Source organism: Epinephelus lanceolatus, chromosome 14, assembly GCF_041903045.1.
Source record: "Epinephelus lanceolatus isolate andai-2023 chromosome 14, ASM4190304v1, whole genome shotgun sequence".
NCBI lineage: Eukaryota > Metazoa > Chordata > Actinopteri > Perciformes > Serranidae > Epinephelus > Epinephelus lanceolatus.
In genome coordinates, this window is record NC_135747.1 from 36984168 (window position 1) to 37087050 (window position 102883).

A 102883-nucleotide genomic window follows, 5' to 3' on the forward strand; every position below is an offset into this window, starting at 1 on the left:
CGGACCACAGGTTGAGGGAAAAAAGTCCTTAAGCTTTGTTTCATAACCGTGTGTGTTTTTATGCCGATACAAATCTCCACAATACAATAAAGTACACACACTGTCGGTGGTATTTAGCAGGATCAGTTCAACCGTTATTACAACCACTTCTCTGTGCTTCTATTAAAGCCAGCAGACCAAAGAGATTTGTGTGTGATTGCAAAGAGCTGAGCTGTTTGGGGGTCTGAGCTCGTGTTGCCAGATGCTCAAACTGCCTCAGCAGCGGACGCAGATGAACCTGATGGTTGTTCCCATGGCTGTTTTTCTCTTGGTTAATGACCTCAAAGAGTTGCAGTAGGGCTGTGCTTTTGTTTGTATCTGATGAGTGACATTCTTAATGCTGCAGGTACAGGATAAATCCACAGCCTCTTTTGTGTTGGAGGATAGCAGGAGCAGAGATGATGCAAATATTCGGGGCTCAGCCCAAACTTAGGAAGAACCAGGGGCATGCTCTGCCATGGAGATTTGTTTCCCCATTTATGCCAGGAATATGCACTATTTGTCAAGCTATTTGTGATAATAGAATGCCTAAAAATCTGGTCATCATTTGGGAAACATGATAGTTGCTTCAGAAAAAAATCATCCAGTCGAGCAGACACCTATTTTGTATCTATTTGTTCTCTGTCAAAATAAGATCTCTTCTTTGTCCAGCCGAGACATAACTGAGCTCAATATAACATCAATATGAGATTTTGACCAGTGTCGTACTGTTTAAAGTCAGCTTCTGAGCTTGTCATGTCGCAGCTCAATCTTAATTTAAGATCTCAAAATGCTCTTGTTCCTCCTTCACTGCAGTAATTAGCTCTTGAGATAACAGTAAGGTATATTCTCACAGCTGAGAAACCTCAGAGAAGCCTAAGAGCGCAGCAAAAGAGCTTTCTTTTGCTCCTTATTTCTCCTGAGAGGGGTTTTAGGATCACATCAGAATTTAAAACAAGAAACAGCCCACATGCCAGACGAAAATATTAGCATAATACATTTCTGCAAACTGTGAATATGTGACATTTATTCATTCATACTTTTCATATCAATGTTTCTAATAAGCTGACTTTGTCATCAGGAGAAGAATGGGATGGTAGATAGCAGAGATGGGGGACTCGAGTCACATGACTTGACTCGAGTCAGACTCGAGTCACAAATATGATGACTTGAGACTTGCTTGAATAACGTTGATAAAAGACTCGACTTGACTTTGACTTTGTATTCATGACTTGAGACTTGACTTTGACTTGAGAAAGATGACTTGAAAGGACTTGGCTTTAATTCAATATGAAAGGCACGCTAAGCACCATTGGGCGTCACTTCTGTTTACATTCAACAATGTTATCAAACACAACGGAGCTAGCTGACTTGACTTGCTTGATTCTCACCACAACTAACTTGGGACTTGCTTGAGACTTGAAGGTAAAGACTTGAGACTTGCTTGTGACTTGCACATGTGTGGCTTTCCCCCATGTCTGGTAGGTAGTGTTTCACATAGGCAAGACATCTGCCAAGCTGCAGACCAAAGTTAAAGACCAACAAAGAACAAAACTGGTGGTGTTTAATTGAGACATCGCTCTGTTTCCTGTTGGTACAGTGCCAAGAAAAGCTGTTGTTTTTTCTTTTACCAAGTCTTTGCTGTGTTTCCTGTTGGGATTATGCCCCAGAAGCGGGTATTTCAAACCAAAGCATGATCTTTTCCTAACCATAACCAAGTGGGTTAACCGCAACACTGTTGAAATGTAAAGTTTTGATATACCCACTTCATAATGATGTGCAAATGTAGTGTATCTGTGGAAGACTAATTTTCACCCCTGCCACCTAAAAAGAGTTCAACTGTTTGATGTTCCTGCTTTTAAGTTACATATCATAGTTACATGACATATCAGCATAACTAATAGAGAAGTAATATAATTCTGCTCCACTGATTTACTGGTCCAGCCACAGAGAATGAGGGTAAATGACACAAAGTTGAAGGTATTTTAAAAACCTTAAAGATTCAGGATCAGAGGCCCAGTTCAGATTTAAAGCAGCTGAGACTGAAACCTGAAATGTAAAGCAAGCAGAAACTTATTTGTAATATTCCTGCTAACACATCATGGTGCTCCAATGGGCTGAGTTTAAGGTTAATTTTGTCCCCAGGGGCTTGCCATTAAAGGTCAGTACAAAGACTGTGTTTTGGACACAAATAGAGGAGCGACGCTGTTGACAGTCTACAAAAGTCTGCCTATAGAAAACTGAGCACATCTACATTGTTATTAATCGTCACTGTTATGTGGAGTCAACAGCGCACTAACAAAATAAAGTGATACCTGATGTAGTTTGAGGCACGTGTGTGGAGGAGATACTGCGTCACAAGAGGCCTGTTTATGATCAGCTCTGGCAGCAGATACAACACATCTCTAAGACCAGCGAGGCAGCCGTCCAACTTCACTGCATTTGTCAATCTGAATCCTTTTAGATGGAAATATTGGCCAAATGTTTCTGTTTTATTATCGTGTTTAAATGTTATTTATGACTGGAATAAATCCAAGGTGGACGGCTCGCATGCTTTCTACCACTGTAAACATTTATCGACAGTTATCTGACGGCATGACGTCCTCTGGCCTGATTCACTCGACCTTCTCTTCACTGGATGAACTGTAGGTCAGAGATACGTGCTAATCTCTACCTGACCTACTCTTCATTTTATCGCCATGCAATATATAGGCGGTCAGTTTGTCAATTTGTGGCTGTGTAAGTGCACAAACATTATAAGATGTGAGTTCACGGGACTACAGAGGTGTAAGTGTGAGCCAGTGTGTACAGTAGGAAGTCAGGTGGCATCATATGAGGTGGTCCACAGATGGGACAGAGGAATGCTGTTTTTGTGGGGAGTGAGACCGCCGGCTCTTTGTTCAGAGACCTGGCAGAGCGGCTGCTGCTGCTGTACAGAACGTCCCCCTGCAGCTGAACGCACTGATATCAGTAAACAGGTTGTACAAATATATAGGCTGGGTCTTACAAATGTAAAATGATGTAATTACTAACTCATTTTGCTGAATAACTGATACATAGGTGTGTACTACAGTGTATGACGAGATTAATTTTCACGAGGATGTATCCAGTAGATCGTCTTGTTTTTCTTTGTTCATTATTTTGAATCTACGCAATTTAATGTTCACATACTGTTAACATATTTTACTTTGCTCTTTACGTTAAATTTGGAACTATTTAATATTGCTCACATTATGTGCAGGTAATAAGAGTTATGATATTCGGACATTAAAGTGGATGAAGTTACACACAGAAGCTGCCCCTGTGCTATTACTTCACCCACAGCCCTTTGATAGTTCATTCAGTACCTCGTAAGTTTATAGGCAAGACAAAAAAAAAAATAAATAAATAAAAATAAAAATAAAAAATGAATTAATAAATAAAATTAAATTAAAATTAAAATTAAAATTAAGTAAAACAAAATAAAAATGAAATGAAATAAAATAAAAAATAAAATGAAGTGTATAGGTAAGACATGAGAGAGAAACCTGCCATATATTAATTTTAGGTGCAGCATTGCTTCACCTTCTACTCTGTGACACAAACGTCCCTTTGAAATGTAAAATATTTACTTTTTATTTCAGTGATGCAGTGTGTCCAAATGCATTATAAGTTAGTGTTATACATTTAAATCCAATGTTCTTGTCACCTTTACTTATTTATTAATTTTTTTTTTTTTAATATAGGATATGAATTCTGTCAAACGTGATTTTAGATTTTGGGGTAACCTATCATGAAACTCTCAGATCCACCATTGTCCTTATAGTGACAGCTCACCCCCAAATCAAATGTACATACTTTTTCTCTTACTTGTGTAAGATTTTGCTATTTATCAGTCTAGACTGTTTTGGTATGAGTTGCACAGTGTTGAAGATATCAGCGATGTCTGCGTTCTCCCCTTATTATAATGGAACTAGATGGCACTCTGCATGGTGCTCAAAGTGCTAAAAAATACTTACAATGTCTCTTTTCAGAAATCATGACCTGGTTACTCAAGATAATCCACAGATGTTGTTGTGAGCAGTTTCATGCAGGGACTATTTTCTTTCTGCTGAGCTACACCCACCAACCATATCACCGTGCAGAAGCAAGTGTGGATCTTCTACTACCTCACCTAGTGTTAAAGCTCAGCTGAGAAGGACGCCATTAATGGAGCGACGCCTGGGAGCTAGTTCAGGCAGTCAACTCGACCTGTAAACATGTGCTGCCTTGCTGCTGCTGCTTGCTCTTTCAGCCCCACCTCCACCCCAACATCCGCCTGCAGGCTCCAGCTAAAGGGGGGAATATTTAATCATCACTCCCCAATATCTCATGTAAACATATCTGCGGAGAACGATGAGGCCGGAGTCTAGACGCCAGACTCCAGACTGAAATGTGCTGTCACACGCACGAGCCTTTCGTCCATGAGTAGATGCACACTTCCTTCTGCACGGTGATATGGCTGTGTTAGGTAGAAAGAAAATAGTTCCCACATGAAACTGCTCACAACAAGGTCTGTGGACTATCTTGAGTAACTCATGATTTCTGGAAAGAGACACTGACCTGAATCGCAGCAGTGGCATTACTTAATAGGGTGAGTTTATTTTTAAAGTGCGATTCATTCCTTTCTAAAATTACTGGAAGTCCATATTGTAAACATCACACCTGACACAAAAACAGACCTGCAGCGGAGCAAAACAGTAACCTGATAGCAACAATTCACAGCCAGCCGTGGAGGTGGGCAAAATGTCATTGCACAATGTGGAAAAATAACAGTCGTCACTTATTGAGTGCATTATTGGAGTAAACTTCTTCCAAGTTGGTGCTCGCCAGTGATCAAATATAAGTAATATTTTGAGGGATTGTGGTCATTAAATGGAAACTTTGTGTTGGATTGGACTCTGGAATCAACACAGTGTTTAACTGCAGCAGGCGGGAGAGACTGAGCCTGTAACAGCTAATTCCATTAGTCTTATTAGGTATAAAAACAATGGTTCAGTGTATTAAGTAGAGTCTAAATAAGTCTGCTGATTGATTTAAACACTGCACAGAAATGACTCAATCAATTGGTTCATGATGTGTGTGTAACAGGCTGAAACACGTGGACTCCAACCTCCTTCAAAACATCAGCATATGAGAGGAGGTAGAGGATGAAAACCGTGAAGAAGAGTGTGTGACTCAGAGGTCAGGTTGTGTGTGTTTGTGTGTGTGTATGGGGGAGAATGACGGTCTGTTTGTGTTCAACACAGCCCAGTGATACTCTGAGCCTCATGTCTGATGCTACATTAGTAATACAGCCATCAACACACACACACACACACACACACACACACACACACACTGAGAGTTTGAAGTTCAGAAGCCATGAAGCTCAGCGTATCATTAAAGTTATCTCCTGACTGTTCCAGGTATATTATTACCGCCCTGAAGTCATAACAGATCAGGCCATACTGATGCACTGTATATGTATTTAGACATGTATGGTGCCTGTGTATATATTCAGCCCTGTGTGTGTGTGTGTGTGAGAGAGAGAGGGTTCAGGAGGTTAACGATCACGCTCTATGAAGGTATGCGATTGTTCTCACGTGACTGATTTATTGCATGTACAGTATCTGTGTGTGTGTGCGTGTGTGTGTGTGTGTGTGTGTGTGTGTGTGTGTGTGTGTGTGTGTGTGAAGGATTCCTCGGGGGATTTGGTACTTTATCTCCTCAGTGTGTCCCATCAAAGTCTTCCAGAGATCTAACAAATTGGAGAAACGAAAACATCAAATCACATCTATGAAAATGGAGACCTTCAGATCTTTCACAGCAACAGCTCGGAGCACTAATTGGGAATAGATGAAGGAGGGTGGGAATGTGTTTAATCCAGGGTCTTTGTGTTTTTTGCATCAACGCTGTAGTGAGAGTTGAACGTGTCAGGGTGGATGTGTGTTTATCAGAGCTGCAGACTTCAGATTTGAAACTCAAGTCACAAAAATGAGCATTTGAGACTTGACTTTAAGACCTGACTCCCTAAAGACCTGAAACTCGTGTTTGCATACCGTGTGTAATTATAGGTCTACACATCGAAGTTTAAATGCTGTGTCATTTTAATTCTAATAGCAGACAAAGACATGGAGACTTCAAGCTGACATAAAAACTTGAGACTTGATTTTCAAGACCTGACTCAGACTTCTCTCAACTTACTTCAGCCTCACTTTGGCAAGATGTAGGATTGTTGTTCATTTTATTTTTAGTTGTTCATGACTAGTTTTGACAAGTCGTTAAAATGAACTAGACTTTCCATTAAGGACTCGAGACTTGCTTTGATAAGATGAAGACTTGACTTAGACTCAAGGACTAGAGACTTCATTTTGACTTGAAGGCTTGACACTTAACTTGAGACTTGATTTGGACATTAAGAGCTTGAGACTTAATTTGAGACTTGAACTGAACTCAAGGGCATGGAACTTAATTTGGGTGTACGAGTTTAAGGGCTTGATTTGAGACTTTATTTGGACATTAAGGGCTTGAGACTTAATTTGAGACTTGAACTGAACTCAAGGGCATGGAACTTAATTTGGGTGTACGAGTTTAAGGGCTTGATTTGAGACTTTATTTGGACATAAGGAGTTGAGACTTTACTTGAGACGTGACTTGAAACTTTATTTGGATTGGAGGGCTTCAGACTTTTTTTGGAGACTTAACATGGACTTAAGGGCTTCACTCTTGATTTGTACTTAAGGGCTTGAGACTTAATTTGGGACTTTATTAGGACTTAAAGGCTTGACACTTAACTTGAGACTTAATTTGGACTTGAAGGCTTGACACTTGACTTGGACTTGAAGGCTTGACACTTTACTTGAGACTTAATTTGGACTGAAAGGCTTGAGACTTGACTTGGACTTGAAGGCTTGACACTTAACTTGAGACTTAATTTGGGACTTTATTAGGACTTAAGGGCTTCAGACTTTACTTGAGACTTAATTTGGACTGAAAGGCTTGAGACTTGACTCGGACTTGAAGGCTTGACACTTAACTTGAGACTTAATTTGGGACTTTATTAGGACCTAAGGGCTTTCGACTTTACTTGAGACTTAATTTGGACTTAAAAGCTTGAGACTTCACTTGGACTTGAAGGCTTGACACTTACCTTGAGACTTAATTTGGACTTAAAGGCTTGAGACTTCACTTGGACTTGAAGGCTTGACACTTAACTTGAGACTTAATTTGGGACTTTATTAGGACCTAAGGGCTTTTGACTTCACTTGAGACTTAATTTGGACTTAAAAGCTTGAGACTTCACTTGGACTTGAAGGCTTGACACTTAACTTAAGACTTAATTTGGACTTAAGGGCTTGACACTTTACCTGAGACTTAATTTGGACTTAAGGGCTTGTAACTTGACTTTGACTTGAAGGCTTGACACTTACATTGAGACTTGATTTGGACTTTCTGGCTGCTTGAGACTTTAATTGAGACTTGATTTGGACTTAAGGGCTTGAGTCTGGCTTTACTTGAGACTTTATTCAAGACTTGACTTGGACTTGCAGGCTTAAGACTCATCTTGACACTTTATTTCAGACTTGTTCTGGACTTTCTGGCTTAAAACTTTACTTGAGACTTTATTCAAGACTTGATTTGGACTTAAGGGCTTGGGACTGATTTGACAAGAGGTGAGACCTGAAAAACTCTGGTGTTAATTCTGCTGCTGGTGTGAATTCCCCCACTGTGATCAAAGAGGAACCCACTGGTTTAATACCACTGAGGATCCAGTTCAGATCCAGGACTCTGTTTCCTGATCAACTGGTATTTCTCACTGGAATTTCTCTTGGCTTTACCTCCTCATGGGTGGCCATTATGGCTCAGTGAGGCCTCCTCGCATGTCATCATCAGAGCTTTGCTTCTTCCAAAGACAGCAAGAGCGAGGGTTTCAGTGTCAGGCTGCATTATGTCTCCTCAGCTTCAGACGGCGGTCGTGACACGGAAGGTTGTGAAGTCTGAGACGTCAGGGTGGCGGCAGGAGGTATTAGGGCAGCTGTAAAAGGAGGGATTATGTCCCACTGACCCTGTGTTCCCAGGTTAGAGAGCAGCAGGGGGAGACAAGGTGAAGGGAAACAGGATCAGGTGGAGAGAAAGAGAGAAGAGGAGGAGAGAAGTGTTGGTAGTTAGGGAGGGAGGAAAGGATGAAAGGAAGGAAGGACAGGAAACAAGGAAAAAAGGGGATAAAGTCTTTGAAGAGATGGTTTCTGGCAGGCCTTGGCCGCCCCTCCAATAACTTTTACAATGAGAGAGGTAGCTCCCTCTGCTGTGCGTCTATGAAGAGACTGAGGACAGTCTGACCAAATCAGACGAACTGCACCTGTATTTACCAGATACTGACCTCTTACTACAAGGTCACATGTTCAGTGGCTGTCAGACAACAGTCGTGTCACATAACTATAATTTTACTCTATTAAATCTAAAGCACGTGTAGCAAATAAAAAAACTTTTCCTCAAACTACAGAAAATTTAAAAAGATGTAGGCAGACACCAATCAGTCATTAGTTCCATGGTTACTGAAAGGGCTGGGTGTCGGTACGCAATACCTTCAAGGTATTGACAGAAAAAATACTAAACTTCTTCAGTCAAATGATTCCTGCATTTGATCCTTTTTGTGACCACATCTAGAATGATGTAACTTGTGATTGGACTTGGCATTTTGGCATGTATAGTTTTGTACAGTTGAATAATTCAAACACTTTTAAAATATATTTCTGTAAAAGTCATTTGGAGGAGCGTCTGGAATACTTTGCTCAGCTTGCTGCCCCTCGGCTTCCGATAAGCGGTTAAAAAAGAATGGATGGATGGATGGATGGATGGATGGATCATTTGGATGGGGAGGACTGGTGGTGGCATTATTTTGGGGACTGCCCATTGTTCCTACAGTCCAAAATTCCAAAGCCCTGTTAGTCCGAAGAATGTCCCATTGGACCGAAAGCCCATTTCTCCAACAATCGTCATCCCAAAAACAAAAGTCCTATTTCTGCAAAAGTACGCACTTCCTGTGGCTCAAATGCTGCTGAGAAACTGAAACTTACTACAGGGAGTGTGTATTTTCAGGGAAATGGGACTTTGGACCAATGGGCATTTGTTTCTGGGATAATGGGCTGTTACAGAAATGGCTTTTCGGTCAAATTGGGACGTTTTTCATGGTAATGTTAGCATGTAATGAGCTTAATTACATAGTGATTGCATGGTTGGGTTTAGGCACCAAAGGCACTTGATGAGGTTTAGAAATATATGGTGGTTTCTGTTAAAAGAACTACATTTGTTATGGGTGGGTCGGCATGGTTTGGTTCAGCCACCAAAACTTTGTGATTAGGTTAAGAGAATATAACTACGTTTGTAATGTATGGGACGTAGCTATGTAAAAGACAGTACATAAGTACGTACATTTAAAAGGAGTTAAAGTTGACTTTTATTTTGGGACACAAACGGCAGTCTCCTGGGTGAAAGTCCTGTTAGTTTGACCCATCTACCACCCCAACCTGCCTCCTTACACTGACTTTCTCGCTCTTTATACTACCTATGGGCTCGTAGCATTAACCACCCCCCATTGTGACACATTGTTAAACCAGGGAATTCGTGTGTCCACAACGACAAAGGCTCCACTGGCACCGGTTACGTGGTGTCTGCATGTAATTTTAACACATTCTGTGGCACCACCACATAATGTTGTGTTAAGAGGTTGTGGTTGTTTGAAGAATTATTTGGGTTGGCTACTCTGCATCAGCCAAGTATTAGTTTAATACCTTAAAAATAACATTATTTATTTTAATGGGAAACAGAAGCTACCAGTTAAGACATTTTTGGTGACATTTATAACATGAATGCCTTAAATTCTCCTTGCTTAGAGTCTACGGTATGTCTCATGCCAGTGTCAGTGATGTTAAAGACAAGGTCGTGACTGATGAATGTGTACATGTGGCCAAACTACACTGCATCTCTACAGCAACACCACCAAACACAAGTGTTGTCTTATCAGCAGCAGAGAGAAAGAGATCCGTGGAGCTCTGCAGCGGATGAGCTCATTCAGATTGTTTCCAGAGCACTGGAGAAGATGGAAGACTAGATTGGGCTGTTGCTTTGTTGTTGTAGTGTGTGAGTAAATGTGTGTGTGTGAGTGAGTGTGTGTGTGTGTGTGTGTGTGTGTGTGTGGAATGGTTTGCACTAGTAAGCCATCCGTGAAGTAATTTGGTCATTAGGTTGGGTTATTATTTTGGGTTTCTGAGGGTTACCCAGTGTAAAAACACACGGGTCTATTTTCATCCGTGCTGTTTGAAGTCATATACAATATGAGCACAGTGCATGGAACCTGGGAGTTTCACTGGTTGAAGTGGAGATTAAAAAAATATACACTGAAAGAGTTTTGGTGAATTTTCTTCGGGTCCATGTCATTGGTCTGACAGCCCATTAGTCCGATGGTCCGCGGTGCTGAATGGCTCCCGGCGGGCATATTTCTACCTTGATTGTGCGCCGCGACCGGCTGACCCTAACCAAGTGGTTTTTGTGCCTAAACCTAACCAGACCTTAACCACAGGGCATCATGATGATTTCAGAACGGACAATGAGTTTAATATGGTCGGACCAATGGGCTGTCGGACCATTGGGCAGTTCCCATTTTCTTCATGCATGGGAAACAGGACAGAGTTCACTGAACACACAGGGATGGAGGTGACAACAGGAAGGAGGTATGGATCATGTGACAAATACGGACAGAAAAGGATCTCACACATTTGGAGAACATCCCAAGCGAATAACTGTTGACGTTGTATGACTCTGCAAACCACAGACATGTTAAACTGGTATGTTATTATGCAGCTGATATTTCGAAACTCAACATTTCTCTACATTTCAACAACACTGTGGTTCTTGTGTGGTTATGTTTAGACATAAAACCTACTTGGTATCAGTGAGAAAAATCATGATTTGGCTTGAAACACCCACTTTTTGTTGCCCAATCCTGGCTGGAAACACAGCAACACCTCTGTTAAAACTCCTGCATTTCATGACTATATATCCAGTGGAAACATAGCGATGGGTTGCCAAAAAATGAGGAATGCCCATTGTACAGACAAACCCACATTTTGAAGCTGTAATAGTCTAGAAAACTAGACCGAAAGTCCTTTTCTCCAACAGCATATTATCCCAGAAACAAACTCCCATTGCTCCAAAGTCCTGTTTCTCTGAGAATACACACTCCCTGCAGTTATACATTCGCCAGAATAAATGTTGGCATTGTACGTTTCTGTAAACTATGGATACTTTACATTTGTCGACAACACCATAGTGAATTGATGGTTAGGTTTAAGTTCAAAAACCACTTGGTTATGGTTAGGAAAAGATCATGATTTAGCTTAAAACACCCATGTTTGGTGCCACAAAAGTTGCTGGAAAAGCAGTAACAGGTTGATGAAAAACAACCATGTTTGGAGGCTCAAATGCAGCTGGGAAATGCTGAGGAGTGTCAGTAAAAACACTTGGCATTAGTGGCTCAAACGCTGCTGGGAAACTGAAACTGCAGGGAGTGTCATTTTGTGGAGAAACAGGACAATGGACGTTTGTTGTTTTGGATAACTGGCTATTGGAAAAATGGGTTGTTGGTTCAATGGGACATTTTTTTTTGACTAATGGGGCTTAGGAATGTTGAGCCATTGGACGAATGACATGGCTCCTAAAATAATAAAAAGTTTGTTGGCTAAAAACCTGCTGGAAAAGAAGCGATGACTTGCCAAATAACAACTGGTTTGGTTATGTGTCGGTCGGCTGCTGGTTGGCAGGTGTCTTGCCTTGGTGACATGCTATCGGTCATCCCCTCCACCTACCAGTGGCAAAGTCAGCCGATACACTATGTCACGTTAAGAACTTTGATATGATATATATCACCATCAAATGTGACATATCTGTGGTTTGCAGAAATGTACGATGCCAACATTTTCTTCTGTCAAATGGGCTGCGGAGAGAATGATTTACCCGTAAGTCTTTACGTGATCTGGCACAGGAAATCTCAGGGATGCATTACGACAGAGAAAACAGGGAGTGAGGGAAAAAGAGAGGGAACAGTGGATGGTAACATGTTTTATTGTGCGCAGGAAAATGTGGCGGGATGTAGCAGGAAAAATGTTTTTATAGCAGAGCAGGGTTTAGCTCAGACGCTCTCAGACAACACAGCAGTAAGGTTTTGGAAACTCCTAAACATTTCCCCGTTGCTACACGGTGCATGAAAGTGGGCACACTTTGATGTTTTCCTTGTAAACATGGCAAATTGGACAGAACTGCATGTTTACAAGACAATCAGCTGCAAAAACTGTGTCATAGTGGTGATGTGTGGAGGTAAAGCAGCTGCAGCTGATGTGTAACCTTCAGTATTGGTGAAATCTTGAGGAATCATTGTGTGAAGCTGTTCTGTTAAATCAATACTAGTTTGTAATGATTACCTGGCAAGTATGCTTAAAATCTCTGGCTTCAGATCTCACTTTCCAGCCCAGAGAGCAAATGATACGTGTATTACTGTTCCAGTATTTAGAGAGGTGATATATTACCGCTCTCACTACATGTTTGTGTTGGATTGCTGTTGCTAATTAGCTTTGCCTCCTCGTTTTGTTTGTGAAAATACTTTTCAAAGTCAAAGGGTTCACTACAGCACAAAACTCTACCAACACATGTCATCATGCGTGTACAATTGATCAAGAGCAGCACATTGGTACAGAGATGAACGCCGCATGCTTTCTGATAACACACACAGCTTCCTGTAACAAAGCAGTCTCATATTGGTTTGATGAAACCCAATGGCTACCACCAGACACACACTGTGTCTCGATCAGACAGATAGCTGCTCTATCTCCTCAGTCCTTTTTAAATGTCACCGCCTGACACAGAACAGTGGCAGCTGATATAAGTTGTGGCTGATGGTTAGAGCCTGTAGATAAATCTTGTGGTTAATTGTTCTGCTGACAGGAAGAGTTAAGATAACACTGATAGCTTTTTGCAAACAGATGCACTGCAAATGTTGCAAAAAGAAATAAATAAAGAAATGAATGTTTTGTTTGTTTGTTACAAGCTGTGTGGACCATGCCTCCTTCCACTCTGCCTCACAGCTTCCCTGGTCAGCCAGTGTCATGCGGGTGGCTGCAGGGTGTATCAGCTGTAGTCTTCGAGGACAATGTGACTCCTTTCCCGATTTTAAACCAGATTACAGACTGTATTAAAACCAATCAATCAAGTCTCCTCCAAGATAAGCTGTTCTGTTTCTCCACTGTACAACCACCCTTTAGCAAGAGTTTCATTCTTTCTCTTTCATTTCCTTCGAAGCTGCCCTCTCTGACAGGGTCGGGTCAAATTACTCTGATATGTAGTCAGGTACTAAATACAAACTAGATGGCAATAGTGACATAATCCATTGAATTACAAATATTTGTGTTACACAAATATTCTTTTTTCTCTTTAAACATATCCTCAAACAAGAGTCTGTATGATATCTTAAGAAAATGCACACACAACAATTTGTGTGATATCTAATGAATTAGCACCCCGTGGATGGCGTTGTCACGTTTCCTATTCAGCGTTAAGTCGTGTACTTAATGGTAAGTTAGTAAGTTAGGTTTAGGCATGTAAAGTTATGGGAGACTGCCCAAAATTCTGAAGCCTTGTTAGTCCCATTGCTTTAAAGTCCCGTTATTTGGAAAATACACACTCCTTTCTACAAAAAATGTTTGCATTGTACATTTCTGTAAACCACGGATACTTTACATTTGTTAACAACGCTGTGGTGGATGCTGTTAGGTTTAGGCACAAAAATCATATGGTTAAGAAAACATCATGTTTTGGCTTAATACCTCCACATTTGGTGGCATAAATGTCTCCAGAAATGCAGGGATGGGTCATTAAAGAGATTGCTGGCTAAAACACCACTGGGAAACTGAAACTTACTACAGGGAATGTGTATTTTTTGGGGTATTTATTTTTGGGGCAAAGGGCTGTAGCAGAAAGGGATTTTCAGTCCAATGTGACATTTTTCTGACTCATGGGGCTTTGGAAGTTTAAGTCAAGTTGGCACAAAGTTTCATAGGTTAGGTTTAAGAAAAGAAATATGGTTGGGTGTTGTCATGTTTCCTACTAAATGTAGAAGTACGTAGCTTAGGTTTAGGAAAAAAAAAAGGTTTGGCGTTGTCATGTGACATACTTAATGTATAGTTACATAGCTAAGGTTTTGGAAAAGAAATCAAGGTGATAACGAACCTGAAAATGACTTTAAGTTCATTTTGTTTTGCATGGGACACTGACACTGGTCTCCTGGGTTAAAGTCTTGTGTTTGTTTGACCCATATGCCCCCTTCAGCCTGACTCCTTACAGAGGCTTTCGCTCTTTTCACCACTTCCTTCATTACTCTCGTAAACACATTGTTCACATTGCTGGCTAATGATTACATGGTCCATTACTTTTCATAGGTTCATGTACGAACAGATGAGAACAGCCTGTCTCGTTAAACCTCTCAAAATACTTTCAATGCAGATAAAAAGCATTTTGCGTTTAAGTGGTATTTACAGTTGGTCAAATGAAATCAACTTTAAAAAAAACAGTCTGGCAGAAACTACAGGTGTACTGTATTCAACAACATGTGGGATGCTGTTTCTCTTGTGTATGTTTGTGGTTGTTGCTGCTGTTTTTTAATCAAATGACACATGGAGGACTTTGCTCTTTGAATGCAGAGGAGCACTGGTTATTATAAAAAAAGTTAGTTAAGATAATTCTAAAATTGCCATATTTTAAAGATGTAATCAAAAATTAATAAAGCAATGCTCGACAATGAAACTATGATCTAATTACACATTTTTACAAATGTAATCTGAGCTGATTACTGAATAGTGACTTTTATTTTGGTAATCCAACTCCGTAATCGCCTACTCTGCAAAAAGCGCTATTGCATTTGATTTATAAAAATGTCATTAAACATTTAAATAATAATTTAAAATGCATCCGTCAACTGTAATGAATGAAACATGTAAATGAGAAACATGTCTGTATGTTTTATTGCTGTTTATTTGACTGCTGTGTTTCCAGTATAGTTATCATAACTTCAATCTCCACACCAAAACCTGTTCTGCTCTTTCACTCGTGTTCTGTATATTACCCATGCTGCTTCCCTAGAAATGCAAATGTTGGTAAAATAGGACAACACTGAATAAATCACAGATGCATTACGTATCAGGAATCACATGTTGCTCCTTTTCTCCAATTTCAGAGGAATTTGACAGAAGTGAAGTTTATCTTGCAGAGCACTTCTCAGCAGATAAGCTTCTCAGATGTGAAGAGAAGATAGTGGCTTTCCACATGTTGAGTGTGAGAGATGAAGGGCTGTTTGGTGAGAAGGAGGAAGAGAGAGAGAGAGAGAGAGAGAGAGAGAAAGGGATGAAAACAGAGAAAAAAAACGACAAGTCGCTCAGTTCATCAGAGCTATTTATAGTCTGTGGGCTCATTAAACGATGCCACTACTTCTGCTCCACAGTAGCTGCAGCTCTGCTATGGCAACACGGGCTGTAATGACTTATGTGAAAGCTTACATTTGCCTCTGAGTGTGTGTGTGTGTGTGTGTGTGCGTGTACCTTTGCCCCTTCATGGCGCGCTGCCAAGAAATAAACAGAAGTGTCCATTAGTCTCCTCTGTATGACCGCCTTCAAAGAATCATAAGCAAACCATCGCTCTCACTGTCCTGCTTAAAGAAAGACACACAAACACACACACACACACACACACACACACACACACACACACACACAGAACTGTTGCATGTGACACTACTTTCGGTTACTATTTCCTGTTAAATTTGATTGTAAGAATGATCCCAAGTTTACTGTAAGAGGGAAAAGTTGCTGGGAATTTCCTGCAGCACAGACGGTCAGCTGTGTGGAAGCTCTATTTGGATTTGTGGACCCAAATCAGGTGCTCTGTTGCACACGTTACTATGGCTAAATACTGTCCATAGGAAAGGGAATGAATATGTTGTTTGCAATGACATGTCGTATGGCTCTGGATGGCTCTTGTGTCTTAGCATCCACCGTACTGCAAACTTTAATGGCCTTTTCCTCAGTGCTTTTGCTTAGTGACAGTCATCATGTTACATCATGTAGTCTGGCTAATATCTGTAGAACAAAAACAACACTGACATCATTAGAAAGTTAAGAATCTCAACTTTCTAACAGTGTCTGGGTCTGAACCTGGATGGCAGGTTAACAAGGGGGACACATTTGGGGGATGGCATTCCTCTTCGTGCCCCTTCAAATTGCCTACTGGCTGTCATTCGACAGTGAAAAGAGTCAAAGAAGCAGAGGGTGCGAACTGGAAACCAATCAAATCGCCTTGGCTATCTAACTCATATACAAGAGAAACACAAAGAGAGGTTGTCAGGACTCTGTTTCCATTGGGAAACATTTAATTGTTCTTTCACGTCAGCTGGTATCGTTCATGCTGTCTGGAGACAAAGACAAATTAATGCGATGAGTTTAATGCACAGATGGATACGCAGAAAGCAGAAGTAGCTGGTCAGTCATGTGAGTTAAACGGTCACTGCATCAGACTTATAAGGCAAAGTGTTTCTGTATCACATCTGGCTCATCAGCTGTTTTTCAAAAAAGGAAAAAAACACCTGAAGTGAACGTAACAAGTTTTATCAACAACTTTTCTAATTAGATTTTTCAAAATGTGCATAAAAAGTTTTTGGAAACATGGCTTGTGATGCATTTGTAATAAGCAGCAGAAAAGGTCAACACTGAGAGAAGACATGAGTCAGAGTGTTTTAAGGGAACTAAGAATCATTTCTCCACCCAGGCCACTAACATGGACATCATTCAAAACGCCTCCAGCCTGTTGTGCATAATGAAACTCTGGCCTGAGGAGAGCCCCGCATGTCTGTATTGTTTCAGTGACCAGTAACCTCAAACTGAAGGGCAGTACGGACCGTTTCATTGCTATTCTGTTGCTAGGGCAACAATTTTGGTCCCTGTTTACTTCCTGTCAGCTTCTGCATTAACATACATTCAAACGGGAAATACAAAGGGCCCCATTTAGAATGCTTATGTTGTCCAGTTTGAAACGGTCTATATACAGTACATATGTAGTGGCATCTATTCTGTGCTGAGTACAACACATTTTTTTTTTCTTGGGAAGAAATGCTGTGTTTGTCAGTGTCAGCTTTTACCCAGCTGTCCAATCACAGTGAAGGAGAGGCGGGAAATAGCAAACAAAGACAAAGGCCACCCTTTTTGCATGTAAATATGTTGACATGTAGGTTATATATTAATATGTTTCCTCACCCACAAAATCTAATGAACCCACACAAACTAATACTTTGCATTCAAGGCAGATCATCAGAGATTGATAATTAAATTGAAATTAAATTTGAATTAATTGTTTTAATAAAGGAGTGTATGTTTAAGTACATGGGATTTATTGTTCTTCTTTTGTCTGTTCTTTTCTGTGGTATTGAATTAGATATCAAGAATCTTAGAATTTCACTAGTATTTGTATGGACTACAAAATTTCTGGTATCATGCCTAATGATGAAGCCAGCAGCACATTTTGCACCCTGCTTCGCTGACCAGTCAAGCCCCTTTCCCGCTGCACTAAAAAAACCTGCTAACACCCGCTAACGTGTGGTTCAATGCAGTGGAAAAGGTTTTAACTGGCATTCACACCCAGGTCAAATGACTGCAGTAGTCATGGGTATTTATCAGCTCTGGCTCCGGCTCTGATCAGCATCGATGGGAAAACAACAGGCTCCTTTACAGGCGAGATGCAATGACGCACAGCCACAAAGTACTACGATTTGATCTGATCTGATCTGATCTGATCTGACTTGACTTGACTTGACTTGACTTGACTTGACTTGACTTGATTTGACTTGACTTGACTTGACTTGACTTGACTTGATTTGATTTCTTATAAGACACTTTATCCTAAAAACAGAAACAGTGATCAAACATACAAGTTGGAAACAACAAAGATACAAAACAAATGTACAGTAATACAGATGTACAATAGTAGAACGTAAACACAACAGTCCTCATGATTAGGACAGTGAACCCTAATCTAATCCACTGATATATCTCACTTAAAGAGCAAGGATTGCCTTATATTCCAGGCTTTGAAAATAAAATTAGCAGTCTTAAAAACCTCAGTCTTAAATAACATCTCCACACATGCAGCACTCAAACTGTTACAATCAACAAGTTGAGCCCAAACACAGAACACAGACTCAGGGAGAACGTGGTAAAAAAGAGGGGTTTTATTGCCAGGATAAAGAAGGTGGCAGGAGGGAAAAATCCAGAGGAGAGTGGGTTGATGGCAGGGAGGTTGCAGGGGTTTGGCTGGCTGATTACTGGATGGTTCTCAGGTGAGCAGCAGAGAGCAGGTGAGTTGAATGAATTTAATGAGGAACCAAGGAGAGTGAGGGAGTTGCCACGCCCACAGCACACACACATTGATCCAAATTAGAGGCTGTTTACACCTTGCCGACTATTTTCATAAACGGACATTTCACCGTCTCTGTTTTCAAAAAGATCTTCGTTCACACTTACCCGTGTATATATACACAAGAGCATGCCAAACCTGTAGGTGGCAGTGTAACGAGAAGCTCAAGCCTTCCATGTATCCACTGTCACCATAGCAACATAGGTCGCACTTTTTACACAGGTGCAAGTTCCGGTGCATACTGTGACGTCGGCTGCCTATAACTCCGTTTATCTCCGTTTATCTCAGTTTACATGCAAACGCGCAACTGGAGTTTTTCAAAATCTCCACTCTGGCCGGAGTTTTTAGAAAGACTCGTTTTCAGAGGAGAAATCTCCGTTTGCGTGTAAACAAAGGGCACAAACGAAGGAAGATGTCTCCGTTTATCAAAATCACTGTGTACGTGTAAATGGCCTCTTAGTTTGCACTGAGTTTAAAAGAGACACTGAGTAAGTGTGAAAAGAAGAAACCTCTATAAAGTTTTCACAGGCCTCTATGCTCCTCCAGTGTTTACCTGTTCTCCTGCCTGTCCATGACATCGAACGTGACACACCAAAAATAAAAAAAGCCACACAGAAAGGCATGCTTGTGTGCTGCAGAGGCGTGTGCAGCTCTGGTCTGCTGGTAATGTGAAGGGAGTCTACAGCCTATTTTTAGTGGGTTTGCCTGTGTTTAAAAAACCTGAGTATGCACACTGATTTTGATGGAAAAGCTGTATCAGACAGGCAAAGGATAAGTTTCCATCTGACTCTGAAAGGTGTCCAGAAGAACCAACTGCAGTTAATCTAGCTTTGAAACACTGATAGCTGTATTTCAGTGTCACACTTTGGCATTACTGACTGAAAATAACTGAGTACATGGTTTGGAGAATGTGGTTTTGAGTCCGTATATTCAGTCATCTTTGGCTCGTGAACACACAGATGCACCACAGCAATCATTCCTGGTAAGAAGAAGATTTTTGCCAAAAATATAAAAATACCAGGATCTCATTTCCTGCTCTTTAACCTCGCTCTATACACAAAAACCCCACAGCTAAATCTGTATTATCTGTAATTTACAGTAGCATGGTAACATTTCCTCAGAGTGGGATCAGTCTATCAGTGATGAGGAGGATGATGTATGATACAAAAACCCACCTCACATTTAAACATGCACACAGATGTTGACACAGCGGGACGGTTGTGCGTCAGGCCAGAAGTCCTGCTATCTACCATTGGCCCTCGGCCACTGCTGCACGTTTCTCTGCTGCTCTGTTTTGACAGGACACATGACTGAATGTGCAGAAGAAGAAAAAAAAGCGATTACACTAACTCATGGCTCCACAGCGGTCCTACAGTGAGTGTAAAAATAGCAACAGGCGTTCCCTGGCTGCAGAGAGGGAGAGAGCTGGGTGTGTGTTTCTAACACATTTTTGTGACTGCGAGTGTGTGTGTACGTACGCATGTGGGTTTGTGTCAGTGTGTGTTCACGGTTCGTGTGTGTGTGTTCTTAAATGAAGGCGGGTTAATTGTGGCTAGAAAGTGGAAAAAGTTCAGCATTGCAATTCTGGTCCAGATCCCGGTTTATTTTTGGCGCTGTATAGCCAAGACGTGCCATCTAGTCTCATTAAGACACACACACACACACACACGCACATATGCATCCTTGCCTTCTAATAAAATCCAGACCGTGCCTTCCCTGGTCTTGCAGAGTTAGTGAAGCCACAGTGGAACAGGATCCCGTCAAATTACAACTTTAGGGAGCCGCTCCCTCGACCTCAGATCAGCCTGTGTCTCCCTGTCCTGTGCAAGCTTCCATCTCCATCCAGTGTCAGTGGTAGGCTACAAACTGATTATTGATGGTATTCATATGTGTTATTTTAGAATGAAAAGAACCAAAATTTCCTGATAAAAAATGCTCTGTGAATATTTAACCTCCCACTGTGGTCTACCAGTGGTGGACACTAACTTAGGCCCTCTTTACACCTGGTATTCACATGCATCCGAGGTGACTGGACTTTAAATACAGGTGTGAATGCCCCAATTTCATCCTCAATGCGTCTGGAGATCTGATGCTCAGACCACATTTAGAGGTTTTCTGGGGTGCATATCGTCGCATTCTTTCAGCAGTGTGTCACTAATGATTCCTGGACCACATTAAAGGACCACCTACTCAGCTGACGTCCCTGCTTCTGACTCTCTCCTGAATAAGCAAACTTTCTGTTGCTGCCGTTACACACGTTAGAACGAGCTAACACAGCAGCAGCTTTAAAACAGCCCTAACAAACCTCCACTGACACTGGAACGACTAGACTGTGTTGTTAAACTTGTTAATAACCGTTAGGTATTGTTCTAATTGTCCTCTGATGTTCTTCTCCATCATGGCTGTTAGCTAAGTTCAGCATCCACTAATGATCCTGACCTCTGGTGGAATGCAGACTTTGACCTCTTGACCTTTAACCTCCACCGCTGCTGATAAGAGACGGCTGATAGTGATAGCAGCTCACACACAGCGCCCTGCCGACGCTGTGACTGTCTGCGCTGATTGACGTGCTCACACGACACACACAAACGCCAGTGCATCGACCTTACAATTAGACACACACTCTCCCTTGCACACTCACAGGAACACACACCTACGCGGTGAGTGATAAATGGTTGAAGCTGTTGACTGAAGTGTACATAAACACACTTATCCCCTCCTCTAAACGCTGCTGATTAGCTTTTCTTTCTCTGCTGACTGTCTGACTCTCTCTTCCTTTCTCCCTGCTGTGCTTTCAGACACATTATTTGACTCAGTATTGTTCTGGGGCCTTTGAATGGGATAATCAAAGAAAATATCCACTCTACAGCAAAATGTACTAGAAGTATTAAAGTACTTCTTGGGCAGACCAGTACCTCTTAGAGAGTTCTATCATGTACTGTTTATTATATCATCTTATAATACTATAACTGATGCTTTAAAGGCGACCTATTATGCTTCTCCAGTGTATTACAATATCAGATGTTCATATTAAACATGGCTTGAGTTTCAGGTGATGAGGTGAACGTATGAAGAAATAATCCCTGTGAGTAAAAACCTCAGGCTTCACACCCTTCTGAGTACTCTGAAGCGTTTACATTGACTTTGCCTACAAACTGATGGCGGCTCATGACGTATTTGTTTGTATGGTCATCTGCTCCAGACATGTTACTGTAAGTGTTTGCATTACGTAGCCTACACTGCTACAAGTAGCTACATGCTAATGTCAGGGAAGCATGTAATCTTGATTGTCAGTGTTATTAATTTCTCCCTTATCATGGATCATATTCCTCCTGGAACTTGTCGGGTTGTTTTTAAAAGCTTTAATTGTTGATTTTCAACAGGACAAAGTGTTGCGTTACACAGCCATTCCCCTGCTGCAAGTACACTGCTATATATAGCTACATGCTAACATCAAGGAAATGTGTACTCTTGATTGTCAGTGTTATTCATCTCTCCCTTATTGTGGATCATATTCCTGCTGGAACATGTCAGGTTGTGTTTGGAAGCTTTAATTGTTGATTTTTAACAGGACAAAGTGCTGCTTTACACCGTCATTCCCCGGCTGCAAGTACACTGCTACATATAGCTACATGCTAACGTCAAGGAAATGTGTACTCTTGATTGTCAGTGTTATTCATCTCTCCCTTATTGTGGATCATATTCCTGCTGGAACATGTCAGGTTGTGTTTGGAAGCTTTAATTGTTGATTTTTAACAGGACAAAGTGCCGCTTTACACCGTCATTCCCTGGCTGCAAGTACACTGCTACATATAGCTACATGCTAATTACAAGGAAATATGTAATCTTGGCTGCTGCTGTTGTTAATTTCGCATCATATTCCTTCTGGAACATGTCCGGTTCTGTTCAGAAACTGTGGCTAACTGACTGGAAGTGGTGTTTAGTACTAATTCTTTGCTCCACCTTGTCAGGCTGTCTGACCTGTTGCTGCCAGGTCTGATGAGGTCAGGGGTTTACAGCCCTCTGAGAAGGCTCCGCTGATGGAGCGGATATAAGCATATATCAAATAGCTTTGTCTGGTTGGTGACATTATTGCCTCAGCTGGCTGTGAGCAGGGGGGAGTTGGACTGACTGGATGAGTGTTGATGAATGACTGGGGTGTTACTAATATTTGTACAAACAGTAACTGTAGGCAGTGGTAATAATTGCTCAGATTTCCGTCAGTTTTAGCAACATTTACATAGTAATACACAAGCAGAATAATTATAGTAAGAGTGAAATAATAAGTACTATCATTATCACTTGACCAGAGCCCAAGTTAACATTGTCAAATGGCTGTTTGTTTGTTTGTTTGTTTGTTTGTTTGTTTGTTTGACAAATAGCATAGAATCTAAAGATATTCAATTTTCAGTGACATGAAACAGATAAAAAATCTTCACATTTCAGAGACTGGAACCAGCAAATGTTCGGCATTTTGATTGATTAATGCCAGTCTGATAAATCAGCTTGTAACAATTGAAATTGTGAAATGTACCTTTACAACATACCTGTGTTGCCTAGATACGAGAGACACGACATCATCAGACAGAGCCTCATGTTGTTGAGTTAAAGCCTTTGCACAGTGAGTCTGTTTTTTCGTCTGAAACTGTTGCATGTCTAAAAATAAATACAACCTCACGTTGTGTCAATTATGTTCATACACTGAGTCCTAACTTTTGTCATTAAAATTTTCAGAACAGGTTTGATCTTCTGCATTTGTTGCATCCGTCAGAGCCTTTAGAGACGTTTGACCAAGAATCAGTGAAGAAAATGTGGCGGCGGGACACATCCACGACAACACAGAGGAACAGGGTACACAGAATTATTTCATAACTCAGAAATGTTCAACAGGTCAGATAGTGATATTCAGGTGTGTATGATGATGAAGAGGAGGAGGATGTTGACTGCACACAGAATGTGGAGGACAGCTCCGCCCCTTCATGCAGCTGCGGTGCCAAATGAAAGACAGGGAGGGAGTGGTGACAGCCAGATAGGTAACTCCAGTGGAGAGAGGCAAAGGAGGAAATGTGTCTTTTCATTTTGTCACGTATTGCAAATTTTCACAACAACGCATCAGAATCAGTGTGCAAGGTTTTTGTGCGCAATGATTTTTTTTTGGATGACAGATTAAGAAAATACATCTAGTTGGGCCGTGCTCTTGCTACGAACAGATGCCTGTTGCTGAACTCTGTTTTCATTTTGTCTCTGAACTCAAGTGTGTTTTCTGGTTACATGTGACATTGTTCATGCATGATAAGATAGCAGCCGTACGGGCTTGGTAAGATAGATCTGTAGGTATGTAGTAATAAACAATGAGCCTTGTGAAAATTCCAGTGTGAGTGTCGCTGTGAGATTTTGTCTTCTTCCAGGATCTCCAAGCTGCCTCAACCAAGAAACACGGACCCAAACTGTTCATTTCAGTGTAAGATGTTTTTAGTTTAAGAAAAATGTAGGCAGCTGCATGCACACCGCATCATTCAAAGATTTTAGAGAAACATCAAGCAACCTACAAAAATGCACAAACAAGCTCCTGCACGTTGTCTCCAGCTCACCAGCTGATCCGCTGCACAAAGGTCAAACAGTTTGAGAGCAATCTTCACTTCAAGCTGTTCGTGACATTTCAGCGCTGTCAGGGCTTTTGTGGAAAACGTGACCGCTTTGAAATCGTTATTTAAATTCTCTGGCATCCTCTCGGCTCTTGTCAGTTGTAAATTGGGGTCATTTTCCATTCAGTAACTAATGTTGCTCAAATGAGTAAATGTGACCATGTGTACTTTGGCAAGGAATGTTGCTCAGATGATGTAAGGACCTTCATATGGACCCGTCATTGTCATCGCCCAGGGGGATTCTTCGCCTGAACATACGCACATAGAATAAGCTTTTGGATGGTGACTTGTCTTTGTCTGCTGTTTGGATAAACACATCCCAAAAACATCAGTCAATTAAGTTAAATAGCCAAAGATGTATGCAAACATTTGCTGGCAGCATGATGATGATACACTGTGATTACATCAACCATCCTGAGGCAGCTCCACACACACTATCAGTGGATGCAAACATTTTGTCAATCAAAGATCAAACATCTGTATGAACCAGCTCTTGAACTCTGTATCTCTACATGTGCAGACAACTGCTTATCAAAACCATTTTGCTTTCTGATGGTTAAAGAATCTGCAGCGATCTTCAAGGTCTTTGTTAAGTTTGGACAAACAGCCACATGTTGTTGTTTATGGAAGATTATAGCCGCACAGTGCTGTTGATGAGTTGTGCAAACATCTACGGAGGTCAAACGTGGCTGATTCAGCTCGGGAAAAGATAATTAGAAGGTGACCTCTGTCTGGAAATGTCATTGTTGAGCTGACAGGGTCGTGAGGGTCAGCCTGCAGGAGTGTACGCCTGTAGTTCCAGTGTGTGCTTCAGAAACAGGCGGCTGAGTCAGTGTCAGAAGGTTTAATTAAGTCTGGTGTTAGTCTCACTCTCAGAGAGAAAAACAATACCAAGCAAAGCCTCGGTGGACAAAGTTTTTGAATGCTTTTGAATATGTATCCCTACAGTACCCAGCAACTACAATCAGGTATAATTAATACCAGAGAAAGAGAGTGTGATTACGGTCATATTCACTAACAGCTGATGGCTGTACAGAGCATCAAACACCTCACTTTATAACGGAAACTGAGCTCTGCAGCAGCGTCTTGTGATTTGAACATATATTATCCCTGGGATACAGGGCCCGTTTGACAATTTTACATTAAGGAGCAATGTCTTTATATTACTTACCAGGCCCGGAAGTCTGTAATTTTAGGGCCACTTTGCCTGCAGTGGGGGAATTTTCTTGAGGGCACAAAGGCCAGAGCAACATCATCATAAATTCACTATTCAAAGAAAATGTTGGCATCCTACGTTTCTTTAAATCATGTATACATCACATTTGTACATTTCAAACACATGTAAAGGTTTATAAAGTGATGTACTATATAGTGGTGAATTGACTTCCTGTTAAATAAACTTAAACAATAGCCCCTTTTACACTGCCACATTTTCGGCAAATGTTGGGCCGCGTTGCCGGCAAGCTGCGAGCGTTTAGACACACAGAGCCGGATTGGCGAATTGATCCGGGTCCATGTCATTGGTCCGACAGCCCATTGGTCCGACGGTCCGCGGTGCTGAATGGCTCCCGGCAGGCGTATTTCTACCTTGATGGTGCACCGTGACCGGCTCTGGGTCAGCTGGGAAAAGTTTGAGGCGAAGCAGGCTCACAGCTTATGTGTTTGTTACTTTCTTTTTCATTTTAACCCACACCATGATCTTTTCCTGACCCTAACCAAGTGGTTTTTGTGCCTAAACCTAACCAGACCTTAACCACAGGGCATCATGATGATTTCAGAACAACGGGACTTCGGACCAATGGGTTTAATATGGTTGGAACAATGGGATGTTGGACCAATGGGCAGTTCCCGTTGATCGCGTCACGTCACTGTTTACGTCACATGCTGAGCTACACGTTTTGTTACTCGCTCACGCCCCCCATTGCCCCGAAAAAGGCGCATTCTGTATGAACAAAAGTAGGTAGGCGGCATTTTGCTGCACTCCCCGATTTTGTTTTTATACTGCCAATGCTGAGAAAAAGACTGATTGGGCTTTCCTGCAAATTTGCACAACTCCTGTTTAAAAAGGGCTAAAGTGAACATGTCCTTTTTCAGAGTGTGCTGGTGTTACAGGAAAATCAAAACCCTGCAGTAGCATTTGCATGTCAGCAGTGTTGGAGGAAGAATTCAGATCCCTTACTTAAGTAAAAGTACTAATACCACACTATGAGGAAATACTCTGTTACTGGTGAGAGTTCTGCAACCAAGGAATGAGTGAATGAATTGTTTATTTTCATGTGTGGCCGTTTGAACATGGCCGACCCCTTATGGGATTATTCAGACACATTTATAGAAAAACATTATTCTAGTGCCATCACGCTGACACAAAACAAAATGAATAACAGATAGAATGTTAACATTTCAACACCAAACCCTGGCATAACAAAATATACAAATAAGTGTTCAAAATAGAGAGTAAGAAAGAAAGAAAGAAAGAAAGAAAGAAAGAAAGCATTAAAAATGTTATTTGAGCAAAAACACGTAAGTACACTTATGGAAATGTATTTAAGTATTAAAAGTAAAATTCCTCACTGCAGAAAAGTTTTTTAGAAATTGATAAATAAAAATAATTAAACTAACTAAAAGAAAAAGCAGCACGTCCTCATAGAAGTAGAAAGTGGCATGAGATTAAAATACTCAAGTAAAGTAAAAGTGCCTCAAATTTGTACTTTAGCACAGAAGTTAAGTAAATGTACTTAGAGCCATAACTGAAATTATAGTAATTGGGATCAATGGACAAAGTACAGTCAGCAAGTATTTCTTTAGCCCTGAAATGTAATAATACAATCATTATAATCACTCTAAAACATCATCTAAATTTCATGCATTTTTTTTACTGTTCCTCAAATTCCACACGTATGTTTTCTTGCATTGGACAACAATCTGTGGAATGTAAGAGTCCCAGAAATCACTGGAGGCACCAGATAGGTGGGTTTACTGCGACATAACAGGCAATGCCAGGTAAGATGTAAGATGTCTGACTCATTTACATACCTTGAATAACTTGCTTTACTCACACTGTTGAGAAATCTAGAAGAGGACCAAATTAGCATAACATTAAACATTTTGGGAGATGTGGTGGGGCAAGGACACACACATTATTCCAACACTTTCTGTCTTATAAATAAGATGAATATCTGCTGTATTTTATGGAAATCTAATGATATTAAACGTTACCTCTAATGTCATCAGACCACTAATTTGTATGCCTACCTGTCCCCCCAAATATCCCAGGCTCATTCGCTGTTTGATTGGTTGATCTAATCTGCCATGCTCACACGGCACCCCTGCTGCTGTCACATGGAAACCCTGTTTGGTTGATCCTGCTGCTGACACCAGCGCAACCTCTACGGTGAAACCAAACAGTTCTGTGAGCCCTGAGGAAATCACTTAACCTGTCCCGCAGCATCCTCTGAATTACACACAAAATTACAGAAACTTACGTTCATTCATTTCCTCAGACTTACTCTAACCGTAATCATTACTTGTCTAACCCCTAACCCTACCCTGACCTAACCCCAGCCCTGACCACTGACCCAAAAATCTGCTTGTTCCGATTTGAGGACCCAGGTCTCTACATGTGCACATGCACTCACGTGGATGCACAGGAGCACACAAATGATTTGATTTATGGACCAAGATGAGTCAAAATAAGCAGGGGACAAAAATCAGAACAGAAACAGAATTATGGCTGCTGTTGTTGTTGTTGTTGTTGTTGTTGTTGTTATTATATGGCACAAAACTTTGGCACAAAATTGCAGCAAAGACGTAAAACAGTTAGACAGTGCTAGCTGTAGATAGAAATAAATAATATAATATAAGAAAATAAAACAAATAACATAAGACAGACTAAAAATGTATAAACATTCAGAATACAATTTAAATTTAAAAATACCATCTGTGTTCTTTGTTGTGGCTCTGTGTTTAGGTCTGTGTGTTGTGTATATTTGTGTAAGTATGTAATTTAATGTACACAATTAAACTAAACCATACAGCTGAGCCACACACTGTACGGTCAGTATGATACAGTCACAACAACAACAACAACAACAATGATGAAGCACAAACACGCACATTGCAGTGTGTCGGTAGCATCCTCACTCTGTAGGGAGACTGCTAATCAGATTAACAGGGTTAAAGGGTTTGGAAGGTGGAGGAGGGGTCTTTGTGTGTGTGTGTGTGTGTGTGTGTGTGTGTGCGTCATGCGTGTGTCCAACATGAGAGCAGATGTAACAGGCCAACAGCAAGGCTCAGACTGTCTGTTTCTATGATTTCTGTCTCTCTGTTGGACTGACTGACTGATCACCTGTCTGTCTGTCTGTCTGTCTGTCTGTCTGTTTGTTTGTCTCAGATGGGTGGGGTTTAGAACAGCACAGAGGTAATAGGAAATGTTGCTCCTTTTGTGTGTACCTCCTGTGATTGGCTGTCATGGACATAGTTTTGGTTTTATCTGTGAAGGATTTCAGCTGTCTGTCTCCACTCTAAAACAATGGAGGTGAAAAGAATTCCATTTGTTGTTCGTACAGCATTGAATGAATATTTTCCACTGAACAAATAGTCCCTTTGACAGTGAGGTTTGTCAACATGTCTAATCAAACAACAGTGACAAATCAGATCCCAAAAAAGGCAAGTAATATGTTTTTTTGTAACTGGTGTAACAGGCTCTTTAAAGTACATTAACACAAGTTGATTCAGTTTCACTTCAGGCAATATATTCATACTTTGCTGTTTTATCCTTTAGTTATTCTCATTTTCCCAGAACAATATTGTTTGAATACTAGAGGTAGTAAAGAGATGGTATGTATTGAGTTTGTCAGAACTTGATGAAAACCATAGTCTAGCTTTAACCTGTACCAGTTGTTTTAGTTGACTATTGCAGTTAACCTTATACTTGGACACATGACACAAACCCCTGACTCTGGTGTCAAAGTCCTGTACTTGCAACACATTCTCACTCCCAGCTCCTCCAGCATCAGTTTTGGATGCTCAGGGGCAGTGTGTCAATTTACGCTTGTTAGAAGCATTTTGTCTTTTCTAAATAAACTTTAGTTTTCAGAAGAAAACATGCAGTTTCTACTCATTGGATAAATACAGTCTAAATAAACTTTCAGCGTAGGTTTACTGCATTTTTAGGTTTGGTTTGTTAGTTTTATTAAAAAAACTTCATGTTTGGCTGAAAATAAGTACATTTGTTACTAACATGATGTAATGTCACGTGACATAGGTCAATAGTGTAGTATGCTAGACATATTAGCATACTGCACTATGTTGTTATTAAAGTAACTTGGTTGACTTTTGGTTCCACATGGGACACAAACAGCGGTCTCCTGGGTGAAAGTCCTAAGTTTGTAGGACACATTGTCCACCCATTGTCCAGTTGCTTGGAGCGTCAAAAAATGATGCCTGCCAGTGCATCTCATACTGAGGCCCCTCAATGCATTGTGTTAGCAGCTCACTCTCTTCCATTGACTTGTGAATGTGTAAAGTGTGCTTCGTTGTGTGTGGTGTGGATAGCAGCTCTCTCGGGTGTGTCATGGTGAAGACGGTATGTGGCAAAGAGCTATGATAGCCAAGAGAACGATAAGCTCAGGGCTAATGCTTTACCTCATGAGAAGGCCATGTTTATTGTTTTGTGGTGAAGACCGCAGTAAAGGCATTGTTGGTGAACGGCACCCAAATGCCTCACCATCCTTCCTTCAGCGGACGGGTCTGGACCGCTAGAAGCTAGTTACAGCTAATAACAAGCCAAGCTAAATTAATGCTAAAGAGCCGGTAAGCTGTCACTGAGAGTTAGCATTTGGTATCTGAGCTGACGGCCACTGACTGGGAGTGAGACTGGGTTGGTGCTTTGTAGTCCCTTACACCCATTCCCTTGATAATTCTCTATGGCATACAGGAAAATCATATCTCCTGGATGTTTTTAGACCCTCCGTAAAAACAATCCTGGCACCAGTTTTGCTTCCTCTAAAGTATATTTGCCAATGCAAAGTATTTTATAGGAAACACTGTTGTATGTTTAGCTCTATTTTTAAGAAACTCCTCTGAAGACAAATATGTCAGCTAATTACCGAAACCAGAAATAACCCTTGAGTAAACTTTCTAACCTGACAGGATGACAAACGGCTAAACTAGCTGCTTTTAAGTCACAAGGCAGTAATAAACATCCTGTGGTTGTAATTTAGTAGATATAACCAGAATCAGCAAAAAAGAAATTAAACTTTCACAATCTGGCTCAAAACAAATACAACAGAATTTTTGGTTGGCATGAAACAACTTTCAGGACTTTATCTTGTTTAAAGTGACCTTGACATGATGAAAGTGCGGCCGGTGGGTTCTTAAAACAAGCTCTGAAAACGTCATTCCACTTGAGCCAGATCTGGTGGAGGCAGTGCCCGTCTAACCCACAATTTCCATCTTCAGCACAGTGTTGTTTAGATGTCTTCCCTCGCTCTCCTCCACCTGAGTCACTCCCTCTCACCGCAGGCTTTTGTCTCAGTCTGGTTCACCCGGGCTGCCTCCTGTCTGTCCCCTCCACATGTCTCCACAGCTTGATCCGCCTCGGCCTTGTTGCGCCGCAATGTTTAGACAAACTGAAAGAGACAGAGACACACTGGCTGTGGAGGAGAGTGATGCCAACATTTCTGCCTCCTCTCTCTGTGTAACTGCCCCTGATGTTTGTCTCAGAGGGTTTAAAGGCCGGATCCGTAAATCCCTATAATAACAACAACAGATGACGGACTCAGCATGTAGAGACCAAAACAGTGGAAATGAGAGAAGTCTTTTAGAGGGCTCCACATTGATGCAACATAAAACTCTAAATGTTGTTGTCTTAGTGGCTTTGAGGGAAGTTTGATCAGTTAGTACCTGGGTAAACCAACATTCAACATTCAAAATCACCTTCTTTCGTTAATAGTTGGAGGATGGGCGAAGCCACCAGCGCTAAACAAGCTTCTGATCGTATGTAAATCTATTATAGACTGTATGAAATAATGGACGTAGCCACCATGACATCACCTATTGGTTTGTGGACTCCTGTTTAGACCAAGCCCCCAGGAACAGCACCGGGCCATGAAGCTGTAAGTCTCTAGTGTGCTTGCTTGACCGGCCATACAATGGGGAAGGCCTGGGTAATTTCATACCACAGAAATAGAGCTCTTTTGGCTTCATGCACCTCTGTACAACTTTCACATACATATGTCCAGTTCTCTTCTTACATCCATTTTGAAGCCTCCAGTTCAACATTTTGGCCGTCACCATCTTGGATTTTTGGAGCCAGGAGTGACCATATTTGAAAGTGAGGGTAGACATAACCCTGACACTAGAAGCTAGCTTGGTTAGTACGGTGTATTTACAGCTATGGTTAACTGTGATAATGCTAATTATTGCTAGAGGAAAACAGGCTTAAAACCATTAAAACAAAATGTACTTACCAGAAAAACTTAAGAATCCTTAGAAGGTCTTTTAGTACAAACACTTGATGTTATAAAATGTTACAAATAACTTTCATGAAATAGGAACAGCTACAGCTTTGCCTACACTCTGTGAATCTGGGGTTACGCCATGGTTACATAACCTAGCCAGCACTATAGCCTTGGTAGCAACTTGTCAGCGGACAGCACCCGCCTGTCACTCTGTAAGCTTCATAGAATTAAACACGTGACTTAGGGCCGTTTCACAGTTGACGCGAAGGCACGCAGATGCGAACGCACTGGGACACATCGAGACCACCATGATGCGTGCTTACGTCTCAAAATGTGTTGTCCATTTTTTTGATATGCAACGCAGCAACACGTGTAATACCATGTGTTGCCAGCGGGGGTGATAATGCAAGCGACGTTCTTGAGATTAACCACTTTTTGTTATTCACAGAAGAAGCAGGTATGAAATATGGCGGGCGAGGAGGAAAAACTTTGCGAACTCGTACGGGCACACCCCATTTATATGACAGTTCTAGTGCCCTGCATTCTAATAAAATAGCAGTACTAGCTAGCCGGAATGTACCGGTGACTCTGCTACCCCCTACTGCGCGAGAGATGTATTGCATTTCAAGTGTCACCTGCGTCGCTTGCGTTCAATGTGTTGACTATGAAAGGAAGTGCGTTATTCGTGTCGCTTGTGTCGCTTGCTCACATTGCGTGCGTTGACTATGAAACGGCCCTTTTATAAACATTCACTCCTTGTACAGCTGTCATGAATGGGGAAATCAGCTACAGAGACCAGAACTGTTTCATTGTACCAGGCTGTAAACATGTTTATTTCTGCTGTAAAGTTGGGCATTTTAACATAGTGGTCTCTGGGGACTGACACACTCTTGGAGCCAGCCTCAAGTGGCCATTAGAGGAGCTACAGTTTTTGGCACTTCATTTTTCAGCCCGAGAGTTACTGCTTGGTTGAACCACAATGTCTTATATTAACAACACATGCTTTTTTTTTCAATAGGTAGTATGCAACCAGTACTTAACTACATTTTTCAAGTATTTGTGCAACTCTGGCCCCAACAATAAGGGTCAGAGCAGAAAATCCTTAAATGCATTCATCTCTTACAACGTGGAGCCAATGCAGAAATGCCTTAAACCTGCATTCTTCCTAATGGCCAGCAGGGGCCGACTCCACTGGTTGCTAAAAGAAGTCAGATTGTACACAAGTCGATGAGAAAACGACACTACATCTCACCTGATTCATAATGGGCTCATGATCTTGATCAGTAGTTTCAAGTCTTCTTCAATACAGCATGGTCCCAGTAAAATAGACAATTAAAAGAAGGGTATGCTTTTCACCTTGTGAGTGATGTCCACAGCAGTGACATTAGGCTCTCAGTCAGACCCACCCCTCGTTCCTCCACAGTGCCACCCTCTTGTCCAAATATAGTCACTTCTGGCTCCAAAAAAGCACACTGGCGACAGCATAAATGCCAAACTCGAGGCTCCGAAACGGTAGTCCACAAACCAATGGGTGGCATCGGTCTGTGGTTTGTCTTTTAGGTTGGAGGACTTTTTTTGATTCATTGCTGCCTATCATTGGAATATCATTCACTTACAGTATAGGCATAATTTCAAGTGAGATATTCTTTTAAAGCTGAAAGAGATGTTTTTCAGGTATTTAAAATCTGTGTATTGCTTTCTAAAAACACTGAGAGTGACCAGAAACTACATGGTAAGAAAAATGCCAAAGGAAAAAAAAAAATTCCCACCTACATGTCATTTTTTCCAGAATTTGTAGAGCCATACCTCAAACATTTGTCGCCCAGAAACCTCTGGGTTATGCTGTTCAGGGAAAATAGGGAAACAGTGGGTCTTTATTTTTGGTAGGCTACGTGGAAGTCTGGATTCTTAAAGTCACAGCAGCAGCAGCAGGAGCAGCGTGGTGGCGGCAGCGGAGGTGGATGCTGTTTTGGGTCACGGCAACTCCCTGTGTGCCAGAAGTATCTCTGTCATCCATCAAACATCCGTCCATCCATCTGTCCACTAGACCTGCCCATCACGTCCTTGTGGCCTCCCCTCAAACTCCATGTACATGTTTGTTTTGAAAGGAGGGAGGAAGGGAAGGGTAGAGCGCTCTTTAAATAGATATTCAGCTATGTATAGTGTGTGTGTGTGTGTGTGTGTGTGTGTATGTGTGAAGGTGCATCTGTGCTTGTATTTACAGTGCAAAGTGCAACCCTAACACCCCAACCCTGTGCAGACAAGAGTGAAGCCTTCATGTGAGGCTCCTGTCAGAGCGCTGGACTCTCTCCAGCTCATTTTCTCTCTCTGGAATGGACTGTTTGCCGTCCAAGTCGATACTCGGCTTCGGCTTCAGGTTTTCAATAGCCTGACTCTCCAGGTGTGACAGACACATTCCCTTTCATACACACATATTGATTCTTCTTTTATATGAGAAGGAGAATCACTCAGGCTTCCCATTCCTCCCTGACCTGAAGTCACTCTGCCAACCTCGGTTCAGGCATGAGGAGAATCTCCGAGTGTTTGGCTGCCGCCTGACAGCGATGTGTGTGACCCACTTTGGGGTTTTCGGATTGAATAAAACGTGTGTTGCTCACTTATCACTGAGGGATCTGTTGCTTTTTTGCCATGGATACCGAACCACTCCATGACACTCTTTTTATTGTCATAACCCGGCGTCTCCCAGAGTGGAACAAAGAGGAGGTAGAAACAAAACAGTGCAGCGCAGTGGTAGTCGTGGTCAACCAGCGGCGTTTCCAACCACATTTTCTGACACACCCTCAATTTAGTCTCGCTTTTTGCTTTGGATCCCTCCACACGGGCTTCTCCAGGAAACAAAAGCAGTCATTTAACCCCTAAGATGAGGAAATATGAAATTCTAGAACAAATATGACTCAGCCACACTGGGCTCTTGGTGAAAGGATGATTCAGTCACAGACAGATAGCTGTCTGTGCATCAAGAGTTGAAGCCAGACAGAAGTCAAGTGGCCCCGGCTGCTTATTCACGCAGCTTGTGATGTGATCAAAGGGAGCCGAGCAGTATCAGTGTTCTTATCATCTTATGCATGCCACATTTTAGGGCACAGATAAGATGGAACAATTGTTGCATACCTTTGTGTTTGTGCAGAGGAGACAATGGCTAACAGTCATGGATAGATTACCAAAACGAGCCTACCGAGCACAGGCCCAGGGCTCCAAAGCGTCAGGGCCACCCCTGGCCTTCACCTGTGAGTCAAAGTAACATGTACCAACCAGGAAGAGACACAAAAAGACAATGAACAGATGCAAAGAAACTGCAAAGAGACACAAAATAACTACAACAGGGACAAAACAAACACAAACAGACAGAAAGGAACAAGAAAAGACTCAAAAGCACCTCAAAGAGACACAAAACAACTGCAATAAAGGGGCAAAGCAACCAAAAAAGAAACACAAAACGACTGGAAAGACACAGTATTACCTAAAAACCCACAACATATCCTTAAAAAAGCACAAAACGACTGCAAAGAAACACAGAACAACCACAAAGAGATACAAAGTGATTGCAACAAAAAAGATTCAAGAAGATTCCTTTTACATATCTGCGCCCAGGGGCCCTTTGTCTCATAATCCACCCATTCTTACATCAGGCTGCTGTGGGACATAAACCCATCAGATAGACGCATGCTAAGATTTGGGACACTTTTGCAGCTATAGACAAATAGCCACATAAATGTAGTCTTGTGTCTCTACAAACATGTTAAACTTTTAATTGTTATCCACTTGCAGGTAACTCACCGCAGTCCTTCCAGGATTCTGTGGGCTTTTTTTGGGGATTGTTGCGATTTGAAATGTCTGATTTTATGGTAGTTTTTCTACAGAAAAGAAGATCCCACGCAATGATCTTGCTCAGCATCAGAATTTATTGGTTGTACTAACATTTTAGAACCTCTGGACCTTTGACAGCAACATTTGGGAGAGTATAGTACTCTTGACGAAGGTCCAGAGGGACTGAAGCTTTAGTATAACCAATAAATGGTGATGCTGATCAAGAGCAGTGTGTGGGATCTTCTTTTCTCAAGACTCAAGTGATACTTTCTAAAGCACCTGCATCTGAGATAGTTGGATGTGCGAGTAACTCCTTTGTAAAAAATTGTAGTTTTTCAAAGAAATTGCAATGGACGTTGCAATGTTTCTGGGCACTTTTTCTTTCAAGCAAGTGAAAATTGCAAAAGTTGTTGCAATTGTTTTTTTGTATAATTAATTTAAAATCAAAGGCAACTTGTTCCAGTGAGAATGAAACCGCACTGTTCTGAGTTTGTGGTTCATAGACTAACGTTACCACTAATCATACAAGTGTAATCTAACTTACCTTAAACCATTCAACACATGCAATAGATCTGGATTCAACAGCTGCTGTCATGCTGATTCGTCTTGTCTGTCGTCCACACGTTGTAGTTATTCTCTGGGTGTGCTTTGTGCTACAAAATTTTACCCCCACTATTGTGTAGAACATCAGGGAATTTCTTTGCACAATCGTCAGCAGTCATTTTTTGGTAAATGTGCAACATACCCTCATACAACAGTCCATAAGATATCATATATATATATATGTATATATATATATATATAGTGCCTCATGACGTTACATTCTTAATGTAAAGTTACAGAGATTAGGTTTAGGCAAGTTCAGGAAATGAAACACGGTGACGACGTCCCTTAAAATGCCTTAAAGCTCATACAGCTGAAGAACGGTCTCCCGAGGAAAGTCCTGTGTTTTGTGACCCATCCACCACCCCTACCTGTGTCCTTTCATGACTGCTTTCTTCATTACTCCCATCAGCCCCTTGGTCACATGATCGCAGCCTTCCAAAACACATAGGTTAAACATGAATCACTGTCTCATGAAGTGTGATATATATGAATGTTGGTGCATTACTTTACGTGGTAGAACGTTCGAACAGTGCAGGAGAACAGCTTGAAATGTGAGTCGTTCGCGTTGCGCATATTTGCACCTTTACAACCAGAAATAAGGAAGTAAGTCTGATGATGTGATGCTACTTTGATTGATGAAACTAAATGATTACAATGATTGTTCAGATTTGCAGAAAAGTGACTGGACAAAATTAGAAGATGGCACAGGATTCAAAGGGATTGGTTGAATCAGCATTACTTATTGCCATCGCAATATCCTGGAGGGGCTGTCTGTAATATTTAAGTCCTAACTGTGAAACCAGTGGACACAGAGATTTAATCCCAAATGCTTAAACTCTGTTTGCATGGTCAACAAACCAGTTTAACTTCAGCTTTGATGGAGGTGTGTTCCCTTCTTGCCTCCAGCCTTTTAAAAGTCAACACTCCCACCTACTCTGAGAATTATCCTCTGGTCAGGTATACTGTAGCTGCAGCTATAAGCCAAAGGTGTCATGCGTCATGCTTGCATAGAGAAAAATACTCTGCACATTCCTCCTCATCAGTCATGTTATTCTTGGCCCTGGGAGCGCATTCTTACACCTGGTCTGGACTCTCTGCAAACTGCCATCCTGTCGTACAAGAACAGTCAGCTTCTATATGGCGCTGACTGCCAGGCAAGGAAAACACATGATGGGCTTTTCAAATAAAAACACACACAGACACTCAGGAGTGAAACTGAAGCATGCTTTCAGGTACAGTAGCTGTGTCAAGGCGTGTGGATCAGATCAGGAAATTAACAGAAGTTGGTTTGTTTTTCAAAATAAACAAAAAAAAAAAATCGAAGTGAACATCCAACATCTAATATTTAGTTTCATAAAACACAGTGACACTAAATGTGTTAAGTGGTGTAAAAACAACTTTGAAAATATTTAAAATGACAACTGTAGCCGAGATGAAGCGATTACAAGAATGTTGATAAGAATAGAGACTAAAGTAAAGCAACACACATATCAGATAAGATAATAAAAAATGATAATAAATAAATGACACACTCTGGATGTATTTGGAAAAGCAGAAAGGTGTTAAATCAAATCATCAAACATCAATTTGCACAAGTAACAAACAATTTAATGTTCATTACATTATTTTACATCATTTGTTTTGTTGTCATTTTTTTATTGATATGCATCTTTGAATTACAAATTTAAAGGAACAACAATAATAATACTGATAATAATTAACTGCTATTGTACCTACGACCAAGACCTCATTAAGTTTCCAGCGACCAACTCCTGCTGTGAAATAATACAGTTTTTTTCCCCCGTTAAAGGGTTTTTTGGGGAGTTTTTCCTTATCCGCTGTGAGGGTCCTAAGGACAGAGGGATGTCGCATGCTGTAAAGCCCTGTGAGGCAAATTGTGATTTGTGATATTGGGCTTTATAAATAAATTGATTGATTTTTGGTATTAAATTAAAGCTGCGGTTGGTCACTTTTGTAAATATAACTTTTTGTCATATTTACATCCATAATGAAGTACATGAGACAGATAATCTGTGAAAAAGTCATATTCTTCTGCCTCCTCGTAGTGTTTCTAATAGCCTTTGCCAGAATCTATTAGGAGGGAAAACAACCAATCAGAGCTTAGGAGTCTCTAATGCAGCTGTCAGTCATGTCAATCACTGCTCCTGAACTGTGGTCAAACTGTCAAACTGGGCAGCGCTGATCAAATAAGAATCAAGATTGTGTTACTGCGCTGCCTTTCTCTCACCTCAAATGTTTTCAGAAACATATTTTAGTGTACTGTTTAGCTGTAAAATGAGAACGTTTGTGACCTGGCTGCCATATTGAAGACAACTGAGTCAAGACAAAGCACAGCTGACTGGCTTGAGCAAACGTTCTCAATTTACAGCTAAACAGTACACTAAAATGTTTCTGAAGACATTTTATGTGAAAAATAGGCAGTGCAGTAACAAAATATTGATTTATATTTGATGTGTGCTGCTTAGTTTGACAGTTTGACCGCAGTTCATGATTCAGCCGCAGTAGATTCTTGCAAAATGCCATCAGAAGCACTGTGAGGAAGAGAAAGATACTTTTCCCTACAGATTATCTGTCTCATGTGCTGCTGTGTGGAAACAGTGACAGTTTTAGCAACAAACTACAGCTTCAAATCTAATTTTGAGTGTCACATGTGCACAACATAAACTAAACTATATTTTGAAATAGGATCCATCTACAAGACATGACAACAAAATGCACTATTCATGCAGGACTCCCACCTGTTCATATTACACTTTAGTGGGGCAGCTTTCCAAAACATGTTTTTTACAAGTCGCCAAATGAACCAAACCAGCTGACACCAGCATGATCTACTCTTTATGTCCCTGTATGGCATGCAGTGAACTTTGGACTTATGGGGACACTTGCAGTCTTGGGCTCCAGGAAGTTCCCTGCTTTGCTCAGGTCTCCATCCACCGTCAATTTTAGTGTAAATGTAACACTACAGGTTAACTCTACTTGTTTGTAATTTTAACATTTGTCAATAATGTTTCCCTTTATCTCGACTTGATGCTATATTTTAGCTCACATTTAAAAAAAAATCAATTTCCCGTTTCAAAAATACGATTTTACTTTGAAAAGTGCGAGCGGAAGTCGCGTGTTTCACCCCGTGTAACTTGCCAACAGCAGGGTGAGATGAGGCGGAGCGGCGTCTCAGCGCTCAGACAGAGACACACAGACACACAGAGAGGAGTACAGCGCACAGGTCTCACCTCCTCTTCTCCTCCTCCGGATCGACTCCTCTCCATCATGGATTCTCCTCGGGCTCCTGCTCTTTGCCGGATAAACTTTGGACTTACACTCGTATGATGGGAATATACTGTCTGCGCGCTCGGCCCCGTGGATCTATACAGTCTTGATGGAAACCATGTCACCGCAGCAGGGGACCATGGGACAGAACAGGTCCGACTCTCTGACGGGACAGAGCAAGGCGCTCCCCGACAATAAAAAGGTACAAGTGACGCTTCTGTGTGGGGCTGATGGAGAGATGACTGTGGGCACGGTTTGCGTTTTTACGCACGGAGTTGCCCGGTGCTCTCAAAGGAGATGTAAAGGAGATAATTATGGTATCAAAATCAGCAGTTCAGCTTGCCTCAAGTCAGGGTCAGCTTTGGACTGGATGATGTGATGGTGATGTGAGCTCTGGTGTCATTGTTGTATTTTGAATAAGCACGTTTTTAAACACTTCTCTGGGTTCATTTTATCCGACTTATAGTTTGCACAGTTCAGTGTGATTGATTTATCTGATAAATGTTGCTGTCTCCTTTGGATCAGTGGCGCACAGGCGTTGTGCAAGTGGAAGAGTTCAGTTTTTCAAGTGTTTCAAGGAAAAAAAGTCTCCATATTGTTGATATTCTGCAGTAAGATCACCAAATCCTGTCTTGGCTGAACAATTTTTACGTAAGAAAAAGTCCTAAATCCCCATTTTACCAACAGACTTTATGTCTTTGTGAATGAAACAGCATCTGGCTGAGCTGTGGTGCAGGATAGGAATCAAACAACACATCAGGATAATGTGCTGATGTTGATTATTTGTTCATCAGACAGGCAGGAGTCAGCATGCAAACACAGAGGAGTCATTCCTGCAGTGCGGACTTCTCAAAGTTACTCCTCATCACTCATCCTAAAGCAATAAAAAATAAAGAAAAGTAATCATTCTAAAATCGAGTCCTCATCTCTGACTTTGCTGTGAATGCAGTTTTGAACCCCAGTGTTGGCCCCTGACACTGAAAGGCACCTCAGTGATAAAGGAGATGATTCTGGTTCTCCAGCAGCTGGTCGATGAAATTGTAGTAAACAGCGCCCCCACCCAACGCGTGTTTAAAAAGGTGCAACTGCATCTGTCAGCAGGCAGGATGAATGTGAGTTTGAATCTGCCAAAATGGTGCAAAAAGCAGCGATTTGGTGGCAAAAGTTTGTGATGAAAGTGAAGTCAAGACCTCCAACAGAACCAGCAATCCTCAGATTAACCCTTTTATGATCATATCAAGGTCTGCTTTGTCCTCATAGCTGCAACAATTAGTCAATTAATCAATGAGTCAGACAGAGAATTAATTGGCATTTGCTGATTTCATGCTTCTTTTCATTGTCACATATAATAACAAACTGAATAGCTTTGGATTGTTGGACCACAGGTGCAGATTAGTGATACATTCTCCTCAATGATTAGAACACAAGCATTCCTCACCCCAACACGAACGTGAAAGTAGCAAAGGGTTTTCATTCCGACACACTGCTAGAATGTGACTCAGAGATGCAACAATTGCTCAGGTGACGTAGGTGGTTGAGGTATGCAACTTTAGAAGCAACAGTTGCAGAAAAGGTGAAGCAACTCTGCAAGCAGGAAGTACTGTGACATGTCCAGCATAAACTGATGCAGAGCAGGTGTAAATTGGTGCATAAAACTCACCAGAATGCAGGAAATGAAGTGTCTGATACTCACAATTTCTGAAGGGAGAATCCCCAGCCTCTCCCTCAGCTGGTCGGACAAAACATACCATTTGAAGACGTCACTATTTCCTGACATGTTATTGACAAAATCAAGAAAATAATGGGCTGAATAATCATTGATGAAACTAATCATGATCTGGAGCCCTACTTCTTTGTGCCTTGAAATATCTTTATGAGTCATCATCTGCTCAAAGAAAGATGAGCAGAGGAATGGAGTTGTCAAATCAAACCAGCACAGATCTGTTTGCTGTGTAAACTTGGCTACAGATAACATCCAAATCAATGCATGATGGTGAACAGTTACTGTACAACAGCAGCTCTGAGCGCTCTTATAGTGTTGAACACACAATTTCTTCAACCCAATACATCACATTTTGGCACCAGCACACAGTTACTCATGTTTTCTCAGAGTTGTTGTAAGTATTTCAGCGAGTGCCAGCTGTGGGCATGCTGTGAGTAAAATTCTGTCTCATGAGTCCAGAAATGTTGTAACTGCAGACTCTTTTTTTATGAGCAGTTGCTGCAGTTTGTCCTGGTTTGGAGAGTTGTGAGAAATGAGGTGTCAGGCAGAGCAGAGAAAGTGGAGTTTTGCTTCATCATCACTGACTGAGAGCGACTGCATGTATGTATAGAGTTTGCACACACCTCCCACTCCACACTCAGGATGTGTTGAGATGTTTGTGTCAACATGTTAAAAGTTCATCTTGTCCTGTACTTGACATGCATGACAGGAACATGCATAACACGTATGTATACTGTGTGTGATGTGTCAGTGTTTGTGCTGCAGATTTTATTGAGATTGTAACACCAGCGTTTGTTCCAAGTTAGTGCCAACAGTCGATGTTTCCTGTTTGGTTTCTGCAGACAGTCAGCATCATTTGAGACAACAGGGCAACAGGCCTCAATGTTGCTTCATCATGTAAAGTGAAGTGTTGTCATGTCAGTACTTCATGTGTCTGGTCGCACCTGCAGGGAAAGCAACCATGTCATGTCACCTCATGGCTGTTACTGTCGCAGTCAAGCCTGATTTCACAGAAAATGTGCTCAGATGTGTCTTTAAAGGAACACTTCACCTTAAGAGTGACCATTTTGATATCAATCAATCACCCCATGTTATGTTGAATTTTTGAGGAAAACCTTGCATGCCTACACGGTGAGCGAAGAATCCAAAAACGGCGAACATTCTACATGAATGGAAGTGAACAGGGTTCGCATTTCGTAACAACAAACTCTCACACCACTCGTGAAGTATGATCCAAGGCTCCTTTATCAAGTCATATACTCAGTACTTCCCAAGCACGTGCATTTTCGTTTGAACATTACCTGCAGGCAGAGTTCAAACACTCTGGCCCAGGTTTGCTACACTTCCATGCATGCGATTGTTTGTTTGCACTGAAGTTTAAGCAAAAATGCACGTGTTTGGGAAGTACTGAGCACACGACTGGATAAATGAGACTGGGATTATACTGCACAAGTTTTGTGGAGCTCGTAAACCGATGTTTTGATATAGTTTTGTAGCTGTTTAATGGGATCCTGTTTACTTTAAAGGGCTAGTGCACCCAAAAATGAAAATTCAGCCATTATCTACTCACCCATATGCCGATGGAGGCTCAGGTGAAGGTCAACACTTGCGGAGATCCAAGGGGAGAGGGAGTAGCAACACAACTCCACCTAATGGAGGCTGACGGTGCCCCAGATTCAAACGTCCAAAAACACATAATTGAAACCACAAAATATCTCCATACTGCTCGTCCGTAGTGATCCAAGTGTCCTGAAGCCCCGACATAAAAAGTTGTTTGGAAAAACGTCATTTGAACTCTGTTTTTAGCCTCACTGTAGCCTGTAGCTCTGACTGCCTCTTTGTACACTGCGCTCACGTGTGCGAGACCAGCGAAAGCATGTGAACACACATGAAGGTGGTGCCCATGTCTCACGGTCTCACGCAAGTGCACACACGTGAGCGCAGTGTATATTTTGTGGTTTCAATTATGTGTTTTTTGGACGTTTGAATCTGGGGCGCCGTCAGCCTCCATTAGGTGGAGTTGTGTTGCTACCCACTCTCCCCTTGGATCTCCACAAGTGATGTGAGGACTCTGAAACTTCACCTGAGCCTCCCTCGGCATATGGGTGAGTAGATAATGGCTGCATTTTCATTTTTGGGTGCACTATCCCTTTAATTCATGAAGGATGTTCACTTTTTTTGGATTCCTTGTTCACCGTGGAGGCATGCAAGAAAAACAATGTTTTCCTCATTAATTCAAGAGAGCACGCTGTGAATAATTCATGTACAAATGGTCATTTTGTGGGTGAAATATTCCTTTAAAACAGAAGTCTGTCTGGAAATTGTGTGGAAAACTGTTGGCACTGCAGACTGAACTGGGACAGTTTCAAACCTAAATCATAATCATAAAAATAAACTGTTCCCTAATCTCACCCATGATATTTTCCCCAATCCATAAACCCAATTAAACTCACTCTCTTACTCTTTGGGGCCTTTTTGTCTGCCTGGACCACTGTTCATCTCAGGCCAGGTTTGGAGAAATAAAAATCGAATTCATCGCTTCTAGAGGAGAGGAATTTTACCCATAAGTCACAGCAAAATGAGTCCAGGAAGCACAGTCTCATTTAATATCTCTCACGACCAGATTGAATGACTGCAGTGTGTGTTTAGGGCTCACATGCTTTTAGTATGTTGTAAATAAATTGAATTAAAATAGCTGCGGTGGCTGCTGCAGGGATGCCTGTCATACTTCTTTGAGTCAGCATACAGTTTATCATGTTACAGTGAGAATATATGAGGGATCATAAACAATTATGCAACTGCTGGACGACATATTTCTCTTTCTCCACCACTTAGCTCACTTCCTCCTTTCCTCCTTTCTTTCTTTATGGCTTTAACTTCTCCTTTTCTGTCAGTCAACATCCTCCTTTCTCTAAAATTCTCCCCCTCACACACACACACACACACACACACACACACACACACACACACACTGGATTTTTGTGTTTCTCTGTGTCTGTATTTCCTGCACTGACCACAGCCACAAACACTGCTGACTGTGTGCTTTGTAACCATTTTGCCCCCCCCCCCCCCCCCCCCTCCATAAACATGTTAATCATCTTGCGATGCAAACCATCACCTTTAGCCACCTCCTGCACTGACCCACCTCCTCTCTCTTTCTCTTTCTTCCTCTGGCTGTGTAGAAGATGAAGACCTTGGCCCAGAGACGACAGTCAGCTCCCTCACTGGTCATCAGCAAAGCACTTACCAGATCGAGAAGCACGTCCAGGTATGAGCACACACACACACACACACCTGTTTTTCTAACAAAGGGCTGCTGTGGCTGTGATGTCATTGTTGGCCTGTAGATCCTCAGTAGTTTCTCTCAGTAGATGGTGTTACAGATATAGCTGCTGCTGCAGAGAGTCAGCACTGTAGTTGTACCTCTAAGATTACTATTTCTTCCATTCTCCTTCAACCTCTGTGTAAACATGTGGCACCTCTCATTAATAAGGCTTTGTAAAGTAATGAGTGAAGTATTTCTTATTGTTTTATAGGTGTTTATCTTCCTCCAAAGTGACAGTGTGACCTTTGCTTGGTCTTTTTAGTAGCGCTTAACTTCTGGACAAATGTACATTTCCTCACAACCTATTCATTTCTACAAATACAGACTTTACTGGTTGTTTAAAGAGATCTTTATTAATGACTTTCAAACATTTGCAGTTGCAGATGAATCACAGCCCAGTTGCCAAATGAAAATGTTGCATTAAATTTTCCTGCAAACCAGGAATATGCTACATTTGTACATTTCATACACTTCATATCAGTGTTTCTAAAGTGACATAGTATATGAAATGACCTTGTCGTTGTAAGGTGAAGGGGGATGGCAGATGGTGGGTGGCATGACACCTAGGCGAGACGCCTGCCAAGCGACAGACCATTGTTTGAGTCCAACAAACAACAACAACATTTCACGATTTCAACTGAAAACGGTAAACTTCAGTTGCGTTTTGGCCGATCGTTTACACAACAGCGGCGTTTTGGGAACGGGTTCCAGAGTGCAAGTTTTTGGAAACGGCACCGTCTCCGTTGCATGTAAACTTGCAATATGCAGTTCCTCTAAAAACAGACTTTGTCGCACATGCGCATTACACTTCCAGTCACAAGGCATGTGCGAGAAAGTCGACCATCACAACAATGACTGACTCCCGAGCTCTGCTTGTGCTGCTCACCCTTTATCAACGCTTCCCCATCATAGTGTAGATTTACTATAGCAACTCCACCTTGTCGTCCATCCAAACAAACGTTCGTGCGGTTGCCATTTTGTTTATACAGCGCCGCTCTGTAGAAGGAAGCGTAAGCGTCACACCGCCAACTACTGGCCTGGCATGTATACTGCCATGTGTCTCTCTCTCTCTGTCTCATTGTGTCATGCGGATTACTGTTAATTTATTATGCTGATCTGTTCTGTACGACATCTATTGCACGTTTGTCTGTCCTGGAAGAGGGATCCCTCCTCAGTTGCTCTTCCTGAGGTTTCTACCGTTTTTTTTTCCCTGTTAAAGGGTTTTTTTGGGGAGTTTTTCCTTATCCGCTGCGAGGGTCCTAAGGACAGAGGGATGTTGTATGCTGTAAAGCCCTGTGAGGCAAATTGTGATTTGTGATATTGGGCTTTATAAATAAAATTGATTGATTGATTGATTGATGCGCACGGCGATTGTAATCAAAATGTTGTCGTCTAAACGCGAACTTTATTCAAAATGAAAATGAGAAACGATTCTGACTCATCACTTTGTTTCCAGCAGCTTTTCAGCCACCTAACGTGGGTATTTTTTGGCAACCTGTCACGTGTCACCTTCCACCGGTGATAGTGCCACTAAAAGCAGTCGTTTTTACCAAGACATTGCTGCGTCTCCTGCCGGGATGGCACCACAAAAAGGAATTGGTTCCTACCTTGACATTGCTGCATTTCCTGCTGGGATTGTGCCATCAAAATGGAGTTTTTTAAGCCAAAATATGATCTTTTCCGAACTATAACCAAGTGATTTTTGTGCTTAAATCTGACTGCACGTCAACCACAATGTTGCCAAAATGTAAAGAAACATAAAGTTTCAATTTATCCGCGACATAAAAACATAAAAATGTGAAGTATCTGTGGTTTGCAGTGGTTTACAAAGCCATTTTTTCTGGCATTATTTGCTCATTATTTATCGTAGCCTTAATCAACATTTGTCTCTGCAAACTTAATGCATTTTCATGAATATTTGATGCATGCATTGACTCACAAACTGCTCGTGTTTTTCACTGTGGTCCCTCAGCATTTCACCCTCAGAAACACTGACCCAGGGTTGTAAAGGGGCAACAGCAGAGATGAGTAAAAAGCGAAGCTGGCAGAATTCGTAAAGAAGTTTTAAACTGACTGAACTGATCAGATATTTTTGCAAGATTCAGCCACTTCTCCCACATGAACTTGAATGTGTCTCAGACATCAGAGCTAAGAGGCTGGCCTCCCTGACTCATTCATGTCTTAGAGGGGGCTTAAACACTTAGTTCTCCCAGAGCTATCAGGCTTTTCATCACCCTCGTATCACACAAATCCCTTCCTCTTCCTTTAACATGCTCGGAAATAAGCCATTACAAACCCCTTGGGGAGGGTCTTTATTTACCGGAATCTTTGTGTCATGTGTCTTTGCAGCGTTGGGGGGTATAGAGAAGGAAAACAACAGTTTAGGAAATTTGAGGACCTTTTTGTCTTTGATGAAAATCAATTTGTTACAGAGGACCAAACAGCTTGAAGTTAAATCAAGAATTGCCAAAAAGAAGTCCCTGTGGAGCGATGTTTCTTAAAGTACTTTTAGGTGTTAAAGTTTGGGTTTTGTGCCAAATGATTAAATGCCTGGTGATGGAGGTTATGGTGCGACTGTCCGACATGTCTATAACGTGAGTGTGAGCTGGTGGCAGTTTGTAGTGTTTGCAGAGGGAGTTCAGGCTCAACTGCAGCATACCGAACTGTGAAAATGGACCATTTAGAGCAGTGCTGAGGGAAACACTCTGCACTCTTATATGGGTCAGTACTCCTGGGGCAGTGTGTGTGTGTGTGTGTGTGTGCTAAAGTGCTAAAGTTTGTAGACACAGGGGAAGGGCGAGACAGGCAAACTATTGAGTGAAAGTCACTTAGTCTGACCAGTTTTTGTGTGTGTGAGTCTCAGGAGGTATGGAGCCAGGACGCTCAGCTGTCACCTCTAACCTCTGACCTCTCGTCAGGAGGTATAGGGGCCAGTAGAGGTCACCTGGGGTCAACACCTCTGCTGTCAGTGAGTGTGTGAGGTGTTCATTAATGTCCGGATGTGGTGATGTGTGTGTGTGCAGGGGGAGAGACATGAAATTACTGTGGTCAGGTGACTCACAGTAGGTAAAGGTGAAAGGTCATGAAGTGATTATTGCGAGTGTCAATCAACAGCATTACTTCCGTCGTCTTTAAAAAGATTATAATTGATTTTTGTTGTTGTTGTTATGAATTCATACTTGTTTGTTATCAGGTTGTCTTCATGCTTTGGTAACTGTTGTACAACAACTTTAAAACCCTGAAGTCCTGTTAATACTGTTTTAATGGATGCATCAGCTCTGCCAGCAGTACTTGGCAGTGGCTTAATCATTATTGCATTACCCCTGTGCTCTTTATCCAAGAGCAAGACTAAATATCAGGAAACATAAACAGAACTGATTTTTATTAAAATAAACTTTGACTGGTTTCCTTGTAAAAACAAACAACAGATAAAATGTGTTACAATCAGCTTTATGACACACAGTATTACTCTTATTATTGACAGCTGCTGTAAAAACAGGAACATATGGGGAAGTCAGTTTCGTTTAATTTTGTTTTCGATAGTCCGACGCCCATATATTGGGAACTAGCAGTTGATTAAGAAAGACAAAACAACAAAACAAACACTGTCCAGTCTGCGCACCACCTGGGACAGGTGACTGATCAGTTGCACGACAGATAAGAGAAAAATTGTGTTTTGGATTTTGGGATGAACTGTCTCTTTTAGCTAATATTTGATGACCTTCTTTATTATAATATTGGACTATTGTAGTTGGGAGCGTCAGCTGGATGCCTGGAAAAATGCATCTACACACACAGTAGCATAACAAGAGGGAGTTTCATATATTTCACAACTTATATTTCTTCCTCTCCTTGAGCTTTGAGATGACTCCTTCTTTTGCTCATTCTGTTCTGCCTTTCCCATCAGGCCAAGAGGCGCTGAAAGACTCCCTGGCCTCCAGCTCAGCCACTTACATCACTTCCACACGCACACATACACACACACACACACACACACGGACCTCATCCAGAAGTATAACCTCATCCCTCAGCCTCGAGGCGTACAGTACAGAGTATTACGGGTTCAAACTGCAGTAGATCCCCTCCTCTTCCTCTTCCTCCTCTGGCAATGAAATCTATACTGCAGGGAGGAAGGTGGCTGCACCTTAAAGCATAAAAACATGTGAATGGCTCCCAGCCCTGACCTCACACTCCCACTCGCTATCAGCCGCACAGTGTCACCACAAAGTGACACACACAACAGCCTCTCTGTCCTTTCCTCCTGCACAGACACGCACATTTTTATCATTATAGTTGTGAGGGTATTTACTGATTTTAATCTCAATCTGAAACCTAAATTCCAACCCACATTAAGCTTTGGATTCTAGTTGTTTGAGGTTATTTGGTCCTCAAAATGACACAGGAACACACGCTCACGCACACATCATGCAAAAGACATTTCCTGGTTTTAATAATGAGCTCTGTTAAGGACATCATGGCTGACAGCCCCTGCTCACTTGTGTTTTAATGGGTGAAAAAAAGGAAGAGTTTCACTATTCTGACCTCATCCTCTGTGTGTGTGTGTGTGTGTGTGTGTGTGTGTTCCCTCTGGCTGTATGGGGAGCATTGTGTGTCAGCCAGGGATGACATTATAGTTTGCCTATGGAAATGATCTGGCGCAGTCAGAGCCGCTCTGGGTGATGTGAATCAGGTGGAAAAAGGAAAGAGACAGAAAAAGATGTGAAGCAATCGGTTCAATTTTAAAAATCTAGAAGCCTGCTTTGATGTTTCTTGCTTCTGTGTTTCTTGCACTTATAGATCTCATGTCAGCCTCACGGTGTGGGCAGGACAGTGGTATCTTGGATTTACCAAGAAGAAGTTATGTGTGTAATTTGAAATGTATCGCTCGTGGTGATAAACTCATCGACAGTTACCACCTGACTCTGTTGCTCAGGTCTTTAGAAAATTTTAACCTTTTTCCAGCTTGTCGTTCCAGTTTTATGGCCCACAAACTCCACTCTTACAAATTAAATTTCCAGTAGCAGCATGACAAAATGATATTGATTTAGCCAAAAATTACCCGCATGATCGTGTAGGATTATCATTGGGCTCATAAAGCACTGCAGACTTTTGCCAGCCAAGCCCTATTATTCCAGTTTAGTGCTCTGATAACTTGAATGGAAATAAAATTATTTTTTCTTGCAGCTCTTCTAGACACTACAAAGTTTATTGAACCAAATGGATTAGATCTCAATAGTGAAATGATTCATTTTGTTGGGGCTGTGACGCTCAAAAAATGTATCCACTGATTTACAGACATCGCTCGTCTAGAGTAAGGCCCAATCCCCTAGCCATTGTCCACTACCCCTCGGCCCTCGAAATGAAGCAACGAGGGTTAGGGGTTGAAATCTTTCCCTAGGAATTGGGACACCACTCACTACGTCACCGCGTCGGTTATGTTCACGCATACGTAACTATTGTAAACAGGAAGCTGCGAGCCATCTACATTTCCAACCGGCATCTACAATGGAGTCTTCAGTTGAGTTCATCCTACCTATCGCATTTGCCGCATTCATCATGCTTCGTTTGATGAACGACAGACGACAGGGGACTTATGCTAGCTAGCTAACATTACAAGGCAGCATAGTTATACTAGCTGGTGTGTTATCATAATGTGAAATGTCCGACAATTTTGCAGAACAGAACAGATGACAGACGCCAGATAGTATGAGTTAGCTAGCTAGCTAACAAGCAACCTGACGACGGTAACATTAGCTATGTATGAACTTTTTTCCCCGTCTCTTGCTCGGTGGTAGCCATGGCGACGTCTACCCCTCGCTGGCAAGTCAGCATCTGAAATCCCTCGCTCCGAATGGCTAGTTTTATACCCACCACCCCTCGTTATGCCCCCTACCCCTACACAAAAAAGGAATTGAGACACCACTACCCCTCGCGGGAATGCGCAAATGTAGGGGCAGGGCCAAGAGGTAGGGCTAAGGGGGGGTATTGGGACAGGCCCTCAGTCTATGGGAAGAAATCTCATCTAATGGCATCATGTGACGCACTTGAGAGTTGTAGTTCCACTGTTTGGCCACTATGAAAATCGGCTTCAAAGCATGCCACACATCCTGGGGGCCTGTGGCCAGCAAGCTACCCATAACCTCAACAAAGATTAGCCAGCTAGCTGTAACTTAGCTACTCTACACAGAGCAGACAAATATAGCCTCATGTCAATTGAAGAATATACATATAACATATATAAATACAACAATATTTAGTTATAATTGGAGCATTCAGATATCCATTGTGTGCTGTCTCTGTTGTCATCTCTACTGCGGTTTCGTTCGAACAAAAGCTGCCACTGTGGATTTGGGAGATGGCACAGCCTGGTGTGTGTTTGTGGAAAATGACATCTTCTCTAATCCACATGTTAACAGACACCCAGTCTCTGTGACACACATACACTGAGCCGTCAATTGATGCTTGTCTGGACAGCTTTTATCTGAGAGAAAGAGGTCAGACTGCTGGTGATGCAATCCACCCGATGCAGAGACACACACGAACAAGTCCAATGGACGACTTGCAGTCAGACACACACCCTCTGACTTTCCATAAATTCTTCTGGACACACACACAGCATCAGTGAATCACTGTCACATCTCTGACTCACCTCTCTTACTGTGTGTTGTTGTCCCAGTCAGAGCTCACATGTTGAAACAAAAAGTGAGCTGAAGGTTTCTCCTCCAGCAGAATATTTGTGTTCATCCAGTTCCCTTTGGTTTGATGCCATAAAACTTGTGACTTGTGATGTGTTGGTGGCCTTGAGTCTGATTTGATACCAGAGGCAAATAACCTGCAGATACACTGATGACACAGATGCTATTAAAACACACATAAACACACACACACAGTCCTTTTCGGGGTTACTAATAAAGCTGAGCAGATGGACTCTTATATAAGTGTGTGTCAGTGCTGCCCTGAGGGACGCCGTCTGCTTGGTCATGGTGGACTATTTAACTGCTAAGCCACTGGTTGCATTAAGGTCACTGATATTTAAAAACAGATTAAACTGAATGAGTGAGACAGCAGAAGTAGGGAATGAGAAGCAAAAGTGGGCTGAAAGAGGAGAGTGGGATGATGGACGTGTCAGCAGAGCAAAGAAAAGTGAAGACGAAAGAAGAGCTGATCAGGGAGAGTCGGACGAGAGAAAGTTGCAGCTGTTTTTCCAGCTGTTGTCCTCAGGGTGTGTATTTACAGGTGTGTGTGTGCGTTGTGTCCTTGATTTCAGCTGTCTCTCCCGTCCCAGCCTCCGTGATTTAAGCACTCAGTGAAACAGATGTGTGTAAGTGTTCACTGCACCAACACAAGGAGTGATGCAACAGCAGCAGCAGACATGTCGGTCCACATGACCAATGCAGCTTCTGACAGTTTCAGGTAGTGATGAGAGGACATATTGGCCAAAATGTCTGAAACCAAACCTACGCTTTGAGTCTATGTGTCCTTGGTTGTATTTTATAGCTCTGTTAGTCTGTAGCTGTAACATCAGGGGTGGAATGTGCCTGTAATGTAAGTACATTTACTTGAGGTACAAATTTCGGTACTTGTACTTTACTTGAGTCTTTTCTTTTTGTGCTACATTGATCCGACAAATTTACTTACTTTACAAATTAAGATTTCTTCTTAAAACATATGAAGAGCTTATAAAATATGATGTTTTGTTATAAACTAAACTACCCAACAGTTTATACGAGGACTGAGTTTTGTCACTAACAGGCTCGGATTGTTATTTTAAGTGTCTGGAATGATTACGGAAAGGATCCCCACAGAGATAGACCTTTTTGTTGCACCAGAAACAGACCTGAAATCTCCCTCACCAAACACACCAGACTTTGTTTAATTAAACAGTAATTTTAGCATGTATAGGGTCAGCATCTAACTGGGTGACTTAAGGGTTTATCCCAACCAAACCAGAGTTGGTGATTGTTGGAACAGTGGAAAGGCGAAAAGTGCTTTTGCTGGCTTTTAATGAAGAGTTTTTATATGATAATAAAATTACAGTTTATTTAAATGGAATCTGGTTGGTTTGACGAAAGAGATTTCGAGGCTGTTTCTGGTTAAACAAAAAAGCTCTCACTCTTTCATGTCCCCCTTATAAAAAATCACACCTGTCCCCTTCAGGATGTTTTTCGTCATTGTTGAAAAACAACCATAAAAATATTAAATATTAATATTTTGTTCTACTTTTTTTTGCTTAAATCTTTTAACCAACTCCTACTCAGATTATACATATCAAATATTCATTCATTTTGAGGATTTTTAACCCTTTATATGCCATTTTCTTTACATGAAGTCACTGTTACTTTTATGAAAAAAAATTACTTTCTCTATAATAAATGTTGGATGGAATTTTTTTTCTAATTATCACAGTCTGGGATATGTGAATGATTAATAACAACACCAATTTTGATGTGTGTTTTTTTGTGCAGTTTCAGTTTTTCAATAAATACCAACACCTTTCCCCTTGAAAAACAACCATAAAAATATGAATATGTTTTTCTACTTTTTTTTGCTTAAATCTTTTAACCAACTCCTTTTTTTACTATTCTTGGGTCTCTCTAACCAACCTGACTGCCAGAGATAGAAAAAAATCATGTTTTTCTATGTAAATTGAAGGGGAATCAAAAAATGTCGTATTAATGGGTTTCAATGGGGACCTTTTTCATCCGAGAGGGCATGGTGTCATAAAAGGTTGCCATTTGTGTATTTTAGGCCTGATTTAGGAGCGGCTTTAAAATTTCAAAAGTATCACCAAAAATAAGGTTTCTGACCAAAAGTCATGCTATATGCATGAACACAGCCAAAGTTATCAAAAATAAAAACTGAAAAATGACTGAAAAATGACTGAAAAGGACGTTTTCCGTCCGAGGGGGACCAGGGGGTTAACAGAAAGGTCTGTCTCTGTAGGAATCCTCTCCATAATGTTATCAGACACCTATAATAACTTTGAGCCTGTCAGTGGCAAAAAGAAGCACTTTGAGTGGACATACAGTGATGATGCATAATTGCATGTAGGGATTACATTGCAGCCTATTCCCTGTTAGCTGTAGCAGTCTCACTCAATTCTGGACCAGTTTCAAAGAATGTCATCTCCATTAGTCATTTAGACACAAAAACATGACTCTAGGTTTAAAAATACCATAGTTACCCATAACTTCAAGTTGTTACAGAGTATTTTTCTCAGTGTGATATTTGTACTTTGACCTAAGTAAAGGATCTGAAAACTTTGTCCATCATTGTACAGCTCTGTGGTTCTTATATTCCTTTTGTCTACGTTGGGATTTTACCCCTAATTGAGTGTCGAAGGTTAGAGAGACAGTCTGTGATTGTGGGGCGTATATAAATCAAACACTCTTGTCAACTTGGCCCACTTTGTGATTTACGCTGATAAGATTAGTATCAACCTTTCATATACAAATCATGCTCGGTGCAGATTAATTATTCATGCTAGGACATTAGTATGCTGTGTTGTGTGGTTCATTGTACGCCGGCCCCTTATTGTGTTCCGGAAAGTCAACAGTTCTCCCCGTGGTGCCGTGCCTCGACAAAGGTGGCCATGTATGCGCAGGCAGGCCGAGCACTCAATTTATCAACATCACATGATGTACAATGGAGCCATTAGCTGCTCATCCGTCAGATCCAAAGGGCAGCCGGCTCAGCTGTCAATCTCACATTCAGGAGGGAGGCATGTGCGGTGAATACGGAAGATGTTGTCTTTTTTGGGGAGGGAGCGGGATGTGAAAGGGGCTTTACAGGAAGGTTTGTCCGTTTGTGTGTGTGTGTGTGTGTGTGTGTGTGTGTGTATGTGTGTGTGTGAGCTCTTCTGACAGGAGCGTTTCCCGGATCTGCACCGACAATAAGAACAGAGGAGAGTGTGTTGATGAACTCAATGGGAATTTTTGGCACTTTTGCTCCAAATTAATCCCAGTGCAACTTAATCAAGGACCCCGAAAATCCTCCCAACGTCCCTCTGGGGTGGTCTTTTACCCCATAAACGTATATTTTCAGGGGCAGGAGGGGGACACACAGGGGACCCCTTAATATTTAAAGCATCTGCAGTTGCCCTCCATCATAAATAAATGCATTGAATTAGCAGAAGAGTTTTATTTGAATGAAAATAAAGAAATTTCCACCACAAATTAGTTCAGAAAATTCACCAGAATGCAGGACATGTCATCTTTAATGCTCAAAATTTCCCCCAAACCCCACGGGTCCCCACCAATGCTGATTTGAAACCTACGCCCTTGTTTACCCCCGTGCTGTCCTCCTGCAGTGGCATGTGGCAAGACATTAGAAGAGCTGAATGTTTCGAGATCCAGTGAGCTTTGATGCTGTCTGAGTCACATGTCAAGGACAGGGATGACTCATTTTGAACTTTATGAACTTCTATGGAGAAATCTGGACTGAGGGAAGGGGAACAATATGGGGGCTTGTCCCAAAATGACGCTATGCTGAAGGAGATGACACAAAAAATGAAGATTTACATGTTGCTGCTGCTCCCTGACAAAGAAATAATAAAAGAAATGCTTAATTTGTTGCAGTTGAAGGGTGCATGAGTTATGTAAATGTTTTCAAATGTGTTTCATACCAAATGGAAAGTATTGTCTCTCTTCCAGCAACAATAACTGATTGTTTTGCAGCAGTTTATTCTGTATAGCAACATGGTGTCCTTTTATGCAGAAAGTATTGCTGACGAAAAAAGCGGGACTTATTCCACGACTCCTCACCCATTTTGTACCCTCGGCCGTGCAGGCGACCAGCGACGTGTCCCATTGAGCATCAGCACTTAATTGGCTACATTTGTCTCCTCTGATTGAACTCTCTCGGCCCCTTGAGGATTTATTTTTGGATGACACACAAAGACAGACAAAAAGGGAAGCGCTCCAGTGTCTGTTCTTCGTTAATTAATTACGTAACCAGTCACTTACGCAATGCAGTTTGAAGGACGGTGGTGTATGAGAGAAGCTTCTCTGTCCTTCCTGCAAGACTTCCACTGGGTGCTTTGTTGAAGTGCTTATCAGCAGCGTTGGGTGTTTTCTGTTTGTCCTCGTGGGTATGTGCATGTGGAGGAGGAGGCATGGATAGTAGAAACTTAGTGAGGAAGTGGGTGTGTACGTGCGTGACAGGGCAGACAGTGAGTGTGCATGTTTGTGTACATGAAAGAGACAGAAAAAGGTAGAGATAGAAAATGTAAGCCTTTTATCTGGTTAGCGAAGGGTAAACAGGAAAGGATGGAGCCCTCAAACGATTTCCTCTTCCTCTAAAAATTTCCCTTTGTTTACATCTGTCCATCAGTGGCACATATTGACAGCAGGGAGACAATTTTAATTAAAACTACATCAGTAGTGTATAAACAAGCGTTTTTATAAAAAGTGTATTCCTGAAAGGAGAAGAGAAACGAGGAAATGTAAGAGTAGTTCCGTAGTTCCATCTCAGCTTTCTGTGCCTGTTTAAGTTAACAGATCCATCTTTGTGCAGCTCTGAAACATGCAAATAATAATGTATTTGTACCCCAACGATTGCACTGCAGATCCAAAAGTCCAATCTTTATTTTTCTGATAGCGTTTGATTATGTAAGTGGTTGCATCTGTGAGGCATCAGTGCAGGAAGTGCAGGAAATGAAGAGGTAAATATTTCATTTTTGGACTTTAATTACGCTGCACAATCAGTTTACATGCCTGAGCTTTTTCACATCTTTTTCTAAGTTTGGTTCACCACTTGGGCGTCGTGTTTTTTTAGTTATGTGCTCGCTGTTTATCAGCACTCTGGATGAGTTTTATAAACTCGCCTAGTGCTAATACAGGACACTGAAGTGCATAAATGTAAATTCAAGACACTGACGGTTGTACACGTTAGACCTTGTACCTTATCTTGTTAGATTCAGCCTCTGAGTATTTGCCTGAAAACACTGAATAATTAAATTCTTCTACATCTATTGAGCATGTTTTAGTGGTCTTCACTAGCAGCACAGTTTTCTGCCATTTTGAACCTCTGAACAAGAGACCTTTGGAAACACCGCTGACCCCCTTTTAGTTTGAAAAACCCGGGGTTGCATTAGACACTCATGTTAGCTAGCTGATTCGGTCTTATCAGTCATGATGTGACTTAAAGGCATGTGTCTTTAAACATTTAAGCTAGGTCGACATAACCTTTGTGATTTCATCAGTACTCCTTTATCATTGCCATGTCCTCCACTGGCGATGGGTAACGCTCCTGATACCACTCTAATATGTCACTGTATTTGCTTTGAGATTGCTTTGGAGATTATTTCTGAAACACTGACGTTGTTTCAGTTTTAAAAGTGTTGGACTAAGAGTCTCATCCTACTCTCCAATGTGCTATGTGTGAGCTCAGTCCTGCGTGTTCTTTAATGAAGCAATAGGAGAAGATATTCGGTCTCAGTTAATGTAGTTTATTAAGCAGTAAAGGAATAAAATTACAGAGCTCTGGGTCTCAACTTCACGTCCCTGACGAACAACAAAGGTGTGTCAGTTCACGAAGTCTGACCTCCTGTCCTTCCCCTGACCCAGTATATTTGAGCGTAACAGAGTGTCATTGTGCACGCAAGGCGTTGTCCTCTTCTCATTGGCAGATCCACTTCCTCCTTCACCACACCACGCCCCTGCCTCCTGTTAATCTGACTCCTTCCCACTGGCGGTGGGGGCGTGGTTCCTGTTTTGAAAGACAAGAGAACAACACAACTCCCTACACGTGCTGTACCTTACTATCTGTACATCACTTTCTATTCTTTTTACTATATATGAAACTAATTATCTAAGCATTGCGGTATGTGCTCCTCAGACTTCATGTCTCTTCCTCTCCTGTACTTCTCCACTTCTGCAAAGCAAACACATTCAGATCAGCTGAAATCATCTCAGTATTCTCATTGTTCACACATCTAAAACTTATATAGTGAAACACAACTTATAGTAAAACACATAAAATCATTCTATTCCCAACAAAAGGCAGATATGTGGATGTGGATTCTGTGCCTCACTCATGGGTAATTTTACATTACTTGTTGACGGAGTAGTTGAACCATCATCTAACCCGGGACCTCTCTCTTTTTCTCTCTGCTGGCTGTCAGTGCCTCATTCCAGATGTTTTGGATTTTTTTTCTCCAGGAGATCGAGCCTCTCCACTCGTAGCTCTCTCTCTGTTGTGTGCATGGTGTCCTTGTCTCAGTGCAGATTGGAAAACCCCCTCAAGGCAAATTTGTGATACTGGAAAATCTAGATAAAATCGACCTGACTTGACTTCAGACCATGTCCTTCCAGTGCTGGGGTTCAAAACTTTATTTTTAGAGGGCTGCCTGCAAACCAGCTTAATTACCAAGATGAATTTTGACATAGTACATCTCTGTAAACCATGGATATGATACTATGGTTAATGTGTGGTTAGATTTAACCACAAAAACCACTTGATTGTGATTAGGAAAAGCACTGGTGGCACTATACCAGCAGGAAATTCAGCAATGGGTCACTAAGAAACAACCAGACATTGGGCTAAAAAGCGGCTGTTAGAACAGGTTGCTAAAAAACAGCCAGTTTTCTCTTGTCATTTGCAGTCGTCCAGTCGTCTTGCCTAGCTGTTACGTCATCCACAATCCCCTCCACCTCCCGATGAACACTGGTATCATACATATCAAACATACAAATATAATATATCCATGATTTGCAGAAACTTACAACGCCAACATTTTCCTCTGGTGACTGGGCTGCTCCAAACACATTCAGACAGCTTTCTCCTTTGTGTCTAATATTTCATTTTTGTCTCTCCCACAGGGAAAGCTGCATGACGCCAGTCAGTCCAGAGTCCTGTTCCCTGGTCCAGGCCTTCCTGGCTGAATGTCCACGCCGCCTATTCCTGGGTCATGCCCAAACGCAGCTAAAGACGGGCCTGCAGACCCAGGAGAGACACCTCTTCCTCTTCACCGACACACTGCTCGTCGCCAAGGCCAAGTAAGTTTCCTTCTGCGTGTCTTGTGAAATGACAGACTGAATGAAGGAGTGTGTGTTTATGTGGTTGTGTGAGTGAGACAGTGACGGAAAATGGAGACAGGAAGACATAAACAGGAAAAAAATACAGTGAAAAAAATTCCTGAGAAACAAAGAAGCAACATTTCATCTCGTTGTTTCTCCGACACTGATCACAAAAACAATTTGTAGAGGTTGGCGTTACATCCTGATGCTATCTTTCTCTAAATTCTTCTTCTCCTCTCTTCGCTGTTTTTTTTTTTTTTTTGCCTCTCCCGCCCTCATTTTCTCCCCACTATATAATTATTTCCAAGTCAATTAAATCCATATGAAGCCTGGCTCAGATCAAAGCCACACTGGCCTGCCTCTGGCCTACAGTATGGGGCTCCCCACCCACAAACTGCCACACACACATGTTCAAAAATAGAACCTTAAAGAGCACATTTATGTTTTTGAAGTCCACTAACACACACATACGTGCTCTTACACACACATAAACACATAGGCATGCAAAGACAGACACAGACTTCTACTCTGTGTACTTATACTTACTGTACACACACACACACACACACACACACACACGTCAATGCAGACACAGCGGGACCTCTGTGGTCTGTCCTGGGAGTCATGTGCCGGTGGGTGGAGCTGACCCTTCCAGCACAAAGAGTATACGCTATAATTGGCCATTACACTGTGGTTGAACACAGGGTGAGTTTGAGGAATGTGTTTTGGTATGTGTGTTTTTGAGAGAGGAGAGAAGGAGAAGAAGTTAATTTATGTGTATGTGTGTTTGTGTTCCTTTATGTCTGTATAATAGCAGGCAAAGTATGTGCCTTTGCCACATGTGTGCGTTTGGAGTTTTTCCCTGTAATCACAGACGCACACTTGTACTCAGCATGCCAACATGCTAAAAAAAGCTAGATTTTTTAATAATCTGAATCTATATAAAGCATTTTTGAAGGACATGTGTTGCATGTGTTATTGGTTTGTGGAAAAATGTTCTACAAAGAAAATTAAAAGTTAGATTAAAAAAGTAGGGGATCCCAATTGGCTCCTTGTGGAACCCCTTGATAAGAGACTTTCCTGTTTTATGCAGTCTTTTAGAAAGGAACCCTCTGGTGTTTCTTTTTTGCAAAATAAATCTCCTATAATTGACAAGCTGATCAATACATTTTTACATAATTAAACAAATTTTCTAATTGATTAATCATTTTTAGTAATTTATGAAGCACAAAGTCCAAATTTTTACCTGTTCATCTTGTCAAATGTGATGGTTTTCTGCCTTTTCTGTTTCATTGTATATTAAATATCGTCGAAACAAACTCTTTTGAGATTTCATGTTGGGCAATAGAAAATAGTGATGGGAACTTTATACTATTTTCCTAGATTTTGTAGACTAATTCAGATTAATTGGCAATGAAAATAGTTGTTAATGCTGCTTTGCATCATCCGGCTGATTTTTGCAGGCTCTTGAGCTCGAACTACAGATTTTACTTCATTATATTTGTGTGCCCACCGACACAATGGACACAAAAAATGTGGAGAGACAGCTGCCCCTTTCTCTCTTTTAAACTCAGACAAAACTCAGATTAAACGGTAAAACTAGGCTGCAGCTACTCAATTATAAACAGAGATTATGTAATTTTTTTTTTGCCAATTTCTCACCTCAGATGTTTTCTAAAACATATTATAGTGCACTTTTTAGCTGTAATATGGTTGTTTGTAAAGACACAGTGATGAAATAAGTAAGTAATAAATAAAAATGCCAAATGAGCATGAATCGGGAGTTGTCTTTTAATTTCACTTTTAATGGTGAGCACATTTACAAACAGTAGCTGACAGTCCTTTATAGTATACCTTTAATGTGGCACACTGTGTTTACTGCAGGTCTCCCACTCACTTCAAAGTGAAGGCCCAAGTCCGAGTGTGTGAGATGTGGACAGCCAACTGCATGGAGGAGGTGTGTGAGGGAAGCACCAACCCAGAGAAGAGCTTCGTCATGGGCTGGCCCACCTCCAACTGTGTGGCCACCTTCAGGTATACACATTCATACAACCACAAACAAACACACAGCACAACATAAGAAAGTTGTTGACACTCAAAATGAGGAACGCCTGAGTTTTATTTTTCAATATGACCTAAATTCAATCAAACAGGAACAATTCATTGTAATTTCCTCTTATATAACTTCATTCAGTACATCTGCTTGCATTGCATGACAGTTATTCATGCCACGCATACTAAACATATTTCCTAAAACGCCTCTCTGAGTCACTCCAGTATACTTCTGAAAGAGCACAGTGTTCTGAGGTGCAAATGCTCATTATAGAAGGGAACTAAAAACTGAGCACGCAACCACAAAGTCCTTAAAACCCTTAAGTGCGATGGCAGTTCCCAGACGTAAAGCCTCTCGATCCAACCACAGTGAGACCAGAGCAGATAACCACACACGCACAGCAGGCACGAACATGCAACACACATACAAGTTAATTCATATATTCCTGTGCTGTATATTCGCACCTTAGTCAATCATATAGGGGCCTTTGTACTCATTAGCAAACACTTATAACAGTTTCCATCAGCAGGAATCCAGTCATAGCTTCGGGTGAAGTCTGCGGTATAAGCCGGCGGGAGTTACATAACAGAGCAAGCAGACAGTTGCTTTTGACATGATTTCCTCTGATCATGTTTTATCACTCTCTTTACTCCTCTTCAGCTCCGAGGAGCACAAGAACAAGTGGCTGGCACTCATCAAAAGGTAAATGTTTGGTTTGTCCCTTGCTACTTGTCTGCAGTGGTTTGTTTTAGACGTGTTTTATAGCTCATCTTGTAAATCAAATTTCCCCCGCAGGGCGGGAAAGATTAGATCTGGGTGGTGCAGAAGGGATTAAATAGAAGCCAGCTGAACATGAATGAGAGTAATTACAGTGAATTGATATTTTACATGCTGGCATTAACTCTAATTAGTCTCCCATGTCACAGTGATGAACTGACCATATGAACTTACATTCAGATGCTGTTTTATTCCAACACTGACCTCTTCTCTTTGTGTTTTCCCTGGAAACAGTCGCATAACTGAGGGGAAAGAGAAGGACGACCCAAAGACCATCCCTCTGAAGATATTTGCAAAGGACATTGGAAACTGTGCATATGTAAGATTCTGTTCTTTCCTCTGTGATTTTTATTGCTTCTATCAGCACTAACATGTTGTTTGATTTGCTGAATCTGTCTTTTGGTGGGTAATTAATGACATCATTATGTAACACACAAACAGCTCGATATTTCCATAATGTTTCCGACATGTTTTCGCCAGGCCAAGACGCTTGCGGTCAGCAACACTGACAGCACCACTGATGTCATCCGCATGGCTCTGCTGCAGTTTGGGATATCGGTGAGTAACCAGAGACCACTGTTCATACTCAGCTCAATGTACAGTGACTGCACTTCAATGTGATGTGTCGAGTAGCTTCTACAATCCTGCCAAGTCTAGAAATAAGGTTTTTCAGCTGGACAGCGTCTATTATTTCATACCTTCATACATTCAGTGGGGTAACTTGTGTAAAAGTTGAGCTAGATTTTTTTTCTCTACACCATAGATGTGCATTTACGAAGGTGAAGACAGGCAAGACATGGAAAAGTATATCAGAAATGTTCATTTAAATGTATAAATGAATTTGTTTCAACCCAGTTTTCTTGTCCTCTGTCCAGGGTTGTGTCAAAGACCATCGCTTGTGGGTGAACTCCAGTAAGGACGACCCTCCGTACCCTCTCATCGGTGAGCCCAGCTGTCATACACATAATAATGTAAAACCTTCCTGCATCAGAAAAAAATGTGGCTATTTAAAAAGAAAGAAAAATATTATTTACATTTAGCTTTTACATTTTTTTTTTTTTACTTCTAAGAAGCTTTTAGGCAAGCTGCTTCACCTCCAGGACCTATTGTGCTCATTTTCAGACTTATATTTGTATTTAAGGTTTCTGCTAGAACATATGTACATGCTTTAATGTTCAAAAAACACATTTTCTTCATATTGTCTGTGCTGGAACACCTGTAATCACCCTGTGTCTGAAACGCTCCGTTTTAGCACCTGTCACTTTAAGCCCCCCTTCCTAAAAAAATGTCCAGTCTCCTCTGATTGGTCAGCATTTGCGGATCTTCTGCATCTCTGCACTTTATTGCAGCCGGGGAATGACTGCAACAGAGAATAGCGCCATGTTCTACAGTGAAAATTCACTATTAAAAGCCTCTAAACACAACAAGACTTGTTCCAACATTAGCTGATTTAGCATGTAGCTACATGTAGCAGTGTATGTAATGCATATACTTGCAGTAGCGTGCCTGGAGCAGATGACCATATAAAAGAAATCTTGCACAATTTGACGTCAGCTTGGAGCCAAACTAGGAAAAGACTGTTGGGAACAGAGAATTCAGAACAGTCTGAAGCCTGAGGTTTTTGCTCACATGAATCACTTTCACATATGTTTTACCTCATTATTTGAAACTTTGGTCACGTTTAATATGAACATCTAACAGTGTAACACTAAATATATGATAGAAAAAAAGAGAAGCTTAATATGTTCCCTTTGAAGTAAACAACATGATCTGGTTGATGTGAATGTATGCTCACAATTTTACGTCTTTCATGAATTAATTTAAGTTCAACACAAACCTCCTGTCTCGTGCAAATATTTTAGAAAAGCCAGGCAGCACTAATGCAGAGAATACCCAAGGCGGCGGTCACGACTGCATCAGCAGTACACCCAAAACTCAACATCTGGGAGCATTTCAGAGCGGCTAGTTTTCTGTCACACTGGTATTTCCGCGACATTCCGGATCTTTTGTTCTCTCACTGAATCCCCAACATCCCGACTCCAGATTCGTCTCTGCGTGGCACGAGTCCTGCCTTAATTTTTATCAGATTTCTTGCCTTAACTCCTCGCTCCATGCGCAGACTGCACATACCAGCCAAATGACCTCTAACCTCTGGACTCTGACCTCTCACTCAGGCCACGAGTTTCCCTTCAGCATCAAGATGAGCCACATTCGGGATAGTGGGAGCAGTGGTGGAGGCCTGGGAGGAGGCGGAGGAGCCGGGAGGGATCCAGCGAGCCCCACGGACTGCCCAGGGGTGCTGCTGCTTGACCAGTGTCTCCCTCCAGACACCCAGTGCCAGTTTATCCTCAAGCCCAACAAGGCGACTCTGGGACAGGCTCCACTTATAGGTAAGACAGTTAGTCAGGACTGTGGGGGGTTCAGATCCTTTCCATGAGGTCACATGGTGAGATTTAGGACATTTTTCTGGAGCATGCCAAGGGTACTATCAGTTGACCGTCTTTGATGCCACCAAAGGAATGAAGCTTACTACGGTGGCCGATGAGAAAACGTGAGTGGGCCTATCTAGAGCCAGTGTTTGGTTTGTCCATTCTAGCTACTGTAGAAACATGGTGGTGCAACTTGATCTCTGTCTATCCCTGTGTAGATATAAATGGCTCATTGTAAGATAATGATAACACAACGATCCTTATTTTCAGGCATTTATACGCTAAAGAAAACATGCTGATTATATTCCATTTCTGCCAATAGATGCCCTTAAATGCTCCGCACCGGACCTTTAAAAGTTAAACTTACAACGAGCCAACAGGCAACAACCACTGTCAACAATGAAAGTATGTGTTGTGCAAAAAGAGCTGTGAAAAATATTAGTTTTTTTCATCGACATGATAGTTGAGGTTTTCAAATCGATGGTTTGGTCGTGTCAAGAATTCGTCCATGAATCAAATTCTGAAACCACAGGAAGAAATATGAGGATACAGAAGGAATAATGCAGAACAGAAAGTACTTCCTCAGAATTTGTTTCACTTATATAACATCTCATCTCGCTTTGTTTGTGCTCGCGCTGGACGGTCCATCGTGTTGTTGGCGCTGAGGATGAAGCAGTCGGTGAGGAGGAAGAAGAAGAAAAGGAGTCAATGAGAACGGTGGGAATGAATATTGAGTGGACGAGGGGTTAGAGCGGGGGTCAGGAGAGACGGCGCGTCAGAATAAGAAAAACATCAGACGGACAAAGAGGAAGAAACCCCAGAAGGGATGGATGAGTGTGAGAATAGGAAGATGGAAAGTGAAAAGAGATGACACAGCTATTGAGTAAGTCTGAGGGCCAGCGGAGGTGAAGGAAAAACAAACAACAGACTGTAACAGATAGAGAGAGAAGAATTCACAGAGGGAAAGTGGACCTCAGAAGTGAGAGGGACAGAAAGATGAGGAGGAGGAGAAAGACAAACAAGAGGACAGGAACGAGGATGAGTAACGGGGGCTCGGGATGGAAAAAGGAGGGGATGAGGTTGAGAGGAAAACAAACTGAAGAGAAAACGTGTGTGTTTTCCAGTGAAGAAGGCCGCAGCTTGCACACCGCAAGATTTGCCTCAGATTCCTTTGCCTAAAGCATAACAGCGTCTTACATAATCCCTCCATACCAGCCCCGCCGCTATAGAGGCTTAAACGCTCACGCCCAGCCCGACAGCTAACGAACATGTGTTTAATGGCTACGGCAGAAGCCCCGTCGCAGGCATTTGTTCTCAAACAATCCTGCAGGCACTCATGTCTTGAGTGTTAGAAACTAACTGGAACATGGAAAATTAAACTTTGGTGATGCTTAGTTTTCGCCTGATACTTTCCACATTGCTCCAACATACTGTATTCAAACCCACCCAACATGATACCTGATGTCAGCAACACCGAAACACCACTTTTCAATACTGTCATATAGGACTGGGCAATATATCAATATTGACATGATGTGAGACAAGATATCGTCATCTGTCCTGGTTCTAAAGGCTGCATCACAGTAAAGTGACCCACATTTGAAAAGATAAACCGAGCAGCCACCCACAGAGATTGTGTGTAACTTAAGTACTGTAACTTTCCAAACGGACCACAAATCACAAAGCTGTGTACGCTTTGTTTGTCAAAACATAATGGGCCCTGGTGGGCGAGGGGGGGTTTCCTCTGTGGGCTCTCGCCGCAGCTGCAGGAATTAAGTCATTTCAGGTTAGCCTGGCTGGGCGAGATATAATGGAGAAGGAGTGAGCAATGCTGCTTCACCTTTAAGATACAGAAGTATTTAACTGCTGGAATGGAAGGTGGTCTTTTTATAAAACTGGGGTATCTATGCAGTAGGAATACTTTTGAAAACAGTGATAAAGGGCTGGGGCATTTTGATTTTGCTCAAGAGGTAGCAAACCTCCAACTACCAGAATGCACTATACTGCACCGGACCAATCAATAATGCTCACCTGGCTGTTTGTCAGCCTACTGTCATTGCCACTTGTTATGGTTCTGCACATTGATAGCTCTAGGTGACCATTTGTTTTTATTTCAAAGTGAAACAAGCATTGCTTTATTTTTTTTTTTTTTACATTCATTGGCATTTGTTTAAAATTTGCATCACCAAAACGCTACAAAATGGCTCATTGACCTTTCCTGTTTTTAAAATCCAGCCCAACTGAATTTGTAATTGGATAACCCTGGTATAGAAGCTCAATATACAAACCAACCCACAAACCATAATTATGCTGTAAATTCAAAGCAAAGATGGCGTCCACTCTAGAGTCACGTCAAGTTTATTCATAGAGCACTTTTGCCAGCAAACGTTCTCTAAAAGTGCTTTAAAAGAGATGGAATTCAACAGAGGAAGGAGCAAATGAAAACAGTCATACATTTCAGAATATAAGTAAATTAACAAAAGCATACATTATCTTAATAAAGTCAAGACACAAAAAAATAAAAATAAAATACAAGCAAGTAAAAACCAGCGTGTGGCCATGGTCAGGCACGTCATCATGATGATGATTATAACAGAGAGAGATGGGTCTTAAAGGTCCAGTATGAAGGATTAAGGGGCACCTGTGGGCAGGAGTTGAATATAACATTCGTGAATTTGTCGTCACTAGTTCATAATCACCTGGAAATAAGACTTGTTGCCGTTTATATCTACATACAGAGCAGGTCTTCTTCAACAAAGTGCACCATGTTGTTTCTACAGTTGCACAGACCGGACAGTGATGGACGAAGTACTCGGATATTTTACTTAAGTAAAAGTACTACAGTGTAGAAAAGGACATAAGTATTGGAAAAACATTATATACTTGAGTAACCAAAAGTAAAAGTACCTATGCAGACTGGCCCATTTTAGAATAATATACATCATATCATTGATGCATTAATGCATTCATTGCTGCAGCTGGTAAGAGTGGAGCTCATTTGAATGACCTTATATACTACTGGGCAGTTTAACCTGTAGTAAGACATCATAATTTATCATCTGATTTATATTTTGTTTTAATAATCTGACTTTGCAGTAACGTAACTAAGGTTTTGAAATAAATGGAGTGGGGTAAAAGTATAAAGTAGTAGAAGATTGAAATACTCAACTAAAGTACAAGCACCTTAAAATCGTAGTGCAGTACTTGAGTAAATGTACTTAGTTACATTCCACCTCTGAGAGCGTACAACCAAACACTGATAGATAGGGCTGTTTGTGTTTTAACGTCAGCCACTGAAGTTCTCACTCAGTTGGTTTCAATCTACATCTCAGAGATATTCGTGAGCACAGGTCAAACTTTCCCCCATTAAGTCTGTTTTTACAGATCACAACTTTTGCATGGGAAGTGGTGTACGCCTTTTTCAGGCCTCTATTACGTAATGTTTAGAAATGACACCCCAGATTTGAGGGGTCGAATAGGTGGTGGAATAGGAGAGTTTGTCAGTGGCCAAAATTCTGCCTGTCAAAGAGCTAGATCACTATTACAGCCCCATCAATCACAGAAATACAACCAAGCAGTCGGACTTTAGGGTGGTTCATCCTCTGGAGCTGCCTGTGCTGCATTGTTGATTTATTAAGGGAACTTAGTGTGGAACATCTCAGCATCTAACCCCATTTTTGTTTATTTATGGGAGGAGGTCTTCAGATTAAAACAAGTAGGGCACTTACTGCCCTTGCAAAACATCATTTTCTGATCTGGCATCTCCAGTATCAGGATATTGCCGATCATTTCCCTCTAAATCGCTCATGATCATTACAAATATGATAGTAGAAGATTATGGTGGGTTGACAGACGCTGCCCACCCAGTCGACAAGTAGTCTCTTTCCTCATTCTCCAACACCGCTCCCCGACTAATGATGTAACGCCTGATTTACAGCGAGGTCATGTTTGTTCGATGATGGCGAGGCTGCCTGAGAAGTGCCAGAGCAGCCCACTGATTCTGTTGCTGTTGAAGTGAAGTGTGTTTGGGCACGGCGCCACGGCAAATCATTAAATGCTACATATTTCGTGGGGCTGTTTGAGCTGGCGGGTCCTCCACCCTGTGAAAGAATCCTTGGTTTGTCAGGAGAGTCCCACCCTTGGATATAAATCACAATTATTTTATCATGTAAATGTTATGATTTCAAGACTTCTGGTGCTGAAGATGTTGTTACAGTTCAATTTTACTGCAGCGACCCTTTTAAAGATTTAGTGCAGATTTACAGATGTCACCAGCAGCTCTGAGAGGTATTTGAGAATAGCTGCAACCCAGAATAAAATCATCTATTACATATTTCTCATATATTAATCAAGCTTATTTTTTATTTGGTTAAACGTTCATATCTGTTACAAGATCCCAGAGCCCAAGGGGACGTTTTCACATTGTTGTTTTGTGCAGTCAGCAGGCAGAAACCCAAAGATATTTTCTTACAAATATGAAAAACATTGAAAAGCAGCAAGTCTTCACATTTCAGTCACTGAAAGAGATAAAATAAGATCGATCTTTTATAATCCCAAAGGACATTTTTGTGCCGGAGATTGCTCAAACATCAGAACAGAAATAGCAAAGTTTAGAAAAAAATGAAAGTATGGGGAGTAAAGGCAACACAAGTGCCTAAAAGAATTAAGATTTATTTTAAAAAGTAAACTAAAATAGAAAGGAAAGTTATATTAGCATGATATTGAAAATGATTTTACATAAGAACTGTTTTCAGCACCTCTCCATTACAGATATTCATACAGAAACACGACTGCAGGGTTTACCCTGCAGTCGTGTGTTTAAATTCAATAGTTTGTTTTCAAGTTGTTCAACAGACAGTAAATGTTTGATGTACATTCTTGTTACCATGCCCTTGAGTGAACGCACAGCGTGCAGTTTCATAACTGCAGGAACATACTGAGATGTTATGTCACAGAGAGCATGTCGTGAAGACACACCTGCGGACAGACACAGGTAAACATTGTGACTTGGCACCCCTGAGCAAATTCTAACAAGGAGCACTCAGTCACACAGAGCCTCGTACAGCGTGAAGACAAGTCTATGTGTATTTCACTCAAACACTCGCCTCACTAACTGGGTGTAGACTGTGGCTGTGAGCCTTCCATTCTTCTGCCATCTGCGTGTTAGCGCTTTCAAAATCCGCCTCGCTACAGGAAGCGACAGCCTCTGAGGTAACAACTTGACAAAGACTTGGATCATGCAAGAAGACGTGCCTAATTTCTTGTTTCGGTGAATCGTTGTAAAGATCTATAAAAAAAATAAAACAACTTGTGAACGCACCTCAGAGAAGCTCAGACTCCATCTCGCAGGACTTTCATGCCCGATGTTATTCCTGTTCTGACGCGGCCAGTCAGAGGTGATTCCACATCTTATTCCTGGCGGCGGCAAGCGACAGTGACACTGACCTCACCGATGTACCGATCCGTTCCTCTTCACACGAGCTTCTGTGATATCGTCGCGGTGACGTTCTGCAAGAGCCACATGCAGAAATCATCTGGGGTTTTAAGAGCTAAAGTATAGTCAGGTTTCACCTCTAGGGCACCAGTTATCAAATTACGTTTGTCTTTGGGCTATGACTAATAACGCAAAGTTGAGTCATGGCATTAATATATGTCTGTTACTGTGTGTGCCGTTTATTAGCCTTTATTAGCATGTGCAAATGTTCCACCAGAACAAGTTCACACTGTTTTGCGAGACACTGTCGCTGCATCCAGTTTCAGCATTTCTTTTGTAGCAGAAAGATAACGTGTGCTTCTGGAACTTTCTGTAGCGCTGACAGGAAGTAGGACTTAAAACACTGAATCGGTGGTTCTCTCTTCCTCAGTCTTTCTTTCAGTGTCTTTTTCTCAGTCTCACCCAAAAACATTTAAGGTCTGAATATTTGGACAGATGAAGCATTCATGTGCATGCTGAAAAAAATCACAACCTACCTTCTCTGACCCCGAGCTCTAAAACATAAACATTACAGAAGCATTACATGTGCTGCTGCAGGTTTGCAGTTCAGTGAATCATCTGGCTTTGCTGGACGTGCACTCCAGTGCCTTCGACACGCATTACTCAAGCAACAGCAGTTTGCTTCATGTCTGAAACCGCAGCTCACCTCTTCCTCTTCGTCTCCCCACAGAGCCTGGTCAGCAGAAGACTTTTAAGCGGAAGAGGTCTCTGATCAACTGGCCTTTCTGGAGAGGCTCCAACACACAGCTGGACGGCCTGCCCCTGTCCCCGACCTCGCTCTCCCCCACTCTGGGACGGCTGTTCGGGCGACCCCTGAGCTCCGTCTGCTCTGCGGACCACGGCCTGCCCAAGCCTGTCATGGTGAGCTGAGATGAGGTCACGTAGGACAGCAGGAGGGGTCAGGATGTCTGGAGGGTGGAGGGTCGGGTGTATTTGGGGAAAGGGAGTGTCGTGGTGTGAAAGAAGATCACTACTACTCAGAACAATACTTTGTCATTTAATGACGCTAACTGGAATTGTAAATTAAAGGAATGATGGACATTTCTAGAGAAGTGAAATCCCGATCTGTTGAATAAGCACAAGTGTTTCCTCTCTGATCATATGGCGCTCTAATGAACTCTTTCACAAAGGCCAAACTGGATCTACGTAACTATTTAAAGGGGTTGTTTGGATCTTTTGAAGTAGGGTTGTATGAGGTACTTATCTATAGTCAGTGTATTATCTGCAGTAGATGGTGGTCAACACTGCAAGGCGAAACGGTGAAAATACTCTCCATATAGCACACACTTAGACCGATATAGATTTTTTTCTGAACTATCTTTTTAATTTGCTAGTTTTGTTCTCCTGTCCACTGATGTCTTCTTCCCTTTGTAGATAATACAAACCCATTAGAGGCTGCAGGAAATGTTTCAGACAGTTTGATTCTATTTGTGCAAATGAAATTCTAAATCTAGGAAATGATGAATGAAAAACAAACAGCAGGAACAAGAAAGCTACATTCACATAATCCAGAAATCCCTTCATTTCATTTGGTTTAAAGCATTACTGGATTTATGAGCAACCAAGTGCTTTAAACATTAAATGCTTCCTGTTAGTACAGCTCTAGCTTTTAAATTCTTAATTCTGTCAGTGATTCAAAGCTGCTAATTTCTCCACGCTGTTAGAAAAGTTCCTCTGTTGCATTCAGAATATTGATAAAAACATTAATTTGCTCCCTGCAGGACATGCTGGTGTTCCTGTACCTGGAGGGGCCGTACACCCGGGGCGTCTTCAGGCGCTCAGCTGGGGCCAAAGCCTGCAGGGAGCTTCGAGACAGACTGGACAGTGGCAACGAGGACCCGGAGATCACACACCAGTCTGTGTTCGTCATCGCCGCCGTCCTGAAGGTAACACACAAACACACTCAACCACACACTGACCCGTCACACAGGTCTGAAACCAGACAACAGAAAGCAGAGCAACTGATGTGCGTCCAAAGTCACAGACGTCCAGACAGGATAATCTGTCTGTGCACAGCCAGGCAGGCTGCCAGTCACACACACACACAAGGTGCTGCATTGTTCAGCATCCAGGCCAAACAGCCGTGGCAGCGCAGGGCGTCCAGGGAGCAGCTGAGTTGGTCTGAAGTTTCACGCAGAGCTGATTCATCGCACTGCGTTATTGTGCTTTACCTGTTCTCTGCACAATGCACACAAATTGTTCCTCACAAGAAAAACACAATGCTGCGAATCAGTTAGTCCACTGACAGAGAAGTTCTTGATGCATTCATTAAATTATGAATATTGATCTTGATGTCGTCTTATAATTGTTTTTTTTAATGGATCTGTTTAGATATGAAACAACCCTACACAGGATGTTCTGTACTTTGGTGTCTTTGATCTTGTTTCCACTTTGTCTCTTTGACAGTGTAATATTTTACTTGTTGACCTTATTACCTTGACGGCTATTTCTGTTAATGCCTCAAGGTGTTTCATGCACCAGATGACCTCATTTCTGCAGCACTCTGAAAATGAGTTATTGAGGTCTTTGCAGATATTCTGGAACTAAAGCTTGTGTTCTCGGTAAAGGTTCTTTCAACTGAAATGACAAAAACCATAAACTTGCATTTATATCATTTAGCTGAAGCTCTTTTTATTTTTGCATCCAGGACTTCCTGAGAAATATCCCGGGCAGCCTGCTGTGTGTGGATCTGTATGAGCAGTGGATGGAGGTGATGGAGGGAGAAGGAGGGGAGGAGAGGATGCAAGCTGTCCAGAGGTAACAACTCTTTCTTTAAACTCTTAAATACAAAGGCTGCACATTTACTGCCATCAATAGCACACAACATGTTGCTGTCTCTTTCTAACAAGCACACACAGACACAACAAGTCACACAGACGGGTGACAAATTTAAGGAAAGACCTTCATAAATGAGAGTTCTGTGAGCTCACGGTGGCTCAACACCTCACTGTGACACTGTTAGTTTTTCCTGTAATTTTGCGCTGTTTATGTCTGGAGATGGACAGAAAGGCAGAGAAAGGGCGTCGCTTCAGCTCCAGAGGCAACAAACTGAATTCCTCTCGCTTAGGGAAATAAAAAAACATGAAAGCAACAATGAAAATGTTTGTGGAGAAATTCCTGCGGAGCCTGAGCTCAGCAAACAACACAACAGACAACACACACACACACACACACACACACTGTGAGAACACGAACCAAAGTGTTTCAGGATGTTTTAAGATTGCTGTAGTCCTTCAGTTCACACGATGTCCATCTCCTTCCTTCCTTCTCTATCTTTTTCCCTCTCAGGTTGCTCCACCTTCTGCCCACCGAGAACCTGCTTCTGCTACGACATGTGGTCGCCGTGCTGCACTGCATCCAAGGCAACGCCCACGACAACCAGATGAACGCCTTCAACTTGTCCGTCTGCATCGCTCCCAGCATGCTTTGGGCTCCGGTGCCAAGCACCCCTGAGATGGAGGGAGAGGGCACCAAAAAGGTGAGAGGGAACACACACACAGACGATATTGAATCCAGAAAACTGAAAATACCCAGTGCACGGCAAAAAAGACAGAGCTAGTACAGGTGTGTGTGTGTGTGTGTGTGTGTGTGTTTGTGTTAGAGAGGCCTGCTGAGACAGTGTGCAAACTCTGAGGAATTTAACATTTCAGTGGAATAACAGAAGCAAACTGCCTCAGCATGAGTGTGTGCGTGCTGCTGCGGTGTATGAAACACGTGTGAGCAGACAGACAGACACTCGAGAGTTTGACAGACAGGTAAGAAATTGAGAATTCACCGACACAAGTTAACCGTGTGTGTGTGTGCGCACATATGTGCTCGCATTCACCCACAACCTCTGTTAGCCTCAGAGCCGTTTGTCAGCAGGCGGTTCCCCTGAGGATGTGAGCGTTGACCTCCCGGCAAGAGCTGACCCACTAACACACAGCTGTAACACATACACATATTCACATGTCGTCCCTGACGATCGCTCATGAGCTACAATCTAAACATTCTTACACTCTGCTGAGCTTGAAAAACTCAAGTTTAGGGCAAGACTTGACAGGAAAGAGGAAAACTGCACAGTTTCATGGTGATTTACTGCCAAGTACACAGGAAAATCAAGCTGACCACTTAGAGGATTAGGTCACCATTAAAGGGTTAGTTCTCCCAAATTACAAAAATCCCTAATTTTTTCATTGGCTATGGTGGTATCTAACTATGCAGACAGCTTTGGGTTTATTTACTCAGCCTTTGAGACTTTATCTGGGATCTATTTTATATCCTTTAAGTTATATTTGTCCTGAAAATGTCTGCAGAGCCGTCGTCCAGAAATGTGTCTCACATTAGTCTCACACGTCCTGTCCAATGAATGTTGGCACCGTACGTTTCTGCAAACTAAGGATACATTGCATTTGCTGTTTTGTATGTATGTAGGTATTTTGTTATTATTTAGGAGATACGCTGAAAGGTAACATTTCAACAACACCTTGGTTAAAATGAAGTTAGGTTTCAGAAAAAAAACACTTGGTTATGGTTAGGAAAATTTTATGTTTGCCTTTAAATACCCAGTTTGGTGGCTTAAAGCTGCTGGACATGCAGCAATCTCGGTGAAAAAACAACCACTTTTCTTGGCCCTATCACAGCAGGAAATGCAGTGATGTCTCTGCAGAAACAAAACAGCTTTACATGGCACTGTCTCGCCAAGATAAGCAGTGATGTCTTGGTACAAAACAGTCGCTTTTTGTTGCACTATCCCTGGTGCGGGACAAGGACCAAAGTTAAGGCAGCATGCAGGAGAGAGTGGTGTTAGCGTCTAAAGCCAAACCCTGTTCTTTAGTCCGAAACCCAACCACGTGCGTTTGTCGTTGAAGGAAAAAAAAAGTCAATTCACAGTATTGTACTGACGTAGTGCTTTTATTTTGAAAGAGACTGTATGTAAACTTTGAATTTCCTGTGAAAACAGAAGTGTATTTTGAAAGAAGACAATGCATGTAACAAGCAGAACTTGACACGGCGTCCCAGAACGTCAACAACCAACACACCCAGGGTACCTTGCACGTCGTATGTGGACGTGGAAAGTCCATGACCAAACGTCGATATGTGACGAGGTCGGAGTGAGAATGTGTTGCCCCAGCGTCAGGATGCTAAAAAACACCCATGTTTAGTGGCTAAAAAGCCGTTGGAAGTTGCAAGGAGGAGTCACTAAAAAAAGGTTTTGTTGTTTGTTGGTCTCTAACAGTGGTCTGCAGCTTGGCAGACATCTTGCCGAGGTGTCACGCCATCTACCGTCCCCTCCACCACCTGATGACAACGTTAGCTTATATGCTACGTCACTTTAGAAACGTTTAAATGATTCGTATTAAACATACAAACATCAAAACGTACAATGCCAATATTTTCTTCTGGTGACTGGACCGGACATTTGATCGTAACAGGAACTGACTTGCAAATCAGAAATTAGTTTTAACTGGAGTTAAAACAGTTTGTGGTGGTCCTCTAGTAACTTTGAATCCCTCTTTTTGTATTTTTGTGACTCAAAGGTGAAGCAACATTGCTCATTCCTTCTGTATCATATTTTGGCCGGCTAGGTTAACCTGATTGTGGTCTATTTGGAAAGTTACAGTATCTGAGTTACACACAGTCTCTGTGGGTGGCTGCTCTGCTTATCTTTTCAAATGTGTGTGTGTGCTGGAGGTGGTTGAGGTTCGTTGAGAAAACATGCAAAGAATTTCCGACAGAATACCGCGGCCAAGTGTGTGATTTTAGCGGAAAAATGTGTCGCCGAAACACCTTTCTCCTTCACACACACACACACACACACTTGTCAGCACAAACACCATCAATCCCCACAAATACTTAAATATCTTTCACAAACACTCCCCTGATAACTCTTTCCCTCTCGCACACTGCCTGTTTGTGTGTGCGGCCGCAGCGCAGGCGGCCCTTTTTCTGGGAAAAAACATTTAAAAAATAACAAAGTGAGATTTCGACATTTCCCTCCGTGGTCAGAGCCGGGGCCAAATTAAACTAGCGTGGGCTCCTGGCTGTGTGATGGCCAGTTTCCAACCTTGTCTGGAGACACGTGAACGCTCAGTTTCAGCCAATTCAGTTTAGTCTCTTGTTTCCCCTCCTTATTTCACGCAGCGTATCATTTAAATGTTTTTGGTTGAAAGTAGCCGAGGTAAATACAGCTTTACTGTGGCTATTACTTAGGATGGAGACAGAGAGACAAATCAGCCAGAAGGACGTTGTTTTTCTCTGGAGCTTGGCTCTGGAAACGTCGACCAAACTTTTGTTTTTCTTCTGCTTTTTATTGTGACTTTTCTGCACAACAGTATCCAATAGAGGACACAGATTTCTCCTTGCAGACTGCTAGATGTATGTGTTGATGAATGACCCACTAACACACAGCTGTGACATCTCCTATGTGCACATACTCACGTTCATGCACAGATATTGCTTCATGTATCCTACAGTGATATTGTAGAGGCTCAACCTGCGTTCACGCCACAGAAGAATATTTTGTGAATGATACGCAGCAGAACAGGTGAGAGAGAGTTTAAGATAACATCCTACTGAGTACGAGAATAAAAAGAAGCTGTTGCGAATGGGCCGTTGATGGATGGCTGAAAGTCTCCTGGATGCCCACGGGCGCTTTCTAACAGTGCTCTGTATCACGTAGCAACTTCTCTCTGAGTGACACTGAGGAATGCTGAGTGAGTGATGGAAGGAGGGCAGGGAGGCGAAAGGAAAGAGAGGGCAGCAGGTAAGAAGAGAGAGAATCAGGAGAGGGAAGTGGAGAGGAAACTTAGACGTTGTAAAAGTGGTGAAAACAATACAAGAAGGAAGAGAAGGCCTAGTTCATGAGTTCTGGTATCAACATGTTATCTTTCATATTGATAGCAGATAAGCAGATACACCGCACACAAGACGGCTGAATTGCTTCTTCTTTTAATTTAGTTTTCGCCCACGGCTTAATCAGGTTCAGGTGTACAGACCCATATGTGGAGTCTGCTCAGCACACCATCACCCTGCTGCTGATTGGATTCAGTGCAGCTGCAGCCTTGTTAAAAGCACCTGTGCATTGTGTTACACAACAAGAGATGAAGACATGTGCTAAGCATGCTTGCAACATTTCAAGTGAAGACTAAATCTTAAAAGGAAGCCCTCTTGTGTGCTTATTTGTTATCAATCTGATGCTCCTGCTGTCACCTGCACCAAGTTATGAGACTGACAGCGCTGTGCACGAGGCATGTGCTTTTGAATGGTATCTTTCATGTCAGATTATGTTATATTAGCTTATGTTTGTGGCCAAATGGGTGTAAAAAAACGGTGTCATCAACAAAACTAGAAGTTAATATTGTTGTAATACTCAAGATGTACAGTCTACTTCAAGTGCAACATTTAGAGTCAATAGGATATAAAGATAGAGATTTTTTTAATTTGTTTTTTAAAAGGTTTTTTATGTGACGTTCAGAGCATTAATTTAGCAGCAAACCACTATTTGCTATGTAAATATATGGGGGAGTGATGGCGTCCTGAGCAGAGAGTCAAGTCATGCAACCTCTGTGTTTGCAGTCTGCATGGATGTGCATGTGAGTATCCCACTGGCTAGCTAATTGCCATTGCTGTGCACTGCGCTTATACAGTGGTTACTGCTGATGATGGTGGTCTAACCCACAGTTGTGGGATGGCAAAGTTGCTGAAGCACAATGCCCACCCACACTGCTTGAAGTCTCTAGTTGGTGTTTGTAAGGTTTCGTGAGGTTCTGGTCAGTTCATACAGTGAGGTCAAGAATTGGTCTCACGACAATGACATGGCTAATATGGGGGCTAATATTATCACACATGAATACAGTTGGGCTCGTTGAATCCACAAGGTTCTCAGATTTCCAGTCAGACCCAATTTATGCAATTCCAAGACTGTTAATGAACCTCAGGCGAAAACAACACTGCATAGGAGTAGCATAAAGTGTCATCAAGGGGAGACTCATGGGTACGCATAGAATCCATTTTCATTCAGATATCTTAACGCAAGAGATCAAGGGACCCCGTAAAAATGGCCCTGCCAGTTTTTCCCTTGCCAAAATTGAGCCTAACATTAGAGGGTTATTCAAGCCCCTTCCTGACAAGCTAGCATGCCATGAATGGTACCAATGGATTCCTTAGGTTTTCTACTTTAATATCAGAATAATTTCCACTCTCGCTTTAAACCAGCATCTGGGAGACAGTAATGTCAGCCGAGGACATCAGACATACCAGCCCAGAAACTTCATGTCCCCTATAATTATGGATTGATAAACACATACTAGCCAGTTGTCTGTTAAAGTGCCTGCCACATGATGTTCTCTTCTGCCGGAATGAGACAGTCATTATGCTGTGTAAACACTTTATTACATAATTTAAAAAAGGAATGCGATGGTGGAATGTTATTGTGCACTGATAGCAGACAGATGTCACAGAGTGGCCACAGTATCTAAAGATATCTCACCTGTAATCACAAACAGGTTTCGGCAGATAGTGATGTAAGGTGTGCAGATACAATACAGACTCATCAGCTAAAGGTGATTAACCTGCAGACTTTATTAGTGTCAGCCATGTTGGAGGCAGAGAGGAAGGAGGACAGACAGATGAGACATTTGGGCATTCATGTGCTCGTTATGTAAGTATGTAAGTGTCTGTCACTGCAGGTAATGGATAGCAGAGCTGGGATTTACCCATAATCCAAGTCAAATGGGGCCTCAGGAGTGTCGTACAGCAGCCATTAGCACATGTGGTATCTGAAGAGATGTGGTGTACTCACAGAGGAGATAACAGAAAGTTAATGTTGCATTTGCTCTCTGGTAAAAAATAGTTAGGGATTAACGATGACTTATTATTAAAGTAAAATAACTGTGGAGCTCATTAAGTTACATAACAGTTCTCATCTCCCGTCATCTGTCAGATAAAATGTTTCTTTTCCATGCTTTAATCCAAAGTTTGGTTTATTATCAGACGCTTAAAGTCGTTTTATGCCTTTGTACCGACGACAGCTGTGGCCGAAGGTATAATGTGTTTGGGTTGTCTGTCCGTCTCATTCTTGTGAACGCGATATCTCAAGAACAACTTGAGGGAATTTCTTCAAACGTCCACCTGGACTAAAGGATGAACTGATTAGATTTTGGTTGTCAGAGGTCACTATTACCTTGCATCCGTCTCATTTTCAAGAACGCAGTATCTCAAGAACTCCTTCAGGGAATTTCCTCAAATTTGGCACAAACATTCACTTGGACTCAGCGATGAACTGGTTAGATTTTGGAGTCCAAATGTCACTGTGACCTTGTGTCCTGCTCAGTCTTGAGAACACAATATCTCAAGAACGCCTTGAGGATTTCTTCAGATTCAGCATAAAAGTTAGATTTTGGTGCTCAAAAGTCAAGGTCACTGTGACTTTGCATCCAGCTTATTGTTGAGAAGACCATATCTCAAGAACTCCTTTAGAGAATTTCTTCAGATTTGGCACAAATGTCTACTTGGACTCAATGATGAACCGATTTTGATGGTCAGAACAGAAGTCAAGGTTACTGTGACCTTGCATCCATCTTATTCTTGTGAATGTCATATCTCAAGAAGGCCTTGAGGGAGTTTCCTCCAATTTAGCGCAAAAGTTCACTTGGACTCAACAATGATCTGATTAGATTTTGGTGGTCAAAAGTCAAGGTCACTTTGATCTTGCATCCATCTCATTCTTGTAACTGTCATACTTCAAGAAGACCTTGAAGGAGTTTCCTCAGATTTAGCACAAACGCCCACTTGGACTCAAGAATGATATGACTAGAATTTGGCAGCTGAAGATCAAAGGTCAAGGTCACTGTGATCTCACAGAACATGTTTTTGGCCATAACTCAAGAAATCCATATGCTAGTGATGACTTATTTCACTATTACCTTACATCCCTTATTTTCAAGAACGCAGTATCTCAAGACCTCCTTCAGGGAATTTCCTCAAATGTGGCACAAACGTCCACTTGGACTCAGCGATGAACTGGTTAGATTTTGGAGTCTGAATGTCACTGTGACCTTGTGTCCTGCTCACTCTTGAGAAACAGTATCTCAAGAACACCTTTAGAGAATTTCTTCAGATTTGGCACAAATGTCTACTTGGACTCAATGATGAACTGATAAGATTTTGATGGTCAGAACAGAAGTCAAGGTTACTGTGACCTTGCATCCATCTTATTCTTGTGAATGTCATATCTCAAGAAGGCCTTGAGGGAGTTTCCTCCAATTTAGCGCAAAAGATCACTTGGACTCAACAATGATCTGATTAGATTTTGGTGGTCAAAAGTCAAGGTCACTGTGATCTTGCATCCATCTCACTCTTTTGACTGTCATACTTCAAGAAGACCTTGAAGGAGTTTCCTCAGATTTAGCACAAATGCCCACTTGGACTCAAGAATGATAGGACTAGAATTTGGCAGCTGAAGATCAAAGGTCAAGGTCACTGTGACCTCACAAAGCATGTTTTTGGCCATAACTCAAGAATTTCATATGCTAGTGATGACTTTTTTCACTATAGACTATACTTTCAGGTGATCATTTCTATAGTTTGTGACTTGAGAAATGTGTTTTCTAAAGCATTTGGTCTTGCTCACACAAATGACAGATGACATTTTATATCTAAAAGGTCAAAGGTCAGCTTAACTGTGACATCATAATGTTCTGACTGAACTTCAAGTTTCTAATATAAAACAACTTGGTGTTGCTAGAATAGAGAAATTTGCACTTGAGTCCTAAAAAAGTCTTGAAAGAAGTTGATTTAATTGGACACGTTTTAATTTCTCCTCACTCTTCCAGATTATTACACTTATTTTAAGCACGTAAGCCTTTTAAAACTTGATAATAAGCAGAAAACACTAAACAGCGTAGCCTGTTTGTGCAGTTAAACTCTTCTTCTAAGAACTCAGTCATATAACGCATATGGACACCATACAGACACATGAACAGACAACATCTGGCCCAACAAACAAACAAACAAACAAACAGGGGGGCCCGAAAGTGTGTTTGTCTTTCTGTTTTCCAAAGTGTCGCAGAAATGCAGCGACGGCAGGGAAAACAACTCCCTTATAAACAGACAGATTTTAATGGAAACTTTCCACAAGGTAGAAAGGATATGACTTCAGCGTCTCTGAGTGGCCTTGCCGACTATTTATGTCATAGCACGTCATATGTGTTTAGTAAATTGTGTCTGTTTAGTTTTAAAGGTTCGGCCAAGTAACATGATTTGTTTGAGTGCAGGTTTCAACTGGGATGATAATTTCTTAGAAACACTGTCAGCATGTTTCAGAACTAAAACAGACAGGTCATATTGGAAGACATTTGCCCTCATTTATAACTGCATATTTGTCTCTAAATGTGATGATAAATAGTAACATGCATCATCTAAGAAGATATGTCAAGCTTTCAGAAATGCTACTACAAAACCGCCGACACTGGATTTGTCAGTCTTGGTCATTTTAAAAGCATTTGAGCTGTGATAATCAAAGCCAGTACATGATGTCATATATTATTATCAGGACTATATCCAGCAGCGGGAAGAGGGAGTTTGATGTTTTCTTGGTCGGCGTGGAATGCAAATACTCGTGTAGCTGGAAGGTCGACATCAGCGCAAACAAACGAACACAAACTTTTCTCAGAATGATAATATGGGAGGCACACACACAAAAACACAGCTCTGGACAGCTGTTTGGACCTGATACCACAGTTATTTAGGTCAGGGTTTCACAAAATGAAGCAGGCAGTAGCTACAGTACAAGCAACCGCACATTTATTTCCAGTGTTTCAGCATCATATCCATGTCTAATCAGCGTCACCAGGCAGTGTATTGATTTCCATTTTGTGTGGAGCAAATTTATAAGTTTACTCAACATGTTGCTACGACACAGACACTTTGAAACTGCATGTTTGCTGAATTACTGCTCAACATTGGCTGGTTCCCTGAGGAACTGTATCTCTGCTGGCTCTGCATAAACAGTAACAGAAATACACCTCCAGCCAACAATGAAAATGAATGGTCAGCAAAAGCAGAAGAGAAAAGTCAAAGCATTTGTTCTCTAACCAGGTTGTGTTTCTCTCCTGCAGGTGTGTGAGCTCGTTCGTCTCCTCATAGAGAACTGCAGCAGCCTCCTGGGAGAAGACGTCACCTCGCTGTTCAGAAGCTTCAGCCAGAAGAGCAGCAGCAGTGACCACGGATCAGGTGAGAGTCAGGAGAGGAAAGGAAGGGATAGGAAAGGACAGGACAGGGCAGGACAGGAGAGTCTGATAGAATTGTTTTAAAGATGGAGGCCATGTTTGGGGACCAGGCTTCGATCCAGAATTCCCAGTTTTTGTTGTTTCACAACTGAAATGACATCAGTCAAATTTCTACTTCAGCTCTGTTACATAAGCGTGTGGGGGTAAGGGGTGGAGAAGAGCTGAGTCAGACAGAAAAAGTTTGTGTCCAAAAAACAACCCAGTCTCACTCCGAAGTTGTCGAAATCCGGCGAATAAAACGTGCTTTAACATTGGCATGTTAGTGGCATCGATGGAAAAGCAGCGGGACAAGAACTAAAGTTAAGGTGGCAAAAGTCAGGGTAGCACAGATGACATTTACTTGCTTTGTGTCTAAGGAAGAAGCAGAATTTAAGCAAAACTTAGACAACATTGAGTGGATATATTGTAGCTTTTAATACGTTCAGGATCAAGGTCACAGTCATAATCAAAGAGTGTGTGCGGCTCCTTAACTGAAAGTTCTTGTTAACGTCTAAAGCTTCGGTGTCAATATTGTAACAAGGTGGTTTCACACTCACAAGCTCACTGTGTGTAATTAAGTGGCCGAGGCTGTTTCAGACTTGTTGATTGGGGTCAGCAGACCGACCTGCAGTCATTTCAATGATTGCCAGGGTCACAGGTGCTGATTAACGCAGCATTGAATCTCCTCATTCATAAATACCACTAACTTTCTTCCTGACGTTATAAATAACCAGCAGAGGTGAAGGAGCACACAGCAGGACGACGCTTTGTCCTCTGTTCCCCTCGTCTCCAGCAGTCAACTGTGGCTTTGTGCATTTCAGGGGGGAAAGTTCTCAGTTTCTCTCAGACTGTGCTCACTTTCACTTAGTGTGAGATTGAAGGTTCAACAAGGGGAGAGCAGCAGAATGTGCTTTTTAATGTAGGTTGGCTGTGTAAATGGATGTAGTTTGGTCTGCCTCAACTTGGATTGCTAATTTTGGTTGCTAGTCGGTGGAAATTGCAGGATACGTGCATGAAATGGGAGGTTAATTTCGTTAGACTGGAAGTCAACAGTGCATTTCTTTTGCCAAATGATTGTGTTTTTCTGTGTATTTTTGGATTCAGTTCTCTAAACCTTAATTTGAAGTCTCCACAGTTTGCCATTTGTGTAGTCAAAGTCTCATAATAATATTCTTTCTCCCCTCTTTCCTCTCACCAGATGTGTCGTCCTTCCAGATGAATGACTCATCCTACGACAGTCTCGAGAACGAGCTGAACGACGACCCGGAGTCTCCCTTCCAGGAACAGCTGCCCCTCCGTGACAAGGACAAGCCGGACAGCCGCAGCCGTGACTCCGTCATCACCCTCAGTGATTGTGACCCTGATCCCGACCCTGATAGTGACCTCCTGCTGCAGCTCCCCCCACTGGCCAGACCCAGGAGGTTCAGCCCTGCGGTCCGCCAACCCCGCACCCGCCAGGCCAACGGGCCGTCGCAGGGTCCCAGGAGGCTGAGGAGGAGTTCAGAGCCAGCTCTGGCCCTGACAAGCACACCGCCAATGGGCACAGTGACAGTTCATGCTGATAACCTACCAATGAGGAAGGCGAGCTATGATGCCGCCATGGAGGGGGAGAGGGGGGAGGACGAGGTGTTTCTGGAGCAGGGGCTGAGCGGGATGCAGCTGAAGGAGGAGGAGGAGAAGGGATGTGAGAAGGGAGGAGCCAAAGTCCAGAATGGCGGGCGCAGGAAGACAAAGCATGCCCCTCCACCTCCGTTGCGGCTGGATGCCAGCTGCTCTAGTCTGTCGTCACCAGCAACCTCGCCCACAGGCTCCTCCCTTAGCTCTTTAGACTCCGCCTTCTCACAGTACTCTACTGACTACGCCACCAATGGGGCGATTCCATTGGCTGAGCCTGCTCCTCTCTCCCCTCTCTTTCCTGGACGTCCCCCGTTTTCACCCAGAGACTCCCCCCCTCAGAGGGAAGCCCCGCCTCAGTGGCCACAGCCCAACCAGGCCCCTCGGACCAGTCAACCCCCCGCACACCCTCATGGCCTCCACCCGAATACGTGGCTCAAGAAGGACCGCCGCCTGTCGTTAAGACAGTCTGATAATGGACACTCAGAGGAGGACTTGCCTGTGGTAAATGGGAAAACCCACCCAACCAGTAACGGCTACTCCGTCAGTGCCCAGGAGGCGGCGGTGACAAACCGCAACTGCCAGCGGAGATCCAGCAGCCCTCCGTCCTACCAGCAGGCTCTACTGCAGCTGCAGCGCAGCCGCTCCCCATTCTACAGGGGGACAGAGAAACCTCTGACGGTCAAAGAGCTGAGACAGCTCCACGACCAGACCTGCACCTACAGGCCGCCGCTCCCAGCCTCCCCTACACACACAGGAAGTGAGGTCACACAGAGGCTGGCTAGGAATGAGTGCATTCAGCCGCCGCAGGGTGTTTTCTATGGACAGAACGCCACCACTCTGGTCCTCCAGAGGCAAAAGTCCCACTCCCTGACTCCGGCCCTGGAGGGACACAAAGGGCGGAGGACCCTCCCTCTTCCCCGCCGAGCATCTGAACCTGCCAAGGTCACTACAAACTCTAACCTCTCCTCCAGCCTCACCCTGGACAGACCCTCTAAAGGCCAGCCTCAAGACAGCGGCCTGAAAGTGTCAGAGGTGGAGCCCAACCACACCGAGCCACGCTACTGCCTGTCTCCCTCCGCCACTCGGGCTGTACGGGACTACTTTTCCTCCCAGGGTCAGGAGGATGCAGATGCCTGCCTGAGGAGGAGTCAGGAGGTGGCGCTGGCTATCGTGCAGGGGAAGAGGGAGTGGCAGAGCAGGCGGTGCAGCGACCCACGAGTGGACGACTTTGACCAGCTTTTTTTCGCGGAAGAGTCTTATGTGTAAATAAGAACTGTGTACAAACAAACAAACTGTGTATGAGAGACTGAATTTTATCTGATATTTTCACCTGTATACAAATGTCTTCATTGTTGATGTGATAATATCCCCCGTAAACACCTTTTCCTTCTGGCAGCAGCAGTCAAATAGAGAAAGGTGTTGCCGTTTACTGCAGTGGTACATCTAAGTTTTAAGATTTTAAAAAGGTACAGATGCACTTTCTGCTCCCACATTTCACCTCCTTGTGGTTGTAAACTGTTAGAAGTTTTTCTGATACCCCCTCTTACATGAAATTGTGTCAGACTTCTGGCAAACAGCAGATTGAAAGCAGGTTTAAGTTGTTGGTAATTATCTACAATATTTCAAGTTTAAAAACTCTTTCATGTATTTGACCATGGCATTCTGCAGCAGGGATTTATGGAGCGTTGAAACCTGATTCTGTGAATTCATTACAGAGGACATCTGGATTCCTAAACAATCATTAAAGCCTGTTGTCAAACGGGTCAGAGTTACAGCTTTTGTGCCAAAATCTGGTTCCCCTGAGACGTATTTTTCTTTGGCAGCATGTCCTCATTTTGCCTTTTAGAATGTGTCATTTCTTTTTTAAGCACACAAAAAAAGAAGAATGAGGAGTTCTTTAGAAATGAAAGAGAGAGGATAGAGGTCTTTTTTTTCTTTTATTCTCTGGAAGCTCGTAAAATGTATTTTTCAAAATTTCCAAAGCCAGCCGGAAATCCATAAAGGCTGGTGTGAAAATCAAGGCCAGGAAACATTTTGTAGTTGTTTTTCAACAGGGAAACATTTCAAATTTTAGAAAGCATTTGCCTGAATCTGCATGAAAATTCAGATTTTGCACAATATCATCACAGTTTTTTGCGCGTAAGGAATCACATCAAGAGGGATGCAAATTTTGGCACAACAAACATTAAAGGGGACCTATTTATACTTATATTTAGGGTTCAGACTAGAACATGTTTACATGCTTTAAAGTTCTAACAACACTTTATTTTCCTTATACCATCTGTGTTGGAACACCTGTAGTCACCCTCTGTCAGTTTAAGCGCCTGTTTCTTTACGCCCCCTCCTGCAAAAGCTCAGTCTGCTCTGATTGGTCAGCTTTTCCTTGTCTTCCATATCTTGGCGTCTCTGCACCGTCGTTGCAGCTGAAAAATGACCGAAACAAAGTACAGCGCCACTTTCTACCGTGAAAAAACACAAGTAAAAGCTTCTGAATACAAAAGAGAAATTAACATCTGCAACCAAGATTATATGTTTCCCTGATGTTAGCATGTAGCTACATGTAGCAGTGTACTTGCACCCTGGGACTGTAACGGAGAATAGTGGCTCTTTCAACGGTGAAAAAATCACCAATGACAGCTTTGAATCACAAAGTGTTCCAGCAGGACTATGATCTGAAATCAGGGAGAAATCAGCAACCAATATTATGTTTCCCTGATGTTAGCATGTTGCTACATGTAGCAATGTACTTGCAGCCTGGAAATGACTGTAACAGAGAATAACTGCTCTTTCAACAGTTAATAATCATCGATAAAAGCTTCAAAACACAACAGGACATGTTTCAGCAGGAATATGATCTGAAATCAGGGAGAAATTAACAACAGCAAGCAAGATTACATGTTTTACACATCCCTGATGTTAGCATGTAGCTACATGTAGCAGTGTAGGCAACGTCATGTAAACTCTTGCAGTTGCATGCCTGGAATTGATGACTGTATAAAGAAATCTGTGACAGTTTGATGTCATACTGTCGCCAGAGTAGAAAAAAACTATTAGGGACTACTTTTACATATGTTTACCTAAACTTTAGCCACGATTAATATGAACATCTGTAACATTATAAAAGAAACAAAATATGGAAAAGCATAACAGGTCCCCTTTAACGCTGCCCTCTGTAGCAGTAATAACAACATGATGACTGCTGTGACTTCATGCAAATACTATGAACATGTTTTTAGCTCCCTCCATAACACCTGTGATGTTTGCTGCAGAGCCAGAGGAGGAACGTTTTCAGACAGATGCCTCCGCTGTACATACTTAAACCATCTTAACAGCATTCATACCTTTTGTGACAAACTGCATCTGTAAAGTGAAACATTTTTTCCCCAGAAAGTGAAGTGTTTGTCTGAATGAGTGAATCAAGAGGGCCGCTATTTATTCATATGAGCCGAGTTCCCAGACACAGCACTCAGTGTTGTCCTCTGTGGCTCTGGTTTATATCTCTGTGACCTGGGAGGGAGGGGAGGGCAGAGGGGGGAGGGAAGAGGAGAAACTGTCGGTGTGCGTGGGTGAGAGACAGTCAGAGTGTCGTGTTTGAAAATGATGTGATCATTGACAGCGTGTCCTGAGCAGGAATGTGAGAAAACGTGTGCCACTGAAGGAGAGATGTCCTTTATTCTTGCTTGTATAGCACTTCATTATTCTCAACAAGAAACCCATTCTGTCTCACATGAATGACGAGGACGCAGGCTGTTGTGTGTGTGTGTTGAGTTGTATGTGTTGTCCATATTAATATGATATTTTTGTTCCAGTGCTGCTGTCAATGCAGTGCTGATGTCTTAGGTGATGCTTAACAACCAATGACCTTGTTTCACTGTGTATTATTAACTGAGACGTATACTTACAGATAAAATATCTTCAGCAGTTGTCATGTGTATTAACTCAGTGTTATTGTGAACTTAACATAGCTTTTCCACAGGATCACACACTGCAACAAGGTCACTGCCGTGTTAAGCGTCACCATTTTAAATGGTCTCAAACCTTTACCTGTATTAATAATATTATAATTGTTATCTCCATTACAGTGAATCGTGTCCAACGTGTATAGTTCTGCATATTTATGATACAGAAATATATAAATATATATATATAAATATATTACCTTGTACTTTGGTATGTCGTGTTGTGTGAGGAAATCAAATGTGTATTTTTGTACATGCCAATTCTGCTGCTGCTGTCTCTATAGAAAGTATATTTGCTACCAAACGCACCATTTGTATATTGTGTACATCTGATGTCCGATGCTCACGAGAACAAAAATGTCCTTGATTTTAATAAATGTCGCTCTTGTGAAACTACTTTGCAGATCAAAGTGAATTTGTTCTTTAGTGGTGACTCATGAACGCAGTATTTCTGCAGGACAGGATACATGAGACAAGTTTAAGACATAGATCAGTACATGCATGCTAAAATCAGGTAACTGACAATTTATAGGAAATGGTATAGAGACAGAGTTTTCAAAGAATCGGAGCAGCAACTAAGAGAGATTTGCTTTAGTGTATCACTAGATTAATATCGAGAAGAATCAGGTTACAATGGTCACAACATGTAAATTTACAGATCTGATTACTGTACAGGAAGGAGCCAAACAGCTGATTAATGAGCTAATGATGGTGAAGGATGATTAAAGCTCCTGATCAGCCAATCAGTAACTGCATCTGTGACTTCAGTGCTCTGCTGAAAGTAACGTTATGCTCAGGGAGACCTGGCATTAAAGAGGAAAACATGACTTCACATGTCTGATGATTTAAAAAAGAAAGTAGCTACTTAAAAGAAAACAAAGCAAAGAGTTATTCAATACCTCAGTAAAAAAATACAAAACATATTTTACTATTTATATGACACAACTTTCTTTTAAACCCATAAAGGCCCAGCGTGTTTTTTCCAATTGTTCCTATTAAGGTGAACACTCTCTGGGGAACCCATTGCTTTCAGTCTAACAACAATAAGCCTCTCTGGACAAGGGCCAGTATTTTGGGCTGATCCAGTGTAGCCACAAGATATATGAGTCAAGACTTCCTCTACCATGCACCAGGCGTTTTGGCTAATCTCTGTAAACAGATATCTGCAAATGGATGCATGTGAATAAAAAAGCAAATATAAAGCTAATACTTGTCATCAGGTAATAGCCAATTTGTGCCAGTGTTTTTCACATCTCCACATGGACGGTTTGCCTGCTGTTCAAACGTGACTGGTCAACACGACTCGGACTGCAAACAGATATCAGAATGATTCCAGTACCATAATCTTGTCCCATTGCCTACAGATTCCACATTCATATGCAGAGATCTGTCTATAGAGATTAAGGACAAAGTGTATGCAATCTTAATCGTTCCCAACAGTGTAGAATAAGGGGCCGTTTATACGACAACAATTTCAGTAAAAACAGAAAAGTCTGTCCTTTGCTTTTTAAAAATATTCTGCGTTTATATGACAACGCTATTGAAACAATCCCCGTTCACACAGAGCCGCAAAATCTACTGGAAACGCTGTAGTATGCACGCCAGGCCAATGGGTGGCAGTGTAAATTTGCAAAGCAACACCATGGCATGACGCCATGCACAAACCAAAACAAAGAAGACACACTGGCGAAAGCATGCACAGATAACTTTGTCTGGACGGACGACGAGCTGGAGTTGCTACAGTAACAGATCTACACTTCACTTCAAATCAACAGGGTGAGCAGCACAAACAGAGCTCGGCATTGTTGTTGTGACGGTCGGCATGCCTAGTGACTGGAACCGTAATGCGCATGTGCGAAAAGTCCATTTTCAGAGGAACTGCATATTTCAAGTTTACATGACAACGGAGACGCTGCCGTTTCCAAAACGTTGCACTCTGGAACTCGTTTTCAAAACGTTGTGTTTTCAGGCACCCAAAACGCAGCTGTTGTGTAAACGCTCGGCCAAAATGCAACTAAAGTTTACTGTTTTCAGTTGAAATCGTCGTATAAACGCAGCGTCTTTTTTCCAGAGCACTTGGCTGAATCCAAATGTCCACCCTCTGGACTTGCAGACTGAGGCCTTGCAGACTTCAGCCATATGTTATGTGATGTATTTACTGTCATTACATAAAGTCTGCGAGGGCAGAGACTGCAAGCAGCGGATTGACAGCCCTCGAGATTGTTGTACTCATTGCCATGGAAACGTTCACCTATCGCTGCTGGCATATTCATATATGTCACATAAGTTGATGAACAGTGCCTACTCATCTGTCCCGGCAGATAACAGGATATGAATCTCTATTTAACTTTTTATGTAACTGATGTACATCTCTATATGACAGAATACAGGCGTTCAAAACCAGAAATGTTTGTAAATAAGGACAGGACTATAACTTAATAAATTGGGTATTACTGACATTAGAAACCTTCTGCTGCTGTTTTCCAGACATTTTTCAGCCTACTGCACTGCACAGCTTGATAGGCTGCAGTAACAGCCTAGACTTACACATATCTCTGTATCATGCTGTGGTTGAAAATGATTTCTGGCCTACACAATTCAAGTAGCATTTTAAAAGGCCCAACAAGCAATAACTATTTCACACATTCATACATTTTCTTTTTTTTTTTTTTCGGCAATTGAAAAAACCACAACATGACCATATTGCAATAAACTGTGGGTTATTAAATCAGTGAAGTCTGCACAAGTCTGCACCCTAAGCAGAAAGCTGCAGAAAGTCAGCTTAAGGCCCCTTTTGGACTTGTTGAATTGTGGATTTGGAGCCTTCAGCACACCCAGACTTCCCAGGAACGCGCCCCCGAAGTCCATGAGTCTGCAAGTGTGGTGAAGTCCGGACACTTGGATTCACTCTGACTTTTCTATGTGGTCACTCTGAGCACTTCTAGTTTAAATCTCATTATATGGATGCTCAGTCTAAGTCTGGAATGGCCTATGAAACAATGAGGCATGCAGGGTGTTGGATACTCTTGGTTTACGTGATCTACTTGATTCTCAGAAAGTGAAAAACCAAAAACACTTAATGGTTGTGTCAGAGGTCTTCCACAATCAGCAGCAATGTGTGTATAAATACATGTCAAGTAGAGCTTTACTTATTGTATTGACATTTTTTTTGTATTTCATTTCACTTGTGCAATGTCAACATGTGTTTCTTGTAACAATAAAGCCCACTGAATCTAACTGAATTAAACCCAACCATTGTGAAAGGCAGTTGCATAACACAATAGGGTGTTAAACGCCCCAACAATTTTGTTTTTGTCACGGCTGACAGAATGTAGTAAAGAACTTCAACACAAACTAATCTGACGAGGGGATGAAGGGCAGATGGAGAGGTGGGCAGAGAAGCTCAGGTGAGGGTGATGAGGAGAACAGGCGGGGAGCTGACTGGCTTGGAAAACTCTGGAAGCAGAGACAGACTAATGAAGCTGATAGAGGGCAGGTGTGTATGGGGCAAATGAGGGAGAGGCAGCACAATTGAAAACCTAGAACCCAGAAAATGTATTCCTCTTATTAATAACCAACTGCAGTGAAAACAAAGAAATACTGAAATGATTCTGTAGTCTTTTAATAATTCAACTTAGTCCAGTCTTCACAAAAAGTCTGAGGCATCAGGACGCAGACGGTGAAATGTAATTTAAAATAAGATTCTCTGTTTGCTCGATTGTACAACATCAGTTTGTGAGGCTGTAGAATTTAGAGGATTACACAATTCTCGTTGAGGCTTATGAAATAATTTATGGAGGAATTCCTGAAGGAACTTTGTGCAGTTCACCTCTGACTGCAGCCTGAAGCATCCCAGAACGGTTTGTTTAAGCTTATTGAGTTATGAGTGCAAACCTGATATGGATATTTACTGCAAGGAAACTTTGAGAGCGGAATTTACTGACACAAGAATCAACTGTGGCTTTGTAATTGTCTCTCTAACCTTAAATTATTATGTTTTCTGAGAGCCATTAGCACACAGTTAAACAAGAAACAGAAATGCAGTGGTCAGGGTTGACTCATATATTTAGAAAACACATTCTGGCACGTCACAACCAGCAGAAATACAGACATACTCATCAAAAGCCTTCAGATTTGTACACCAGTGTATCTTCTTCTCCTCAGATTTTCCACCCGTACATGACATTCACATCGACATGCTGTTTACTGATGTGGCTCCCGGCCTGACGTTCCTCAGGGAGGCAGGTTGCTCAGCACTTTAGGTGATGTAATCCAAACATAACCATGTTGCATAATGAAAATGTCTCCCATAAACTTCACAGTTCACAAGTTTCTTGGAGTCAGTGGAGACTGACAGGAAGGGTGTGTGTTGCAGCAGCTGCAGGCAGTTTTATTTTCCTGTAACTTTCTCATATTGTGTTTTTAAAGAGTTGTTAAAATAGCTGTTGGGCAGTCTGCTTCGTGTCCCGTCACTCAGAGACACCCCAACACCTCCTGTCTCCACTGAGTTACATGGACCGACAACAGCTACAAACAATATTCTACCAGAGAAAAGAGTGACAAAGAAAATTGGAGCAGACGGCTGCCAAACTGCAGACCACTGCAGACGACTGTTTGAGAATAAAAAACAGCAAAACCGGTTGTTTTTTAGGGAGTCATCGCTGCATTTCCAGTGGCTTTTTAGGCACCAAAAGTGGGTGTTTTGTAGCCACTCGTTGCTGTGTTTCTACCGAGGATAGTGCCACGAAAAGCATTTGTTTTTAACTGAGACATTGCTGCATTTTTGACAGAGATACCGTTGCATTTCCTGCCAGGATAGTGCCACGAAAAAGTTTTTTCGGACAGAGACAGTGCCATGAAAAGCTGTTGTTTTGTGGATGGATTTCACAATGCCAGCATGCCAATTGTTGTGTCTGGTTTTGTTTTGCATTTTGGATCTCATGTAGGCCTACGCAACCCCTCTGGTTGTAAATGAACATGCATTACTTTGCATCAGCCTACTAATTTTGTAAGCATCGTCCTATGGTATCCCATTATTTGTTCAAACTGTAAGGGTGGCACAGTGGTACAGTGGTTAGCATTGTTGCCTCACAGCAAGAGGGTTCTGGGTTCAAACCAATGGTGGAGGGACCCACCCCACTTGCATGTTCTCCCCCGTGTCAGCGTGGGTTTCCTCCAGGTGCTCCAGCTTCCTCCCACAGTCCAAAGACATGCAGGTTAACTGGTGGCTCTAAATTGTCCGTAGGTGTGAATGTGAGTGTGAATGGTTGTCTGTCTCTATGTGTCAGTCCTGTGATAGTCTGGTGACCTGTCCAGGGTGAACCCTGCCTCTTGTCCATGTTAGTGGTAGTTTCAACTAACATCTGCTACCCTGATAGCATTACATCGTACATTTCTCTGTTATAAATATGTCCAATTTCTGTCACTAAGCTATATAATAGAACAGAGCAGTATTGATAGGCTAAATACTTTTGGATCGGTACAGCTGAATAGGCCATGCCAAAAGCATATCTAGCAACTAGCAGGTACAGATAGAACAAAAAAATGGGAAATGCTGGGGCCTTGACGAGCACTTTGTGTTTTCCTGTTTTATATCCTCTTGGTTTCGGTCACTACCCAAAGCTCGTGATCATAGGCGAGGGTCGGAATGTGGTAAATCAAGAACTTTGCTTCCCGTCTCAGCTCCATCTTCACCAAAAGAACGAGATCATGAATACAAGCAGCCGAAAAGTGTCTCTTCTGTCGGGTGGCTGGGCTCAGCCTTAGAGATAGTGTGAGGAGCTCAGACATCTGGAAGAAGCTTGGAGTGTCGAGTGGGACCAGTTGAGGTGGTTCAAGCATGTGATCAGGATGCCTTGTGGGTGTCTTCCATTTTACGAGCATGTCCAAGTGGTAGGAGGCCCCGGGGCAGATGCCGAACACACTGGAGGTATTATATATATCTCATCTGGCCTGGGAATGCCTTACAATCCAGCAGGAGGAGCTGAAGAGGGTCACTGGGGAAAGGGACGTCTGGGGTACCTTGCTTAGCCTGTTGCCCCTGCTACCTGGCTTTGGATAAGCAGGTGACGATGGATGGATGGATGGATGGATGGATGGATGGATGTCCATTGGCTGTCACTAAGCTATGTTAGAAAGTGGCTGTAGCAAGAAACACTGTCAATTTGGTTGTATACTATAGGCTACGCCAAATATGTAGCTAGACAGGACTGATGTAATCTGGCTGCACTGTGTAAAGTCAAGGTTTTGATCATGAATGGACCAAGAACTAAACCATTTGTTTCAGCATTGCTGGAGGACCAGGTTGGTGGAGTAAACAGAGTCTGAAGGTTTCCAGCTATGTTAGAAACTCCACTGAAATTCCATCTGGAACAAAACATGAAAAACATTTTTATGTAAGCCACTTAGGTATGTATGCGCCTCAGGTCTAACAATCTGTGTGTGGCTAAAGTCAAAGACGAGTCAGCAGACATGTTGAAGTTCATGGTATTTAACAACCAGCCGTTAAACAGGATTGATGCGACTGCCATTAGATAACAACAGGAATCCTCCGAAGGGAACAAACTGCACCAGAAATGTCAAAACATTTTCTGAAATATTTATTTCTGACAGGCAGTTATGTTAGAGTTGACTCTGTGTCCTCTGGGACCAAGATGATGTAAGTGGGGAGGGGAACTGGCTGTTGGTATTTATAGCTTAACATACCTGGCTGGTGGTTTACCTGCGACATCACAACACATAATTTATAGTCCTTTGGCTCAATTCCATTTTATCCCCTGGTTAAAATTCGTTGTATGACATGGGACAACCTTTCAAGACCCTGATACGTCATCAGCAGGTGTCAATGGCATTTACATAAGCAATTTTTTTAGAGTAACAGTTAACTGTATTTATGTATGTTAAGCTAAAGCATAGACAGTATGAATGCAACTTCTGTTAAAACTGTGCCCAGCACTCCGTGATTCAAGCAGTGCATTCTGTCAATCCACCAGCATGTAGAGGCATGTCTCAAAACAACAACGTGTGCCGGTAGTAGGAGCAGGCTGACGGCTGAGCATGCCGAAATGCTCATCTTCTTAAAAAAGAATCTCCACATCATGTTTTTTCCAAGACGAGCAAGGTAGGGAGAAGGAATCAATATAGCGTTGCCTCTCTGGTAGGCATAGCATGCTAAAATAATCCTTTGCCATCTTATTATTAGCTAATTATTAGCTAGCTATAGCTAATAATTTTAGCTAGCTAGCTAGCAATTCAGTCATGGAGACTTGAAGGCGCGGCTGCGGAGGCAGAATGACAGCGAACGAGCGAAGAAGCGGAGGGGAAAGCGGGCCTCGTTTCCCCTTTGGGGGCGTGGCTTTCAGATTATGACGCGTTGCGCTCTGTCTCTATGGCAATAATGGTATTATCACATTTATCTGATGGAAACAGAAAAGCATGGAAGCTAGCAATTTGTTCATAGCAAAAGTTTCACACTATCTGTCAATCAAACAAGACATCAAATAAAAAAGAATATTGTTTTATTACCAGACAGCTAGCGGTGCTCGGTAAGCTAACGTTAGCAACCTGTGCTTCTACTCTGCCAGTCTGCATATTGTAGCTGATATTAGTGGAGCGATAACAACTGCAGCAACTTCACTGCTGGACTTGAATGCTGGAATGGAATGAATAACAGTAACAATTTAACATTAGCTTGCTTGCTAATTAGCCATCGAGACATCGGCATGCAGCAAGTATATATATTTTTTTGCTTATATAAAGAAAAGAACCAATACATAACAATTAATTTCATAAGATACAATTTTAAATTAATAAATTAAAATTGTATAACAGTAAATTGTTATAAAAAGGTGTGCACATCAAGAAGAAAGTCAAAACAATCATCTTTAAAATAAAACCACCTGTAAGTGGCCCGAGGAGTTTACCTATGCCAACACAGGCCTCCAAAATTTGCCAGAGCTTTAGGCGCGGAGCGAGGTAAAAATAAACTATGATGTCAGGTAGGTCATCATCAAGGCGAGGAAGAAATAACAGGAAGAGCACACCACTGTCGAAGGTACAGCAATTAAATTAAAATGACTCGATGAACTAAAACATGTGGTTCATTTGAATTTTGAGGACCAGGCAAACCCTGGAAAGGACGTTAAAATATGTCATTTTTAAAAACTTTATTAACAAAGAAAATACATTTATGGATTTCTGTTGTTGCTGTGCAGCCATCTTAACTTCTCATAACATTCAGTTTGGAGGGAGCCTTTAAAAAACCTACTGTCATGATCCTGGTTTTGTTTATATTCTCTAAACTTGTGGACTTTGTTTTGGGTGTGTTTCTGGTTTTATTTTGTAGATTCTATCCTCATGTGTCATGTCAGGTTTTACTTTAAGAGGCCGTTTACATGTACACAGTGATTTTGATAAACGGAGACATCTTCCTTCGTTTGTGCCCTTCGTTTACACGCAAACGGAGATTTCTCCTCTGAAAACGAGTCTTTTTAAAAACTCCGGCCAGAGTGGAGATTTTGGAAAACTCCGGTTGCGCGTTTGCATGTAAACTGAGATAAACGGAGATAAACGGAATTATAGGCAGTCGACGTCACAGTATGCGCCGGAACTTGCACCTGTGTCAAAAGTGTGACCTATGTTGCTATGGTGACAATGGATACATGGAAGGCTTGAGCTTCTCGTTACACTGCCACCTACAGGTTTGGCGTGCTCTTGTGTATATATACACGGGTAAGTGTAAACAAAGATCTTTTTGAAAACGGAGACGGTGAAATGTCCGTTTATGAAAATAGCCGGCAACATGTAAACGACCTCTGAGTCTTTTTGTGTTTCCCCACCTGTTTTTCTTTTTATCACACCTGTCTTCTATCTGTCTCATTAGTCCTTCCCTGTTCCCAGAGTCTTCCCTTCACACCTGTCCTGTATTAGTCTTGTTTGCTCCACCCTAGTGTTCCAATCCCCATTTCCCTCCTCTTGCCCGTGTCTTCCTCCTCCAGCTGTGTCTCGTTCTTGTGATAAGTTTTCTGTGTATATATACCAGAGTGTTTCCCTTTGTTCCTTGTCAGTTTGTCTGAGTTCATTCCCATGTGCGTGGTGTTAGTCCCCTCCTGGTCTCTCATGTTCCATTTTGGATTCCTTCTTAGAGTTCATCCTTGTGTTTGTCATGCTTCCCTGGTTTGTTTCTCCTTTCGTTGGACTTTGAGTTACCCGCCTGCTTTAGGTGTTTATTATCAGCTTCATTGAAGCCCGTCTATTGTTTCAAATCCACCTGCCTATTGCTCTGCATTTGGGTCCCTTCCTGAACTGATACATGACACCTGCATTTGGAGGGCCTTCACACTTCACCCTACCACTCTATCTCAGTAAGAATCGAGACATCCTATCCCTAGACATGAACGCTCAGAATGGAGGGCTAAGTGTTAGGGGAAGGGGTGAAGGCTTATTCTCAGGGCAGGGGGAAAGTTTAGCAAACACAACCAGAATCTTCCCATACCCTACTACACTCAGCTTCTAATTTTAGAAAGGAGGGTTGTAGTGGATTCAATTAATGAAGTTAAGCTATGAAATATTATGGAAAACAATGTTTTAATACAGTCTGGCTGAAAAATAACAGTATCGCTTACAATTCATTTACCCAGCAAAAGATCCCTAAAGGACAATGTAGTTAAAAAATACACTAATTTTGTCTCCATAAAGCCTAAAAAGATGTAACTTGTTTTATGTAATATGCAGAAAATGTTTAGTTTACCATCTTTACACATCAGTCTGTGTGTTCCAATATCCATACGACCATACTATGTAGTACACAGAAAAAGATTTAGTATGTCCCAATACACAGTAGGTGAAATGCCAAAATACCAGGATGTTCTACTACATTTAGTCCAATTTTGCAGTATGTAAGCCAGCATGCTTTTTTTGGCTTTTCTGACCCACAATCCTCTGCGCAGTGGACAATACCTCACGTCGACAGAGCCACAAACAGATGACATCTTGACAGCTGTAAGAAGTTGCAATTAAAGGGATGACAGCGCATTCAAGTAACTGATAATTAGTCGAATACTAATAACAGGAGTATTGATTAAGTAAAAAACAACAATGACAGAGAGCTGCAGATGTAATTTTACTGTCACAACTAAAATATGTTGGAATCTACAATCTGTGCAGTTATAACTTTAATGACTTCATACATTGCAAAGTAACAACAGCAGAGCACTCGTGATTGAACTCTGTCTCAGGCGAACTGGTGAGTTGTTTTATTTCCAAGGTAACAGATATAAAAGCAGGAGGGTCAAAGTTCAGGACGTAATGTAATGAGAAAGTAGTATGTCCCGACTGTGTGCACACTGCATGCAACAACACATACTTTTTAAGGGCAGCAGCAGTACTTACTAAAAGTAAAAAGAAAAAGTATGTGATTCCGAACGCACCCAAAGTCTTGGAATGGAAATTTTCCAGACCTCTCCACTGGTACTGTATGCACACAGTTCATTATCAAACATTTTTATTTGCCTTTGCCTCTTACACACTTATTAAGGGCTGCTCCTCTGTGAGTCAAGGTAGAGTAAAGATTACTGCACTGTAACACTATAAAATGTGAGTTCTCAACTTGATTTATAGAGCTCCAAACTAAATGCAAGCATAATGGTCATGAATCAAAATAAAAGAAGTTGGCTCTGGAAGGCACTTATATGGAATTTATGACTCCGATAGAGAGAAATTAAAACATAAAAGCAAGTCTGCAATAAAATAAAATCATATGTGAGGATGTTTATATCAACCGAATGGCAGGTATGCACAACCTGGCCAGATCCAGTGTCGAGCCGTGTGTGGAGCCAATCTGCTTCTGAATCATTCAGCTTCACGCTGATGCATAGAGACAACTCACATCTGCAGCAGCTGTGGGATCACATACAGCTGTATCAGCCTGGCTGCTTCTCCGGTTCCCACTCCGTGCTGGTCCAGCAGATAGCAGAGCAAATCACATCAGGGTGAGGGGTTCAATTCCCGCTGGAGCAACTCAAACCAAAGACAACTTCACTGTACATGGATACCATGTGTTTTTGATAAACTGCGAGATACAAACATTCCCATGTCTCTCTTATGTGCTGAGTTTGTAGGTCAGCAGCTGGACCTTCACCTCCATGATGATTCACAATGCTCCTCTGGCAGCAGCATTTGGGGCAACCTACTTTGTGCTCTTTTTGACTTTATCACCAAACTCTTCTGATTTTTCACCACTTTTAAATGTTCTAGGACGTTTGTAGCTTTGAGAAGTTTCTACAGGGCCTTTTTTGCAGTGAAACTTGGTTACAGTCAGATATCAATGCAACTCCTGCCTCACAACAAGAAGGTCCTGAGTTCGACTCAACAGCAAAAGTGCTCTCTTGGATGTCTCCATGGTAAATAAAACTGCCCTCTATGGTGGGCCAAGAGCGTCCCAAAGTGTTCTTAAGGGTATGGTTCCAGAGAAAAAACTTGCAGTGCCCAATAAGGTACCTAGTCTATTAATGGGTACCCCTCTAATGGGAAAAACATTATGCAGTGCAGTGCCTCATAGGGGGCGCGTGCAGTGAAGAAAACTTGATGCACCCGTAACACAAATAAGATGCAGTGCACTAATGGGTGCCCTTCCAGTGGAGAAAACTTGAGGCAGTGCCCCACAGAGTGGCCTTCCAGTGGCGAAAACTTGATGTAGTGTCCCATAGGAAGCCCTTCCAGTGAAGAAAACTAGATGTAGTGTCCCATAGGAAGCCCTTCCAGTGGAGAAAACTAGATGTAGTGTCCCATAGGAAGCCCTTCCAGTGGAGAAAACTTGAGGCAGTGCCCCATAGGAAGCCCTTCCAGTGGAGAAAACTAGATGTAGTGTCCCATAGGAAGCCCTTCCAGTGGAGAAAACTTGAGGCAGTGCCCCATAGGAAGCCCTTCCAGTGGAAAAACTTGATGTAGTGTCCCATAGGAAGCCCTTCCAGTGAAGAAAACTTGAGGCAGTGCCCCATAGGGTAGCCTTCCAGTGGAGAAAACTAGATGTAGTGCTCCATGGGGAGCCCCTCCAGTGGAGAAAACTTGAGGCAGTGCCCCATAGGGTGGCCTTCCAGTGGAGAAAACTAGATGTAGTGCTCCATGGGGTGCCCCTCCAGTGTAGAAAATAAGAAACAGTGCCCCATAGGGTGCACTTCCAGTGGAGAAAACTTGAGGCAATGCCCTGTGGGTTGCCCCTCCAGTGGAGAAAACTTGATGTAGTGCCCCATAGTAAGCCCTCCCAGTTGAGAAAACTAGAGGCAGTGCCCCATAGGGTGCACTTCCAGTGGAGAAAACTTGATACAGTGCCTTATAGGGTGCCCGCCCAGTGGTACAAACTTGATGTAGTGCCCCATAGGGTGCCCTTCCATTGGAGAAAACATGAAGTGCTCCATAGGGCGCCCTACCCGTGTAGAAAACAAGATGCAGTGCTCCATAGGGTGCCTTACCTGTGTAGAAAACAAGATGCAGTGCCCCATAGGGTGCACTTCCAGTCCAGAAACCGCAATGCAGTGATATATAGGCTGCCCTACATGCTAGAAAACATTCTGTGCACTGCTGCCCAATCACATGCAGCTGGTGCCTTTTGTATTATTTTTACCTCTGCTCCTGAGACAGCCTGAGTCTGTCACTGGTTGTCTTCATGTCTGCATGAATTTTCTGCAGGCGTTAAAAAATTGATGGTTGTAGAAGTTAATGTGACAACAGCTGCCTTCCTTAGCAAAGGACAAAACCTAAGGCTTTTAGGAGCCACCTTTCAAGCCTCTGGACCTCTAGGTTTCTGGCTGAGTGTTTGTTTGTTTTCTTATTAGTCATTTTTTTTATCTAAAGGCTCTTTGCTGGATTTGCCGGTGCATTTCACACTCTCAGACCTTCTGCTGCCCTCCTGGCAACAATAAAGTTTGCTTTTGTTTTCAGAAGGATGATAAGGGAGTTTTAGGGCAGCTTGGCTTCTCAGTGAGATTCCTCTGCCAGCTCATAGCTCTCTTTGCAATGAGGTCACGCCTGATATGATCTATCCCTCTCGCAAATTTCAGTCAAAACAGCAATTAGTCGTGTTTTCCTCCCTATGCTACACTGGTGACCCACTCTGACAAGCATGTAACTCCCTGAACAGGAACCCTGGTAACATTCCCACATATTGTTTTTCTGACATACATTCTGCAGCTTCGGTGCAATGAAAAGCAGCCATGAGTTAACGCCCCCCTCAAGCCCTCACAGGACCCTGCATCTGATGTCGATTATGTTCCTACGAGCAAAATATCACAAAATAATGGCACTGACAGAGAAATATCTCGGTGCCAACTTGCATCCAATTTTACAATCCCATCCCATGTGTGGGAAGTAGCTGCTGTAAAAGAACCAAGTGTACTATAGAAGTGTTTCTTCCAAACTGGAACCCACAAAATATGATTGTGTGGTGGTTTATGGGACTGGGAGCGATTTGAAGGAAAACATGTCAGCTTTTTGTTTGACATTTTTACATCTAAATACCACAGGCGCAGCTTAGAAGAATTTCAGACCTCCAGCAAAGTTCAGTTACATAACTGCAGAGCAGATTTATGTGTTCGGACACAGAGGACTGCAAAAATGTGACACAGAGAAACAAAAACACCTGTTTGACAGACCGCAAGGAAGAAGGATTGTATGTGTGCGAGCCTATCCGAGTGTGTACAGATACGTGCACTTTACATGTGTGCATCCGTGTCAACACATTCTCACTCCGACCTCGTCACTCGTTTGGGCACAGACTTTTCATGTCCACATACGACGTGCAAGGTACCCTGGGTGATGTTCTGGAACACGTTTACATAGAGTGTCCTCCAAAATAAAAGCACTATCTAAGAACGACACCGCAAATTGATGTTTTTTTCCTTCAACAACAAACACACATGGTTGGGTTTAGGAAAAAAGAGCAGGGTTGGCTTTAGAATCTTACCGGAAGCGAACACCACTCTCTCGGATGAAAGTCGGTGTTTGTTGGACCCATCCACCACCACTCCCACCCGCCCCAGTTGGACTTTTGCTGCCTTAACTTTCGTCCTTGTCCCGCTGCGTTTCCCCCTGATGGCGATAAACTATAACAGCTACCGGTCGTATTTCATGCTGATGTTAAGGGACAATGGTTTCTGACTGCCCAAGTGCCAGATTTCGACATCTGAGTGAGACCAGGCTCTCTGTGTATGCATATTTCTTGTTTTGTCTGTGTGGACTCCATGTTCCCTCCATTGAATACATAGTTGATTTTAAACTTCACTGTGCATTCACATGGACAAAAACCACGAAAACCAAGGTTGCACTGGTAAAAAAAAAGTGCAAGCACAGTTTGGCTACTCAGTGGTGTCGAAGGTGGTTGCGTCATGTAACAAAAAAGATGGGGTCAATGCATATCCACTATAGGTGACTTGTTTAAATGTGACTGGTGCTTATCAGACCCAACTGCTGCTGATTAGCCGACAGCGTGCATGACTTCATTTCTCTGCCAGAACTAATGTAACGCCTCATTAAGAGTGAGTCAGGAAAACCAGACCCAACAGGCAATTAATGCACATTCAAATAAGAGAATAATCTTTCTTCACCCTTGTTTCTGCATGTTTTCCTACTGCTGTTAGCCAGTGAAGTTGTCCTGCATCTGATTGGACCTAATCTTAACACACCGGTGCTGCTGTGAGGCAAAAGCTTCCAACGTTAGACGAACTCTGTGGCCAAAAAATGACCCTGCAGACTTTTCCTCACATCTACAAAGCCTGCAGTCACTATTGGATTCCTGCCTACAGCTACCTTTTGAACAATTACTCCCCTTCCTCTCTGTACACCCAAACACAGTGCATGCATCGATAATACGCTCCCACAGAAACAATGACACACTCACAAACAGTTAAGCACACACTTACCAAGTCATTATATTAACTGGCAGATATACAGATGCATCCACGTTGATGCTTCAGTCTGCAGCACGAGGAAACCTCCGGGTGTCTTCCCTGCTGTCGTCCACATGCTGGTGTGTATCCTTTTGTATTTGTGTCCCTTTCATGTGTGCACCGGCGAAGGTGGGTGGGAGGGCACGAGTTTGACCTTTGCTGGCATTAAGAGAAGCGGATTAGGCCAAACTTTCATCTACCCCTTTGTTATCACCACCAACGCTCTCAGCCATGTTCCCCATAAATGCCAACATGCTTTGAAGATCTTGTTTTTTATCTCCATTCTGACAAGGCAACCCCAGATTATTCTCTGGGGAATCCCTTCATATGGGGATCTTAAGGATACCATAGGAGTGTTAAGGTCCTCTTTTGCATATCAAGATGTAGAGCACAGTGGCTGGGGGCAGGGGGATGAAGTGAAAATGTTTTATTTACATGCACACACACACAAAAACTTTGAATATGACATTGCTGAATAAAGGTGCATTATGGTCTGGCAAAAGTTAAGCTAGGTCTCACTCAGGCAGCCTTGCATTTCTGTAGTTGGAGCCCTGTGTGTTATTACTCTCCCACAAAGGGCCACTGTTGGCCTGAATGTGGCTTTACTGCTGAGAGTGCACAGTAACTATTGAAGGCAACCTTAATGCGTACCTTTGGCCGGTTGTGTGTCATAACCAAGGGTGAATATCACAGACCAGTGGCTCCCAACCTTTCCTCCTTAAGGGACTCCTTTTCTATCATTCAGTAAACTTAAGACTGAGTCATATATATTTAACCGATATTTCATATTGTATTGAATGCATAACAAAAACAGTACACAACAACTGATAAACTTTAGAAATAACCTAAATAGTGAACACAATATGTGTAAAACAAACAATGTGGATGAATTTTGAGCAGATCATTTTTATAAGATATTCAGTTTTTAACAGTGTCAGTTTTCTTCTCCCTA

The 102883-nt window shown here is 42.1% G+C and overlaps 1 protein-coding gene and 1 pseudogene across 1 annotated transcript; both read left to right on the forward strand.

Moving 5' to 3' along the window:
- The first annotated feature begins 39261 nt into the window (after positions 1 to 39261).
- On the forward strand, positions 39262 to 87388 carry arhgap20 (Rho GTPase activating protein 20). Its single transcript, XM_033617747.2, has 15 exons — positions 39262 to 39551; positions 44255 to 44340; positions 58218 to 58394; positions 60300 to 60449; positions 61129 to 61170; positions 61480 to 61564; positions 61726 to 61803; positions 62121 to 62187; positions 63420 to 63635; positions 69839 to 70029; positions 70890 to 71054; positions 71816 to 71925; positions 72457 to 72646; positions 81267 to 81381; positions 82615 to 87388. The coding sequence occupies exons 1-15, from the start codon at positions 39459 to 39461 to the stop codon at positions 84297 to 84299; spliced, it is 3450 nt and encodes a 1149-aa protein (XP_033473638.2). The 5' UTR covers positions 39262 to 39458; the 3' UTR covers positions 84300 to 87388.
- LOC117251847 (small nucleolar RNA U3) lies at positions 79702 to 79776 on the forward strand (annotated as a pseudogene).
- Positions 87389 to 102883: the final 15495 nt, after the last annotated feature.

Excerpts from the sequence above, each read along its gene's own strand:
- arhgap20 (XM_033617747.2), top strand. The coding sequence starts at position 39,459 with ATGGAAACCATGTCACCGCAGCAGGGGACCATGGGACAGAACAGGTCC. Across the intron at positions 61,565-61,725 it reads ACATTGGAAACTGTGCATAT|GCCAAGACGCTTGCGGTCAG; the intron begins GTAAGATTCTGT and ends TGTTTTCGCCAG. Across the intron at positions 71,055-71,815 it reads TCATCGCCGCCGTCCTGAAG|GACTTCCTGAGAAATATCCC; the intron begins GTAACACACAAA and ends TTTTGCATCCAG.